The 109,687-nt window shown below is 37.3% G+C and overlaps 4 protein-coding genes and 1 long non-coding RNA gene across 5 annotated transcripts; 2 read left to right on the forward strand and 3 right to left on the reverse strand.

Annotated features, from left to right (window-relative positions):
• Positions 1 to 7,160: 7,160 nt before the first annotated feature.
• Positions 7,161 to 12,657, reverse strand: LOC139114415 (sialate:O-sulfotransferase 2-like). The gene is made up of 4 exons (XM_070676137.1): positions 12,397 to 12,657; positions 10,871 to 11,035; positions 10,144 to 10,347; positions 7,161 to 9,477 (listed from the first exon to the last, which is right to left on the reverse strand). Exons 1-4 carry the CDS (start codon positions 12,590 to 12,592, stop codon positions 9,128 to 9,130), a joined length of 915 nt encoding a protein of 304 aa, XP_070532238.1. The 5' UTR covers positions 12,593 to 12,657; the 3' UTR covers positions 7,161 to 9,127.
• Positions 12,658 to 16,651: 3,994 nt separating this feature from the next.
• LOC139114414 (uncharacterized) lies at positions 16,652 to 26,502 on the forward strand. The gene is made up of 6 exons (XM_070676136.1): positions 16,652 to 16,929; positions 18,439 to 18,616; positions 23,603 to 24,252; positions 24,770 to 24,917; positions 25,698 to 25,833; positions 26,103 to 26,502. Exons 1-6 carry the CDS (start codon positions 16,826 to 16,828, stop codon positions 26,237 to 26,239), a joined length of 1,353 nt encoding a protein of 450 aa, XP_070532237.1. The 5' UTR covers positions 16,652 to 16,825; the 3' UTR covers positions 26,240 to 26,502.
• A 7,431-nt stretch (positions 26,503 to 33,933) lies between these two features.
• LOC139114416 (uncharacterized) lies at positions 33,934 to 45,716 on the reverse strand. The gene is made up of 12 exons (XM_070676138.1): positions 45,578 to 45,716; positions 45,308 to 45,369; positions 44,004 to 44,283; positions 42,508 to 42,572; positions 42,079 to 42,140; positions 41,297 to 41,387; positions 39,379 to 39,704; positions 38,991 to 39,099; positions 38,484 to 38,608; positions 36,220 to 36,448; positions 35,740 to 35,828; positions 33,934 to 35,332 (listed from the first exon to the last, which is right to left on the reverse strand). Coding segments are annotated over exons 1-12 (1,497 nt in total). The 5' UTR covers positions 45,580 to 45,716; the 3' UTR covers positions 33,934 to 35,275.
• Positions 45,717 to 58,436: 12,720 nt separating this feature from the next.
• LOC139114983 (uncharacterized) lies at positions 58,437 to 65,873 on the reverse strand. Its single transcript, XM_070676891.1, has 9 exons — positions 65,822 to 65,873; positions 65,159 to 65,220; positions 63,633 to 63,723; positions 62,338 to 62,663; positions 61,943 to 62,051; positions 61,455 to 61,579; positions 60,995 to 61,223; positions 60,538 to 60,626; positions 58,437 to 59,740 (listed from the first exon to the last, which is right to left on the reverse strand). The coding sequence occupies exons 2-9, from the start codon at positions 65,201 to 65,203 to the stop codon at positions 59,684 to 59,686; spliced, it is 1,071 nt and encodes a 356-aa protein (XP_070532992.1). The 5' UTR covers positions 65,204 to 65,220; positions 65,822 to 65,873; the 3' UTR covers positions 58,437 to 59,683.
• A 23,808-nt stretch (positions 65,874 to 89,681) lies between these two features.
• On the forward strand, positions 89,682 to 95,355 carry LOC139114417 (uncharacterized). Its single transcript, XR_011547865.1, has 2 exons — positions 89,682 to 90,009; positions 92,223 to 95,355. It is a non-coding gene; the product is annotated as an uncharacterized lncRNA (long non-coding RNA).
• Positions 95,356 to 109,687: the final 14,332 nt, after the last annotated feature.

The raw sequence follows: 109,687 nt of genomic DNA on the forward strand, positions 1-109,687 counted from the left end.
ACCTTTTTCAACCGTCATGAGATAACTGATAATAATCTAGCAGGGCACTGCAGGATTTGAAAGATCTTTACTATTGCTGCATTTTTATAAATTTACAAATAATTATATTGATCTTTAACTTTTCTAACTGGAGGGGGTCATTCAAAATTTCTGTGTTAGAGGGAGAAGTTACTCAAATTCATCGTAGTTGGCAGAGCGGGGTACTCGAAATTTCGGAGTTTCCGATGAAATTCCTCAGACCCTCAGGCCGTAAATAATGACTGCTCCCTAATCAAGGGTAACCTTGATGTGAGACTTTATTTCTTTCAACCTTCTTAAATACGATAATAAATTTTAAAAGGGTACAGATTCAAATCATTTTTGTTAAGGAAAATTCCTAGCCGTCTGGTGCACATGTTACCAAATCTCTTCAGTTCGCAGCAATTAAAAACCGACAAATTTCGCCACCATTTATCAGGAGAAAATTTCATCACAGATAGAACACAAACAGAAAATGAACAGAACCGTATGACAGAGTTCATTTCACCAGCTGAGTGAGTGGCATGGTAATTAAGACCGACGATGGATCCTATATTTTCAATCATACCCCTTAAATTTAGAGTCTCGGTTCGGAAATCTAACCACAAAATAAATATATTGCCTCTATTAGAACGCAATTGTGACACATTTTCGAAAGGTCTCTCTCTTAATCAGTTTGTTGCCGCACAACTTCTCGAATTTTCCAATTTTCCTGATCTGAAAAGTATAAATGATACAAACCTTGTGCACTTTCGATGGACTCTGCCTAGTCACTGTCGGGCCTGAAAAATGTTGGTTTTCCGTCTCACGGCCAAGGTTATCGGTTTTCATCCTGTTAATTTTAAAGCCTTTTCGTAGTTCCTGTCGGTCGCACGTCTTTGCGATGTTATAATCAGTTTCGTACTCGGTCCAACGCCCACAATTGTATACCTATAGAAGGGAGATTGTGTACACAGAAATTTCACTCAAAATGACACTTAACACTTGAAGAGGAAAACTCGATTTTCTTTTCCGTTTGTAACTATTGCATACTGTGCTTGTGGACAATTTTCTTCGTGCGTTGAATCTCACCTTCTCGAATGGTGTCTGTCAGTGATGCTTACAGCTGTAACAGCCTGACCCTTCTGACACATGTTTTTGCATTTTAACATGTAATTTCATTGGTCTGGCCCCATTTCTACCACTAGCTGTTCTGCTCACAGAATTAGGGTCCCTCTTTTCGTGAGCAGCGCAGCCAGCGGTTGAATTTGGGACCAAACTATGGTTTCTCGTCAGAATTCCCTAAGGTATCGTTTGAATGTCAACAGGTAAAGCAAGCGTGGGCCGGCCGATAAAATGAAGTATTCGCGCCAATTTTATCAGTGTGTGCATTGTCATGTTCCCGCCGTGACGTTTTATGCATTTCTAAAGTCACATTGACGTTACCAAAGTACTCCTAAATACAGATTTTCTGTGTAATTACTATACCTAGGAGTGTTCTGTGTCAAATGTGCGTGTACAAAACGGCAAATCCGGATGCAAAATAACTTGTCAGGTGTAATGGTCGCGCCTTACTCCTGGAATACTACAATATTTACAATAATCAGTCATTAACAAAACGACTATGTAAATGACTCAACATATCGTCCATACTCCATATAAATTGAGCAGTGAAAGGAAGGGGAGGTATATAGTGTGGTCCCATACCATATTACGTCGCTGGCGGCGCTGTGATCACGAATGGTCCGGTATGCACCGTGAAATCGCTGTTGTTGGTCAGGGATGCCACTGAGCTAACTCATTACAGTTCACGAAGTAGGTTCTCAAGCGATGAAAATCCCTTTGTAATAAATGTATCCTGTTTTTGTGTATCAACAAATGTAAGTTGTTGTTTCTATTTTTATCTACATGTCTTGTCTTCGACATCAAAGCATGGCTCTCAGATTGACTTCATTGGTGTTGATGGCAACAAATTTCACATGAGATAGATGGCTGTAATCAGAGTTTTTAGTAAGTATGTTTTGAGATGCCTATTCTTGGCGAAAAAGTTTTGAAAATTTTTAAATCCTAAAAAGCTGTACTATTGCCCAAAATCAAGAAAAATGACATTTTGAAAAACAAAATTGGTCACGTACAGTCAGTCAGTCAAATTACTCAAATATTAAATTTTCACTAACGAATTTCACATCGCATCGAATGTTTTTTTATTTTTTTATTTTTATTCATTAAGATTTATCCAACTAAATTAAAAAAAGGTCTACAAAGGATAGGGTGACAAAAACAGGTGCAAATCACCTATACAAAATCAATCCCCCATAACACACTACAAAACGTCGCAAAGGGAAAAGCTGACGTAAAATATACAAGAATTTTAAGTAAAAAAATAACAATGAAAAATATTTTTAAAAACCAACCAAAAGTTTGCATAGGTCTACATTTACTACAAAAGCAGTGGAATGTCCATTTGCAAGTGTTCTGATGATCAAATGGACTATGAAATTTGTTCCAATACCATTTTTATCCCGGTTATATGCAAACGTTGAAGTAATGATCCGCAATGCCCTGGGTAAATTATTCCATAAATTGGCTACGCGATTAAAAAGATGTGACGGTAAGGAAGAGTATTAAAACGATTTAATCGCAATGAAGTTGATTCAGCTCAGAGACATATTAAACAGTCACACAAACAGGGGCCATTTCCCTTGCACACTCCCTTAAACGGCGAGGAGATATGTTGTCATTTCCAATAGAAGATCTAAATTACTAATAAGACATCGTGAGTAGTGAAAGTAATATCCCTGAAATCAGTCCTTAGTCCAAAGTCCTTAATTCTGGACAAAATGTATAACATCACCATCGAATAGTGACAATGGAAATTGCTTGTTCATAGTAATTCACGTAAAAAAACCCAAAAAGGTTGCATAAGTGTTATATACAAAAGTTGGCTATAGGTTATTTTCATAGTGTATTTGATCTAGAATGATACCACTATATTTGAATATCTATCCTTTCAAGGGGAAGTTCACCAAGGATGATTTTTACATATGTGCTAGATTTGTGGTCACTTTCCCCGGAAAAGCTATTTTCGCCATTTATAACTTGCATGATTTTTTTACAAAAAACGATAGAAATAGTACAGGAAGTTGCCCATGTAATTTGAATCATGGGAAAAAGCGCCAAGCTTGGAGCTTGCATAATGTGATATGGAAGGGACCATTTTCCCAGGGGTATGGCATTGTCCACTCACCCATGCTTAAACCAGGCTTTGCGTATTTACATAATTTTTGTTTATAGTGTCTATCCTTGCATAAACAATGAATCACTTATAATATTAACTTTCCACTGTCAGATTTTGTGTTGCTGTTTACTACTATATTACTGTGAGTGGACAATGTGGGGGCCATACCCTTTCGAAGATGGTCCCTTCCATATCACATTATGCAAGCTCCAAGTTTGGATCTTTTTCCCATGATTCAAATTACATGTGTAACTTCCTGTACTATTTTATTGTTTTTTGTAAAAAATCCTGCGAGTTAATGGTGAAAATAGTTTTTCCTGGGTAAATGACCACAGAGCTACCACATATGTAAAAATCATCCTTGGTGAACTTCCCCTTTAAAGCTGATGCGGCCTTTACACGCTATGCATATGATACTCGGCGTTTTGGTTGGACAAATCAAAGGCATAATTTAATATTTGTCAGACGCAACTCTTTCAAAAGTGGACAGAGGCAATCTTTAATTAACATATTGTAGACACAAATCTCAATTTCTGATAGACTTCTCAAATTTTAAATGACAGTACTCACCTTCAGACAAAATTTTTAGCTTCGGAATATACAATTATTGTTGCGACAGTTGACCGTGAGTGAACGGGCACCCTCCTTCAGCCCATTAGACTCAACACTGGAAAGTATAAGCCTGAAAATGTCCGCAGTAACGTCATCAGTTCTGACACTTTTTAACAATTACATCCGATCTCGGCGATTAAGTGGCGTATCTAGGAAAAATAGAGGTAAATGGCTACACTCGGAAGTCAATTCTGACACTTGCAGGTCAAGAGACTGTGACATTGTACCCCTGAGTGGCTAAGCGACTGTCGACGGCTTGTCGGTCCCTGCAAGGAGTGGGGGGTTTCAATATGAGACTCGGAACTTTGTGATAGAGAAAAAAGAGGTCTGCAAACTAACACGCGAAGCATCAAAAGATGAATAATTTGCGACAGATTTTCATGCTTCATTAATCAAAAGATCCATCTAATGCTGTTTCAACAAAATACGTGACATATCGGTCGTAATATGTAGGCAAAGATGACCGAACTTTTCACCAAGGTAGATGGGTACATGGCGACCCACTGCCGGCCGTGAGATTAAAAATTATGGGTTTAAAAACTCAGCCCCTGCTAAACATATAAATATTGTATAGATAATCTATCCTAATTCTAAGTTTCGTCTGAAAAAGTACAATCAACATTGTTACAATGTGCAACTTTGATCCTGACACACCAAAATAATTTAAAGCCGCAATTTTCAATCCTTGGTTCTCCCATTGGTGGAGTTCTCCTCCCAGTCAAACACTTGGTCTTTATGATGTTTGATTTTCATAACATTTATTACAGAAACTGATCTCAACCTTTTGTCACATCACGATTAGAACTAACTTGGGATAATCGGATTTTCATATTTTTCAAATTTCTCAAAAGTGTTAGGTGCCGTACAGCTGAATGTTGCAATATTGCAAATTACTCATAAAAACAATTGTGTAATTTAAAAAGAAAAGCAGATCAGAATACATTTGTACATTAAATCGACATTAATTCACCATCCTATTATCCAAAATTAGTTCTAATCGTGTTTCACCCTTTTGCTAATCCTGCGAAGCGTTTGATTGACGGTCGGTTCAAATCGCCAACGGTCATTGATTCCCCACCCCAAACGTTCGAATTTCCTAAAAATTATCTCCCAGTCGCGTTAGAATTTCAATATAACCACATATTTCGATCGCCAGCAGCTTCGCGCTGACCGCTTGGCAATCTGTCTGCGTTATTGCGGCCGGGCAAAACTAAAAAATTGCATTTTCTGGAGCTTGTGCCCGCGTGTTGCCGAGGCCTGTTTGATGTCTACTTACACAATAAACGTCACCATAGCTTCGCATCCTTTTAAGGGAGGCTCCGCCTTTAAAGAGACCGGTCGAAAAATGAGTAATAATTGGATCACGTGCATGTTGCAAATAATCATGGAGCACGGTCACTTTGTTGAGTTGCATGGAGTAACCGAGAAAATATTGAAATGCAGAGCCCAGAGCCCAAAGCACAGGGTATGCACTGCCAGCATCCAAATATCAGAAAATAAAACAAAACAAAAAACAAAATCTTCCGGGGATGTTAGTTCATCACTATTTCGAGTTACTGATGCAACACTCGGAGAAGAGTTTTAGTACTCAAAGCAGAACAGAGTCGATCAACACTCTTTATTTAGCAGCAGTAAAAATTGCGAGCCTGAACATGTCACTGAGATAAAAACCTGGCTTTTATTTTACGAGTGCAGGAACAATGTAATTTGCAAAACGGCAGCTTAAAATGAGCCATGTAAATTTTCTCCTTCCGTACTATTCACATGCGAGCCATTGCTGGTGGTGTCAGTCAAAAATAGAGTCGCAGTCTTACATGTCGTACCACTGTATATGCCGTCGATGCTATGAACACGTCTGCATGTAGGTACACAAGTTGAATGCCGATGTAGTTTTGAATTGTAAGGCCAACCGGTATCGATCTCTTCACTGTTAAAGTCCAACTTCAAGTCGGTGAATAAACAAAATCAAATCATTTGTTTTAGTTTCCCTTGTATCTCTTGTATTTTATACCCAATTCATTCCACTTGCGCGTTTCATATGAAAACAGAATACAGATCATCGCGTTCACCCAACTCAAATATTCAGAATCACAGACTTGAACTGACAGTCCCTCGACCAAGCAAGAGGCGTATTACTATAATAATGCCCTGAAAATGTATCGTCAATAATCTCCTCATTACCTAATACTGTGAGCAAACGAACTTCATTACTACTTTGCCACGAAATACATATACCGGTGGCGCTTTTTGCAACTGATTAACAGGCGTTAATAGGTGTACAAATTAGCATCGGCGAAGTAAGGTCAAGCCAAGGCGGGAGGCAGAGCGCCCTCTACGTGCCGCCTATGTATCGTTGCGTTGTGAAAGCCTTCCGCAACTTAGACTGCCGTGGGTCTCTAACCGTTCAGTACTCAGGGTATCAGGAAAAAGTCGATTTCTGGATGAGAAGTTACATACCTTGCGATGACAACAGTTTTATCGATACCATGGCGAAAACATTTTCGATGACTTTCTCTAAATTGCCCAGTAAATCGATTTTAATAGGAGACGTTACCTCTACATTTTTTGGTTTTCCTTCTCATTTTATTTCAGACAGGATTCAACAGTATTTGCGAAATAAAAACATACACTGAACGATTGCCTGTTATTATGTTGCCTTTCTTATCAAACTCATCACTTGACATTGAGTCCGCCATATGGATGACAAACTCTACACGAAAGCAGATGTTAACCTTTGTCCGATAGCCAGAGTATGTAACTACAGGCCTTTTAAACCAGGTATCTTTCTATTCTCTGCTCGCACGAAATCAGCCATAGTGTTTTTGTGGGGCTTTGTTGACAGAGGGAGGGGGCTCCAGTTACATGTAGGCCATGTAACCGACACGCTGCAAAGGCGTGAAGCCTTGTTTTGAGGACTTCTGATGAAACAACTGTTGTTTATTTTTATTATTGCTGAAGTCACATTTAAAATTGTTAAATGTATAAGATATAACAAAAGACGGAAGAGTGATTGTTTATTGTCTCCATGAAAACAAAAACTACCATGTTGTTATTCATCGTTTACTTCCAATGACTTGTATGATTAATTTACAATATTTAGACCGTCACACACACACATATATATATATATATATATATATATATATATATATATATATATATATATATATGCGTGTGTGTGTGTGCGTGTGTTTGTGTGCTCTTACTTGCTTGAAATTTTCTACTTAAACTTAATAAGCTTCTTTTTAAAGAATCCAATTATCAGTGGCAAAGTGAGGCTTAGCAAATGAGATTATGAATGGTGAATTGTATAGGATATTGATTGAATAAATAATAATGCGTTTTAGATAATAATTTAGTAATAGACCAATGTAAAGTTAATAACACACTCTCAAATATCATGCAAATTTTTCAACACATATTATTGAAAGGAAATTATTTTTTGATAAACACTTTCAATTGCACATAATATTTATTGGTCCTGCCTCAAATTAAATGGAAGCTCAGGAATATTTTAGAAATGATTATCTTCGAAATCTATCTTTAGTGATGGAGCAATTATTATCATATCAGTTGGTATGAACCCCGTTTCTATTTTAATGTTTTCCCCGTCGAAAAAATGTGATATTTTCCATGTAAGTCCAAGTCTTTCCACACACAAAGTCGTTCCAAATATTGCTCTACTTATCAGAGAGTACAATCCCGAGATTAAAAAGGAATGCATTATTGTGAAGACGATGTTGGCGAATTTAACATGTTTTGACAATGCACTAAGCTCACTGTATTGAATTCGTCTTAATATTTCCCTATTTTACTGTACATCGGTTTTGCGCTAATTAAAAATATGCTCGACAATGCATAGATCTCAGTATTGTAAAACACTGAAATATCGATACTTTGGTGTTTCCCTTTAGTGTTAACAAAGACTCTCCTGCGGCCATTTCGAATTTCAAGTATCGTTAAATATACGGTTATTTATTTCTTTAGTATTAAACTTTGCACGATGATTCCCGAATCATTCCATCCCCTCGCCCACACAAATTCTTGAATGTGGGGGATACAGGTTGAATGTTTTCCAGGGGAGAGTTTGAGAGTTTAAAATCTTCCATTTTCGAGGCGCGTATACCGCCTTATTGTAAGATGATAAGAAATGCATACTCGGCGTAGTGGATGAGATCTACGCTACTTCTTTTGTTTCTTCTCTCGCCCCAAAAATACCACGCTAACCATTAAAAAACGCGTTACGTTTACATAAATTTTAAACACAAATTATGACGGCAGGTTTTTTTGTTTGTTTTGTTTTTGGGGGGGGTTGGAAAAAATTCAAAACATAAATTGCAGACTGAGTGTACAACAGAAACTGTCAATGTAACTATGCTCACTCTGACGCCTTTATAATTATTGTCACTTTATAAGAGTCTTAATACTCCTACACAGCTGACTTCTAATTATATCGGAAAAAAATCAAACGTCCTATTTTATTATCAAAAGAGGAACGTCCATAATATAAATGTTGACTATAAAAATGAATGAATTCAATACAGCTTAGATAAACAATGCCATACGCAGTCGCTTAGAGGAAATAGTTTGAGAATACAAACAACTTTGTTTTAACATTGTAGCCTTTCCCATAATGCATAATGCCCCTTTGTTGTTCATATTTTGGTATTGTTTCCTTAGTTTTACATAACTTATAGTAAACTGGGAAAAATCTGCACCGATGATGAATTCTCAAATACACGGTGGTTTACCAAATAATTGCCAATACTCTTCGACACTTTTATCGAAGGAACGTGTTAATTGGGTCTAGTGTGTTTGGCCAAAGGCAGTTGGTATATATTACCGACTGTATTGCCTGAAGTTCACCTGCCTGGTAAACATTTTCCCCTGATGTAACATCAACTGATTGCTTACATATTCCTTGTAACTTAGGCGCAGACAGACAGAGAAACAGAAAGACAGATAGTGGATATGCAGATAGACAGAGAAAGCAAGAGGAATGTGTAAAATGATGTCAGCTGTAGAATTTTACAACTCGTAGTGTCGTGTTAGGGAGTATCAGAAGTCTGCATTTTTGCATATTTTGAAAATAATAATGTCAACTCATTCCAAATGCCTGACGTCCAAGACGTTCTAAAATTGAACAAGCCAATGGCTATTTTACAACTTATAACAATAAACATAATAAACAATATATATCATTTTGAAAACAAGGGTTTTGACATTCGTAATCTCATCCATAAAGTCTCTAGAAAGTCCTTGTCATCGAGACAGGCTGTTTCAAATTGTCTGCTGCACAATATCTTCTCCTAGCTGCTTGAGTACACTGTTGACACCAGAAATGTGTTTGTTCATTGCTGCACGCGTGCTTTTAGAGTACACGTCCACACTTGCACTGCCAGAGTGATTTCGAAATCGATGGAAGAGTCCCTCATTGTGTGTCTCCAAGCAACGAAGTCTTGTTGACGTCAAGGTTTCATTCAGAAAAGTCATCATCCGCTGAGTCTCGAAGATAACGTCCTTCACGAGCTTTTCATAATGAACAACGCAAATTCTATTCTTACGGTTCAGCCAACTTCTATTGAAGCTTTCCCAGGAATTCCCTTTAGTGAGAGCAAATCTGTCCCAATCTATGAAAGGAAAGCACACGGAATCAAGGCACTGATTTTGATATAACTTTTAATGGCGTCTTTGAAAGGGAGTGAACGGAGCAGGTTTTTATTGAAGAAGTAATGTCAAATATTACACTTCATTTCACATTGCTCTCGAGATTCATTTTACGAATGGATCGAATACTCATAGCACTTTCTTTGTGCATTGGCATTAATTTACGTGAAGTTTCAGTTTTGTCAATCAAAGTTAAATTTTGTAAATGCCAGAATCATGTTCTTGTGTTTACTCTCTAAGACTGCTTAATATAAGTATGAAATATAAATGCTTTGTTGGTTTCTTTTTTTTTTAGATGATACGCACATATTTTTGAACTTTGCAATAGGTGTTATCATTTATTTTTTGATGTTGCGTATAAATAAAAGACTCTACTGACTATTAATACAATAAGAAGAGAATGCACCAACTTTTAATTTGACCGTGTTGGTATTCATGTTAATGGTAAGATACCTATAAATGAACCCTCATAGATGTCAGTTGTCGTCCTTTTCGTGATTGCAAAGAACTTGATCAAGTGCATTTACCGAGCATTGTACAATTGTTACAATAATAGAAAGAACCAAAGAGCAAACTTATATCAGAAAATAAGGGCTTTCAAGTCACTAATTTAAAAACCAACAAGTTACCTTCATCCTTAAAACTGTCTTTCTGAAGTACGCCTGTGTGATTTCTCCTTGTCTTGATTCTCGTAAACTCTGATATGACTGCATCATAGGGGTTCCGTATCAGCAGAATGGCCGGGCCGAATTCGGGAGACTCAGAACTGGTCGCATGCGTCTTGACAACAAGTAATCGGCCATCTTTGTAGTCTTCCATTTCTCCGACAAATCCTGGCCAAAGTGAATCGGATAGGGGCACTTATGAAAATTAATATCATATTTAACTACGATGAAAGTGCTCCTTGGTCCTCAGAAATAGGGTAAGTATAGAAGAAGAGAAAATTGTGGATAAATTTCCGAATGTGTATAATAAGTCGCTGTAATATTTAACATTAAAATTTCATGCAGGTACTATTTGTTTTTTGGGTTTTTTTATTTTGGCAAGGTAAATAACCTCTTTCTGACGACAAAGGCGGCTCAAGCAGTAAAATTGCATTGAAATGTGTGTTCTTAATTTAGCTTAGGACACTTTACCTTTGTTAATATTGGGAAATATTAAAATTAGCCGCATCTTAAATAAGCGAACTCTTTACTGTAGCTAAATTAGCTAAAAAGCATGCTAGCTAAAATTTATGTTTTACAGTATATAATATTTAATCTGACACTCTCGGTATTTCAAAATGCAAACACACATCGTACAACATGTTCTCACATATTTGTTTATGCACTTTCTATTTCCGAAAATAGCATTTACCTCCCTCATATAATTTTTTATCGTTGTAAACGGCTCCAGTGTAGAATCCGGAGGCAACCTCGAGGAGAAAGCGAGTCCATGTGTTTCCTGAACCGGGAAAACTGGCCAACGCTACGAGAGGGCGAGAACTGGACGTCCAATTTGGGAACGTGACCGGACAGTCTACTGTTAAAGGACCGACGAAAGAACCATATGATAAAATAGAATTCACAAGGATATGATCGAGAACAGCAAAATGGGGGGTACATACGGTCAAGAATTCCACAGAGGTCACTATATAAGTCAACGTTTTAGAAAGGTAACTGACAGGCATCCAATGAAGTTTCAAAGACAACCTTGATGCAGCAATCATTTTTTTTGACGAGTGGCTACTTGTAAATATTCTAATTTGGTGGCAGTCCATGCACAGAGGAACGCAATTTCTGAAAGAATACTGTGTTTTGAACGCATCTGATGATCGGTATTTTGATCATTGAAATGTATAAATGTTGCTTCGGAAGAGAATCGAGTTCAGACAAAGATAGGACATTAAGATGCGCAACTGAGATACACCCGTGCCACGTCACTTTAATATCGATTAAGCCTACTTGATGCAGTCAAGATCTGCTTGTATACAGACAAAACAGACCCTGCCATTCTTCCACACTCGCTTCACCGTCGATGCGAAATGTAATGTCACGCATATTTAGTCTTTGGGCTGGAGGGGCCCACCTTGCACCCCCCCCCCCAATAAACCTACTACACGGGTATTTTTTGTTCTTTAGGATCTGCTGAACTAGAAAAAAGATGTTAACATTGGATATTTTGGGATGCAGTACCTTTCTGGTCTGTTTTTGATTTGCATGTACCGCGAAAAATGGCGAAAAATGAGTAGGGGTAGTGGGTACTATATCCTCCCCTACATTAAGTAAACTAGCAAAAAATAACACAAACCTTACATTTTTGGAAAGCTCAGATACTGCTCTTTATGAGAAACACCAACTTTAGCAAAATAAATTTGTGTGCATCGAATAGGACGACTTTAAAATGACTTTTTTTGACAATTTTGAATTTTTTTTCGCTTCAGGTGACTCCAAGACATGTCTGATCTTACCACCAGCGGGGCACTTTACTTTGATGGTTCAAATTGCGACAGCGAAGCGAACAAAGTCTTGAAAGAGAGACTAGCCAGGGTTAACCATGAAAGCAAAGCGAAGGGATTAGTAAATGGACAAATCACAGTTATACTGGCAGGAATGCCAACATGTCTGCCTTTGCATACCCCGGGGATATTATCTGTTTCTAGTCACACTTGCGTACAAAAATAACTGTCTGTGTCTCTCTTCATGTTAAATTTAAAATCGTGTGATTGTACATCCGTTTGCGGTAGGGCGAACATTTCAGGAAAATCAGGTAAGAAGTCTATGCATCCTCAAACAATTGCTGATTATGAAAACGATTCCTCCACTGCATGCGTGATCCAATTCGAGGCGACTAAGTGTCCGCGCAATGAAAGATCCCAATATTGTCTGTGATGGTTTACTCACATCGCCCGGTGTGTTCATTGGCAGTACCATTCATTTTCTTTGTAAGTTTTGCGACTGGCGTGCTTGCAGCGGCTTCGAATCCTTCGAGCTCGGCATGTACACATTTCGCAATGGGCAGTTGACGAACAAACAGCAAACTTAGGCCAAAAGACAGTACACAAACAGTAAAGAAAAGGAATTTGAAGGAGTTTCCCATGTCTGTACTATCACGTATCACAATTATCACGGGCAAGTTTACGCATACTCATGACAAGTTATCTGTCTGTGGGCCGACCCAGCTTTTAGTGTCACTTTAATTTGGTGACGTGGGTTTTCTGCATTGTACTGATTACATAACAAAGCAGTTCCCGACGTTTTACTTGGCATACTTGCTGTATTATAGCTGAAAAAAAATCGGGTGAATTTCTTTGTGCTGTCAAAGTCGATCGCTCATATGTTAATTAGGTCTTGTAACATACATGACTATTGATTCTACGGCTTATTGCCCAATCCCCAAAGCGTGCTATGTAAGAAACAGTGTTGTTAACCTCGGCCATAACTGTTTCTTACAGCTGAGTCTGAAAGTGAAGATGAAATTAAGCAAAGTGTGCAGGAGTCAACGGCGAGCAGCAGCAGTGAAGTGCGTGATATTTTCCATGCTGCCATGCAGCTGCATGATGTCATTGAGAGAGCAGACTTTGTAAGCAAGTGGCCCCCACAAGCATGAAATCATGTCACTTTGAAATTATTTAAGGGGGCGCTTCACCAAACACAGCGTATTTTGCTCAAAAAACACTTATTTGCAAATATTCATTCAATTTTAATTAAATTGTTAATCAAAGATTAAAATATTGGTTGGGATCATCTTTTATCTTGTCAAGCAGTTGTAAGTTGCGTGATCAAGAAGTGTTAATATATGCAAATGTATGCAAATCACCCAATTTCCTGGCTTCTTTTTTCTTCCAATTTCAAGATTTCCAAAGCATTTAACTCCATTTTGGCTGGTGCAAATTTTCAGAATGTTTCACATAATGTTCTTTACATGCTATATAACAAAACGACTATTTTGTTTGGCAAAATAATTCTTATATTTTGAATAAAAGGCATTTTAGTTTTGCTAATCATGATTTTAATCACTTTTTTGAGTTTCAGTCTGAAAACCCATGCCATTTTAGAATGAGGATAGATAATGCAAAATAAATAGTCGGTTTTTCTACATCTACTCTTTCAAGTGAAAAATTACTACATTTTAGAAGATAGTGTCAAGATTTTGACTTAAACTAATTTTTATCATTAATAACAAAATTGATTTTTGACCCCAAATGTACACCCACTTCATCCTTTGAGTAAGCTATTGCTACCGTACTAAATTTAAGAGTCTCTGCTTTTTGAAAATATATAGTATGAGGGGCTTTCCTTGTCATCCTAGATGAGAAATATTACTTTGAATAAAACTGTGTTGGCAACATGCAGCATCACCTTACTTTCCTCCCCTGGTGTACAGGAGCGTCTGCAGACTTTTGTTCACAAAACTATGTCAAAGTCTCAGATGATGCACAGAATAAACTCTTGTCAATTCGTCAAGACCTTATTTATTTGTCTTCAAAACGAAATAAATCTACACCAGAACATGTTGCTCTTGTAATGGCAGTCCGTCATAGGGCTGTTATATGTTTTGGGTCATTGTACATTACCACAGAGTAACATAGACAGAGTAGCAACACTTGCATGCCTTTTTTTCCATGGTCGTCTCGGTAGACTATTGGCTTTTCATATTAAAATGAGCTCCAAAGGTGTTAAACTTTTTGGAGGCTTTGTTTGTGGTTGATGATTACACGAGATTATGCGAAAAATACGACGAGATGGCATCGTACTGCGAGTCGCGTAGCAACCATAGTTACTTTGTGAGCTCTCAGGCCAGAAACACTGCTTCACGCCAATCAAAACATAACACGGCAGCAGTTTCATAAACATGTCCTTCCTTGACGCACGTGTAAAAGAGGGTACGACTGACCGTAAACCATTGAGTAAAACCAGACAGTATCGATGAAAGACTTTCAAATTTGGTTCAAACACACTCATTATATATTCATAAAAATATGAGAGGAATTTTTAAAACGGTTAAACTCGTTTTCCTGAAGCTCAAAACACTCCCGTTTTCGCCAGCACGTCAATTCCGCTCAGCACCACACGACAACAACAACACAAACTTTGCCGAACTTACTTTCCCTTAACAATTGGCGAAAATCCGAAAACTACCGAAGGATTCATGGTCGGCACTCTTCGGAAAAGAAAGGCGAGAGCAACCTGAGGCGAGGCGAACATGGATGGGTTACGTAACCGCTTCACGCCTTAAACAATACCCGTTGCCACTCTATCTATCTTTCTCTATGACATCACATTCATAGGTTTTACAACATGACACCGCATTGGCTATTCAACAGCTGCAAGGAAATGAGATTCCACCAGGCTTTAAGGAAGGAGTGTTTACAACTCCTGTGTGGGTCAACAATGACTTTGGAGAAGAAACATTGACAGGTAGGTAAGGCTGAAATTATTTTGAAACAAATCTTACTTGGAGGAATCTGTATAACACTACTGCTAATCCATTGTACACTGTTGTTTTCCCAAATATAATTGTAGTATACAAATGATTTCAGCAGATAAACATGAATATATAAATTTCTGTTCAGTTCAGTAAACAAGGCAACATGGTCTTATGTGTCTCGATTTTATAATTTTTGTTTATTAAAAATTTAATTATCACCACTAGTCCTTTGATATAAGCTTATTTCAAATAATAATAATTTTTCAGGTAAACGAACAGCTCCTAACACCAACGGTATTTTCATCCAGAGAATGCAAAATGGAGTTTCCAGTGAAACTCAAGGCAGTTCTACCTCAAATAAAGTGGTTTATATTGCAAAGTCCAAGCAGAGGACTCACACTGCCACCAAGTGATATCATAGAATATCATGGTAAACCTCATCAAAGGCCAGCCCCACCAGATTATGATTGCTTCAGCTGTTGTTTATAAACTGCACCATGCATCCATGATAATTTGGTAATCTACCCATCATTGTAAGTAATATTTAATGCATGAATGTTCATCAGTGTATTTGTATGCTTGTCAAAGAAATGCATGCATATACTGGCGTGATATATTTCGATTCATATTATGCCAATAAAATCACAGGCATGTTTTTTATGAGTTCACATAATTTTTGTCAGATGTATTATAAAGTTACTAAACGGGCTTCAGTTTCCGTTTACATTTTTATATTTTGGGTGGAATTACCCAAAACGTGAAACTTTTTGATCAATTACCATGCCCAGGTTTTGGAAACCTAATATTGATCTTCTCAAATATGTCTAGACACCTCATAACGAATCATTTTAACTTGAAATCAGTTTCTGCAGATGATCCACAAAAACTTAAATCCATTTCTAAGCACCTTTACAAAGCCTGCCCCGAATCGTGACCAAGAGTTTCATCGAGTCTCATAGCCGCAAAGACGCACGGGATTGAACTGTTAGCGGCCATTTGTTGGCAATTTCTGAAATATGGCATGGAATGTTCATGAACTTTGCACAACAAACTAATCTCTCTGAAGTTAATTCAGTAATTCCATGGGAGTTCTAAATCTTCGTAACTGAGACACACGATTTCGTTGTATGCTTATTTTGCCAGGATTTCGCCAAGATAAATTTCGATGGTTGTACTTTCAAGCTAAATCCATGTATAAAGGTTCTCTGCCGTTGATTAGGGACGTTGTTTAGTTCAACGTTTGTCTCTAAAAGGCGCTTCGGAAATGAGATTCGTCATGTTTATATGACTCAGGCTGAATCTGAAACATATTTTCACTCAACCTTCGGCTTGTCTCCGATGGCAAAATGTCAGCTCAATACTGACACCATCTTGACACATCAAAAGATATTTCTATACTTTGTCACGATAAGTCAACTTGTACCACAGCGTATCGCAAGCAATATTCGTCTAGAAGTTATGAATATGCTCAATAAATGTCATATATTACACTTGTTTGCATTATACAAGTCTTGCCTGTGTCGAGTGTGTGCCTATTACTTTACCCTCGCTATCTCTGTATAGTATTTCAAAGAAAACAGTTCATTTCTTTTAATTACCCTCACTAATCCCCTTCTTTAATTTATTCTGCCGATCACCAAAGTGGGGGCTTATTGCCCTGACCAAATAACTCGTTAGCAGCTCATAAGATAGTAGACAGGTCCTTACAGCAACAGCGCCTGGGGTCGTGGCAGCCTTTGGGAGCAGCTTTATTTTAATTTTCCGCTTTTGCTCGAGACTTAAAGATTCATTCGACCATTACGTAACAAATCAGAAAAGCATCACGCTTATATACTTTGTTCACACGAAAGGCATGGCAATTAGAGTATTTTTGCCAGACGAGTGACGGCTCCAGTATCCCGGATGTACCACACCCTCTCGTTCGCACGCTTCGGTGGTGACGAGCTCGACCAGAAAGCCTATGTTGCCTCTTTCTGTCCAGTATTCGCGATATTGTACTGTTACCGGTAAGATGTTTATTATCAATTCTCCATTAGTAATTGAGCTTTTGTTTTGTCTGGTTAGGTAGCTGTCCTATACTGCAATCACTGTTCGTTAAATAGCATCACCAGAGTAAAACAGGAAATGAACACTATAGGTTTTCACAAAAGCCTTAGAGGCAACAACCATTTTTTATGTTCACTTTCAAAAGTTGATAAAACTTTTCCGATGTTATTCTATGAAGTTTGAATGCTCAGATCCAAATAATGAGCGTTTGTTTTAAACAGACTGTGTTCACTAATAAAACAAAAGTTTGCGACAGAAGCTAGGTGTCCTTGTAAGCTCTCATAAAAGTGGCAATGCAAATATGTATTTATTGCTGATTTTCAGGCACTTTTGAATACAAATTTAGAATTAGCGATTTGACTTATGACATCGGTAACGTACAATTTAGTGTGAATTCGTATAACAATTCAAATGATTCTATCTGGAAGAACCAACACTCAAAATGCAGTCTGAGAGGCAGCGCGCGGGGGACGTTTATACTGAACAGTGTGTGCTAGTGTTTATGTCACGGGGATGATTAATTTACACTTGTGTTCAGTTTCCCAACTTAAAAAAAAAATGAGAATCGCAGTGTAGGAACTTTGATTGCTAAGTACTGTGAAGGAAGTGACCATTTCGAACGAAGTAAGGATGAAATCAAATTTCGATATAGGTAAAGAATTCCTGTTTGCTGAAACACGCTTTGTCTCTCTGTCTGTCTGTTCCTCTCTCACTCCCTTTGTACATGTATGTATGTATGTATGTATGTATGTATGTATGTATGTATGTATGTATGTATGTATGTATGTATGTATGTATGTATGTATGTATGTATGTATGTATGTATGTATGTATGTATGTACGTACGTATGTATCTATGTATCTATGTATCTATCAATCTATCTATCTATCTGTCTGTCTATCTGTCTATCTATCTATCTATCTATCTATCTATCTATCTATCTATCTATCTATCTGTCTATCTATCTATCTATCTATCTATCTATCCATCTATCTATGATTTACGGATGAATGAATCTATGTATCTATCATATATATATCTTTCGATACTATATGATCTGTCTATGTATCTATGGATGTGCGCTATATTCAGTAATGTCTTAAACAAACGTAGGAGAAACTAAACATACCTTTATCATGACAGATTTATGAGAAATTTAATCAAACAACTTTGCTCACCTTGCTCCGTTTATTTTAATTTGCTATGTTTACTTCGAAACAATATTTTCGTGCACCGTTCTTCTTCTAGGAAGAATTTTCGATATAAATAATGCCATGGAAAGAGACTTGCGTCTGAGGGAGTTTTTGTTTCGGCATCCCATAGGACAGTTGAAATATCCATGAGGGCTATGGCCATATCATCTGCAGCAGCCACGCTTTACATTTTAGGTTCGCCTGTTACCAGTCTTTTGGATGACATGTCGGCTAAATCAGTAGTCTTCTTATCTATGCTCTCTCTCATACCTTAGACAGTCGTGTTGTGAAGACGGGAGACCAGTTACCCGTAGAATGGACGCACGTAGATGCATCTTCAGCAGGAAAATCCTTTGTAAGGCATTCCTCTTGCTAAGTTCAGCCTCGTTCGTCGCTGCGGTCGTCCTGTCTCTCTCCCTGGCCGAGTTTTACGTGCATTTGAGACAGCCACCGGTGAGTAGGCGGTTTCTTTACTTGATTGAACATTCAGTGCCATTACGTTTGCATCGGTCAAATGTAAAATACAACTGCTTTTTGTAAGGGAGAGATTGAGAATGGGCCCATTGAAATACAAAACATAAACACTGACTTCATTCTGTAACTGTGACATCAGTACTAGTTTTATTACTGGAGTTACATGATCGTACAAAATACGAAGAGAGGAATACTTTTTTATAATTGTTATCATTCAGAGTGAGAACATTTTAGCGTTGAACACCATGTCATAAGCAGACTTGAATCACATAACTTTGAGAAGTAATAAACTAACGAATAATACAAATCTCGCGAACATTTCCTTTTACTCAGTATTAAATACGGTCAATGGGCGATTGAGTGTCAGAGGTGAAGATTTAATTTGTTGAGAAGTTTAGCATCGTACTAGTTATGCTTTTTGTCAGTACGGCCGACAAACATGTACGACTCGATTCAAAAGGCTAATATCAGTTTTTCCTAGCTGTGTGTACCCACATAGCTGCACAGTTCCTGCATTGTTTCGTGTGAATTTGATCAGTCTCATTTAAAAATAATGGCATGATTTGTGCACTAGCTTATCGAAATCGACTCGTTGCGTTTTGAGTTAGTACCTAATATTCTTAGTTACCGTTCCTAAGAGGGACTTTTAATCGTACGATATCGTTTTAAAGAAATGTTATACACTATTTTTGTACTTTTTGCAGTAATAAAAGACATCCATTACCTTCAGATAAACAATATAGCAAAAAAAAAAAACGAATATGTGTCACTCATACTTGCGAGGCGAATTAATTAATGTTAGGCCAGCATGTCTCCACTGCGACCGACAGAAAATGTTTCACTTAGGTAAAATACCAACTTTCAACGTTCATACTCGGGCCTTATAGAGAAAGTCGTTCATTGAAGTCGGTTTGACCGAAGACAAGTTTTCAATGATCAATGATACATGCAAGAAAAAACAGATCACAATTTCTCCACTACTCTTGTTCCGTGGACGCAATCACTGAATCATAGCGGAAATGGGACTGATGTAATAAAGATATTCGCAAATAAAACTTTCAGCACTGCACTTTGAGTGAAAAAGCCTATATTACATCTGTATCTCATCTGAATTAGATTTGCTCAGCCGTCGAGGCCTGCTCTATGTCAAAATCAGGAGTCAACAATAGTAGATCAGAAACGTACAATAGAGTGAGTAAGAATGCAAAACTTGTCTTATTGTTCCATTTCTAAACATCTGAAAAGTTTGACAACTCTATTTACTTAGGTCATTTGCAAAGTTCTTTGACATCTAAAGAGAAGCATTGAAATCGGTGTGGTACTTAAGAGACCCTATTGAAAGACCAGTTACTAAAAACAAAGGCAGGTAAAAAAGCAAAATCCAAGTCAGATGCCATTCCTGGTACTCACACAATGGAAAGCTTTCAAGTCTTGCAACTTTCATCAAGGACTTTTAATGGTGGATTGGCTCTTGCAAGGAAACAAAACTCTCTTTGGTGATCTTCGCGCAAACAATTGCCAAAAGGAAATGTGCTTCAATTTCCTTCAAATGTTTGGTAAACTGTTCAATGGGACGATGCATACGGTACCAGGTCAATTCATATGCCATTTCTATAAGTGCAGTTTAGGCGCAGGCATGTTGTGGCTTTCCGAGGCCAAGCCTTTCGTCTATCAGAGCTGGCCTCCTTGTTTTGAGAACTGTGCCAACGTTAACGCTGTTTACCGTTTATGGTCTTTTCAACGTTACAAGGGCAAGGCAAATGTCCAATGATGTGTTTAATTTTGTCATCCATACGATTTAAGATTAAGGATAAAAGTGTCAGTGTCAATCTTAAGGCGTGTTAGTAATCGTCCTTTTGTCCGGTTATGCAATAGTTGTTTACGTTTAGTTGAATAGTCAGCTATATCTTTAAATCTGTTAAGCTATATTTATCGTCTATAAAAAAAGTATCATCACCATTGTCGTTACTTGCTGACTGATATTATTGTCTGCTCGATTCAAGTGACAACTTGGCAATTTGGTCAGTAAAATAAATTAGCATTGCATGCTTGAGCATCGGATCGTTTACTTAAATCGGTGGATTAGTTGATGAAGTCATTCATTAACGTTGACTTTTAACGTCTCAATGGTATGTATTTAAGAGGGTAAATGAGCTGAGACGATTCTAACAGATTACACCGTTGAGGCTCTTTTGAACCGCGTACCCCATTGCTGTGATACTACCCATATGTTGAAAGTCCCCAAGTGCTGAGACAGAAAGAAAATGTAAAGCCTCCCATGAACAATAATACATGCAAGTTGACTTTGCAGTTCACTCGTCGAACAACTTAGTTTAAAGCTCGGCTCTCCTACTCTGCCCATTGGAAATTATTTTTTGTAGAAAAGCCGTAAGTGTGTCTTGATTATAGTGTCTGATTGATTTAATGCCGAGTCGCAATGTGGAGGCCTCACTTGTGTTTGTTGGGTGTTCTAGTAGGTAATCAAACATGTACTGGAATACCATCATGAGCCATGAACTTAATAATTATTGGCTGAATTAGAATACTTGTTTTCCCGGAAACTAGAAAGAAGATACGACCACGGCATACCAGACCGACAACTTTTCATAGAAAAAGGCCAGACTTTTGGAAAACTGTAGATCGTACCGTTTGGACTAAGATGAAGTAGACAGTCCAAGCAATTCTATCTGTAAAGGACTACATGTATTTTTTCTATGTCTTAAAAAAGCCAGCTCGTAAAAAGAATGATCGGAACTTTTTAAATACAACGACTGTTGCCACAGTACCTATTTATATTGCAGTGTGATGTGATGTCAGTAGCTTATTTCAGTTCGATTTACAACATCGAATAAAACACAGACATCCAAAATCTACGTCAAAACTGAAAGGCTTAAAATTTTTACCCCAACGGGGAAATGTTAAACTTTTCACTTTGAAATCAAGAATAGAAATCCACGGCCACCGTGTAAACATCGTCACCCAACATTCACTGGTACTTGAAATTCCAAATCTCCGCCATTCTTGTGTTAATTTTTGATTTTCAAAAACAAAGAGCCGATGAAAAATTACTCTATCAGCTTCAAAATTGGAACCTCACAAGTGGTAGACTAAAAGTGTTTTGTAAAAGTTTGTGAGCCCGAATATCTGTCCTCGGGCTCATTCTACATATCGTACAACACAACATTTTGGTCTCTGTTTGTCGATTTGCACGTGTAGGACATTGTTATTATCACTGATTTTGTGATGATACATTTTTATGGCGCTGTTCATTCATTTTCATGTGCCGTATCTCTTCAACAGAAGATGCATTATATTATTCGATTCCATAATGTCTACAAAAGTACCATGCCTGACTAAGCGGGTGCATCATAAGCCACTGGCACCACTTCGAGTCATGAATCCATTGCTGCAGTCTTATTTCCGTAGTACGTAGTTTCAGTTTAGGGTGATATGCGCCTCGGTTACAAATATTCGGACTCTGAAACTTTTCCACTTCTTTTTTGATCTACCACATGTGGGGGTTCATTTTAAAGCTCTTGGTGTAAGAAAACTTTCCACCGGCTTAGTTTTTCAAAAACTGAAAATTTTATTTTTCCCCATAGCGTTAGCACAAGGATTGCGGCCATTTTTAATTTTAAATATCGGGAAATCTTAGGTAATTTGGTACCAAATTTCGCATGGTAACCCCTGATTTTTATTGTTGATTTGGTAAGAGAATGGTCGAAAGCTTCATTGAGGAAAGTTTGAGCAAAAGTTCAAGACTTTCACCTTTGGGGTGCCTAATACGATAAATTAATCGCGGACTGTTGGCATACTCTCTCGGTCAGAAACAAAGAAGGCTTACGAAGTTCAGTACCAGAGTCAGCAAAACAGTGTTTCACGACGCATGCTAATGCATTTGTCATCGTATTTAGAGTACCGGGTCACTGAAGAGATATTCATCAATATAACAAAAGCGATACAAACTATTCGTATTCATGTGTTTATCCTCCCCGGTGTTAGTGGAAGTACTTAGTTAAAAATGAAAGCAGTAAAAGCAGACTGCGATGCCAATTAAATGTTAGCCCCACTTCAAAATTTCCACTTATGCAAATCCTTTTAATTCCTGACCTCAAAAATACATCTCATGTACGGGGATTTGTAAGTTTGAGCAAAAGTTTAAGTCTTTCAACTTTCGAGGCTCATACTGCCTCACTACAAGTTGTTTTAACGTAGAAGGAAGTTGCATTGTAAACCACACTGAATTGATAAACATGCATCTGGGGAATTTACTCCAATGACATCATTACCAGTCGTCAAATACACTAAGAATCATCCTTCTCTTCCTTTCTGAGTATCCTTCGAGTATACTTAGGATATTCAATTCTGAATTATTAAGCTTCGTTTGTCAATGAATCTGTACCTGCAATGATGTGATACTTCTTAACTTATATTACTGCTTCAAAGTCACTCCGTTTGTTCATGGTGCCTTGTGCATTTACATGTAGGAGAAAGTCTCTGCATTGACTTGTATTTGTCGATGCACTTCCTCACCTCGTGACAATAGCTGACGTCATATGGGATTTAATCGTCATTAGCAGCTTTCAGGACAGCACAAATCTGCAAGCTTGTTGCCATGTCAACCTGAGAAACCCAAACTCTTCAGATGAACATCAAGTCGCCATTCCAAATTGCGCAAGTCAAATCACTAACAACTCAAAAGTTCAACTTTGAAAATTACGATTTTTGGCCCATAACAGGAGCGTCGGAAACACGTCCGTGCCAAGGAAGTGCCCTCACCAGAACCCATCCAGTAACATTTAACCCACTTACATCGTAATAAGAGGGGACTATATAACTGACAATGACTTGCTGTCATTATATATTTTAAGATGCATAAACGCACAAACACTGTACAGCTGTGATACTCACGCAAATTTGCGCTGTGTTCCGTTAATGTTAATGAACGGTATCTAATTCTTTCAGATCGCTTTCAACCGGTACGTCAGATCAACTTCCCGACCAACTGTCACGACTCCCGCGGGTCGTTATATCATGCCGTCGTTTTCATTCCGCTTTTCGGGTCCACAGAACAATTACAAGAGATTGAAGAGCCTCCTGCCGCTGGTGTTTTTACAAAACCGCAGCCTCGTCCTTTACCCGATACGAAATCACAAAACACAGAATAACGCCAGCGAAGCCAGAAATCTCAGTGAAACATTTGATATTGAACTTCTCAAACAGTTCGTGCCGGTTGTAACACCGCATAAATTTTTCAGACAGTGCGGCGGGAAAGCGGTCGTGCTGGACTTTGACAAAGGAAGTGATATATTGGAGGAAATCCATCGCGACACTGGATTACACTTTCAAAGTATTGAACTTGATGAAGGAAATTCGACCAAAAATTTAACATTATCGCAAGGACTATCATCTGTGTCGGAATACCCTTGTGTCATATATCGATCTCTAGCTATCTTGCATTACGATAACGACGAATGGAAACAGACTGCTAAAGAAGCCAGCCGTTATCTCAAGAAGGCGCCGTACGTGCGTTCGATGGGAGAGGAAGGCCTGCGACACATTTGTAAAGGGGAACAATTTCTCGCCTTCCACTGGAGAAATAGAACCGGGGAAAAGTAAGTCAATGGCGATAGAAGGATAGTTATTTATGTAGCAAAGGCAAGGTTAACCCACTCAATGTCACGTTGATGATGTAGATGACTTTTCATATGTTACATCTTAAAGTCCATATTGTAATTTTGTTAGTCATTCACCGCACGAGCAAAACGTCTTCATTTCTATATGTAATTTTGTAAGGTCGGAGAGACGCGTTTATGTGCTTACTCGTTTAAAGACTAGTGGTGGGAAGCATGCCCAATTTGAAAATCTTGTCATCGACAGTAATCTATATTGCAAAACTATTCAGGAAAATACTATGTAGTTTATAGGGAGATAGAAATAAAAGACTCCAAATATATTTACCACTCTATGAAATAACAAGAAGACCTCACTAATACGCTAAGGATAATCACGGGCGTATCCCCTGGTTTAGCTATATTTTTTTAGACAAGGCAGAAAAATTTAATGTTGACAAACTTTTATATTTTAGGGGGTTTTGTCACATAGTCTACTAATAATGTCTTCATTATACAGGTGTATGGCATGGGGTCAAACAGATGGATGTACATTCAATAGGTTAAATCTCGTTTTGGAGAGTCCACAGCTTGTCAAAGTCCTCGACAATTATCTGAAGCTTACAAGGATACCCTGTGTCTATCTTGCATTTCCTCCGCACGCCAAGGTGATGGTCAAACTTCCCAGTATTTCTCTTCATTTATATCGTTAAGAAACTTCTTCACACCGTTTCAATGCATGGACTATCATTTCTCTCGTAAAGTAGTCACGTCTAAATGTGCTTCCATCGAAATACCATTTTAGAAACGAGATTGAGTTTCAGCGACTGTCTCATTCTGAAAGTCCGTGACAATAGTCTAATATTTTCTCCTTACAGAACAGATAGTTGTTGAGAGTTGTATGATATTAATATTCACAGTTAACATATTGATAATGTTTGGTCAATTTACTTCGAACGTCACCACAACAGGATAGCATAGATTGTATAGCCATGTGAATACTTTTCACATCGTGCGTTTGAAAGATACTGATGACTTAAGACATAGTTCAAGTCGGTGAATGAAAAATACGTCTCAATCTCTAGAAATAGCTTGTCATGTGTACACATCTTTGTATTTCAAGCTGAATATTACTTCTGATCAGTTCCTGGTGAATCAATCAGAATGGAGTCTGCGCAATCAGTCTGTGCGCGGCCTGACAAGTTTGTCTCCGATTCACGTCGTATCGCGTTCAGCCCACTCAAACACTTTCACGTAAATGATCACGAATTTCCAAAAAATTGTCCAAATCACAGATTTGACCAAAATCTAGCGCTAGCTTCGAAATGTTAGCACAGCTCTATCTTTATTCTACGTTAAGGAGTATTGAATGTGTTGTGCGTATTAAATGTATGGTATGTTATTTCCTAAGACTAGAAAATTACGTCCATTTCTTCCATTCTTTTCAGAAAATGTATGACATATTACGGCCACACATTTCACATCTATACACGAAGGACGACCTCATCAAGACGACGCCTAGCATTGCTGCTTATAAGGATGATAATTATGTGATATCGTTGGTCGAGCAAGAAATCGTTAAAAGTTAGTAGCGCTCTCTCTTCAGTAGGACACCTCTTTAGGTGACATCGTTACAATAATTTAAGAACGAGAATGATATTATTAAAATTCTTCCTACGTGAATTTTGTAATTAATTTTGCACTTTCACGATCTAATGAGCCTGTAGGCGGCGTTACAAGCATTTTTGTTTATCCCTACAGCGACGAGAGAACGATCTCATGGGAATACCGTCGGATTTAACCGATCTCCCACTCGTGCAAGTAACTTTCCATTACTTTTTTTTTCTTTTCAGGAGCACTTGTATTCATCGGTTGTCAGAATTCAGCATGGACGCAGTTTGTGAAGTCCGAAAGAACTGACCTGAATCGAACCACTATGTATCTGCGAGTCTTCAACGACATACCAAGGGAAGTGATAGCCATAAATTGAATCAAGACTGATCGTATTAATTTTTAAATCAAAGCTGCTGCAGGGGTATTCTCATTAATCAAGGTTGTGCTACATGTCAAGGCGCTTGTGAATGAATCTTTTCCTTTCACTTAATTTTCTAATCTTGCTTCCACAAAACTGTTATGGGACAAGCGATAAATCAGGACCCTCAGCAACGAAAATTATTGACGCTCTTTGAAAGAAATCAATGTTTTATGCTAGCCTCATATTACTAATAAAAAGGGATAAAGAAGTGTTATGGATATTTTTGTAGTGATTGAAATCGACAGCGAGCTAAAGAGTCGTAACTTGTAAACAAGGAAGGAAAAAAGTTGTTTGTGCGATTCGTGATATGGCTAAAAAAGAGGGAACCCTAATTTCAAATCTCCGTAGCGGCTTCTGTTTACATTACTGGAATGAGTTTATTGTCAACCAGAGCCAAATCATTATTATTTACGCTCACTATTATGTGTTTGGCTATATTTTATAATTCCATGCATGACAATGCGAACGCTTTAGTATGTGTTAGTAGATAGCTATTAAAATGTTGACCACCAGAAGAACTTGGGCGTTAAGATAATTTTCATACTGTGATAAGAACATATAGGCTTTGCCAAGGACAAAAGCTTCTGTATTCACCATCAAATTCTACTAAGTTGTAAAAAATCTATTGAGGACCCGATTTGGCAAGTTTATGACAGTTGTGATGGTGTTGGTGGTTTTGATATGGCGGTAGCACATGCGCAAAGCAACGTCAGCACTACCGCGCTTCATATCGCTGAAGTGGTTCACTTTTAACCGAAGTGAAATTTATACTATCGATTGACGATCATACGTAGTAATTGTCAAAGATGCGTTTTTGTTAGAATCTAGAAGCCAGTGTAAGGATAAAATAACTCTGAACGTCAAATAAATAATTCGATTGAAGGCGAATGTTGGGATTTCATATTACTTACACAAGTTATGTGCTGAAAGGAGTGACCGTCAACGCGAACAAATATGTAGTGTTATACGTAAAAGAAGCTTTGAAAGGGCCTAAGAAAGGGCCATTATCTTGTTGACAAATCCGTAATGTAAGACCACATTGCTGTACGATAAGCAATTTAAGAAGTTATCCTTCAAAATATCCTCGCTGTGTAATGGAAAAGTTGGAATGCGACACGGTTACTACACGGAGCCTTCCGTTACTTTGAGATGATGGACCAATTTTTGTAATGCTCACCTTTTCAAAAATGCCCCTATGATAGTCACATTTTGCAAACTCAGCCTGGGCGAGGGCCATATTTTACATCTGCCAAACTTTCGATAAATGTAGTATCTCGATATTTTATTTACAGTATTAACAACAATTATAAAAGAATCTGTAAGGAATTGCAATACCTGGCCCTGCAATAAAGAAATTACATTCATCGATTTAATACATAAAGGTGTTCATGGTATTAGCTGTGGTCAAATAAAGTTTAAAACGAGTTTTTTCCAAAGTTTTTCACATGAAAATTACTATCAAATAAACAAGGATCTGTCTTGAAATCAGTCTAATTATCTGTACATATTTATAGCAAAGCCAACAATAACAACCCTCAATGTTGTACGGAGCGAGGCTGTGAGTAATGCTTTTCAAATGGGAAAAGGGGAAGGTCACACTTTATAAAGGGACGAGAGGTTACATTTTTTATTATGGACTTCCCCAAAGTAAGTCTGGCCCACCCCTTATAATAAATGAAACTGCCCTTACGACTGACAGGAGGTTGACGTTTCTGGTGGAAATTAAAACGCGGCTTCATTGGTGATACAGGGTGTGTTCAAGTGAAAGCGGTGTCTTACAAGCTTTGTATTGACCTTGAAGTGTAGGCGCGGCAAGTGTCAAAATGATGTGGCTGCAATATGTCAAGCAAGACCTTCACCGAGGACCTCGAAACATTATGGACGAAAAACGTTTAGCGATGGTATATCAGTGAAGGGAAACGAACCCATGAAGAATAGATAGTGCAGTGAACCTAATAATTCGATCACACAGAGAATGGGATACGAATTTTAAATTCAGATTCCAGGCGCCAAACTATGGCGCCTGCTCCCCAGTGAAAGTAGTCAGCGATTAAGACTGCCCGGTAGTGATTGAAAAAGTTGAAAAAAGGTGGTTCAATGACCGAGTGAAACAGTTGTAATTGTGGTCTCGACCCTTCTGCACACCTCTAGTTCCGTGAAGCACACTTATAACTGCTAGCACACATGTACACTGACGTCTTGTGTTTGCTGTGACTATGAATAAATGAGTGAATAAATGAATGAATGAATGAATGAATGAATGAATGAATGAATGAATGAATGAATGAATGAATGAATGAATGGATGGATGGATGAATGGCAATATAAATGAATGGATGAATGAATGAATGAATGAATGAATGATGAATGTATGAATAACTGAATGAGTGAATGAAAGAATTGATGAATGAATGGATGAATGAATGAATTACAAACCTTGATAGAAAGGGCTTAGATATGTGTATAAACGAAGTAACAAAAGGTACATTAAGTGGTACGACCAGATAAAAAGTCTGCAAGGGCTGGGCAGACTCTGTGTCTCGCTATCAATTTTTTTCTACCGTTTTACAACAGAAAGTCCTACTGTAACTCATTCATTTTCGGGGCGAACATGTTTTCAATTCAATTTCAGGGAAGCGTAAACCTGAATATATAAATGTGTTCACGGCATCAGCTGTGGTCAAATAAAGTTTGAAATGTGTTCGTTCGAAAGTGTCTCACGTAAAAATTACAATAATTACCAAACACACGGTTACCGTCCCCTTTGCAAGTTGTATATTATTGTGTGTATGTGTTGCCGAGATACCGAAACCGTGACAGATTTAAACTGAACAAAAGGTGCGTAAAGCTTAAACAGTGAAAATTCAAAAAATGTCTGAGACATCAAACACGGGTCGATGCTTTTACAAAGCGCGTACGGTGAGTTGACTGATGATCGACTGTACGCAGAATCGGTGACGGATGATAGTAGTCAACAGAAGACTGGGAACCGAGTTGTGGCTGAAGATCAGTCGCTCTGTTGATAGCGCACTAAGCACTGGCTGACAAGCACGGCTACACAAACGAGGTTCATTATGATCAGCTCTGACCACACAAGCTTTGACATGGTGGTAGCAATTAGGTAGCAATAAGGGAGTTTCCATTTCTTATACGGGGAAGGACAGCATTTCAAACTACTGACATGTTCCGATTTCTTCCGGCCCACCCCCTCATAATAAAGGAAATGTCCCTTAGCCCTGGGAGCAGGCAAAAGTAACGCCTAAAGACATCAACAGAACGCAACGAGAGCGATGAAGAGAGAAGACGGAAACAGAGTTGCCACAAGATCCCATAAACCTTATTGTCTTGTTGTGAACATGTTCATATATGTGCTTATTCGTCTAGAATAAGAAGCCTTCATCTGACGGGACGCTTCTCAACATTAATTTTGTCATTTTTATAGTAACTTTATGTATTTTAATTTGAAATCATAAATTAACTTGGAAAATCATTTTCATACGCGTACGAGAAGAAACGAGAAAGAGATCTGTCTCCATGATTATAATAGGGCGAGTAAAAGGGCAATTTTAAAGAAAGAATCTTTCTTCCTAGCTTCTTTGGATATCAAGTATTAAATCTACTATTTAAAAGCTCTATACTCGATGTCTGAGCATAAAATAAGGAAACTTAGTTCATAGCGCAGTGACGTTATTGGCTGTTGCGCGGTGTTGGCGTCTATCTTATTGTGAAGAATTGTCAAACGTAGCATTCGAAGAAACCCTCGTACTCTGTGTGCAGAACAAATGGTTCAAACAGGGAAACGAAAGGAGTTACAAAGTTCGCCGCATGGTGCTGCACTGACTGCGTAAGATTCACTCTGAAATTGATGACGTTGCACCTGTTGGCAGCCAAGAACACGACTTGCGGAGCGAAGAGGAAGATGATAGAGTCTCTCATTCGAATTCATTTACAACTCAACAAACCTCTTTGACCTCTAGCTTTCGCCTTTTATTCCCCCTTACTGTGAAGAAGAAGGTTGTGAATATTTAGTCTGTGAACATTCACGTCTGATCTGCTATAGTCGTCGATATCTTGACGTTCAGAAATGATCTTTTCTCCAGGATTTATCACACTCATAATGAATACGATAACTGCTTTGTCTCTTTCTGCGCTGCTAAGCATACAGCACACCTGGAAAACTGAAAGAGAACATGTATTTTCCTTCCCCTTCTAAGGTAAACAAACAAGAAAAGAATGGTACAATAAAGGGGAGACACGAATCCGCATGATTGATGTCACTGAAAACGAAAATGACAGGCCACCATTGAATTATGGTTATTGCTATGCTCGTTGTATTGACATTTATAAGAAATGTCTTACACGAGTGCTTCAGTTAGTAAAATTAACTGACATTTAATATTTTGCGGCTGATGAGCTTTCTTATTCTTTCACAGCAATTTCTTTGTTGCGTGACTAGAACTGCTATCGAATTAGTTAAAAATAAACACTAAAAAGGCAAATGTTTGAGTACATAGGTCAATGAGCTACATGTATGTTTAAGGTACTGCGCAGCTCGAAACTGAAAGACCTACACTTTTCGTCAAACCTCAACCTTCAAAAATCAATCAACCATTCTTTTTTTTCAGAATCAACAATACAAATTTGCGGGGAGGGGGGTGTCACTGTGTTAATTCTGGTACCGAATAACCAGATAATTACTGACATTTGAAATTTAAAATGGCCACCATCCCTGTGTTAACTATATTGGGGAAAAAATTAAATTTTAGAGTTTAACAAAAAATAAAACGATGAAAACGTTGCACTCCATAAGAGGTTTAACAAAATTGATTGTAAAAATGTGAGAGTCCTATTTTCTGTCCCCGAGGCGCTTTCTGCCTTTAACAATTTCAATAAAGTTAGAACAGAGTACTTGCACAGCGACGGAGTGTCTTTTTGATATGATTTCAATCTAATTCAAATGGAAACAAAACGTTTTTATTTCAACATCTGCACAAAGATGTTTTGTTACACCTGACTCTCATCAGGTGTGGAACGAAAATGCGTCAAAACGTCAGCCCTACAGATGGTGATATTTCTAATGGACATTTTCTTGCTCCTTCAACGACCTTACTGTCTGATTTCCTTTTGTCACTACGACGTCAGCCGAGCAAATTTGATTGTGATGTCTTTGCTATGTGATTAGTGCCATGCGTTGTGAGTTCGAATGCGATCAAGAATTTACTAAAATCTATAAATTTTGTGATGGAGTTCTGTGCTTGATTGAAATTATAAAGAATTTCCATCTTGGCGATGATGTCAACGACGTGTAAGTGCGACAGTTCAACACCTCTCACGCTGTTGGTACCTGCAACCTCTATCTGTTATTATACTTTATAATTTCTAGTGAACGTCTCTTGAAGTAAACTGTCGTAGAGAGAGACAATCGTCTGACAACAAAAACACGTTGACGCCAAAGTTAATCCCAGAGGAATTGAGACATATTAATATGCGACATCTGACACTAAGTAATAATGATAGTGGGACAAAAATAGTCAATCCTTCCTTAAATAAATGGGTCTTTGATTTACAATGTGTCAATAAAACCCGCTTCTAATTTTAACTCGTTACCATACATGATCATTTCATGGAAAGGTTTAGGTTACGCACTGCTCTTTCCAGTGAGAGTTGATGTCAATACGTCTTCTGTTCCGTCAGCTTTACGCTCGAACCAGTCTGTATCATTAGGTGAGAGCTTTACACTGAGGGAATTTGGAAATTTCTTCAAGTGCTGTGAAAGATATCAGATGATTAAACAGGCATGACGCGGAATTATTGACGGATCATTTTTGAAGATTACAGCACCTTATTGAAAGCTACAGTGGCCCTTAATTATTCTTTGCCAATTTTATTATTGAGGGCTGACAGTTTTGTTCGAACCATCATTTACTTGCCAACTTGCATTATATAATTGCAAACAAGCTTTAAATAAATGTGGAGGATTATGGGAATGTATAGAATTCTAGTAAGAAAAACTGCAAGCACAAAAGAAACATCCGAATTACTTGGTCACAGAAAGACAAGGATTCCGAGGTAAACATGTCAAAACTGAGCCTTATCGGCAAATAGTTGAAAGTAACAAGTAGCGTCTGCTTTCAAGAGAGTTTCTCTACGTTTGCATGACTAAGGTTGAGATACAATTGACCTTCGAAGATAACGTTTTTCACTGGATTATTTTCTGATGTTAAGGGGAATTGGTTCATAACTTACTTCCTGATGATTTTTTACTTCACATGCCTCCTAATCTCTAATTTCGTTTCAATGTTGGCTCTTGGATTTCTGCAATTTTGCCTTCAGTGAAGACAAAACCGAATATATTACGTTTTTCCAACACCTCGCTTGTATGATGACGAAATTTTGCATTTCTTTATTACCTTTTCATTATCAGACTAAGATGTGTTGAGTTATCCTTGACTGGTATGTCTTCTTTAAATTTCACGTTGTGAAAGTCTACCCTGCTGCTATGATATATTGTTGTCGTTTAGCGCAAGCTGATAAGTATTTGTCAAGATCTATGACTGAAGACTCGGTTCCTGCGTCCATATATTTACATCTTTGGTAGATTCATGTGACTCTTTAACACGGGCTTGCTAATTGCTCGATGAATCTTATCCAACATTCTATTTTGAGGCGCTGCGATAGTTCATTGCAGAGAGTTGTTCTGTTGCTAAGTAGTATTGCATTTTAGCAAATTGCTGTTTTATTCCCATTTTAATACCCGCCAAAATCCTGGTAATGTAACCGCTCAACATGCTGAATACAGTTTTAAACTTTGTGGATTTTTACCGGTTTTCTAACTTTGAAGTTTTACTCATGCACCACTTGGTTTCAGTTTCTAATAAGATGGCGCCAAAGAGATATAACAAGAGAGGAGAATGATGAAGAAAATTCATGTAGAAAACATAAACGCGTGAATTAATAGTGTGAACAATAATATTATTTAATACATGTAATTTTAATGTCTTGACAAAAACAAGGATCTGTTTCAACGACCTACATGAAACGTTGGTGGCATCATATGTGCCAAGCGTATTTAAATAGCATGCTTAACACTACGTTTAGCGAATATTTATTAAAAGTGGTCTTACATTATCGCCGATACATTTACATTTTGCTGTTGAACATATCACTCATCAAAATTACATTTATTTAACATAAAGGCAAATGGTAGAAAAATGTGTTCAATACAAACACATAAAAAGACAAAGCTCACCTTGTTTCATAAATTTAAAGAAAATAAAGCTGCAACACATTACTAGATTCAGAGCATTGATATAACGAGGGATACAAATCTGACGGTCGTGTCTGCATAAATATTATTTGGTATTTGAAGGGTGCATCAGAAAAAACTTCAGACTGTTTTAATGACAGTCATTATCTTAAACTTGTAGGTAAAATATTAACAGCTTTACGTAATGTGTTTTACTTTTACGTAATGAATGTTACTTGAATTTTACAATGTGTAACAAGTGATTCTTGGTCATTTTTAGGGAAAGAGTGATTTCAGCTACGACAAACTTTCACTGGTGAGGTAACACGTTACTTTTGGATATCGATATCATAATTGTAATATCTTTATAATACTCGATTTCCAGCCCATAAAACAAGACTTCCAAAAACAATACTTGATTCAAGCTTTATTAGATTTAAATTATATTACAAACAAAGGGAAAAATAGGACTTCAAGTTTCAATTGCACCAAGTCTGAACATTTGGTATCAATGTAAAAATGTAACGACAACCATATTATGCTTATAACAATAAAAAATATCGCAACCTTGTGTTAATCTAATCGGAAGGTATAAGAAGAAGAAATATGTAATCAACGAAAATCAGAAACGTCACTCATCAAAGTTTTGACGGGTGTAACGTAACACATGAATCCAGTACCTAAAATTCAGCTATATTGCCAAATATGTATTACTTGACGGTATTAAACGTGCTAAACTTGATGATTTCAGTGCGTGATTTAATTCATGTTTTATTTATCAAACTACAAGTATAGATCTATTGTAGAACAATTAAAATTGCTATATTTTCATAAAACGTTAAAATTCAAAAACAATATACACTAAGTTACCAAATATACATTATTTAAATTTAAAATAATTTGCTACATACGAGGGTTTTCATACTTTACTTCGTCAATATATTTTAAGGTTAAAAAATTCATCAAGATACTTCAAATTAGCTATAGCTAAATAACAATGTAAACACAAAGAAAGGCTAGCGATTTTTATCCTGTCTCTTAGACTGAACACATCTAGTTTTCGATACTATTAGTCAAGTTAGTTAACTTAGAGATTGTAAATAAGAGGCTGATTTTTAACAACTAACGAATAAGAACAAAAATTTCACTTCCACTAGATATCATGCGAAGGACATCTTAGAGTAACTAAAGGTCTACATATGTTTGATTGACGCTTTCGAATTCGAGTTGTCGCAAACGTCCAAACACGGGCTAAATAGCATTTCCGAAAATACAAATTACAATGATGGTTTCTTACATTTGAAGTCGCATTTATCTTTTCTTAGAGATCACTGTATATATTGACACTCCGTTTGCATTACAAATAATAGTAGGATATGTATAGGAAAAGACTGATAAATATATGGTAAGTGAAACGTTGACGATACGATTGAAAAAAACCTTGACAACCAGAAAATTTCATATTCTATTAAAATAATGGTCACTTTATGGCGAATATTTTGTAATTTAGGCCACACACAATTTATTAGTTTCATTCGCTACTATTATCGATTTCATGACAGGGGCTGACATTGCAGTAAAACTCTGAACTATTCTTGACTTATCAGTTACTTAGTCATTTGTGACGAAAATTTGTCTTGTGGTCGTCAGCATTAGTCTCTAAGCAACGTTGATAAGTGCAAAACTTGTCACGGCTTCCCCCGGTGATTGTACGAATTTTCCGCCATTACTTCACTTGCTTAAGATTACGTCAGCTGATTACACAGGCACAAGGTAGCATTGACGGTGGATTTCGGTGACACCTGTAACAATGTCGTACTGAATATCAGTCATTTTCAATTTGCAAATGAAAGAATCGTGAATGTGCATCACATTAAGGTGGCGTTAAACTTAACCAACACACTATTTTCAATGCAACATTTCTCATCATAGATAACATGAAAACTCATACTATTTTCAAAGAGCAGAAAATCTAGAGTTTAGTATCGCAACACCAGTTTACTCAAAGTATGAAGATACATATTCGGGGTAGAAAACCTAAGTTTTGGTATTATTGATGAAAATTAAGTCAAAAACTTAATGAGTCTACTATTTTATGTAATTGATTATCTCATTCTAGAGTATATGTAGGAAGAAGGACAAATTTATTTTGCATTATCTTTTACCATTCTTAAAAAGAGGAATTAAAATCATGACTCTGTCTTTTTACCTTGCATCCACTTTCCCAAGTCCTTGTACTGTCGACAGAATATCCACATCTGTGTTGTGTTGTTGTCAATTTGAAACTGATTTCACGGCCTGAGGGTGATGATGAATAAGCACTTCAATGAATATTTTGAGCAATGAACCCATGTTCAATTTTTGGAGCGTGTTGTGTGTCATAATGTATTCGTGTCAGCACTTAGCACAAAAACAATTTCTCAATGCTTTTGAAGTCGGCTGTTTCACAGTCTTATCTGATTTACATTGGATATTTATTTCCTCTACAATCGAAGTATATGGATCGAGAAACACTAAGTCAACGCTTTCCTTACGGATCAGGAAACACGAAATCGATGACTTCTTTAATGATTAATGGACGGCATAACATTTGTCCATTTGATACTACACCATACGTTCATACACTTCAGTAACTTTCATTTGACAATTAACCTCCACGGCATATCAAAAGAAATAGATTTTGACTCACCGTGCAACAGATCAAAGTCCACATAATAGCTTCCTGTATGTGTGACATTGTCTTCTGGTACAAATATGTTTGCCATATTCCCTTTGAAAGCCACGTCGACTGAAAACTTTGAATCGTTATGGGCACTAGAGTTGTTAGGCAGTTTGAAAGAAACATAGGCTGTGGTGTTCTCATTGACTGGTGCTGATCCTTCCAATAATATCTGAATGGCGTGATAAGTTCTTGAAATCTGGAAGGCAAACAAAACATATAATTATCTATGATCTATCCATCTATCTATCAATATATATATATATATATATATATATATATATATATATATATATATATATATATATAAATCGACTGTGTTCAATAGGTGTAGTCTGCAAATAATATCTGTTACTGCCGATGGCCTTTGTTTTGCTTGAGGCTTATATATACGTACTTTCGAAGTTGTGATTGAAATTAACTAAAACATTGCACTCGGTTGTAGTCCGACTAAGCTCTCATCGGAGTCAGATACGGTATACAGTTACAATTGCCTGAAAGTAAAGCATTGTGACGCGGTCCCGGTAGCTTGGATTTTGTATTGTTAAACTAATTAACTATATATAGTGTTCCAGCCAGGAATTGTTAATAAGTGGACACTGTGTCCCACTGCCGGTTATGTTAGGGACCGTTTCAGATTGTCGCAGAAGTTCAAAAAGCGAAATTCATTCGTTTAGATGGGGGGAAGGGGTTTGACCTCCATTCAATTAGTGAACTTCACTTTCGCACTTTTATTTTGTGATCACAAGTTTTCGTGTGTTTATTTTAAATGAAAGAAAAACTGCACACTCGTGCCAACAAATTTGTAACTGTTTCCATCTCGTTTGTGCCCAAAACACAATTTACCGATAGTAACATTGTATCCTAAACCTTTCATTCATCAAATTATACAAAGACAAAAAGTATCAATTTTTAAAATGTGCTATTTATAAGCGTCTCTTCTAACCACTAGATGTCTTTATTCTCACTTGTTATGCATCTGGTTATAGTCGTTTTAATATGATTGAGCATGCCTGGGCCCCCTTGTCGAAGTTTATCGTCGGAGTGACTCTACCTATTATGTCTACCTGAAGAAAAAACAACGTGTAAACAGGCTGATTTAAACGAAGCTCAAAGTCACTGTAAGGAAGCAAGTGTCTTCGACAACGCGATCAAAACAGTCAATGCATGCTTGAACGGCAAAAACTGGACAGGGTTTCCTGTAATAAGTGAGGGATATGCGTGTATCGGTAAATCGCCTGAACCATATGACGATTACTCGGATGTTACTGCATTTGCAAGTGGGCATTGCAGATCAAGCCTCGGTTTGTTGATTTGAATAACGAGTATTTGTTTCTAATGAAACACGCAGTGCGGGGGGCCCATCAGGTTCAGTTGTACTCACTGCAGAGCTAAACCGGTACAAGCCCTGGAAACTGAAGTTTCTACGCCATTATGTTAGCAAAGTTAGCAAAGTTAGCAAAGTTCACACCGGCCCTTACATGACTTTTATTGAGAGAACCTGCCAATGGGATTTGAGTAAAGGAGCGGCCTGTTAACTTGACTAGACGTGTCCTTCTATCATCGAACGCGACTTGCCAGTGAAGCGATGTCAACGTGGTTGTAAATATGTGTTCTACTCGCGCGCAGACCAGGAACGACACGAAATTCTCGTCCACTTTTGAGAACGACAGCTGGACCAACAGCATGAGAGAAGAAGGAAACGAAAGGCAGTTGAAATGAGCGGAAATGACAACGGCGACTCGCAAACTACAACCCACATGTGTAACTATACAATTTTGAAATTGCAAGCGATGAAACCTGCTTTTTTACCGCCCCTACCAATTACAAATTGCGTGTTCACAAAGACAAAAAAGAGCACACGAGATGATAAAAAGGGGAAGTAAAATAAAATGAAACTTTTATGCGGTAGTACTCAAATCTGATCGATTACTTTAATTGTAATGTGGCAAGGGGAATACGTCTTTAGTAGCTATAGCAAAATGCAACGTTGTACTCTCAGGCAGACATTAACATTTCGCACTTTTGAAGTTTCGTTTAGAGGGAGGGGGTTACGATCTAAACGAAGGAATTTCGTTTCTTGAAATTCTGCGACAATCTGAGACGGTCCCTTATTTAACAGATAATGTTACTTTGTACTTGAAGTAATCTGTGCTATTATATGCACATATATTACATATATATTTTTCTGTCTGTCTGTTCGGAAAAGAAACAAAAATTATTAATTATTTTACCTGCACCTCGCATAGATAGTGCGTCATGGAATCGGATTCGATGTACTGTCCCACGATGACGGTTTCGTTTAATGGCGGTTGATAATTACCAAGCCATACGCCAATATCCTCCGGTGTATTTTGTACTGAGATAAAAAGAACGTACACAGAATATTAAATGTGGTTGCTCTAGTTTACTCTAGATGACGATTGACACGAAATGGAAACAGGACAAACCTTTACCAAACGATGTTAAAATCGATCTTTCATCACGCAAAATATAAGAAAGTATGTCGTTACTGACACTTTTTGCGAGAACAAAACCTCTTCATCACTGTGAATGAGAAAATCAACGTTACTAGTGAGAAGACTTAATAATAGCCAGATAACAAAAGTACAGCCATCTTTTTTCCATGGTAAGTTTCAACTACCTAAAGTCAAGTGCATTCGCCAGTCAATTTCCTGCTGATTTTCAATTATAAAACCAAAACTAATGTTTCATCATATAATCTTAGATATCAATCTTACCTTTGAAATCTCTACCACTGTCATCCTTTAACCATAACGTCAAAATGTCAGTGGTAAATCGATGTGTCATGTTTTTAAGCTGATGGTGGTGACCACTTAACTGAAGTATCTGGAATGACAGTAATACCGGGTAGATAATAGCATAACCAGATAATTGTGGACAGTTGGTTGTAGACTAAAGTTTTGCACATTTTGGAGATGTACGAGATGCAGCGAATAACTGTAGAAAATATGACTGTCTTACTCTGAATGTTCGGAAAGTGAAGAGACATAAACAGTAATGAATGGTGATGTGCTTTATTGAATCACATGGCATCGAGTTCTAAGCAGGCTATTGGACATACTTGAAGGAAATTTGACTGACACAAAAACTACTATCTGTTTTTACTATTCTGGATCCAATTGAGTCTGCCGGCAACCCGGGTAGAACACTTTCAGCAGGTGGTAGCAGGACACTGGAGGCATCACTTATCATTGTAGTACTGTCGCATATATTTTCAATGGAGTCCTTTTCAAGATGTAACACAAGTGAAGAAGCGTTGACAACAATACTACCACTTCCCACGGGGGTCCTATCGAGGACAAACATCGCTACCTGTTCTGTTACTGCCACAACGGTCTCCGTGAAGGCCTGTGTCTTCTCATAAATAAAAGACATCTCATCTTGGCCATCGGCAAATGACTCGGTAGCGGACTGAATAATGTCAATCAGGGCTGGTTTATTTCAGGATGGAAAAAGAAATTAAACAAAATTGCTGCCAAAGCCGCAATTTAAACAGTTTTAACTATTCAATTGTTCTCTTTCCACATCAACGCCTTAGACTATGTATAACAACATTTGGAAACTTTCCCGCAATCAATTCCAATAATGTCTTGAGATGCATATTGCTGGTTTGTTGTGCAAACGACTCGACTTAAATCGATATTACTTTTGTGGTAGTCTCATTTATTAAAATTAAATTAGATTGTTGATGATCGGAAAATGCAAATGAATTAATTGGGCAATTTGTGTAATTGAGAAAGTGGGTAGCTATGCATGCCGACATGCTTGTTAATTGCGCCACGAACAATTTAAATAATTACTTCTTGAAAAGAATTGTGTTCCATTCTGTACAATATTATCAGCGCTATAACAAAACAAGCCATGAATCAATTTCTATATTGGAATGAAAGTTTAATATGGTCTCGGTTCAGGGCAGGGCATTGTAAATTTGCTAGGCGTTGCCTAGCAACTCGTCCAAAACACTACGCTTACGTAATCAACGTGACAGAGCAGATTATTTTCTCGAGTGTTTGTCATTTCGATATCTTTCACTCATTTCACGATTAACTGAGAATGACAAGCGGTGTCATAAGACTTCATAAGACTTCATTAGACTTCATCATTCCCCGACTACACGAACCAGCATGCTGCGACGTAATCGACATCAATTAGGCTAAAATGTTCGAACCATTTTACGTCACACAATGCAGTGAATTTTGAACCTTCGCTTTCTCAGACTGATGATTGAGAGGAATGTTTATTCTTTCAACCAGACTCATTAAACGTCGACAGAGATTACATTGTTTAGTCTGTTGCATTTATTGCTTATACCGATTGCATTTGTTCGTAGGTTCACCCTGTAGCCCTCTCAGCGGTTCCACGATATGTTTCACGCAAAGGTCAGTAATTTAAAATTATGGCATTTGTGTCTGATGCTTTTCTAGATGAAACTTTCGTCGCGGACAAGACACCACACTTTTTTAGCGTTATAAATTATATTGCCTCACAACATGATATAGTATGTTTCAAGTGCGTATAAAGACTCTGAACATGAGCAGCAATTAATTGTTAGATATAGATATAGTAGAGGTTTTATTGTCAAAATTAGTAAGGCGCCAGAAACATATAAATGTGCTTTCGTGTTCAGAAATTAGTTGCAATTACGTAGATACATCATTTTTGAGACAGTAATGTTGGCATTTGGAAAAACATAGACTGGAACATAGAGGTTCGGGTATGGATGGATAGGTGGGTGGATGAATGGCCGTATGGAAGATATATGTGATTTGGTGGTTTGTATGTCGAGTAGATGAAGAGAAGAGTGAATACAGGGTGAGTCTATGGAGAAACGAATGATCAAATGAATGGATGAACTGATGAACAAGTCTATATGACATGAAAGATTGTTTCTGTGCATAATAGTTACTGATTAATCAATGAGTTGTTGGCTTGATGTGTGAGAAAAGTGTGACTAACCATAAATATGATCTGTACATTTAATCAATGTCTTATCCGCTACAATAAGTAAACACTAGATACAAACCTTGTGCTAGAACCACGCTGTCTCTTAGGTTAACCTCTACTCCCGACAACTTGCTCGTAAAGTTGAGTAAACCATTGATGATATCGATGTTCTAATTATAGGAAACAAAAAGAAGATTTTTTTTTAATTGACACAAAGCGCACGCAAATGACTTTGTTTTGTAATTATACGATCGTACGAATGTTTCAAGCCTTAAGCCATAATACGCCTTATTTGATCATATTCAAACTTCAGTCGCGATGGTTACATTGAATATGATAAGTATCGAAACCAAATTGTCGTGGATAGACTCGAGATTTGTTTATTACATGAGCTTTACACGTACGAATGAGTACTTAAAGGGACAAAGTCGCTCTATTTTGACCTTTTGTGACTTCAAGACAACACGAAATATTTGCATGAAGTCACTCAATGAACTAACGGTACGACGGTACATTACTGCAGCAGTGTAAAAAGATACCCCTCGAGTGAATGCAAACGGAAGATTTCATTTATACTTCAGATATGGATTGTTCGTCTTCCGACTTGCTAGCTTATGACAAAGTTAGAGATCCATATCTAAGCTAATTCTTAACTGATGAATAAAGTCGACTGGTCAAAATCTAGTGGTTTACCGTTGCTTGGTGTGCTTTATTGCTTAAATAATAACCGGCAAATTTCTGTAATATGTATAGTGCAGTTGAAACCAGTTGCCTTGGTAAATAATCTATCTGGGACTAACATAGGAAATCCCCATAGACTTATTTAATGGATGTACACTGTATCTAAAAGGTGAACTTTACCGATGACGAGGATCCATTTATACTTTCAAGGACTTCATGAAGCATAGCCGCATCGTCCTTTCCTAATCGTTAAAGCGATGAAGAAATAAAACAGTACTTAAGGCAAAAATATATGTTGACCCTGCCATACTTTGAAACGTTTGTGGAAATGATGGTTTATACTTAGACTTGTTTGTCGTCTATCTTTGTTCTGCTGTTTGTGTTTGTCATATCGAGCTTGTCACTATTAAATTTATGACTATGTTGTAGATTATGGCTTGGTATCATTGTTCTGATTAAATACGAAGATGCGATATCAGCGTTTCCTTCTTGAAAAAGGTATCATACGTAAAGGTTTATTTGGAAGAAAATAAATGGCTACTCTTTGAAGAATGTTATCGTTACAAAGGTGTTTTCACCTCGCAGAAGATAGTTTTTGCACAGTGTTACCTTCACATAAGTAATATCTTATGCTGTCACAATGTTCGACGACCCAGTCACAATTTACTTCAGTTCTGTAGAAATTACAAGACAATGTGGTTAATTCAATTTTATCTCACCAGAGGAGACCCATTCGACGCACCCTAAACATCTGAACATTTGTTGATAACGATGCATGTATGGGTAAGCTTATCTTTTGCTCATATCACCAATCTTACTATGTCTATTACGTAAAGAAGTACATAATGATAATGTTTCCAGCCTTTACAGCAATGTACGCCAATATGTCAAAAAATTGACGCATTATCATTTTGACTACGGACTCTCACATATGATTGTGTAACATGGTCGGTAGTCGGAGCCTGTACTAAATTGATTAGCATTTGGCGAGCATAATGCAGTGTGATAAATAATATCAATATCAAAACCCCGGCTCGAAAAAGCTAGGGTTCGGAATTATCTAAGGTGTGGTCTAAGATCATGAGGTGTTTCTGTCCTTTGTTCTCCTTTGACAATGCAATCGTTATATGTTGTTCGATTTTTGGATTATGTGACGGGGGCTAAAATCAGGTTTCGACGTCGACACTCGGACATCTGACTGACATGGCTTGCAAAATGGATAAAGTATTCTTTTTATCATGGAAAAAGTAATGAAAAGATCGTTACAAAAAGTTAGGCGATCGAGACGAAGACTTAATGACATATAAGAGAAACTGTCATAGTGGACTACTGGCCAAATATTGTGGCAAAGTTGTCTTTTTAGGAGTGATGCATGTATCCTATCAGTTGCAATCTGAGAGCTCCAATTTTTTTGTGAGATCAATTATGAAAGAAATTACTCAAGGAACGAAAGTGTTTAAATTGGCAAATACTGTGTATGGTTCATGTCTCGGCACGAACTATTACTAAGCAGAAAATTGAAGGAATAAAATTAACATGTATAACAGAAATTGGAAAATGGATGAAAAAATCGGGTAAATTATTTTTACCATTACTTGTACACTTTATCGATAAACTTCGTTCATTTTTAATAATGTGACAGACATATTCTGGGAAAGAAAAGACGAATATCTCAACAAACTTTTTAAGTTTAATGTTGAATATTGTAATGGTGTAAATGCAAGAAATGTAAATGTTTGAAAATTTATCCTAAAATAATCTGTATTAGGAATGATGTACGCATTGTTCAACTTGATAAAAAACATCATTATGTCTTTTGCATTGATCGAATTTAGCGAACATATGTCAAAGTCAAAGAAAAGATTTGACTTTTTAAAATATTAACTTGAAGAGCATCAAACAAAGTGCAATATTTTTGTCAAAATTACAATACTTTCCAATAAACCTAACAAGAATTAAGGATATTGTTCTATGAACTGTTCTCAATTCTGCAATCGGCATGACTTTAAGCGGTCCACAAAACATCGATCAGATTTGACCATTTATAATAAAAGTCAAACACGGACAAGGAAAAGTTTTAAAATAAACTCGGGTTTTGTACTTACGATAGGTATATGCATAGACCACTTTCAAGTGTCTGGTTAGGGGCAAAGGTTGTATGTGTCAAAGCCAGGCCATCGCTGTTCACCACTTCTTTCTTATCAGATATACTCGCATCAAGCCACGACACCGTAGTACGACCGTCTTGTCTGCTAGCAACAAACTGTATTACCATCTGATGCTTTGCTTCAGATTCATCAGTCAGTAAAGTTAAACCAAAATTTTGGCAGATTTCGAAAGCCCCCGACTTAGTTTTCGGACCCAGCGTAATAATGTTAGAAGAGTCTGAAAGGACAATGACAATTATTTTCAAATGGCGTTTTTGTTTTAAGTTTGATAACATCCTTTAAATAATAAAGTAAAGCGCTAGCATCAGGCAACCACCCCATTAAAACAAAAACCCGAGTTTCAAGTTGCTATTGAAAACTCGAGCTTGCAGGAGTTTAAATCTCTGTTTGTATAATGTGTTTTTTTTAAATATTGTAAACATTGGCCAGTACATGGTGTTGAGTTTAGCCTCAAGGTAAGATAAAATGTCGTAATCATACTGAGCACCCCTTAACCGCCACTATTTTTGATATAAATCATGTAAAAGATTATATTCTGTGCTCAAAGATTCGTTTTTCAAAGCTTTTTGTAAGGTGTTTTAGTTACCACTGAGGCACAAATTCGAATCAGATTTGACCATGCGTTACTGACATGGGAGATTAATTACTCTAGTCTATCAGGAAGTCATTACAGAAAGCTGACACCAGTAAAACTCAGACTACATCAAAAGGCCTAATCTTGAGATAAGAAATAGGGGTTTGCTGTATCATTTTACGCACTGGTTGCTTCATGGTAAGGTATAAATACATAAGTGCCAAAATCTGTAGTTCAATCTGTATGTCGAGGTGTTGTTCGATTGAGCACAGAATACTGTATTTGAACTCAACATTTTCGCATCAATTGTAAGCGCTGAGACATGGCTAGGTCAGATAGATCTCCTTTGCAATAATGAGGTGCAGCAACATTCGTTCATTACCTATGAATTGATGTTGGATATTAAAGGAATTTCCAAAGAAAATGAAGACATTGCTCGATTGTATTTGTAATGGACAAATGTACTATTTGCAATGAGCAATCTAGTGCAGTATGCAACATTCGTTGAAAAGAAGTCTCCATATCGGGTGTATGCTGTTGTTCGGTATCCGTTTAATATGTTGATCTAACTGTTGCATCACTAGACAGTGAACTTAACAAAACCCTAGCGATACATTCAGAGGTAAGAGGTGCAATTACAGACATGATAGGTAATTCTTGGGCGTACCTGCGGTTTCGCACATGAGGTTCCTCGTTTTACTGCATGAAATGTCTTTCCATTCACCTTTCCTGTAATTTATTGAGCAAAAGGTGGCATTAGAAGGCATTCCCTACCAGCATTTCATGTATATTTGTAATTTGAAGTATGCTCTAACACAGAACTAAATCTGTTGTATATATGACATACCGATTTGATATTATCTTAAACCTTCTCAGGAGTCATGAAAAGCGATTTCAACAACAACGCAAAGTTCAAAAGGGCAGTGTTGGACCTTACATGAGATAGAGACAGTCGCCATTGTCTTTCGGAAAGTTTCTTTGAAGGGTTTAAACGTCAGCACTTCCCCATCGCTTGTCATCACAACACTTTTGTTCGTCGTTAAGCTAGCATCTATCCAGAAATTATAATCGGCTGCATGTTGTTCTTCCAAGGCATCAAGGATACGTTGGTGTTTTTCCGCACTATCATCTTTTACCAATCGTAATTGGAACCGCTTGCACAATTCCAGTGCTACTGATTGGTTTGACCCGGAAAACTTAACGATATTCACTGAGTCTGTAAAAAGATTACAAAAATCCCAAACAAATAAATAAATTATCGCTGCAGCAGTGCTAGCGTAATCGAAGTCTAAGCTTCTCTAATGATCGCTTGAGTCATATATTCAAAGTTTGGTAGTGGCTCTAACATGTACATTCTGTGCATTCGATAATTTTTGAACATTCACCGCAATGCATTCGCTTGTTGTTATTGACTTGGCTCTAGGGAATATGCGGTACATCTCCATTGTTTGAATACCTCAACCATCTTATTACTTTGGCAGCAAAACATCACTTTGGACTGTTGCGTAGACCATGGTTGCGGTAGTTTCAGCCAGTTTGTTAAAGTTTGTTGGTGTCGTTCACTCCGGCACACTGCACTGTTTCGCTACAATTAAAATGATAGTATTTGATTGTTGGTAGTTGTCATTGGCTAGGGGGATGTTTCAATTATTTTGTATAAGTAAAAAATCTTTGACAAACTTCACTTTGACAATAACGCATTCTTTCATTCTTTTTCTTACTATGAGCGTGGTCATGATTTGCTCGAGAAGATATGGTGATATTTAAGCGGCACAGCTTTAATCATATTTACTTTTGTGAAAACCAGTCTGAGAATTTGTTTCTTTATTGCTAGATGCGTTGTAGAGGATTAATTTGTTCAGGAAGTCAGTCAATATTTGACTGAATCGATGACATGAGAACACTGCATAATTGAAACTTTTGCTTGAAATACTAATTGCCTGTTGCTGTTGGCGTGGTTACTGCTGCTAGGGATGATTGGCAGATATGTAAGCTGTTTATTCTATGTGGAGCATTTTTAATTTCGCCCCGAAACACACAGTTTTGCTGCTGCGTATTGGAGAAGTTATCGTTGCAATGAATTCTTCAATTCCGGTAGTTTCGACAAGTGTACACTGTACAGAGAATAATTTGCAAATTTCACATCTATTTGCACGTTGCTGTGGTCGTGGTTGTTGTTGCTAAATTAAGAACGATACAGCTGATTTTTAAGCTGTTTTGTAAGTGGAGAAGTCTTTATCAAGTTCAATTTGGCTAGAAAGACATGATAGTCTTGCCGTAGCTAAGGCTTGGCCATGGTTGTCAGGAAGAAACTATTTTTGTTTGCTACCTGGAGCAACCATATTCATATTCACTTTGGCTAAGGAGGGGAGTGAGCAAAAGCTTGAAAATATTGTGCTTTTCTGGAACTTGAACAAGGCTGGACACTGTAGGAATAGAATAGAAATGACTGAAAAAGTTCAAAATTACTATGACACTAAAGCCATGAAGAGACAGGGGAGATGACTGATGAAATAAGCAAAAAGGTAGCCATTCCACAACGACATGATGATAAAAAGCCAGCGCTATCCGAAATAAAGCACAATTTTCGTCTGTATGAGAAGGCAAGATGCGAGTTGTATAGAAATTTTCCAATGAATGGGAGAAAGCAAAACAAAATGCGAAGTAAGTAAAACGAGAAGTAAGCCAAAGTTATTTGAAAAAAAATTAAAAACTAAAAACACTTGATATCTTACAGATATTGCCGCCTAACTGCCTATGAGAAGGGACATGCCGGCAAAGTGTCTTCTCAAGTACTGGCTATTCCCATGACGAATTAAGCGTCGACAAAAAGAAAGTGTAATCACAACAAATTTGAATCGACAGTAATTGTTCCGCTACTTCCTACAGAAGCAATGATGTCATTAACACACCAAATGTTTTTGAAAACACTAATGTTTGAATTGTGCGTGACGGAATTGTATACATCTAAAATCCGAGAACGAAGTCGCCTGTTAAATATAAAAACAACCATATTACTGGTTCTGGGTCATGATCAATTAGCACGTTTCTTCTTCTTTTCACGTGGGGTAAAGTGCAAAAGTGTTATTGTCCATGTACGATTTATCGAAGGGTTGGCTTAAAACAAACCACCAATGTAAAATATTACAATCGTCACCAAGAAAACTGTGGCAGAGAGACGAGGACATTCTTAAAATGTGTAAAAGGTCATCTCTGGAACTGCAGAAAATACAAGAGGATGAACTATACCAAGAATTGAACATAAAAGTCACCGTGGAGTAAACGCCATTGGAGATCACCCTCTTGTTCGGAACTGGACTGAGATAGCACGAAGTACACATAGGCATAACATTTTCCAGAAGAGAAAGAAGAGTTCTCCAAACTATATCTTGATTTTTAATATTCCCGAGAAAATTATACATAATCAAGAGGACAATTCAAAATAATATCGTCATCACTACTCTTACAGATAAGTTCGAATGAATGCGAAATACGACGGCGAGAATGAATGAAATCAACTCTACTTCCTATTTTCCTATTTGATAAAATTATATCCAAAAGAAACCAAGTTTTTAAAGTGGCTTGGGGAGTGGCGGTGTTTATGCACAAGGTCAACAAGATCACCTATTTCGGTAATGTCAGCACCGACAAACTGATTAACAAGAGAGATATCAACAGAATTTGAAAAACTAACACAGTCACTGTGAAAAAAGGTTCATTGAAAATGTATTTTATTGAAATAGGTCCAGCTTTTCTCAAGGAGGAGAAGAAGAAGAAGAACAATAAAAAGAAAGCAAGAATTGAAATCAGAGAACAAGGTCAGATCTGATGATCACTAATTAAAGATTAAGGAGTAAAAATGGAAACTGTAGAAAATGAACAACAATGACTGAAAAAGAAGAAGAAGAAGAGATCAAGCAATAATAACAGGACCCCAAAGCCCAGTAGGTGTGGACAACTTAGAAATTGATGGATAAATGATAAATACGTCGTGTTCTTTTATGTAAACATTTTGTTAAATAGAGAAGTTAACAACAGACTGGTCTGTTGATCTTTTGCTCTAAATCTGCTCTATTGTTTAGCATGCTTTGTTCATTCAATGGATAATATCTGATTTTTTTGCAGGTGAGCGAGCCTGTGGTAACTGGATACATTCAATTATATAATATTTTGTCAAATACAAAAGACACATCTCTGCTCCGCGAAAGTTTACAAGATTGTGTGCGCATGTTGTGTTTGCAAGTATCACCGGTGTAATATCTACAGTCCTCAGTCATGTTCGAATCAGTAATATTTCTGAGGACTTCCAAAATTTCGAGTTCGAATCTAAGGTAGACCACACTGAGCAAGATTGTCCCATCAAAGGTGAAACCGCCGCAAAAGTGCAGAAAAAGACCATTTTGCAAGACTTTTTAACGACAGAAAAGATAGTCTTATGTATGCAACAAACGTTCTTGATTAAACAAAACGAACACCCGATGAATCCAAAGGAAATGCTTAACGCTCAGCCTGGCATTAATAGGGACCAGTTTACTAAAGTATACAATCAGCCACAGACTTACAGACTGGACTACACATAACGTACTGGTGATTACAAAGATGATCTAACATAACGGCATCAGATAAACTCCGTCGGATTACCGGTGGAAAACGTCTTCATTAGGCTATCATAAAATGTAAATTCGCTTGTATTTTGCACTGCTTGGTTGCAAAACCGTGGTACAAAATGGCTGCATGGATCACTTTATGGGACAAACGTCATATATTTCTAATACATACTTTATTCATATTGATACAAAGAGTCTTTCAAACCCCTTGGTCATGCTGATTTGATGGGGAAAGGCACGAAAACGTGAGTCACTATCCTCATTCAAAGGTATGTTGCTGTATTAACGAACCAACCCTATTCTCTTGAAAGACTTGTAAATTAAGCTTTTACACGTGACGGTAAATGATAAAGAATACCGAAAACTTATTTAAATCTGACAATAGTTTTAAGACGATTGTTTCATGAAATAGTCACGCGATTTGATACAAAGTTAGCGTGTGTTATGAGCCATGTGCAAGTAGGTGCGTAATAAGTGTAAATCTGCAATTGTGCACGACTGAAATGTGACATGAATTTGGAGCTCAGGGTAATCGCGACGAAAGCCCGAGTGAAATTTTAAGATGAATACATTACACTAGGGTGAAAATAATAGTGGATTGTCGATGTTTTCGTGAAACAAAAGGCCATCGCTACACAGTTAATATATTATGTGTTTGAATGGTTAATACAAAAGGGGATTGCACCTGCTCGAAAACTAAATAGATTGTTATTGTGCATTACCGATCAAACAGTACAACGTAAGTGAGACAGCCCTGAGATGTTTCAAGTTGCTGTGGCTGTCTGTTCATCGTTTTTTTCTTTATTTGTTATCTTTTCAACGAATGAGTAATTAAATCTTCGGTTTCATAAGCACAAGGCGCGAACGTTTAAATGTATTTGATATCTTCTGTATAATTACGAATGAAATCTTTGGGTGACAATGCGTTTTAAATGCACAGAAATCGTATTGATGCCGTAGATTGACCTGTACTATTGTGAATATTCATATTCTCTGTTTTGATGAATGTTGAACTGAAACAATCACAAACATATGTTGTGTGATCAATGTAGAAAGGTACGTAAGGGTATTCGAAATATCTTACCTGATTCTTCGACATATATGACCACAAGAAAAAGGCCGAACAGGACACTTAATTTGGCGAAACATGAATGTATCGCAATATGATTATCCTCCGCCATCTCTTCTATTCGTGCAGAATGCGATCAACAGTTATATCGAACACTTCATTAAGTGCTCGTTTCAATTGTTCGTCATAAAATTAATTAAACCTCAACGGAAATTACAGAGAGGGGCCATTGTTCAAATATTTATTGTAAAACTGTTTACACCAGCTCATAAATTGTGAGGTTTTTTGCTCATTTAGCATTTAGTCAGTCATAAAAGTCATGTCTATATAAAAATAAAACAAATTCTGGCTGCGTATGAATCAGAAGCTGACTAAAGTAAACGTTACATTATCAGTATTTTATCAAAATTTAACATAAATCAACATGGCGAAAACAATTTAATGTGTGGCGCTTAAAACATGTGAGTTTTGTTTTAATGAACAGTTTTACTGTCCTTTCATAATTCGAATAGGAATTCTTGGTAATACGTTTCCTTGCAATCGCTTTGTCACACTAAAATATAGGTTGGTTGGACGTCCTGAAACTCTTACACTAAAAGGAAAAATAGTGGAATGTGGAAACTGTGCCACAAGCAGACAAAAATGTGGAAATAAGAGTGATATACTTTGTTAGAGTTATCAGTAACTGATGAACCTCTCTGAAGAACGGGGTATGGTACTCAAAAATTTATTGCCGTCATTATCAAGAATGAATATGTTTCGCTTGATAAATTTAATCAGCAAAAGTGATACAGTGTCGTTCGATCATTTAATATTTATAAAAATTAAACAGGTATGCAAAATAATTAGATCGATTGGTAAACAAGCATGTTTGCCCATAAAGTATAGTCATATTGCATGATTCAACAATTGAAAGTAAGATAGTGAAATACCGGAGCCCAAATATTTCAACCGGTCCCTCAAATTGCTTGAGATTACAGCTTCATCGTGCATCATTTCAAGTTTGTTTATTGATTCACAAACGTATAGGAGAACAACCTACGCCTGCATCTTGACGGACAAAAATATTATCAACGAGAAAAAACAACAAACAAACACATGAGTCTAGTTAACAGCGCAAATCATCCACAGGGGTTAAAGTTAAACCCCGTTCAGTTCTTTCAGCCATTTACAAGATTACTAAGTACTTGAAGTGGTATCGTAGATTTTTTAAAATTTAATTTATTGAATTTATTGTCCAGTTTAACCTCATGCAGAACGACTTTCTAGATAATAACACATAGCGTCTTTGTATTTTCCGCACATGCGCGTTGCTATTCACAAAAGTGTCTCTTGCAAAAAACGCGGCCTCCATTTGCTGTATAAAGAACTGCATACTTCAATCACCCTACTTGAAGAGAGTGGATGAAACTGGTTAATATCTCTGGTTGCATAGTACTCGATCAATGGCCTCGCTGGTTCAGACACTTATGACAACGCCTTTCTGTACGTTGTTCCATCAGCTAATTTCTGAGAAAGTCACCTTCTATTATAATTGGATGCACTTATGTCCTCTTCAGGATTGACCCTTTCTGTAAGGATTAAAACAAATGTGCGTGCTTAGGAGAGGAGGGTCTTTCTATAAACTCGTTGTTTCACCTACATATTTCATTACTTTTTCCTGGTTGGCGATGTCACCCTCGATGAGGAAGTCAGAGAAGTAAACATTCTGTATACTTACCACTTGTTGTGCTGGTTGTTTTGACTTCTGCGGAAAATTCGGCTCCATGATCAAATTAGATTTAAGTGACGGTCTGCGTTATATTTTATTATATAATGTGCATTCTTCGATAGACACTCGCCCGATGTTCATTTTAAAGTAGCCTCTTGGTATATACGTTATCAACAAAAGCAAAGATCATAACTTAATATCATACAGGGCTTATCCCTTGGTGTCGCGCCAGAGGTTAAGATAAGAAATTTTATTCCGTCTGAGGATGTACAGTCGACGCTTATACGGTCAGTATTATTATTGATTCATAGTTAACTTATTTGTCAGCATTACAAATGTTTCTAATGGTTTTTAGTCCCGTTTTGGGAGCTCCTCTACATTTTTAGGGAATATTTCACCGGGCTGCTACAACAATGCAAGGCAGGATGCAATAAACAGTCCCCTCCTATATATCAATTGCAGCAGGCGGCGACACTATGTGATCTACATTCACACAATGGGGCTGAGACATTGACAAATACAAATACTGTTTGTCATCCTACTCAACTTTTATGGGCAGTAGTACATCAATAAATACACAACGTGCAAAAAATAGAGGGACTTTGCTATACGTGAATTGCAATATGCAGCCACAGTTCACAGAGGGACTGTGATGCAGCGATGCATGGTGATATACATACACACAAAGTGGCCGAGACACTTAAAAACACAAACAATGCGTGCAATCCTATTCAACTTTATAGGCAGCTACATCAGTAATTACGCAAACGAAAAAACTAAAAAAAAACAAGTAAAACATATTTTCGTGTCTTGAACAAATATTTGGTAGGATTACGGCCGTTGAAATTCACTTTTAAGAATGGTCAAGCCCACAAAAATAACTAGCCCTACAAACGTATGGGTGGAGGGCAAAATTTTTGAGGGTAATGCTTACTGGTTAAAGTTTAACTAAAGTTACATATAAATTTGACCATTGTTGGTAACCTTTCAGATAGAGATTCAAACAAGATCTTTTAATAGTATTAATTGTATTCATTACAAAAAAAACATCTTAAATGTTTTCGTTCTTCCACTCCACTGTCTGTGGTCACAAGATGCATTAAATCGTCATTCGCAGTGATACCTTTCAAGGCCCCACCTTTCCGCGATACGATGAAGGTATGAACAAATTTGTATCTGAACGGTGACACTAAAGTGAGTCACGGATACACATGTATATACTGAGCTGTTGAATACCAGGGAACCGCGTTGTTACTGCCTCGATGCCCATATTTTATATAAACAGTTAAACATGTTATATTCAAGACAACGGTAGTGACTGCATCAGTCAGTGGTAACTCATGCAATGGTCCATACGCCACTTCAACATGTGTTGAGACAAGTTCATAAAACCATAGATGTGGCAGCGACTACTGTTTTACACCATGATTAAGATGTCTGAGCACGATTTAGCTGCAGTGCTGTACCTTGACATTTTGCCTGGGTATTTTTGTAGGACGGCAACATGCGCAAAAACAAAACCAAGGAAAAACCAGGCAAAACCTTGAGCGACAGCACTGCAGCTGAGCGCGACTAACCTTTCTAAGATCATGCTAAGATGTTAAGGACTGCCTGTGCAAAATGCTTTGCCCGCAGATGTGCATGGAGTTACATTGTATGTGCTGTCCTTTCTATCCACAGAACTGAATTGTGGTTCGATGCACAGCGCGCGCCTCTGTACCAAGCATTAGAACTTCGTACTGCTCACTGGGGACCTTTGCCATGTATCGAACCGCAATGTATTGACTGTGATTCAAGCGACAGGCTTGCCAAAAGTCAGCCAAAGTGTTCGCCATTTACTGGATTTCAAGTACGGAAAGAAGGAACTATACGGTTGCCATCAATATTTCGATACATTAGGCATCGGCCCCGGTCCACCCCCTCATAATAAATGAAATCTAATTAGCACTAAAAGTAGGCAACGGTCGTGGGAGTAATGACATCGACAAAATGCAAGTAGAGCAATGAAGAGAGACCGTCACGACAGAAACAGAGCCAGCAAACAATCGCATTAACCTTACTCTATTGTTTTGAACAGGTTGATATATGTTCATTTGTGTACAATAAGAATCCTTCAGAGCTCTGACGGGCACTTCTCAATATAATTTTATCGTTTTCATAGTAATCTTATGTATTTTAATGTAAATTGAGAAAATAACTTGGAAAATCATTATCATAAGAAGAAAACGAGTGAGAGATCTGTCAGGTGATTACAATAGGGATAATAAATCGGCAAGTTTGAAAACAACATTACCCGCAATGAAATTTTTCTTTCACGCCACTTCTGATGTCGATTATTAAAACCACTCTGAAGTGATCTATCGTCGATGTCTGACCATAATATAAGGAAACGTAGTTCACATCGTAGGGACGTTATTGGCTGTTGCGCAATCATGATGTTGGCGTGTCTCTGATTGTGAAGAACTGTCAAACGTAGCATTTGAAGAAACCCTTGTGGATGTGTCTAGAAAAATTGTTAATACAGCGAAAGGAGAGGTGTCACAAAGTTCACCACATTACACTGCACTAACTCCGTCAACCCACTCTAAAAATTAATGAGGTTGCACCAGTGGGTCTGCCAAGAACACGACTTGCGGAGCGAAGAGAAAGATTAGAGAGTCTCTCATTCGAATTCATTTACAACTAAACAAACCACTTTAACCTCTAGCTTTCAGCTTTTATTTTCCCCAACTTTAAAGAAAAAGCCCGCAAATATTTAGTCGGTGAACAGTCATGTTTATTTGTTGTAGTCGTCGATATCTTGACGTTCAAAAATGATCTTTTCTCCGGGATTTATCATACTCACATGACTACGATAACGTAAGCGACATCTTAGGGGGTTTAAACATCTCGTGTATCTTTACAAAATTACTGTTTTGTCTCTGTCTGCGTTGCTAAGCATACAGCACACCTGGAAAACTGAAAGAGAGCATGTACTTCCCTTCCCCTTCTAAGGTAAACAGATAAAAAAAGAATGATACAATATAGAGGAGACACGATTTCGAATGATTGATGGCACTGAAAACAAAAATGACAGGCCACCATGGAATTATGGTTATTGCTATGCGCGTACTTTGTTGTCATTTAAAAGGAAATGACTTACACGAGTGCCTCAATTAGTGAAATTTACTGACATTTAATATCTTTCGGAGGATAAGCTCTCTTTCTCTTTCACATCAATTCCTACATCGCGTGACTAGAACTTCTGTTTAATCAGTTAAAAATAAACACAAAAGGCTATTTCGACTGGTTCAACAAGGTAATTAAGATATGTCTAAGATACTACGCACCTCGAGATTGAAAGATCCACACTTTTGGTTAAATTTACCTCGAATATCTTGCAACCATTCTTTTTCCGAAATCGACAATAAAAATTTGGTAGGGGTTGTAACTGTAAAAATATTGGTACCTGAGACACAAATAACCCATTGATTACTGAAATTTAAATTTTGAAATGGCCGCCATCCTTGTGTGAACTCTGTTGGGAAACATAAATTTTCGAGATTTCAAAAATAAAACGATAAAAACATTTCACTCCATCAGTTTGAAAATGAACACCCAAGCCTGTTTAACAAAAAGTATGGTAAAAATGTGCGAGTCCTATGTTCTGTTCCTGGGGGCGCATTCTGCCTGAGAGTTTAACATTTTTAATTAGGTGAGAAAAGAGTGATTGTACAACGACGGGATGTCTTTTTTATCAATCTAATTGACATGAAAAGGAAACGTTTTCAATTCAACGTCTGCACAGAGATGATTTGTAACCTGCCTCTCAGACTAAAACATCAAGCGTAGAGCTAAAATGCGTCACACGTCAGCTTTAAACATGCTAATATTTCTGATAGACATTTTCTTGTTCCTTCGACGACTTTAATGTCTTTTTACTTTCGTAAGTACGACGTCAACCGAGCAAATTTGACTATGATGTCTTTGCTAGGTGACTGGGTGCCATACGTTGTGAGTTCGAATGCGATCAAAAATTAACTAAATTCCATAAATTTTGTGATGGAGTTCTGTACTTGATTGAAATTATAAAGAAGTTCCATGTAGAGATGATGTCAACGACATCTAAGTGCGAGAGTTACATACCTCTAACGCTGTTGGTACCTGCAACCTCTATCTGTTATGATACTTTACAATTTCAAATGAACGTCTTTTGAAGTAAACTGTCAAAATGAGAGACAATCGTCTGATAACAAAATATGAAATCCAAGTTCACCCATAGGACTTCAGTCATGTTAATATGCCATGACACTATTGAATGGTGATAGTGAGACAAAAATGTTCGAACCCTCTTTGAATTAATGTGTTTTCGATTTATTATGAATCAAGGAAAACCTGTGAATAATTTTAACTCGTTGCCATATATGTCGTTTTGCGGTAAGGTCTGTCATTGCATTATATAATTGTACACATGCTTTTATGGCGAGGATTAAGGAAACTAATCGCAATCATACCAATCCATAATCCAATGACAGTAGGTCGGAATTCGGAAGACAATAGTTGTAAACATAGACACAAAACAGCACAGAACAGACAGTAAATAGACGGTAAGGAAATGTGTTTGTAGAGCTCTAGTAAGAAAAACTGCAAGCCAAAATAAGCACCCGACTTGCGTGTTCACAGAAAGACACAGATTTCGAAGTAAACATGTCAAACCCAAGCATTGTCGGCAAATAATTGAAATTGACAGGTAGCGTCCTATTTCAAGATAGTTTCTCAACCTTTGCGTGACAAAGTTGAGATACAATTGACTTTCAAAGATAACGCTTTGTATTGGATTATTTTCTGATATTAGGGGAATTTGTTCCCAGTCATGGCATTTTGATAGCGTATATTCTGATGATTGTTTACTTCACATGCCTTCTACCTGGATAAGAGGTCGCTGGAAGCGTTCGTGATCAGGAATTTCGTATTGTAATATTAGGTCTTAAATTTCTGCAAGTTTGAGTTCAATGAAGGCAAAGCCGAATACATTACATTTTTTCAACACCTCGCTCGTATGATGACGGAATAGTGATTTTGCAAGTCTCTGTTATCTTTTCATTATCAGACTAAGAGGTGTTGAGTTATCCTTGACTCGTCTGTCTTCATAAAGTCATGTGGGAAAATCTAACGCTGCCGTGCGTATTGTTGTCGTTTAGCGCATGCTCGAAAATATTTGTCAAGATCTATGACTGAAGACTCGGTTCCTGCGTCCATGTGGATCCATGTAACTCTTTAATATAGCTAGCTAAATTCTTTGATCAATCGTATCCAACATTCTATTTGGGGTGCCGCGATTACTCCCAGCAGAGAGTTGTTCTGCTCCCAATTTGTATTGCAATTTCGATAACTGTTGTTTTATTCTTATTTCAATGCCCGCCAATATCCTGGTAATGCAACCGCTTAAAATTCTGAATACAGTTTTAAACTTTGCTTTATGGACTTTTAACGAATGTCTAACTTTGAAATTTATTCATGAACCGGTTGGTTTCAATTTACAATGAGATAGCGTCAAAGAGACAGTACAAGAGAGCTGAAATTGCAGAAGCTAATTTATGCAGATCACATGAACACATGAATTAATAGTGTGCAGAATAATATTATTTAGGCCTAATACATGTAATTTTATTGACTTAAGAAAAACATGGGTCTGCTTCAACGACCCAAATGAAACGTTGGTGGCATCATATGTGCTAAGCATGTTTAAATAGTAAGCTTAACACAACTTTGAATATTTTTTAAACAGTGGTCTTACATCGCATCGCCGATACATTTAACATTTGCTGTGGAAAACATCACTAATCAAAATTACATTGATCAAAATGTAAAGGCAAATGGTAGAAATATGCGTGTAATACAAACACATAAAAGACAAAGTTCACCTCATTTCGTATAAATCTAAAGAAAAATTCAGCTGCAATATTACTATATTCACAGTAACGGAATAACAAGAAAGAATATCATCTTCACGTCAGCATTTTTCGGTCGTCTCTGCATATTTTGGTATGTGAAATGTGTATCAAAAGTATAATATTAATGGCAGTCATAACAAATATCTAAAACATGTAGAGAAAGTTATTCAACAAAAACTGTACGTAAAGAATTTGACTTCGATTGAATTTTACTTAGTGTAACAAGTCAATGTAGATCATTTTCAGGAAAAGAGTGATTTCAGCAAAACTTGCTCTTACGACCTACTACGACTATGTTAGTTTCGGATATCAATTTCATCGTAAGACTTTTATAACACTCAATACATTTTAAGTACATAAAAATGATAAGCAAGTACAATACTTGATATTTTGAATGTAAATGATTTAAGACCATCCAAAGCAGAAGAATTGCACATGTAATCAATAAAAATCGAAAAGTCATTCTTTGTGGCGGTGACATAACAAATAAATTCAGTACGCAATATTTAGGTAAGTTGCCAAATGTATACTATTCTTAATTGAATGTAATAAAAGTGTTAAGTCGTGGATTTCAATACGTGATTTAATTCACGGTTTAACTATATATCTAACTGGAAGGACAGATTTGTTGTAGAATCTGACACCTTCATTTTGATAATAGGTTAGAAATTGAATGTCACGATACACTTATACTAAGTCGCCAAATATACATTATGTATTAGATAATTTGCAAAATCAAAGAGTTTTCGTACTTAACTTCATCATTATTTTTTAAACTTTTTTAATAATTCTACTATTTCCTGCTCGGTACGAATAATTAGAGTTATTGTTAAAACAGTTAAACGGTTACGTTTTTGTCCCTAGAATTATACTTAACGGTACACTTATTTTCTCACAAAGTAGACCGAAAGTCCATGCTTGTAAAATTTCACAAATTACTAATACTGCAAAGTCTCTATCGTTAAATGACAAAGCCAAAGAAAGGACAAGCTTTTTATTGTTAATCTGTTTGTAAACCTGACAAGATCTATTTTTCTATGATTAGGTTTGTAAACTTAAACCTTATATTAGGTGGATGACTTTTACAACAAGGAGAAATATTGAAAGCATCATCACAATTCCACACAATGACATTCAACTGACATTTTAGAGTAACTAAACGTCCGTACATGTTTGATAGGCACTTTCGGATTCGAGATGTTGCAAACGTCGAAATGTGGGCGAAATATCATCCCTAAAAATGCATATAATGATAACTTCCGTCAAGTTACACCTTTTTGAAATTGAAAATGACTTTCTTACAGTTGACCTCGCATACGTCTATTATCAGAGATGACTGAATATATCAACGCTGAAACATAACAACAACAACAGAATGGTACATGATCAACAGACTGATAAATATATGGTAAATATAAACGCTGACATTACTATTAACAAACCTTTCAAAAACAGAAAATCTCATATTCTATTTGATTGATCGTGACTGTATGCCGAATATTTAAATTTGTAATTAGGGCCACACACAGTTTTTCAGCTTCATACTCACATTGCAGTAAAACTCCGAATTATTCTTGACCTGTCGGTTAGTTTTTCAATTGTAGCGAAAATTCGTCTTGCGGTCGTCCGCATTGGTCTCTGACCATTGTTAGAAGTGCAAAACTTGCCATGGCTTCCTACGGTGATTGTACGGAGTATCCGCCATTTCTTCCCGCGCTCAAGATTACGTCAGCTGATTACACAGACACAACGTAGAATTGCTGGTGGACTTTGGTGACACCTGTAACAATGTCGTCCTCAATATCAAGCCTTTTCATTTTGCAGATGAAAATATTAATTTCTATTTCTCACATAGCGAACACACTATTTTTTTTTCAAGAAACATTCCTTATCATCGATGATACCAACCCGCTCATACTTTTGTCTATTATTTTAACAAAATTAATGCTCACAAAGGCTCACATTGCAGTAAAATTAGCAGTAGAATTATCATTTGTTTTTTATTTATGGCGAAAATTGAGACGCTTTTAACAAGCAGAAAAGGTTAACATATAGTTTAGTATCGCAGCACCAGTTTACTCAAAGTGTGAAGGGTTACATAAGTTTTGGTATTATCGATTAAAATCAAAAGGACATAGTCGGCCATTTTTTTATGAATTTTGTTTGATAAGAGATACTGCATATGTTGTTTGACATGTTGAAATATAATGAATGGTGACCATGCATATATTCGACACCGGTTTTGGACAAATTAAATGAAACCACCACGAGAATGAATTAATGGTCATGACCATTAATTCATTCTCGCGATGGTTTCATAGTGTCTAAAACAAGGGTCAAATATATGAATGGTTACCAAATCATTCAGTATCTTTCAACATGTCAAACAACTTAAACAGTATCTTGTATCAAATAGAATTCATGTAACATGGCCGACTCTGTCCCTTTAAGTGAAAAACTTCATACTATTTTATTCAATTGAATATCTGATTCTAAAGTATGTGAAGAAAGAAGGAAAATTTTGTTTTGCATTGTCTTCTTCAAAAGGAGAATTAAAATCATGACGCTTTCTTTTACCTTGCATTCAGTTTTCCAAGTTTTCGTACTGTCGACAGAATATCCACATCTGTGTTGTGTTGTTGTCACTTTGAAACTGATTTCATGGCCTGAGGATGATGATACATGAACACTTCATTCAAAATGTTTAGCAATGAACCAGTATTCGACATTTGGTGCGTGTAGTGTATCACAATGTAGTCGTGTAAGCACTTTGAATAAAAAACATTTCTTAATGTTTAAAAGTCGGCTACTTTTCATAGTTCCGTTTGATTTACATTTGAGATTTATTTATCTCCTTCACAATCGAAGTATACGGATTGGGAAGCACGAAATTGACGATTTCTTTGATGAATTTATTGGATGGCGTAACATTTGATCATTGGATATTACATCACATTCACGTTCATTTCAGTAACTTTAACGTTCAGAGGCTCATTAGTATTACAGATATCATAAGAAATAGATTTTGACTCACCGTGGAACAGATCAAAGTCTACGTAGTAGCTTCCTGTATGTGTAACATTTTCTTCTGGTACAAATATGTTTGCCATATTCCCTTCGAAAGCCACGTCGACTGGAAACTTTGAACCGGTATGGACACCTGAGTTGTTAGGTAATTTGAAAGAAACATAGGCTGTGGTGTTCTCATTGACTGGTGCTGATCCTTCCAATAATATCTGAATGGCGTGGAAAGTTCTTAAAACCTGGAGGGCAAACAAAAGCATATAAATAAAATATGTAAGCATATATATGAAGGACAAAGAAAACATACATATCATACGATATAAACATCCATAAGATAGAAGTATATGAAGTATATATTGGTATATATACATATATCTTTATATGAATATGCGCTTTCCTGTATGTCTATCTGTCTGTCTGTCAATAATGTCTGTGTGTTCGGGAAAGAAAAAAATTATGAATAATATTACCTGAACCTCGCATAGATAATGCGTAGTCGAATCGGATTCAATGTACTGTCCCATGATGACGGTTTCGTTTAATGGCGGGTGATGATTACCAAGCCATATGCCAATATCATCCGTTGCATTTTGTACTAAATTTAAAGAATATACACAGAATATTAGTCGGTCTGCTTTACTTTAATTAACAGTTAACACAGACGATGTTAAAAGCGTTCTTACATCACGGTAAGATATAAGAAACCATGCCCGTTACTTAAACATTTTTGCAATAACAAAGAAACATCATTTTTACTGAGAAAATTAACCTTGCTGTAGAGGAATCGATTTAACAACAACCATATAACCCAATTGCAGAGTCATCCCTTTTCCATGGTAAAGTTCAACTACCGAATATCAAGTTCATTAGCCAGTCCGTGTCCTGATGGTTTTCAATCATAAAGCCTATGAAAATAATGTTTCATCAAATAATCTGAGAAATCATCCTAGTACCTCACCTTTGAAATTCCCACCACTGTCATCCTTTAACCATAACGTCAAAATGTCAGTTGTAAATTGATGCATCGTGTTTTTGAGCTGATGGAGGTGACCACTTAACTGAAGTATCTGGAAAGGGAGTTACGCCGGGTAGACATTAGCATAATCAGATAAATATCCAACAATTCGTTGTAGACCAAAATATTTGCATATTTTGTAGATATGTAGATGTACCTCTGCAGTAAGTATTGTAGACAGTGTGTCTTATCACCCAGGATGTTCGGGAAGTGAAGAGACATAAGGAGTGATGAATAATTATGTGCTTTACTGAATCCCATGGATCGAGCTCTTAAGCAGGCAATCGGACATACTTGAGGGAAATGTATTTGATACAAAAAATACTATCTGCTCTTACTATTCTGGATCCAACTGTGTTTGCTGGCAACCCGGGTAGAATGCTTTTAACAGATGGTAGCAGGACACCAGTTACATCACTTATCATTGTAGTACTGTTGCATATACTTCCAATGGAATCCTTTTCAAGATGTAACACAAGTGAAGAAGCGTTGACTATAATACTGCCACTTCCCACGGGGGTCCTATTGAGGACAAACATCGCTACCTGTTCTGTTACTGCCACAACGGTCTCTGTGAAGGCCTGCATCTCCTCATAAATTAAAGACTTCTCCTCTTGGCCGTCGGCAAGTGAGTCAATAGCAGACTGAATTATGTCAAACACGGCTGGATTATTTAGGGTTAGAAAAACAAATTAAACAACATCACTGACAAACCCACAGTATTACGTGATCCTTTCTAATCATCTTTAACTGTTCATTTTTTCTTTTTCCGCATCAGCGTCTTAGTCTATCTATGACAACATTTGGAGATACATTCTGCTAGAAACGTCGACAGATATTGCAATAGCTTATTGTACTTATTGCATTTGTCCGTAGGTACATCATACAGTCCTGTTACCGGTTCCATAATACGTTCGACGCCAAGGTGAGTAACTTATGACATTTGTGTCAAATGCTTCACTAGATGGTACATTCGTCGCGGATAAGGCACAATACTGAGTGTTTGCATTATAATTATGATGCCTGACAATGTTATACAGTAATTGAAGTGCGTATAAAGAGTTGTAAAACACGCAAGGAATTCACTGTTAGATTACCAGAAAAAGATCTGTTGGCAAAATTACTAAGACACCAGAAAAATATGTGCAATGTTTTCCAAGTTGTTAAATGTATTAGATATAAGTCATGAATTTAGTTGCATTTATGTAGTAAATCATTTTTGAAGTACGGGAGACCGAGAGCGAATACACACATCGCAAAAATGAATAGAAACAGAAAAAATGCAGATATATAAGCCTATAGACAGTTATTAAAGTATTGGCATTGGAAACGCAGAGACAGGGGCAAGATAATTAGGGATTTGTGGTTGGATGGCAGTATCGAAGTTAGAATTGAAAGATATAAGTGAGTTGATTGGCAGTATGTTAATTGGATGAAGAGGAAAGTGATGGAGAAAAAAAGGGTCAAGTGAACGGGTAAACTGATGAACTAATGAGAAATTACATTTGGTTGATGTTTTTGGACGAATGAATGAGTTAGTGGCTTAATGTGTAAAGAAAATGTGACAAACCATGAATATGATGGGTACACTAATTAATGTGTTATCCGTAACTGAGTAAACACTAATACAAACCTTTTGCGAGAAGCACGCTGTCTTTAAGATTAACCTCTACTTCTGACAATTTGCTTATAAAGTTAAGTAAACCATTGATAATATCGATGTGCTATATATTAAAAACAAAAAGACGATTTATTAATACTTGACACAGGGCATGTGCATACGACTCTGGGTCAAATGACGTAAGTCCTCCTAATAGATATGCATGATATGAAAATCAAATATAACAGTACTTTTGAAATCCGATACACAAATAAAGTCATCGTCATGGATATGAGCAACAGTAAATCGTCAGACTCGACGCGAAGTTTTCTCGAGGATTATTGTGTTGCGGGCAACTATATTATACAATACGCGTTGAAGATTAGCTGTAGTTAAGCGTTCAGAAAAAAGACACACCATTAAAATGAAAAAAAATAATCAATTTAGAATTTATTCATTTTCATCAACAAAAAACAACGTTCGTCATAGTACCTGTTCTGAAATTTTCCGCACTGACGACGTGACAGGGGTTGTTGTGCTGAGCTACTCTAATGTTCTGACCATACCAGACCCTCGAGGTCTCTGCCATACGTATTAAAACCTCAATTTGAGCATTTAATTTTGATGATGATTTCCTGTTTGTGCGAGAAAGTTGCCTATCTTACCGTTTACAACTGACAAAATCTCACATCAAAGAGACTGTTCCACTCTGATTTAACAAATGCGTCTTGCTTGTACGTACGTCCAAATTTAATGAGTAGCCATACCAATCAATGTTACTGATGGTGATCAGCTAAATTTAAGCCTGCCGTATCGAACAGGGTTGTCAGTACCACGGTCCCTCTAAAACATGGACCGCGCTTTGCCTCACGTCTATTTAGCTTCAGCCGATCGCATTTGCACCTCTATATACCCTGGCAATAGTATTGCCGTCGTTTCAATAGCTCAAGCAGGGCAAGCTTTGAAAGTGCGAACATCGACTGTAGCCTGTGCTCAATGCAATGTTACATTATTTGTACAAACATGGCTTATTTTACGAATAAAGAAACAATGGCCGCCATAAAAACTCAAGTTGAAGGGAGGTACAGTTTCAAAAGATGTCGGATAGGGCATCGGGCTTGTCGATAAGATATCGGCAAAGATTAATGAATATTGGTCCCGGTACTCTAAAAGCCTCTGGGGAGACAGCACACTTACTCGCAATTCGTCCCATGAACGAAATAAAGTTGCTGCTTGACTAAATGGATGTCGATGTTAGTTTCAGTAAATTACACAAATTAGTCAACATCGTGAAAGCTAAGCTGGTCACGAACATCGCTAATGTATAATCGCCCTACGTCTTCTCACATTTCCCGCATCTATTTGACCAAATTGTACATTTACAGATTCGTCAGGAGTTGATCCTTCTATCCGACCGAAAACTAAACAGGAGGGACTGATTTAACATTTATGAGATGACAATGTGTATTACTCCAACTGGACAAAAGACTTGTATTCATAATCGAACGGTTTATTTAACAGATGTACGCTATCATTGTATTTAATATGGTGCACTTTACCTGTGATGAGGATCCATTTATGGCTTTAAGGATTTCGTGTAGCATGGCCACGTCGTCCTTTTCTAATCATCCCAGAAATGATAAAATGAAAAGGTACTTAAAGCCCCAGTGCTGCTAACTTTTGGTGGTCTTTTCATTATTTTTATTTTATAAATCAATTGCAACTTCTTATTCTACTCCCCAAAGAATGTTGAAACACCAACTATTTAGCTTGTCAACGTAGCGTCTATATGTGTAAAATGTATGGTTATTGTTTACATTTGAATTCTAGTTCGGGCCAGAAGTCAGTTTTCAACAATAACAATGCACTTTACACATAGGGGCTGAGTTGACAAGCTGGATACTGTGTAAATTAACATTCTTTGGGGAGAAGAACAAGGAATTATGGTTCACATTAAAAAAGAAAATGGTGAAATTATCATCAAAAGTTAGCATCACTGAGGCTTTAAAGCAAAGATATATGACGACCCTGCATACTTTGAAACGATGATGAAAAGGCTAGCTTTTAAATCCGCAGATCAAAGTAAACAGTTTTCTTATAAAGTTTAAAGTTATCGAAACAAAAGGTGTAATAAACTAATTTTCGAAGAATGTGGTCGTTTAAACATGTTTTCACTAATTATGCAGAGGAGATTTTAATAAAACAATTTTGCACACCGTTACCTTCGCATAAGTAGTGTCTAGTGCTGTTACAATAATCAACAACCCATTCAAAGTTTACAATGGACCTGCAGAAATAACAAAATAACGTAGTTAATTCACTTTTATCTTACTAGAGTAGACCCATTTGACGCACAATACAATGACTAGGCATTGGTAACGATGTATGCACATATATCTTTTGCTAATATTACCAAAAATGACTAAAACGTAAAGTAATACACTATCTACAAAAGTTCGGCGAGAATGTGACCTGCCTGTTCATACAAAGTGAGATCGACAAATAACAGAATTAACATTATTAATTTTGTCTGCACACTCTCGCGTATAATTGTGAAAGATATTGGTTGCGATTCCTCAACTAACATGAATTGCACTTGTTAAGCATTGGTATAAAGCAATATTTAATCATGTGCTATGATAGGAACTTGTTTAACCTCGGCTCGAAAAGGTCATCGATCTAGGTTAGCTAGGATGTTAATTTCGAGACGATTATGTAATGTTTCTGTTTTGTTCTACTTTGAAATTGCAACTGTTTTATAAATATATTGCTAGATTTTTGAATAATGCCTGAATTTTGTTTTAAACTGTTAAACATCTGACTGACAGCAAATGATTATATAGTTTAAGAACATTAAAGTGTTCCTCAGTTGACTGAAAGCAAGTAATTCGAAAAGTATCACAAAAAAGTCAGACGGTCAAGAGAAAGAATAAATAACATATCAATGAAGCTGTCATATTGGGCTACTAGCCACATCCTGTGGCAAAACTCATTTGGGAGAGATAGAGATCCGCAATCAGTGAAACCTCGAGGCGCAGTTATTTCGAGGGGGGGCTCATTATAAATGAAATAACTCAAGGAAAGAATTGAAAACCACCCTTTGTGATAACAACGTTTCCACATTAGAGTTACTAAAGAAGGAATTTGAAATAATAAAGTAAACATGAATAATAATAAATGAAAAAGTCGATAAATTGTTTAAAGATCGGGCTGATTACTTTCAGGCGAATTTATAAGCTTTATCAAATAACTTCATTCAACTTAATCATAGCGACAGACGTTAACGTTTTCTGGTAGTCTACGAATAAAGCAACAAAGTGTTTTAAAGTTGATGCTGAATATTTGAAAGTGCGAATGTCGGAAATGTTTAAAAATTCTACTTAATGTTATAGGAGATGATGTATTCATGGGTCACCGTGATAAGAACATCATTGCGTCTTTTGTATTCATAAACTGTACACATGTCACTGATAAAGAAAGAAAATTACAATGAAAAATATTAATCTGAAAGAGTCACAAAGAAAGTTGATGTTTATATCAAAATTACAGAACTCCCGTAAACCCGACAAGAAAACGTTCTTGCAATGCTGCAAAATGCTGGAGTCGGCATGACTTTTAGCAGTCCACCAACCGTCTGTCAGATTTGGGAGTAAATCACGGACAAAGACAAGTTTTAAACTTTAGATTTGACAACTTGGGGTTTAAACTCACGATACGTATATACATAAACCACTCTCAAGTGTCTGGTTAGGGGCAAAGGTTGCATATGTCAAAACCAAGCCATCGCTGGTCACAACTTCTTTCTTATCGGATATTCTTGCATCAATCCACGACACCGTAACGTAACGATCTTGTGCATGCAAATCCATAACCTTCTGACGTTTTGCGTCGGAATCGTCCTTCAGTAAAGTTAAACCAAATTTTTCGCAGGTTTTGAAAGCCTCCACCTGAGTTTTAGGACCAAGCGTTATAATGTCAGAGGAGTCTGTAAGGAAATGTACAAATTTCTTTCAAATGGCGTTTCGTTGGACGTTTAGCAATATAGCTGTAAAAGTCTCCTTTAAAATAAAGAGGCATGAAAGAACAAAATTCTTTCAATCTGTAGTTCTATCTGTCTGACAAGTTGTAGTTGCAATGAATTTCAATTACATGTCCATATTGACTTGGTCTGGTATATCGTCATTGCCAAGAAGAGGGTAATATTGGATAAAACAGTAACAGTGATATCTTGTGAATTTATGCCGGATATTAAAGTTATTTCTGAAGGAAAAACGCCATGGAGACATTGCTCGAATGGGTTTATAATTGGTTAATGTACTGTAGTATCGGAGTAGAGAAATCTAGTGCAGTATGCTACTTTTGTGGAAAAGAAAATGTCCAGACTTGGCATATCTCTACGCAGAGAAGTTAAAACACAGAATAGGCACATTCAGAGGAAGGAGGTTCAATTGCAGACAAACAGACAAACAAACAAACAAACAAACAAACAAACAAACAAACAAACAAACAAACAAACAAACAAACAAACAGTGTTTGGTGATCGTGTGCGTGTGTGTGTGAAGATACAACGTGCTCAAATTGTGATGCACAGGTGTATTTGCCAGATTTCACTAGTCAGTGCAACGGATCGGCGATGGTCTGACCAATTGGTAGGGTATAAAATCGATGTTTAACATTGTTCACGTATATTGTTGTTAAAACACAGCAGCAGCCACATTAGCTCCTACAAATATGGCTAACGATCTTTTTTAACAACGATCTTCCTACAATGCAAATATTCGAAATATTACAGACATAGTTATCACAGTAATTCATCAAAAAAAACTCATATTCATGATTGATCTGATCAGATATGATAATGCTTGGCGTACCTGCGGTTTCACACATGAAGCCCATACTTCCACTGCAAGAAGAGTCTCTCCATTCGCCTTTCCTGTAGTAGATTGAGCAAGAGGTTGGCATTAAAATGCATTCGGTACCAATATTGTATCATGTTCATTGATTATTTGTGATTTAAAGTATGGTTTTAATTGTCGATCAGAAAAAGAGGATCGATTGCTCATTTTTTGATTTGATTAATTATACATGGCATACTATCATGTAAACTAAAATGTTAAACCTACTTACATATATGAGTCATGACAAAGAATTTCAACAACAATGAAGAATAGAAAAGGGCAGTGTTGGACCTTACTTGAGATACAGACAGTCGCCTCTCTCTCTCGGGAATTTTGCTTTGAAGGGTTTAAACGACAGCACTTCCCCGTCGCTTGTCACCACAACACTTCTGTTGGTCGTTAAGCGAGCATCTATCCAGAAATTATAATCCGCCGCATGCTGCTCTTCCAAGGCATCAAGGATACGTTGGTGTTTTTCCACACTATAATCTTTTACCAATCGTAATTCGAACCGTTTGCACAATTCCAGTGCGACTGAGTGATTTGACCTAGAAACCATAACGAGATTCACTGAGCCAGTAAAGAGAGAGATAAAGACAAGTCAATAAATTATATTTGCAAACAGAATCATCTACTCAAAGTTTAGCAGTGTCATTAATATGGGTACCCTTTGCATTCGACATTGTTTCAAAATTCGCCACCATTCGCTTGTTGGTATTTGCTAGGCTGTAGGGAAGACAGGTACTTAGGTATTATTTAATTGTTTGGATAGCTCAACCATGTTTACTTTGTCCAGAAATGCCTCACTTTTCACTGCTGCTGACAACATGGTTACTGTGGTTTTGATTACTTTGTTAAAGTTTGCTGGTGTCATTGGCTCTTGAACACTGCACTGTTTATACCTTCGCTTAAAACACTACTATTTCCTTGTTGCTAGCGGCCATAGGCTAGGGCGATGTTTCAATTTTTCGTGAAGTGGAAACTCTTTGATTACAATAACTTCACTTTGACGATAAACACATAAGTTTTCCACTTGCTATAAGCAAGCTCATGATTTCTAGGAAAGATATGGTAATATTTAAACTGTTTATTTGCACATCTTTAATTATTTTTACTTTTGTCAAAACCACATTGTTTCTTGAGTGATAGGAGAATTGTAGTTAAAGTAAAACTGCTGAAGACTCAGAATTGATACAGATTATCAAGCAAATGGAAGGTGCAATGAAACTGAACAGTCTTCAAAAGAAAACGGATAAGCTGATAGAATAATATCAGGACTTATTTGACAACAATGGGAAACTGAAAGATTATCAAGTCAAACTGCACATCGACACAACTGTTCAACCGATTACACAGCCATATGGGTGCATCCCATTTCATATTCGCAAGAAAGTCGAAAAGAAACTTGCCGAAATGGAAGAAAACGATGCCATAGAAAGGGTCGAAGGTCCTACTCCTTGGGTATCACCGCTCGTAGCGGTACCAAAACCAAAAGATCCGAACGATATCCGAATATGCCTGGATATGAGACAATCCAAAAAAGCGGTAGTACGTACAGTACACATGTAACGTTGATGCAAACGACTCAACGTCGGAGTTACATCGACACCGGAGATCTTCCAAAGCACAATATGGGAGGCACTTAAAGGTTTACCTGTTTTCGACATCGGTGACGACATACCGGTATACGGCAACAGAGATACACATCTCGACAACCTACGCCGAGTTTTTCAGCGATTACATGAACACAACCTAACGCTGGACAAGAAGAAATGCTAAGGAATATCACCAGACACTGTGAAGGCAACTGACAACAAAGAAGCAGCACCACCAACAAACCCAAATAAGGTTAGAAGTTAACTTGCTGAGGTTAATTATTTCATCCGATTCATCCCCGGCTTAGAGACTATTACACAACCGCGAGCTAAGACAGCTAACCGTAAAAGACGAAGGGTGGGAACGGACGGAAAACATACAATGACGCACTGAATACTATCAAAGAAAAACTGGCAAGTGATACAATTATGGCATATTTCGATCCAAAGAAAGAGACCGTAATGGTGGTAGATGCAAGCCCAGTTGGTTTAGCAGCACACAAAAGAACAAAAGAGGTGACACTCCACGAGTACAACGCTATGCAAGTAGATCACATACGCAAGTCGAACAACGATACTCGCCGACAGAACGAGATGCACACGCAGTAGTATGGGCCTGCAAATGATTTCATTTATATGTGTAGGGCCAGAAATTCTACATTATTACAGATCACAAGCCGAAAGTCCACATTGTACTTAAATCTAAATTCGAAACCACCCGCTCGAATAGAACGATGGGCATTGAAGTTACATGACTCCGACTTCACTGTAACATACAAGCCAGGAAAAGACAACCCAGCTGATTACATATCAAGACTCCCTGACTACAACTCCAAGCCGAGCAGCAGACAAAAGAAAGTGGCTGAAGAATACATTAACTTTGTTTGTACACTCGCCACACCAAAAGATTAAATGCTGGCAGAAATCAAGGTCGAAACGATAACTGGCCCAACGCTACAGGCAGTGGCAACAGCAATTAAGATAGGACAATGGTACAATTCATCGACTAAAAGCGGTAAAGAAATGGTTGACTGGAAACAGATACAAACGTTCTACAAAGCTCGAGGCAAGCTGACTCTAACAACGACATGTGACTTGCTTCTGCGTGGAACACAAATCGTGATTCAAGCATCTCTACAAAATAGAGCAGCTATAGAATCAATAGGGTCTGCAAGATCGCCTATTTTTGGTAATGCCAGCACTGACAAACTGATTAACACGAGTTCTATCAATAGAATTTGAAGAAAGTAGCAGAGTCGTTGTAAAGACGGGCTTCATGTAGAATATCTTTGTTTGAAGTTGGTCCACATTTTCTTAGGAAAATATACGACTTCCAAACTCTTAAATGATAAAGATAACTTTAGGAATATTTTCTCGACTGAAAATACGGCTAGTTTTCAATCGGGTTCGAACCCACAACATACGGCATCAGTCGCCTAGCGGAGAGGCCACAGAGAGAACCGCTCGGCTAAATCTCCACTCCCAAAAAGAGTGGTTCAATAGCCGGGGAAGTTGACTGAGACCGCTCCACACGTTGTAGAGTTCGTGAAGCACTCACGCGCGCATGCTCACTATCACACATCGCACATACAAACTTTATCGAGGCGAAGAAACGAATTTCATTGCTTTAAATTGATTGCAAAAAGTTGGGAGGTGTAATTAAGATTATCAACACTAATCTTTAAAATTAAAATCAGCAAACAAATTTAACGATGGTCAAGAACTGAATGCAGAACTGAATATAGATATCTGTGGAGATAATTTAACCTGAAAGATTTCAAAGCACCAATCGACGAACTTTGAATCCTTTTGACATCTCCTGTACAATCACGAATGAAATATTCGCGTGACAGTTATATGCACCGAAATCATATTGACACGGTTATTTGACCTGCACTATTTTCAAAATTCACATCTTCGGCTTTAACGAATGTTAATCCAAAACGTAACAGTTACTTACTTAAACCTTTTGTTATTGATGTGGAGGGTAAGGAGGGTTATTTGAAATATCTCACCTGATTCCTCAGGATATATGGCCACCAGAAAAACTCCGAACAGTACACATAATTTTGCGAAATATAAATGTATCGCAATATGATTATGCTCCGTCATCTCTGCTATTCGTGCGGAATGTGACCAACTGGTAAATTGAACACTTAAACAACTGCTCGTTGTTTTGATGAATTACTACATCCCTGCTATTTGTGCTGAATACGAATTAAACGATTCAGCAACAGCACGTTGTCTTGATGAATTACTACTATGTTAATTAATGAAATAATTAAATATATTAAAGAGAGCTCCCCAAAAATTCCCAGTACATCAACAGCTCATAATTGTGAATTTTGCTCATTTAATATTTTCTCAGTCGTGACTGTCAAAATTTATTTATATACGATTACTTGCCTGCGTATGCATCAGCCGCTGACTAAGATAAACGTCAGTTTATCTGTATTTTTATCAAACGTTAAGATAAATCACTCTGTTAAAACGATATGTGAAACCAAAAACAGATTAACGTTCTTTTATGCGACCAATGTTAACTCTCCTTTCAGAATTCGTACCGAAATTCTAGGAAATACGTTTCCATGCGATGGCTTCATCACACAAAAATGTCGGTTGGCGTGACATCATGAAATTTCTACACTGAAAGACGAAAAGTAGAAGAAAAAATAGGACTGCAGACAATTATTACGAAAATAAGAGAGTTTGACTTTGTTAGGGTCATCGATAGGATATGAATCTCTCTGAATAAAGATCGGGAGTACATACACGAGATCTCGTACTCAAAAGTTCGTGACGTCTTTATTAAGAAGACAATATGTTTAGCATGATAAATATAACCAGTAAAAGCAATTATGTGTCTCGTTTGATCCTTTTATCATTTACTAAAATTAAACTACACACACAAAATAATTACATCAATTGCTAAATAAGCACTCATGCCCATCAGGTATAGTCATATTGAAATCAACAAAGTAAAATAGACCTTGAAAGACCGCAGTCCAAATCCAATTTCCAAAAGTCCATCAAAGTACTTGAGATTATGACTTCATCTTGCATGGACACGAAATTTCAAGTTGTTTTCAATTATGAATCACATACTTCAATATAAACAACCTAGGTGATAAGACAATGTACGAAGGAAAAATACTAGCAATATGTAAAAAAACATGAGTCCAGTTAGCTAGCTCTGTCATGCGAGCAGCAGGATGAAGTCAAATTTGTAAATGCATTTAGTCTTTCAAATTACCCGCTGGCAGCTAAGTTAAACCCTTTACTTCATGTAGTCATTTAAAATATTACTTTTTACTCGAAGTGGTCTGCAGATCATTAAAATTATAATTTATCTTTCATCATAACCATATGCAGTACGCCTTTCTAGCCGAAGGACACATGAAGTCTTTGTGTTTTCAGCATGGGCTCGTCATTAAACAATGACAGTCTCCCTCGCAAGTGAATAATTCCAAGGCTTTAACGCAGCTTGCATGTGCTGTGTACAGAACTGCAAATTTGGATCTGCCTACTCGAAGTGAGGGAATGAAACTACAATATTTGAGCTTAATCCGATAGCGATGCATATAGTATGTTAAGAACCTGGTTTGCACGTTGCTCGGTCAATGACCTCGCTTGTAGTGAAGGTTCAGACACTTGTAACGCCGCCTTATCTGTAAGTTGTTTCTTCATCTAAATTTTTGAACGTTACATTCTATTGTTTTACCCACATATTTCAGTAGTTTTTCCAGGTTGACGATGTCTTCCTCAGTTGATGAGGAAGACTTGGACAAACGTTAAGTTTCCTTATCACTGGTTTTTCTGACCAATTTGACTTTGGCGAAAACCCGGCTACAGGATAGATTTAAATTACGGCAAAATACTGCACAAACCTCAGACGTGCACTTTAGAGTATGCATTTTATATATATAATCTGCATTCTTCGAAAGGCACTTGCCCGATGTTCATTTTCAAGCAACCTCTAATTAAACACGTTATCAACAAAGGCCACGTTCTATTATAACTTAATATCATATTGGGCTCAACCCTTGGTGTTGCGCCAAAGGTTAAGGATAGAAATTTTATTCCGTCTGAAGATACACAGTCGACGCTTACCCCGTCAATAATAGTATTGATTTAAGATTAATGATAAGAAAGAATAAAATGGAATTCACTGTTACTTGCTAAATACATGAATAGAACTACTTCCCATTGCGTGGATGATGAATTCAATCATCTAGTTTACGTTCTGATGACAACACTTCCCACAAGCTACGTCAAACTCGGGCAGGTATAGATTTTTTGTTTAATCTGCCAAACAGTTGGACATACATTGAAATTTTAACCATGATAACAACCAAATGTTTTTACACTGCAAATTCTTCTAGCTTTCTGGCAAGCTGAATTCAAGCGAAATTCTCACCGGCGTATTTGTCGCTAAACCGATTGCTTCGTTTTCCCAAAATTGGCTTGCGTTTGGCATGTTTTCAGCTTGCCTACATGCCACTTTATTGAAGAAACTGGCAAGCCGACAGACCAAACTGAGTTTAGGACTTGGTTTACAGGCAATCCACCCTGTGTAAAGAGATTTGCCACTACTTTATCTAAAGAGCTTTAATGCAAACAGCATTCAAAAAAGGTTTAAAGGCAAGCTATTACTAAAATTTGGTTGCAATTATTCAACCTTTTCAATTTGTGTCAGTTTAAATTTCTAGAAAGCCACTATCTGGTTAGACTGGCATGAATGTGGTTGACTTGCAAGCCATCCATGAAAATATTGTTTCCTGTCATCAAGCCGGGACAGCTTGGGCGGGGCTAGGTGGAATGTGGTGTTGGATGGTTTTGTGTGGAGGAAATGGGACTGAGGACACCTTCACTGTCTGTCGTCCTTTTAAAGTCTATTCAAAATGATTCAATCTTCTTGCGTATACCTGGTACCCTTCATGCTGTTAAATTGCAAAGTCCTGTAACGAACAGTTGAATAGTATTCTATCCAGTGAATGGGAAAGGGATATGGCAGTAATCTGCCCAAGAGATCACACAGAGAAATGTGTTTGTGTTATTATGATAATTATTGACAAATGAAAATTCTTGACCAAGTTGTATAATTAAGGTAATCAAATACGACTTTGACAAACTATGCTGATAATAATAATCATTTAAGTACATAAACGTAGATAAGTAATGAGTATAACTTGATAATCAATAAAATACAGCAACACCTGTCTTATATAAACTATGCCTAGCATAGATTATTCTAAACATAAAAGTTTTTCGGTCAATTGCATATTGGTACAATGACAAATATTCCTCAATATACCAAGCACCCTTTCCATGAATATTTCCATTCCAATTGGAAGTAAACAGCAGTTTTTATCTTTATGTGGTAAATCTTAAAACGTCACAGGACTGTAAAGTGCGAAATTGCTGATGAAGAACGAAAAGAATACTAGACAACTGTTCAATGAATGGTGTAAAATAACATTCGATTCAAAAACATAGTGCATGACACTATTCAAATATAGTTAAAAAAATTACAAAATCCAAACTTGTATGTTGTGAGTTCGAACCCGATTGAACATCGTATTTACTGGCCATGAAAGTTTCTTACATATAATGTTGTATATAGATATTTCACAATATGCGCAAATGCAAACAAGGTCATTCCTAGTAACAGCAACACCCATTTTCAAAGCTGTCAAATGGATAGTTCTGAAGAATAAAACCTTTTACTTGACACTTAACAAAACTGCCAAAGAAAAACAAATAAGCAAATCTTGCAACAATCTTTAAACAAGCAACCTAACGGCCAATCGAGCACCACTGCATTATGAAGAGAATAACTATTTGTGACACATGTGTTGATGAAGGTTGAACTATGCTTCATGGCTTTCATTTAGGCAAGGGAAACCAGCTTGTGTTAGGCCCTTGTATTATCCCTGTTTTTTCCGTCATTTCGGAAGAAATTGTGTTGTATCTTTGTCTGGAAGCGTGCATTTTTTTCTTTTCAAAAATGGTTTGTGTAGTAAACATTATCGGCGGAAAGGAAAAAAAGTAATGGCCATTGTATAGAGCGGCGCGTGGTCGAATGGGGCCCCGATTCTTGTAATATTCATAACCATAGCCGAAATCTGAATTTTGCCCTTCACGGTATCAAAGTCGGATATCGTGGGTATATGCTACATTCACTACAGAGCGACGGCTTTGAAAGTTGCTTCATCGTCTAGGATTGCAACTTCAATTTCTTGAAGGATTCGAAGTACTGTAAAATATACATGAAAACAACAGAATCATCGCATTTGCGGGGAGGAATGACGAAATGCAAGTAGAGCGATAAAGAGAGACCGTCACGACAGCAAAAGAGTCTGCACACTGTCACAAATAGTTATTCTCTTCATAACGCAGTGGTGCTCGCGCATAAACCCTATTCTCTTGTTCTGACAGGTTGATATATGTTCACTTGTCTGTAGCATAATAATCCTTTAGAGTTCTGACGGGGCAATTCTCAACTTTTTACATTAATTTTGTCGTTTACATAGTAATTTTATGTATTTCAATACCAATTGAAAAAATAACTTGGATAATCATTATCCTAAGAAGAGGAGTAAGAGATCTGTCACATGATTATAATAGTGCTCAGTTTGAAAACAAACCGCATTGAAATATTTTTCAGGCCATTGCTGATGTCGATTTATATTGAAACAACTATGAATATATCTATCGTCGATGTCTGACCACTTTATAAGGAAACTTAGTTCACAGTGTACGGACTTTATTGGCTGTTGTGTACTCATGATGTTTGCGTCTATCTGATTGTGAGGAAATGTCAAACGTAGCATTCGAAGAAACCCTCTTACGCTGTGTCCAGAACAACTTGTTAATGCAGCGAAGCGAAATGTGTCACAAAGGTCGCCGCATGATGCTACACTGACTCCGTGAAGTCAGCCCCTCTCTGGGAATTAATGACGTTGCACAGGCCTGTTGGCTGCCGAGAACCACACTTGCGGAGCGAAGAGGAAGCTAAGAGAGTCTCTCATTCGAATATATTTACAACTGAACAAACCTCTTTGACCGCCAGTTTTCGGCTTTTATCCCCCCCCCCCTAACTGTGAAGAAGAAGGCTGTGATATTTAGTCTGCGAAAATTCACGTCTTATTCGTCGATATCCTGACATTCAAAAATGATCTTTTCTCCAGTATTTATCATACCCTTAATGATAACCCTTTACGATAACGTAAGTGGGATCTTAGTGGATTGAACATCTCCTGTATCTTCAACAAATTGTTTTGTCTCTTTCTTCGTTGCTAGGCATTCTGCACTTTCACCCTGAAAACTGAAAGAGAACGCGTATTTTCCTTCACCTCACAAGGTAAACAGATAAAAAAGAATGGTACAATATAATGGAGACACGATTCTGAATGATGGATGGCGCTGAAAACGAAATGATTGGCCACCATGCGATGGAATTATGGTTATTGATATCTGCGCGTTGTATTGACATTTAAAAGGAAATGTTTTACACGAGTGCTTCGATTAGTAAAATTAACTGACATTTAATATCTTGAGGCGGATGATCTCTTTTTCTTACAAAGCGATTCCTACGTTGCGTGACTAGAATTGCTGTTGAATTAGTTAAAAATAAACACAAGAAGGAGACTGTATATGTTTAAATAGATAGGTAAATGAGATATGTCTAAGGTACTACGCACTTCGAAATTGAAAGACCCATACTTTTGGTCAAATTTACCTCAATATAATAAAAATATTCACGGCGATGAAATAACAAGACAGGATATCATCGTCACGTCAGCATCTTACGATCGTCTCTTCATATTTTGGTATTTGACATGAGTATCAAACAAAATGTATTAATTGCAGTCATAATATATATCTTAAACATGTAGAGAAAATTATTCAACAACAGCTTTACATAAAGAGTTTTACTTCGATTGACTTTTATCTTGTGTAACAAGTCAATGTAGGTTATTTTCAAGGAGAGATTGATTTGAGCCAAAATGGCTCTTACGACCTACTAGGACTATGTTAGTTTCGGATATCAGTTACATTGTAAGATGTTTATAACACTCACTACATTTCAAGTAAGTAAAAAGATTAGCAAAGACAATACTTTATTCAAGCTTTATTCGCTTGAATTTTTCCGTTTAAATTATATTGCAAACAAGAAAAATGACTTCAAGATTCATTTGCACTATAAACTTCGAATATTTTTAGCTCACGTACTAAACACGTGGGCTAATGTTAGAGTGATGTCTTTCTGTCTGTCTGTCCGTGTTTGTGTGTGTATGTGTGTCTGTCTGTCTGTCTGTCTGTCTGTCTGTTTACATAATAACTCAAAAACGCCTCAACAGATTCAAGTCCGATTTGGTAGACAGGTACCACATGCTACTTGCAAAAACTAATTAGATTCTTGTTTATATGGCTTGCATATTAATTAAGTTATGCAATATCATTTTATCCGTACAATGGTTTCCATATGGAGACGGCAATGACAGTGTTGACATATATCAAGAAATATTGCACAAAATTTCATAAAACTTTTCACAGATGACAATCTCAGAACATCATGATGAAACTGTGAGTGTCATGTCAATTATCTGCTCATTTGCATATTTAATGAACTTCTGTTATTAGTGACATAACTCTGAAATTCCTGCACCAAACTTGATGATACGTGCCACAAATATTGATCTGACATATATCGAATTATACTTAGAAGCATTAGGCAGTGTCATATTGATAAATAGCTCATTTGCATATTTTATGAAGTTTTGTAATTAGTCATATAGCTCCGATATTACTGCACCAAATGTAATGAAATCTGGTGCAGATACTGTTCCAATTGATATCTAACTGTGGTGTAAAGGATTTAGTAGTGTTAAGTTGATTAACGGTTCATTTGCATATTTAATGAACTTTGTAATTAAGTATATGACTCTGAAATTACGGCACCAAATTCAGTGTAATCTGGAACAGATATTGATCTGATAAATATGTAATTGTACTGAGAAGCATTGAGCAATGTCAAGTTAACAAATAGCTCATTTGCATATTTCATGAAGTTTGGTAATTAGTCATATAACTCAAAAATAACTGCACCAAATGTGATGCAATCTGCTGCAGATACTGATGCGACAGCTATCTAATTGTTGTGTAAAGCATTTAGTTGTGTGGAGTTAATTAAGTGTTAATTTGCATATTTTAATGAACTTTGTACTTAAAGATATTACTCTAAAATTACAGCATTTAATTTGATGAAACTTGCTACAGATGTTGATCTGATAGATATCTTATTGTACTGATAACCATTGAGCAGTGTCAAGTTAATAAATAGCTCATTTGCATATTTTATGTAGTTTTATAATTAGTCATATAACTCTGAAATAACTACACCAAATGTGATGAAAACTGCTGCATATACTGATCCGACAGATTTTTGACTGTGTTGTACAGCATTTAGTAGTGTGAAGTTAAGGGTTCATTTGCATATTTAATAAACTTTTTAATTAGGTATATAACTCTGAAATTACAGTAACAAATTTGGTGAAATCTGCTATAGATATTGATCTGATAAATATGTAATTGTGCTATGAAAATTTGAACAGTGTCAAGTTAATAAAGGCCTCATTTGCATATTTAATGAACTTTGTAATTAGTGATATTACTCTAAAATTACAGCTTTAAATTTAATGAAACGTGCTACAAATGTTGATCTGATTGTCCCATGAAGCATTGAGCAGTGTTAAATTAATTGACAGCTCATTTGCATATTAAATAAAGTTTTGTAATTAGTGATAAAACTCTGAGAGTACACTTCGAAGTTGATAAAACCCTTTACATATAGTGATATAACAGATGTCTGATTGTTCTGTGAAGCATACTAATAATAGCGAACCTGTTTTAAAACACGTGAGCTTATTCAGTTCACATCTGGTACATTTTTGGATTTGGTATAAATGCGAAAATGTAACAACAACATCATCATGCTAACAACAATAAACCTATTGTAATTCAAATGACTTAGGACCTTCCAAAGCAGAAGAGAAATATTCAACATGTAATCAACGAAAATTGGAAAAATCATTCTTTATGGAGGCTACTTTACAAATAAATTCAGTTCACAATATTAATCTAATGTGCCAAATGTTTATTCTTTAAAGGTACTAAACGTGTTAAGTTTCAGTATTTCAATGCACGCATGAATTCACGTTTTAACTATCAAATTTCAAGAACAAATTTGTTGTAGAATCAAAACAGCTGTCACAAAACACTACTAAGTGGCCAAATATACATTATTTTATTAGATAATTTGCCACATCCTAGAGTTTTCGTACTTTATAATTATTTTTCAAAACTTTTTAAAATGATTTCACAATTCCCCGCTAGGTATGAATAATTAGAGTTATTGTGAAAACAGTTAAATGGCTACGTTGTTGTCACTAGAATTATACTTAACGGTACTCTTACTTTCTCAGAAAGTAGATCGAAAGACTAGGCCATTCTTGTAAAAGTTAAAAAATTACATCCAAATACTTCAAAGTATTCTATATTAAATGGCTACGTTGTTGTCACTAGAATTATACTTAACGGTACTCTTACTTTCTCAGAAAGTAGATCGAAAGACTAGGCCATTCTTGTAAACGTTAAAAAATTACATCCAAAGTATTCTATATCAAAGTATTCTATATTAAATGGCTACGTTGTTGTCACTAGAATTATACTTAACGGTACTCTTACTTTCTCAGAAAGTAGTTCAAAAGACTAGGCCATTCTTGTAAAAGTTAAAAAATTACATCCAAATACTTCAAAGTATTCTATATTAAATAACAAACACAACGAAAGGGCAAGCTATTTATTGTTAATCTGTTTGTTAGCCTGGCAATGTATATTTTTCTCTAATTAGGTTTGTAAAATTAAACCTTGTACATGAGATGCTTAATTTACAACAAAGTGTAATATTGAAAGCATCATCACAATAATACCACTTCAACATGATGTCATGCAACTGACATTTCAGAGTTTTACTAATATTAATGTCCTTGCATGTTTGATATACAATTTTGGATTCAATGTTTAAATGTGGGCGTAATATCATCCCCGAAAGTGCAAATAATTATAACTTCCTGTTTGAGATTGAAAATTACTTTCTTACAGTTGACGTTGCATATGTCTTTTATAAGAGATCACTCGATATATTCACACTGAAATCCGTTCATATTACAACAATAACAAAATAGATACATTTATACCACTCCAGGTCATGTGACCTATTGTTCTTGCCATCCATTTATCCCTGAAAACACGACTGACACCTATTGTTCCTATGCAAAATAAGTTATCAGTCATACTTTTATTCATATGTAAATAAGTAATCACCACACTTTAATGAAAGAAAATCATTATCATATCAATAAAAGTGTAGTGATTACTTATTTAAATATGAAAAAAGTATGATTGATTACTAATTAGCAAGAGAACAATAGGACAAGTCGAGATGTCTAAAGCATTCACACACATTCAATAACAAAATGAAGACAATTTCTTCAACTGATATGTTATAGCATCACATTTTATAATTCAATTTTAACTTTCTTTGGACCATGCTCAATGTAAGCAACATGATTTGTTAATGAAGACTGTCAATCTTTAGATTCGGCGTCTTCTTTGGTTGGACCAATCTTGTCTGTTTTGTTACATTGTTTTGTCGTAACTTGAGAAACTGGTTTAACTTACTGATTGCTCTGATTTAACACTAGAGGGAGGTGGTAGTAATATATTCGACACATGCTTTTGTTGTGCAGTAGACATACATTTGAAGCGCGTAAACCGTCATCTGATCTGTGACCTGTTTGTTCTTTGATAAGCTGCTCATCGAATCCCTGATGGTACAGAGATGTTGCCGCATTCACCTGAAATTATCAAGTTTACACAAGACATATGTGACAAATATCATGGAAATAAGTATAGCCTTTTTGTAACGTTTGTGGAATAGTCGAAAGAAATTCTGTGATACTGCCGCACACACAACAAATTGTTTTGGTCAATGAATTTAATTTTATAACTTTACAGAATTCGTTTTGTGTATAAATATTTTAGTAAAAGAATAAATTACCTTGCCAGAATATCCAGTGTGCTGGCAGTCTTGCCAAGCCATCTTGCACATTTGCTTTGTGTAAAGACGTATATTTTCTGGCAGGAGAACTTGATTATCCCTTGGCAAGGGTCATCGATAGTACAATCCCGTCCGGTGTTATCATCGCCAAGTACTTTTTTATAAGTTGAAGTACACATCGTGGATTTTATGCGCTCCGCAGTAGCGGCTGCTCTTATAGGGCAGTTTGCCCGTGTAAAATCCACTTTGGTTGTTTTTACATGGCCGTCCATGGAACTCTAGGAAGTCTCTTGGGTCATCAGATCAGACAATTTGACAAGGTCCATCTTGACCAGTCGAAAACGCGAAAATGGTATTGAAAGCCTGATGCATCCACGAGGCAATCACATGCATCTACAGATTGAATCCCTTCTTGCTAGCCAATAGCTAACAAGATAGAGTAAGGCAAGCCATTTTATTTAACCAATCAGACTCAAATAGTTTCCTTCTACAAAGGTGCATTATACCACTCTGTAGCCCTTATTCAAATGCAGATTTGCAGTTGACCAGAGCCCTTGTCCTACTTGTCTGGGATAGGTCATTCTCCGAAACTCGCATGCCAGGTGCATAATGACCTCTGTGAACCTTTCGACGTAAAATGGGTCACTCCATTCCATTGTGGGTATTCAAATCAAAAGTAGACGATTATTGACAGTCATTTTCAAATTTTAGAGAACATTGGCCTGTTAATTTTTCGTGGTATAAGTCGGTAATCGCACCTCGTAGGTGAGCTGTTACAGTTGTAATCACCACACTTATGGTCAGGAACTTGTAAACATCACTCGGCCTTCGGCCTCGTGATGTTTACAAGTTCCTGACCATAAATGTGGTGATTACAACTGTAACAGCACACCTACTCGTGCAATTAACTATACATATATCTTTTGCTAATATTGCCGATCTTACTATGACCAAAACCTAAAGAAAAACACAATCTACAAAGGTTTGGCAAGAATGTGACTTACTTCTTATTACAAAGTGAGTTCGATAAAATAAAAAAAATACGCATTATTAATTTTGACTGCATACTCCCAAGTATAATTCTGAAACATGGTTGTTATTACTGTAGTTAATCGCACGAGTAGGTGTGCTGTACAGTTGTAATCACCACACTTATGGTCAGGAACTTGTAAACATCACTCGGCCTTCGGCCTCGTGATGTTTACAAGTTCCTGACCATAAGTGTGGTGATTACAATTGTAACAGCACACCTACGAGGTGCGATTAACGACTTATACCACGAAAAACAGGCCAATCTTCTCTAAAATTTGAAAATTACTGCCAATAAATCGTTGACTTTTCATTTGAACACCCGCAATGGAATGTGGCGACTCATTGTACGTCGAAAGGTTCACAGATGTCATTATGCACCTGGCATGCGCGTTTGGGAAAATGACCTATCCCAGACAAGTAGGACAAGGGCTCCGGTCAACTGCAAAATAATCTGCATTTGAATAAGGGCTACAGAGTGGTATAATGCACCTGTGTAGAAGGAAACTGTTAGTCTGATTGGTTAAATAAAATGGCTTGCCTTACTCTGTCGTTTGGCTATTAGCTAGGGAAAAGTCATTCAATCTGAAGATGCACGTGATTGGTCGAAAGCGACAGTTTGCGCATTAGGATGTTCTTGCCTTGTTGAAGGCTTTCCGAGCCATTTTCGTGTTGTAGACTGGTCAAGATGGACCATGCAAACTTCTCTGATATTTCTGATACCGACTATGACAGTGATATTGAACGGTTTGTCTCGCAGTTCGACAATAGCAGTACATCACTCCCATTGCCAGACGAAGTCAAGGAAGAGAACGCGATAGAAGAAGACTTTAATCTCACCAAAACACAAGAACGTAAGCGGTTCGCCGACCCTGTCAGCGGAGAAGATGTTACCAAAGTGCAGCAGTCACGAGTTCCGAAAAATACGCGGAGAGCTACTAACTGGGGAATTAAGGTATGGGATAGTTGGGGTCGAATGAGAAATGATCGTATAAGAAATTCGGGATTAGGAAGCAGTGAAGTCTTCACATTTGTTCCTGGACTAACATCGGACATTCAAGCAGTAGAACTGAATTTCTGGCTGTGCCGTTTTGTACTTGAAGTTCGTCAGGTTGATGGGACTGAATATCCATCTCAAAGTCTGCGAGTGTTATGTAGTAATATACAACGCTATTTGCGTGATGAATGTCGTCGACCTGATCTAAACTTTATGAACTCACAAAACAATGCTTTCCAGGACTTCCATTATACAATCGATGGAACAAAAAAAAACTCTGATAGACGCGGTATTGGAGTAGACGTAAAGAAGGCACAGCCATTCACTCGTGATGAAGAGAGCAAGTTATGGGAGAAGGTGTTTTCTATAAGTTCTGCAAAGTGCTTGAGCTATGCTGTGTACTTTTACGTGTCCAAAATCTTTGCTCGAGAGCAACGGATGAACACTGTTCTTTACAAGCCGAGTGACTTCCTTGAGTTCCACGGACGACCTTGTAAAAATAACCAAGGTGGGTTTTACATGCGCAAACTGCCCTACAAGAATATTCGCCACTACGGAAACGCATCAAATCCACGATGTGTGGTTCAGCTGATAAAAAAGTACTTGGCGATGATACCACCACAAGGACCATTCTACCGACGACCCTTGCCAAATACAAAACAGGGGATTTTAAAGTTTTCCTCCCAGAAAGTAGGCGTGAATACACTTCGTATTTATACAAAGCAAATGTGCGAGATGGCTGGGATAGGAGGCTATCACACAGGACATTCTGGCAAGGTAATGTATTTTTTTTACTATAGTATAACAAATTCTGTAAAGAAAATCTTTATCAACATATGAAAGGCTATATTATTTCAAGCCGTTTGTGACTTATTTTTTGTTTGACAATGTCAGGTCACTGCGGCAACATCTCTTACCACCACCAAGGATTTGACGAGCAGCTGATAAAAGAACGAACAGGACACAGATCAGATGACGGTTTACGCTCTTACAAACGTACCTGTACCGCACTGCAAAAGCAGGTGTCGGATGCATTGCAACCACCCCTACCTAATGTTAAATCGGAGGAACCTGCTACCGAAAAACATGACAAAACGGAGAGAGATGGTCCCACCAAAGAAGACACCGACGCTAAAGCTGGACAGTCTACATCAACGAATCGTGTTTCTATTCATATTGAGCATGGTTCAAAAAAAGTTTCAATTGAATTATAAAATGCGATGTATTAACATGTCTATGACACAAATTGTGTTCATTGTGTTATTGAATGAGCGTGAGTGCTTTAGGCATCTCAACTGTCACTATTGTTCTTATCCAAATTAGTAATCGGTCATACTTTTTTTCATATGTAAATGAGTAATCACTACACTTTTATTGATATGATAATGATTTTCTTTCATTAAAGTGTGGTGATTACTTATTTACATATGAATAAAAGTATGACTGATTACTAATTTGCATAAGAACAATAGATGAAAGTCGTGTTTTCAGGGATAAATGGATGGCAAGAACAATAGGTCACATGACCTGGAGTGGTATTACTGTAGTTACGTGAATTGCACTTGGTAAGCATAGTTCAGTACAAAATATTTAATCATGCGCTATATGACGGAACTTATTAAACCTCGGATCGCAAAGGTCAGGGATCTAGCTTAACTAAGGTGTTAAAACGATTATGTGGTGTTTTTCTGTCCTTTGTTGTCCTTTGAAATGGCGATTGTCATACAAAGATGTTGCTAGATTTTTGAATAAAGCCTGAACTTGCCTTTAAAGTCACCTTCCAACATCTGACTAACAGTAAATGATTAAAGAGGGCTTGCAAGAAGGTGTTCTTCAATTAATTGAAAACAAGTAACTCAAAAATTATCAAAAAAAAAGTCAGACGATCAAGTCAAAGAATAAATAATATGTCAGTGAAGCTGTCATATTGGACTATTTACCACATCTTGTGGCAAAACGGTCCTTTGAGAGAGATTCGCAATGTTTGAATCTCGAGGCTCAGATTATTTCGAGGGGTTTCGTAATAAATGAAAAAGTTAACTGTAGAATGTATTTTGGTTGGCAACTACTGTATGTGATACCAACGTTTCGACACGAACGATTACTAAGCAAGGAATTTGAAGTAATAAAGTAAACATGAATACCATTAAATGAAAAAATCGATAACTTGTTTTAAGATCGGTTTGTTTCTTTTACCCGCAGTTGTGAACTTTATCGAATAAACGTCATTCATTTTACCGACGCGAAATACATTTCCGGGTAGGCTACGAATAGCGAAACAAACTGTATTGAAGTTAATGCTGAATATTTACAATAATCAATCTCGGAAATGTTTTAAAAATTCAAATTAAATGTTGTTATCGGAGATAATGTATTCAAGGGTCAACGTGATAAAAACATCATAACATCTTTTATAATCAAATGTACACATGATACAGATTGAGAAAGAAAATTACCTTCAAAAATATAATCTGAAAGTTGTAAAGAAAGTTGATATCTATATCAAAATTGTTAAACTTCTCCCGTAAACTCAACAAGAATTTTAAATTTCTTGCAATTTTTCTAAATGCTGCAAGCAGCATGGCTTTTAGCAGTCAACCAACCGTCTGTTAGATTTGACAGTAAATCATGGACAACGAGAAGTTTTAAACTTCAAATTTGACAACTTGGGTTTTAAACTTACGATAGGAATATAAATAAACCACTCTCAAGTGTCTGGTTAGTGGCAAAGGTTGTATATGTCAATGCCAAGCCATCGCTGGTCACAACTTCTTTCTTATCGGATATTCTTGCATCAAGCAACAACACCGTTTTGTAACCATCGCCATCTTGTCTCCTGGCATGTAAATCTATAACCTGCTGATGTTTTGCTTCAGAATCGTCGTTCAACAAAGTTAAACCAATTTTTTTGCAGGTTTCGAAAGCCTCCACCTGAGTTTTAGTACCAAGCGTAATAATGTCAGAGGAGTCTGTAAGGAAATGTACAAAATCTTTCAAATGGCGTTTCGTTTGGCGTTTAGCAATATCACTGTTCAAATATCTTTTAAAATAAAATAGGCGTGAAAGAAAATAATTGCTTCAATCTGTAGTTCTATCCGCCCGTAAAGGTGTAGTTCACAAGAATTTTAACTCCATGTTCATATTGACTTGGTCAGGCATATCGCCATTGTAATGTTTTGGTAATATTGGATAAAACAGCAACAGTCACATCTTATACATTATGTTGGATAGTAAAGTAATTATTTCTTAAGGAAAAACTACCACCGAGACATTCTTCGAATGGATTTGCAATTCGGGAATATACTGTTGTATGGGAGTATATAAATCTAGTGTAGTATGCAACATTCGTGGAAAAGAAATGTCCAAACACAGACAGACAAACAGACAAAGCTAAAAGAGTTTGCTGGCCGTGCTTGCGTGTGTGTGTGTGTGTGTGTGTGTGTGTGTGTGTGTGTGTGGTGAAGATGGAACGTGCCTCAACTTTGATGCACAGGTGTATTTGCCAGATTCAACTGGTCAGTGCACGATGTGACCGTACAACGTATTGGCGATGGTCTGACAAATTGGCAGGGTGTCAAATTCGATGTTTAATATGCTCCATGTGTATCGTGATTAAAACAGAGCGGCAGCCACGTTAGCTCCTACAAATATAACTTGTGATTTCTTTTAAACAACAATCTTTCGAAAGTGCAAACATTCGAAATATTACGAACATAGTAATTCATCATAACTACTCATATACGTGATTGAACTGATCAGATATGATAATTATTTGGCATACCTGCTGTTTCACACATGATGTTCCTCGTTTTACTACAAGAAATGTATTTCCATTCACCTTTCCTGTAGTTGATTGAGTAAAGGGTGGCATTAGAATGCATTCACTACCAATATATCATATTCATTGATATGTCAAAAAAAAGGATCAATCGGTTTTTCATTATTTATTTGAGTAATTATTCATGATATACTATCATGTAAACCAACCAAATGTTAAACCTACTTATGAAACATAACAAATAATGTCAACAACAATGAAATATTGAAAAGGTTAGTGTTTGACCTTACTTAAGATAGAGACAGCTGCCATTATCTTTCGGGAACTTTGCTTTGAAGGGCTTAAATGTCAGCACTTCCCCGTCGCTTGTCACCACAACACTTCTGTTGGTCGTTAAGCGAGCATCTATCCAGAAATTATAATCCGCCGCATGCTGTTCTTCCAAGGCATCAAGGATACGTTGGTGTTTTTCTGCACTGTCATCTTTTACCAATCGTAATTCGAGCCGTTTGCACGATTCCCGTGCGACTGATTGGTTTGACCAAGAAAACATAACGATATCCACTGAGCCTGAGAAGAGAGAAGTAAAAACAAATTAATAAATTATAGAAACAGACAGCACTGGTCTAGTGGGAGTCGAAACGTTCTTCGCGATTGTTGTGGCCATGTACACAAAGTTGGGCAGTGTCATGAACATGCAAAATTCGCCACCATTTGCTTGTTGTTATTTGCTTGGCTCTAAGGAATATACGGTATATTTGGATTTCTTTGGACAGCTCAACCATGTTTATTTTGGCCAGCAGAAATACATGCGTTTGACTGTTGTTGAAGGCATGGTTATGGTGGCTTTGGTCAGTTTGTTAAATTTTGCTGGTGTCATAGACTCCAGCACACTGCACTGTTTATACTCTTACCTAAAAATATTACTTTTTGCTTATTGCGAGTGGTCATTTGCTAGGGTAATGTTTCACTTTTTCGTTATAGTAAGTGAAAAATCTTTGACTAAGTCATCTTTGACCATGAACACATTCGTTTTCCACTTGCTATGAGCATGCTCATTGTTGCTAGTGGAGATCTGGTAATATTTAAACTGTTTGTTCATTTGCACAGCTTTAATTGTGTTTGCTTCTGTCAAAACCATATTTGTTTTTCGAGTGATAGAAGCATTGTAACGTTTTTTGTTAAAGAGGTCATTCAATATTTGTTGTTGTTATTGAGCTGTGAACTCTGCATTATTGATACTTTAGCTTGAAACAGTGGCATTTTCTTGTTTCTTTTGGCGTGGTTTCTGTTGCTAGGGATTAAATGGCCCAGTGGTTAGGGTAACGGACTCACTGTCAGAGGATGGTGAGTTCGAGACCCGGTTCAAGACCCGGTAGGTCCAGAGTAACAGACTCACTGTCGGAGGATGGTGAGTCCGAGACTCCAGCACGGTGTTGTGCCCTTGAGCAAGGCACTTCACTCCTCAGTGCTCCATTGGGGGTTAGTGGGTTATGCATACCTCATCCTCAGTGCTCCATTGGGGTTAGTGGGTTATGCATACCTCATCCTGTTATTCAAAGCCCAATCACATAGCGATATAATTACGCCAGGTGTTAAGTTCCATGAATATTCATCAAATGGAGAGAAGTATAAAAGAAAGAAGAAGTACCAAGACCTGTGTCATTCCTCGCACAGACCGGGCCCTGTGCAACGCAGTCTTGGCAGATTCACGATGGCTTCCACCTCTACACCCACTACCGCTACCATCTCCACTGAAACTTCTTCAGTGGCTCATCCCCACGCTGTTGCTCAGACGGTTTCTGCGACGAATGATGCTACAATGACTTCGAAATTTCGTGGAAGCTCATCGCCTAGGATGGCCAGCCCATCCCAGTCACTCGCCCAGTACTCGCCAGCGTTGCTCAACAACCGACTGAAGGAGTGGCGGGAACCAGCAGTGCCGCGACCAACGCCCAGTCTACACCAAAAACAATGGGGCACAATGAGGTATGTTGAGCAGATTCGTTTGTGCCATTCCCCTTGTGTACGTAACACATTTCCGTTTTCAATGGAAAAGTACGAATTCAAGCCCACTGCGTATGTAGCTCATCACTTTATTCTGAATGTATTTTTCACCTTTGCTGGCTAGTACTTTGGTAGTTTGATATTTTGTACTGTGTGTGCACGTTCAGTTTTGTGGAGGGCCGTGGTTCAGTCTACCAAATCGATAGTTTCACCGTTTCCATTTCTCGTGTTGATACCTTGCAAGTTACGTGTGATGCAGGGCGTTTGAATTCGTTGTAAGTGTGCAACACTGAAGCTTATTCTGGGGAAATATGAGATACACATGGTGTGCTGCTGTCGCTTGTATTATTTTTCGAGGCAAACGAATTTGTTTTTCATCACTTTGTTTCATGTTTCGCTTCCCTCCGTGCTTACTGTCCCGTATTTCATGTAGCCCTCCTAGGGGTTTTAGAGGAGTATTTAGCACACGTTAACAGTGACAAGAAGTTCTTAGATAGGGCCTCCTTGTATTCAGCACCAAGTATTTGTGTACAGATTCACGTATACGCGAGTCAAGGCATTACGTTGTTACCCACACGGGATACAGAGTATTATGTATACGAGAGTCAAGGCGTTACGTTTGTGTTACCCATACGGGGCTTATGAGAATTACGTAGGCCTATACGCGAATCAAGGCGTTACGTTGTTGCCCATGCTTGGCTTATGAGAATTACGTATACGCGAGTCAAGGCGTTACGTTGTGTTGCCCATGTGGGGCTTATGAGAGTTACGTATACGCGAGTCAAGGCGTTACGTTGTGTTGCCCATGTGGGGCTTATGAGAATTACGTATACGCGAGTCAAGGCGTTACGTTGTGTTGCCCATGCGGGGCTTATGAGAATTACGTATACGCGAGTCAAGGCGTTACGTTGTTGCCCATGCGGGGCTGATGAGAATTACGTATACGCGAGTCAAGGCGTTACGTTGTTGCCCATGCGGGGCTTATGAGAATTACGTATACGCGAGTCAAGGCGTTACGTTGTTGCCCATGCGGGCTTATGAGAATTACGTATACGCGAGTCAAGGCGTTACGTTGTTTGCCCATGCGGGGCTTATGAGAATTACGTATACGCGAGTCAAGGCGTTACGTTGTTGCCCATGCGGGGCTTATGAGAATTACGTATACGCGAGTCAAGGCGTTACGTTGTTGCCCATGCGGGGCTGATGAGAATTACGTATACGCGAGTCAAGGCGTTACGTTGTTGCCCATGCGGGGCTTATGAGAATTACGTATACGCGAGTCAAGGCGTTACGTTGTGTTGCCCATGTGTGGGGCTTATGAGAATTACGTATACGCGAGTCAAGGCGTTACGTTGTTGCCCATGCGGGGCTTATGAGAATTACGTATACGCGAGTCAAGGCGTTACGTTGTGTTGCCCATGTGGGGCTTATGAGAATTACGTATACGCGAGTCAAGGCGTTACGTTGTTGCCCATGCGGGGCTTATGAGAATTACGTATTCGCGAGTCAAGGCGTTACGTTGTTGCCCATGCGGGGCTTATGAGAATTACGTATACGCGAGTCAAGGCGTTAGGTTGTGTTGCCCATGTGGGGCTTATGAAAATTACGTATACGCGAGTCAAGGCGTTACGTTGTGTTGCCCATGTGGGGCTCATGAGAATTACGTATACGCGAGTCAAGGCGTTGTTGTGTTGCCCATGTGGGGCTTATGAGAACTACGTATACGCGAGTCAAGGCGTTATGTGGTGTTGCCCATGAGGGGGAATATTAGTAGTATGTATAAGGGCGTCGAGGCATTACATTATGTTGCCCATGTGGAGCGTACGAGTATCATATACACGCGATTTGAGTTGAGTTGCTACACAGTTGCCCATGCGGGGGCTTATGAGAATTATGCATATGCAATTTCAGTTGTTACCTGTGTTGTTCTGGTGGGAGTATGCAATATTTTGTATACACAATGAAATGTGTGACGATGTGATGTCTATTAGGGACACTGTCACTTGTTCGCTCGTTTTCTGCTCTTCACCTGCGCGGCCCGTGGTCATATGCGAGTACGGGTATCGTATATGAGTGCGGGTGCGTGGTGGATGAGGGGTCGTGGTGAGCAGGTGATTGTGTAAGTGACACTGTTAATTACAGAAAACGGATTGGCTACACTAGAGGTAGTAATACGGTGTTTCATTGCATTACAGATGCAAAAACAATTGGCAGAGTTACATAAGAAGTTTGACATGCTCGAGAAGTCGGCTGGCAATGCATCGATTAAAGAGGAGGCTCTGTAAAAAGTGATCGAAATGGCCAACAACGCATCGTGGAATTCCAGACCACAGCTACTCAATGCACTCAGAATATTGGTGGACAGAGTAACCAACATGGCGCACCCGAAGTTGTCCAGATGGCAATATAGTTGAAGCCTATGTATATACGAATATGATAAAATGAATTCAAGAGATATTATTTGCATACATATATGTAATGTGTTCCTGTTATGTTGCGACACTGTACTCCTAGACGGGGAGGGCGATCATCAAAGCCCTTTGCCGTTATGGCTGCCTGCCTTGCAGGTCCTGTCTGGGGGTGCCCTCTTCAGGAATGTACATTTCTCTTCAGCGTATTACCCATCATTGGGACTTTGAACACCAAGTCAATAAAGACATCAAGGCCTACAAACTTTATCTTGGATGTCCTTAGAGGGCACCCCCAGACATGGTCCTGCCCTTACTCGAGTGTATCCACGATGGCTCAAGGGACGATAATGGCCTCCCCTGCACATCCAGCTTTTATAAATCCTAAGACCTTTATAGTGGGGAAATTCACAACCATCTTGTTTTTTGGAAAATTGTCACAGACCCACTTGACAACAAAAATTAATCATGGAATGGATTACCATTGGTGTCAGTATTTCTCCGTATAGGCCTATAAGGCATTTCTAGGGAGAGTTTAAAGATTTTGTGTACGACTATAAGTCCCGCCAATACTATTACGGTCTTCAAAAATCACCCTCTTGTCAACAGTTTGGAGAGTTTTATATCCTCCACACCGGAAAGTAAATTAGAATCCGGGGCGATTTCTGTATGGGGAAAAGTGGGTATTGACCCCCCTCCAAAATCAGTGATGTCCATCACAATTGAACCAAAGAAGCCTAGATTGTGCATTATTGATATGCGTTATATGAATCTTTGGATTTGGAACGTAAATTTTAAGTTAGATCACTTTGTGGAAGTCTGTCGATATCTTGATCAGGGGGATTTACAAGTCAAGTGTGATGATAAAAGTGGTTACGACCACGTGAAAATGTCTAAACGCGACAGGGGCTTACGTGTGTAATACTTTGCCTTATAGTTGGAAACTTTCAGCATACGTGTATTACAAATTGGGTATTGTATCACCAGCTATGCTAGATCCCTTGGCGTCCCATGTATACAATATATCGATGACGGACATGGTGGCCAACTGCGACATTAAAAAACTAGCAAGCCCGCTGTTTTTTCGTCAAGAATTGGCAGAGTTTGCTGCTTTCATACTAGCCAAATTTGTATTGACGCTGGATATTTTATTGCTCTCGAGAAAAGTATTCTAATCCCCGTAACATCCATTGTGATGCTCTGTTTTACAGCAAATACGGTTACTAGGTCATTTCCAAAAACAAGATAAGAAACAATATGATTTAGCAGGCATGTTGTGTTGGCTTCTAGAGTATCATATCAGGTTACGTATCCATACGGACTCTAGCTCTTTCAGATGGGCGACCCTTAGCATAAGGTCGCGACGATGTTGAAGTGATAGGTGACATGTGAGAAAGTACATGGCAACAGGAGCATATCGTAGTCGAGGAACCCGAAGCACTATATTGGACCCTGCTCGCTTAAAAGAACATGACAAAGAACGCCAGAGTAGGTGCAATTTAAACCCAATGACACGCATACACAAACACAAGACAAACACATTTTCATAACAGACATGACCCAAAAAAATCCACCTCGCGGAGCGATTGCAGAAACTCCTGTCTTTGCCCCCAGGCACTCGCAGTTGGATCTGTGGTTGTTCCTATGACAGTGAATGCACCACTGTCGAATGTGTAACACAAAACTCGTGAAGCCGGATGAGAGACGGCAGAACCCACTCAGAGAAATTACCACCAAATATTTGAAGATATCCATCAACGTATGCATCAACTGTTGGGAGAGAAATCCGCATACGAGAGACAAAAAGATTGGCTTGTTCAGCAGCTCGAGAAATTTCTAGCTTCACTACCTGTCCCAATAGATTTAACAATGGCGAACTCAGAAGGCATTGTACGGTTTTTATTTAAAGATACGGACACAAAAACCCATGTTCACACTGATACGTGTCAGTATTTGGGGCATTCCGGTGTCTCCCTGCCAGTGTCCAAAACGTTTAAAAAGCTGCTACGCTAATAAATATGGTATCCAAATTAAAAACATTCTATCGCATTGTATACAAGGAATGCTCTATTTCAAGACAAAACCCAGTAGAAGCATACATTGTGGTCAGATACATGAAAAAAAAAATTGTCTGAGGGGCAGTAAAAGCACATGTAACCCAAACAAGCCCCTCTACTCTTTATACAAAATTAATGAAATTTTTATTTCATCATGCAGAAGATTGGTGTCGCAAAGTCCCCAACACATACATTCTGGCAAGGGATCCAGCATTTTTCAAGGTGATTTACTTCTCGGGTGATAGGGCTGGGGGTTTGGGAAATGTAGAAACACAAGAGGATAGTTTTCCAGCCAACTCCTGTTTTTTGTTTAATCACACTTTTGGGAAAAGACACTGAGGGGAGGCTCATCTAATTTGTTTGCGGTTAAAAGATGTGAAGATAAGTTTTTATGTCCGGTGAACACCGTAGAACAATATATTTGTTTAGCAAAGGATTTAGGTATGGATCTGAGGAGAGGGCATCTCTTCCGACCGACAACCTCAAGTGGAGACATTGAACAACGCCCTCTAGCGTCATAAGTTTCTTATCTGCGCCTAATACTACCTCAAAGAATTAGACATGGATACTCCTCACAGTTGTAGAAGCGCATGCGCTGTAATATTAGCCATGGCAGATACGGATATCAAAAGCCTGGTGCGTCACCTTGGTTGGCGGTCGGAAGAGATGGTCAATTATTATACACAATTGTCAAATATGTCAGTCAGGACCCAGCACACTAGTTTGTTGAAGCTGTGAATGAAAATCTAGACACCTTGCAAAGTTATGAACGAGTTTTACGATAGCCTTTGAGCCATAGTATGTGCATATGTGAAGTGTCGATTAATAACCGCTGTATAAATATTAAAGAAGATAAAACAATTTGGCATAGTTTATCTTGATGTCCTGTTTTGATAGGAAAACTGGTTTCATGAATAACTGATGGTTGTAGCACGCATGTATGAGTGGGGGTTTGGATGAGGAAGAGGAGAGTTATAGGCAAGGGTTTATAGGAATGGGGTTAAGTAGCGAGGGGGATATATAATTATATACATGGTTAATGTGTGAAATGGACGGCCGGAACAATACCCGCATCCCCCAATCCTTAACAATAGGCTATATTCATGAGCGGAGTGATTGGGCTTTAAATATTATATTATTCAAAGCCCAATCACATAGCGATATAATTACGCCAGGTGTTAAGTTCCATGAATATTCATCAAATGGAGAGAAGTATAAAAGAAAGAAGAAGTACCAAGACCTGTGTCATTCCTCGCACAGATAAGGGCCAGGCTGCTGCAGGAATGGTATAATAACGTATACGACGACAGAGCAGTAAAGGTACAAGCAAGAGATAAAGATGTGCTGCCCACCCACCCGCCCTTAAGATGGTTTAATCTTTCGCATGGATGTAGCCTCCACAATACCCGCATCCCCCAATCCTTAACAATAGGCTATATTCATGAGCGGAGTGATTGGGCTTTAAATATTATATAATTGGGCTTATGCCTGTTGGATGATGGACTGAATAAAAAAAAAAATTGTTAAAATTTAAGCTTTTTAGGTAGAGCAGCCGCTATCATATATATATATATATATATATATATATATATATATATATATATATATATATATATATATATATATGATGTTTAATTATTTTGCCATGCCATGAATTGCCATGATACAATAAATTCTTATATATATATATATATATATATATATATGATGTTTAATTATTTTGCCATGCCATGAATTGCCATGATACAATAAATTCTTCAATAATTTTACTTTCTGCTGTATATTCGACATATGTACACTGTACAGTGAATAATTTAAAATTTCACAATTATTTGCATGTTGCCGTGGTCTTAGTCGACTGTTAAGCTGTGTATTAATGCTTACAAATGTTGTTTTCTTTTAAGCCATGCCAATGGTTTGAAAGGTAAACTTCCCTGATAAGGCATAGGGTCTGCGTTGCCAATGTAAATACGCCATTCATCACATATACAGTCACAAAGGGTACGTCAAGGATCAAATAACTCAGCAAACAACAAACTAAAATAGACAGTGAAAGACCTCAGTCCAAATATTTCTAAAAGTCCATCAAATCACTTGAGATTATTTCTTCATCTTGTATATCCAACCAAAGACGCAATTTCAAGTTTGAATTATGGATCACAAACTTCATAGGAACGACCTGCGTGATAACATAATGTACGGACAAAAAATATCATTATGAAAAACAAACATGAGTCTTGAAGCCTGCTCTATCATCCGAGCAGCAGGAAGAAGTCAAACTGTTAACAGATTAAGTCTTTTAAATTTTCCACAGGCGGTGAAGTTAAAGCCACAATAGCTGCGAATTCCATGCATTATCTTCATGATTTTATTTTCAAAACAAAGTTGGTTTGTGTAAATGTGCTAACTAAATTATGTATAAGAAGAATCACTGCTCGCTGCTTTGGACCATGTGAAAAGTACAAAAAATGTAGTATTTCGTTCACTTACACATCGTGATCATCCAAGAAACAAGCATCAAGCCATAAGCCCCATACTTTTATCCGCAACACACGATATGGCTGCCATTTTGTTGTTGTAATCTTTATTTTCTTTGTCACTTGATTAGTTTTAGAAATGGCGGGAAATCTAAAAAGATGTTAAATATATTGAATTTTCATGCCACTTTCGACATTTCTGACAGTCTAATACAATTTTTGTCTGTCTTTAATTGGTCTTATTTAAAGAAAGCTCTGGAAAACTGAGGATGTTTTGAGATCGGTATATTACACATTCGCAGCTTTGTGGCTTTCAACCATTTAACTTCATGCACCCATTTAAAATATTACTTTGTACTCGAGATGGTCTGATGATTTTCAAATTTCAATTCATCATCCAGCAACTGCTCGATGATTCCATGAATTATAACAAGATTAATTAGCGAAATCATCAAATTAAATGAAAAGAGCTCGCCTGAAATTACCATTGAGAGGGTAAGGTTCAAATGTTTCTTGTACATCAACAGCTCATAAACTGTGAATTTTGCTCATTTATTATGTTCTCAGTCGTTGCTGTATAATATGTATTATATTATATCATGCTACCATGCGCCATTCTGATTGGACGAGAGCTCATTCCACTGATGCTAAAATACTGTTTTAGCAGTGCTAAAACGGGCCCCTAAACCACTATTTTCGAAAATTGCCCAGTCGGTGCATTTGAACGTACCTATCTAAACTTAAACAGTTTGCCTTCTGCATTTGGGGCTTAACGCGACAAAAATACCCAAGCAAGACAACAAAGACACACAAGTTGATATAATATAATAGCAATAACCCCCTTCGCAGTCGGTATACACTCGATTTTGGTACAATTCGCTCCATATAGCACTCGCCTATCGGCTCGTGCTATATGTCGCGCACTGTACCAAAATCTCGTGTATACCCTCCTGCGGCGGGGGTTATTGCTTAATTTATATACGAATATTTTCCTGCGTATACATCGGTTGCTAAGTTAAACGACAGTTTATCTGTATTTTATCTAACCTTTAGACAAATCACTCTGCAAAAACAATTTCATGTGTGAAGTCTAAAACAGATTAGCGTTTGTTTGTACGAACAGTGTTTGCTGTCCTTTCAGACTTTGGACCAAAATTCTGAGAAATACGTTTCCTTGCGATGGATTCATCACACAAAAATTGTCGCATGACAGCTATTCCCCCGCACAGATTTAGACGTGTTGGGTAAGGCCACAGTCCCTCTAGACTGTGCTATACTGTACAATATAAGCTCTTATTCAACGTTTAGTTCTAATATATGTGGCACAATTTCTGTGTCGTTTGCTGTCTTGTACCGTCTGATCTAAATCCACCCCTATGTTAGAACCTACTGAGAGTTAAGGAACTCTGCATGGCGTCTGAAACGAAACTTTGTAGTAGTGTAAGAGTTTTTTTATAGTTAAGAACTACTATAAGCAACAGGGTGTCTGACCAGTACACAGGCCTAGGGGTAATTATAAATGCTCAGAACAGCCATTTTATCCAATCACATACGCGCTTCGTAAACGCTGTGAAAACATTTGGCCGATCTAACATTTGTAGATAAACATCGAGAACAGTAGTATTAGTGCATGTGTTATCATCCCAAGCAGGTTAGTTTCTGTGTGAAGAAAGGTTGGAATGCGGTTGGCATGAAATCATGAAATTTCTACAATAAAAGGATAGGCTCGGACCCTTCCGCCGTACGACCTCGGACCGCAAAAGCCGTATCAGGGCCGTAAAGACTATTATCACTGCGTTTACAAAAACTTTCGAATGAATACGAAGGACGATGACGAAAATCATTTTTTTTTTCATCAAGAGAAATTGGATTTTGTTTTTTCAGTCTCAGGCGACGGAATCAATAAACATCTTGACTGTATTTGATAAAATTCTTTACGAATGAATAGAAACTATGTATTTTAAGTGGCTTGGTGCCGGCAATTCTTATGCAAAGAGTCAGCCAGATCGCCTATTGTAAGTAATGCCAGCGCTGACAAAATGATTAACAAGAATGCTCTCAATAGAATTTGAAAAAAACTAACATAGTCATGTTAAAAAATGGCTCTATGATCAGGTAGAATGTCTTTGATTGAAGTAGGTCCACGTTTTCGTAGGAAAATATAAGACTTCCAGGCTCTCAAAAGATCAAGATAACGTTAGGCAGAATTTCTCGACTGAAAATTGATTGCGAAAAGTTGGGAGGTGTACTTGAGAGTATTGACGCTTATCTTCTGAAATAAAAAATAGCGAACAAAGGCTTTCAAAGCACCAGTCGAAGAACTTCGAACCTTTATGATATCTCCTGTACACTTAAGAAAGAAATCTTTGGCTAAAAAGTGCATTTTGAATGCACCGAAATCGTATTGACGCCGTTCATTGACCTGCACTATTCTAAAAATCCATATTTTCGGTTTTCACGAATGTAAACCAGACAGATAGCACTTACTTACTTATACTTTTTACTGGCGTAGTAGGGTAAGAAAGGGCATTTGAATCTTACTGATTCCTCCGGGGTATATGACAACCAGAAAAACGCGGAACAGGACACCTAATTTTGCGAAACATAAAAGTATCGCAGCATGATTAAGCTCAGCCATCTCTGGTATTCGTGCAGAATACGAGCAACAGGTAAATTGAACACTTAAGCAACTGCGATGAATTACTACCAGGTTTATTGGCGAAATAATCAAATACATATTGAAAAGAGCTCATCTGAAATTACGAGCGAGAGGGTAACGTTCAAATATTTATTGTCCATCAACAATAAATTGTGAATTCTGCTCATTTAGTATTTAGTATGCCCAGCCGTCTTTGTAAAAATATATTAATACGAATACTTGCCTGCGTATATGAATCGGTCGCTGAATAAGCTAAACGTCAGGTTATCAGTATTTATCACTCTGCAAAAACGATTTCATGTGTAAACCTAAGATGAGCGTGTGTTTATACAAACAATGTTTACTGTCCTTTCAGATTTTGAACCGAAATTCTTGGAAATACGTTTCCTTGCGATGGATTCATCAAAAAAAAATATCCGTTAGCGTAACATCATTAAATTTCTACACTTAAAGGACAAAACTGGAAGGAAATTGGAATACATGTAGACAATTATTGTGGTGATAAGAGAGTTAGGGTCATCAATAAGTAATGATCTCTCCAATTAACGAGCGAGAGTACATATATGCGACATGTCGTACTCAAAAAGATCGTAACGTCAATATTAAGAAGAAAATTTGCTCGCATGATAAATGTAATCATCAAAAGCGATACTGTGTCGTTCGATCGTTTTATCATTTACTAAAAATAACCTACGCAAAATAATACGATGAATTGCTAAATAAGCACGCATGCTCATCAGTTATAGTCATTTTAAAATCAACAAACCCAAATAGACAGTGAAAGACCACAGTCCAAATATTTCAAAAAGTCCATCAAGTTACTTCAGATTATTACTTCATCTTGCAAGAGGAATCAAAAACACCATTATAAGTTTGAATTATGACGAACTTCGATAGGAATAATCTACGTGATAACATAATGTGCGGACCAAAATGTTATCAATATGAAAAAAACATGAGTCCAGTTAGCCTGCTCTGTCATTCGAGTAGCATGATGAAGTCAAAGTTGTAAATGCATTGTCTTTCAAATCCGCAGACGGTAAAGTCAAAAACTTTGACGTCATGGAGCCATTTAAATATTCCTTTGTACTCCAGGTAGTCTGCAGATCTTTAAAATTTTGATTAACCGTTCACTTTAACCGCATGCAGTATGACTTTCTCGCCGAAAAACACAGGAAATCTCTGTATTGTCAGCATATGCGCGTCTCTACACTTGGCAGTTTCCCTCGTAAGTGAATAATTCCAAGGCTTTGACGCAGCTTACATGTGCTGAATAAAGAAATGCATACGTACGCGGTCTGCCGAGTCGAAGTGAGTGAATGAACTGAACTTTAAGGTTTGAGCAAAATCTAATAGCGATGCACAGTGCTTGGTAAATGACCTCGCTTGTTGTGAAGGTTCAGACACTTGTAACACCGCCTCATCTGTAGGCTGTTCTATCAGATAAATTCCTTGAACGTTACCTTCTATCATACTGAATGTTCCTGTTTCCCGTTTGGATAGACCCAGTTATGTAAGAGGAAACTAGTTCTTAAGGAGAAGAAGTGCTCTACTAAAACTTGTTATTTCAGCGAAATATTTCAGTAGGTTTTATTCTTGGTTGACGATGCCATCCTCGATGAGAAAGTCAGAGACATGAACATTTTGTATAATTATCACTGGTTGTGCTGATCGTATTGACTTTTAATTCAGCGAAAACCCGGCTACAGGACAGATTTATATTAAGACAAATCAGACGTGCATTCGATAATACAAACCGCACTTCAAATAATCTTCATTTTTATCAATAATCTGCATTCTTCGATAGACACTAGTCAAATTTCCATTTTAAAACAATCTCTTAGTGTACACGTTATCAACAGAAGCCGAGTTCCATATCACCTCATATCATGTAAGGCTCAGCCCTTGGTGTCGCGCCAGAGGTTACTATTACAAATTATACTCCCTCTGACGATTCAAAGTCGACCCTTACACGGTCAATAGTAATAAGGAAACACAACATAGAATTAATTGTTACTTGCTATATACATTAGTAGGTCCACTTTGCAACGCGTGGACGATAAGTTCAAACACCCAGTTTACCCTCTCATGAAAACAGTTCACACACGCTATGCCACATAATCTGCCAAAGCGTCTGACATGGACCGCCAATTTTTACCAGGATAACAACCCGTTGTATTTAATAAAGGACGTACTGTGCCATCAATATCGTTGCTATAGCAGCTGTACTGCCAAACTCCCGATTGCAAGCTTAAAACCGGTGATCTGAAACTGGCAATATGTGCATTCAAAGAGGGCGCTCTTCTCAATGTGAACGCCGATCGTCTTCAAATTCAATCCCAGCATTCTTGGCATGTGTCCTCTTCATATGCATGACACTATTCTGTTTCTATTTTTAGGGGTGATGGTAACGATATCTTGTATCAATGACGAGGTGGAGAATAATACTAACCAGCTAATGATTTATTACTGGCTTGTTCTATAATGTTTCGAAAGTTCGTATTTGTTTCTTTACAAGCACTCAAAAAAACAGCGGCGTCCATGAATTTAGTCGACGGCATTTCCGATACTCGAATAGTATATAGTCTGGTTTCCTGACTTATTGCTACCGCTTGTTGCGCTGTTAACGAAAATAGAGTCAGGTATGGGCTAATGTTTCAGTCAGAATTCTGACTGCATATTAATGAGCAAAGTTGCCTGACAAAATCATGTGATTAGAATCCATAGACAATGGTGGCAGCTCCAAAGGCCCGCACACCAGTAAAGGTACGCATCGACACTCGTTTTTTTGTTGCAACATTCGAAAGCAAATGAAAAAAAAAATCATGAAGGCGCAGAGAAGAAACATAGCAGCCTATAAAAAAACTAATCCTCTTATATGATGAAGTGTAAGTCATTGAGGGATTGATATGCAGGAATTGCGAGCGACGGTTGATGACCATAGTTGCAAATTGAAATGCATTTCGAGAAAAATGCCAAGCTTCTTGTCAACGAAGTAATAATTTAAAAACGTGTGCGAAGTCACAACTGTGTGACAAAGAATCAAATTCAATGAAGACAGTCGGCATCACGCCTTATAGGACTTCGGCATCTTACAAGTCCAGTGAGCCTGAAAACTGTGATGTTCCAAGAATAAGGAAGATATGTTGTCCAACTTCATCGTTACAGTATGCATCAATTCAGCTATGTGAAATACAACCCCGGCCCATGAAAGTCGGATGCAGAATCTTCACACATTTCAATATCCAAAAGAGGATAGACTGAAAGTGATGATGAATAGGACATTTGTACACCCTGCGGTACTTTTTAGGATCATACTTATTGTAAGTCAAGCAGCAAGTCGGATATTGCTTCATCGGTATATGAATAAGCAGACATGACGCAGGTAAAACCAAAAACAAGTAATGGAGAATGTGATGATTTCAGAAGTGGGAGATTTGTGCTCAAGTCATAAACGGATTCAGTCTGTTCTGAAAAACCAGTGATGTTATTGCATTAAGTACTGCCATCAAGATGAAATCTGGAGAATCACTTGCTGTTATTGCAATGAATATTACCAATGTAGCAACCCATGTAGTCAATATATTATCCAAGAAGATAAATGATACTGCTGGAAATATGGGGTACCATAAACGTGGCTCTGTAAGTTATCTAATGAAGAGAGACTACAAAAGCCTCAAATCATTTTCTTGGTGTGAAGTACTTCGTGAAGCCATCACTAAATTTTCAGAACTTACACGGTTTCTGGTATCTTGTTCAGTGCCTCTTGGAAAACGATCTTTACTTGAAAAGTTTAAGGAATTTATGCCACGATTTAGAATGATATATACCATTCCTATGCAGAGTAGAATCCCTCAGCCTAGCAGAATCCAGGATGTTGTGTCCATGGTGTTGCAGGACTGTTTGACTGAACTACCGAAACAAATGTATCTCTAATTATACCACAGAATTGTTGTCATGTGACATATAGATAGATTTTTTATACAAGTGCGCCAGCTGTCAGATACAAGAGAATAACTTGCCAAGGATACACCAATTTGTGTATCTCCTAGATGTATCAAACAGTAATTTATTATTATAAGGGCCAGTAGTGCTAACTTTTGATGATTTTTTTAACTTCGTTTTTAATGTCAACAATAATTTCTCATTCTACTCCCCAAAGCAGTATTACACAGTATTCAGCGTTTCAACTCAGCCCTTACTTTAGTAATCTGCAGTATATTGTCGATAAGTGAATTTTGGTCTGGACTGGAATTCAAATATGAACAACAACAGTACATTTTTTGCTAGTGTAGAGGCTGTGTGGACAAGCTAAATACTATGTCTTTCAATATTCTTAAGATAGTAGAATAAGAACATGCAATAGACTTACAAAATAAAAATTCACTTTATTACCTTTTTGAAATCCTCCACTTACAAGTTCAGTTTTACAAAAATTAAAATAGGCACAAGACAAATGTTGAACCAGGAAAATAGCTACTCTATGCTAATCGAGTCTGGTCCCATCTCTTAAATGTTTACATTACATATTCCACTATGTAGCGCTCAGTATGAACTAGTATTGTGATGTACTCATTCTTACACTATTCGGTAAATTGTTCCACAACTTGGCACCAATATACGATTTTGCAAATTGATCCACAGAGGTATGCATTCTAGGTAAAAATAGATTCGCACGAAGTTTCAATCTAGTGTCATAACAATGATCTGCCATTTGATACTCTCTATTAACCCCATTGTTGATAAATTTCAATAGTATGACGTGGTTATCACTATAATTACTGCTTACGGCAATATTTCACTAAGGTATTTTTGAACAGTGGCGAATGTTCTGAGAAACAAAGTGAAATATATGCCCCCCCCCCTCCGCCACCATCACCCATATGACAACATTGATATGAAGAGAGAAACAAACTACCCTAGACAAAAACACTGTAAGTGTAAAGCTGCTATTTAAAACAGTGTCACAAATATTAAAAGTTCTTCATGAATTAAATTACGTCATTATTAAATTACATAGGCTATGTCAGGTCCATTGAATAAATATCTTATTTCAAACTTGTATACAGTTCCCTCTGTGTACCTTCCTATTCTTGGAAATACTGACTCATAACCATAAAGTAGGAATAAACATTACGTGTACATACTTTCCATTGTTTTTGGAACATCGATGTGAATGAATCTTCGCACTGCTACTGGATATGCACCCATTCCATAGGTTTCTGTTGCAAATAAAGCTTCAAGTCACTCTCACTGCTCATAAAATCAAAAACTTTTTAACCATTTATATAGAATCATAATAATGTGTTAAGAATCACGAAATAAAATAAGAACTCTTATAAAGTAAAGGATATAGAGTGTATTGAGAACGGCCAATGCAGAGCAACCAAAGTGCTGCTGGGCCTGATCTCAAAAAATATTCTTATGAAAAACCGCTCAACTTGCGTAAGTTGCCGTCGCTGTCATTTGAAGTCTTCTCGGGACCTTATCGAGACACTGAAAATCATGAAAGGTGTATACGATAACCGTGTCTCAGAAGGATTATTCAGTCTAAGTCAATATCAACACATAAAAGGTCATCCGTTTAAAGTTGACAAGGGACACTGCAAACTGAATATCGAAGTAAATTCTTTACAAATAGGATGACTGCAATTTCGAACAACCTACCTGAACCAGTAATCAGTGCTACATCTGCGAACTCATTCAAGAATCGTCCTGACAAATTCCGTTTTCTCTGAATTCCTTAACATGGATATTTATGCTGCTGTTATGTGAATCTTGAATTGTTTTGTAGCCTCCTGAGTTTGGAAGTCTCTTCCTGAGAGAAATCTCATATTCGGACGGTCAATACTGGCTGACACTATTGGGATTATTTAATGGAAGATGTGTTGTGATTTCATTTTCTGTACGCTTTATATAGCAGTAACTGTGAGAGCTAACACCTTCGCCTTGTCGAAAAGAGCACGTAAGTCATTCAATTTTTTAAATTCTGGACGAAAATTATTCCCCTAGGGCACAACTTAGTAGGCTTCGTCTAACACAATGTGTGACACCTTCACTTGGCAAATTTCCTTACGCATTTCAAGAACAATGTCCGGTTTAAGTATGTGTTCAGGGTGGGACAGCACATATGTATAGTGGCAAGCCTGGAAATTAGACGACGAAACATCGAACTTTAAAGTTATTCGCACTGCTTCACTTTTAAGTCTCTGGCTCTGCTCTTCTATGATTGCATTTAGTGATGAAATGACGATTATCGTTCTTGGTTCAGCAGATGTGACAGACGATCAAATGATGTACGGCAGTGACTCAAAAATGAGTGATTTTCCGCCACAAGTTGGCAGTAGATTGACCAATACAGTCCTCCTTGCAATGATGCTTTAAATCTGCGTGCTGACTTAATCCAAAAATCTCGCAACATATTTATATAGGCCTAATGATTATCAAAACCCAGCGTAAAACGGTGAATTTAGCAGGTAATTTATACATTGAAAACCATCAAATTGAGAATGTGTCATTGGCAACTTATCTGGGGGTTACACTTGATCAAAACATTAATTGGAAATTACATATCCAAAAAGTCGTTAAAGCTATTACCCCCAAAAAAGGAATCATTTCACATCTCTGACATTATGTGCCTAAATCTATTCTCTTACTGTTATACAACTCGCTTACTCTTCCACACATAACTTATTGTATCGAAATCTGGGGTAACACTTTCTCGACTTTCCTGGAGCCAATACTTTTGTTACAGAAGAAAATTACACGTCTCATCACTTTTTCCGATTTTAACGCTCATACTGGTCCTTTATTTAAGAAACTTGGTATTTTAGACGTCCACAAACTCTGTAAACTCCACACTTGTCTTTTTACCTTTGATTTACTAAATAACCGATTTGCTCAAGATAGAAGTCGTTATTTACAGACCATACCGCATGACTACCCAACCCGATTCGCTACTCAAGACAACTTTCCTTTACCCAAAGTCAACCTTTCACAAAGTAAACACGATGTAAAATATGCAGCCACCAGCCACTGGAATTCTCTACCTAACTACATAAAAAATACAACAAACAGATATACGTTCAAAACTATCTTAAAAACTCACCTTCTCACCAATTGAACAGTTTTTGCATGATTTTCTTGTATAATTATTACTTTTCAGTTATATTTAATGTAAATATCATTTTTCAATTATATGTACAGTTACCGATTAGTGCAAGTCTTGTACATTTATTTATATGTCTTTCGTAGTTACATACTTGTGTATATGTATACTAAGTTGTCTGGGTCACGGACTAGACTAGTTCTGATCGAACTATTTCCGTGACCTCACCAGATGTTTTATAAGTTTACTTACTTGACATGTATACATATATTTTCATCTGGTGAAATAAATTCAATTCAATTCAATTCAATTCAATGATTGCAATTTCAAAAGGAGACAAAAGACAGAAACGCCTCATAATCTTACTCTCGATACCGGGCCTTTTCGAGCCGTGGTTTAAGGCAATTCAGTTGCATTGGTTTATACAAGAATACAACACTGAGTATTTGTTATTCAATTTCGATAAAGCATACTTGGCTCGGCAAACAAAATTTAAGTTCAAGGTAGCGCCTTGTTGGAAATAACTTTAATCCAATCACTGCACTCGTTAGTATTGACCAATGACAGCAATGTATACATTAGCCCCTTCCTTGCCCTATTTTCGTTTGCAGCGCAGCCAGCGGTAGAAATATAATGGGTCAGGGGACCAGACTAGAATAGTATATTAAACCTGCACACGCGTAGTCAAGTAGCCGCTGGCGCGACTAATACATGAAATGAATACATCATGCTTACGTATTTTTACGTCAGCAGCGTTCATGTGTGATTTATGCAGATTGTTACTAAAGGGTTTTTATCATTCGATTCATTTCCATCCTGATCTTCAATACAAAAAAAACCAGCAGCTAGCAGTTTGGTATGGCTACTCTCATGAACGAGCGCGAACAAGTCTGGCTTTCGCTGCGTTACTATTGGCTACAAGTGGTGAACTTAGATTTGTGCTTTAGTTCACTAAAGGTCGGTTTTTTATTGATCAGTTTATGCTGTTTTCGCAAATATTGGATAGGGAGGGCTGAAGGAATTCAAGGATGATTTGTAAGTTCAAGGGATAGAAGGGGGCTTTGAGTAGACCTTGTAGCAGGAGACATAAGCTGCAACTGTTGATAATATTTTTTACATAATTCCATTCCATATAGCAGTTTCATGCTCTCTCCCTATCTGCAGCATGCGAAACACACACTATTCAACTTGTCAACAATGCATAAATATGTTTTAACATTGTTGATGCGTTAATTACAGTCAAGACTGAAATTCATTTGTCAATGACGTCGACTGCGGAAGTCCGAGAAAAAGGCATTGTCATTCGAGACTAACCGTATCGTCATTTGACTGTAACGTTCGCTTCTGTCAGTGAGAAGAGTAACCCTGATGCACCACTATAAGCTGAAAATCAGATGTTGAGATGGCATGAGCCTGGCATGGCATGAGGTGGAAACTCTGCCCCTATAACAACAGTTTTGGGGTTTAGACTAGATGTCAAGAGCTTTTTCAATGTCCATGCAGAGACACATATAGGCTACAACTTTATTTTTCTTATTCTATTTTAGTACACTCTCATTGGAGAAACATTCTAAAATTTTCATATACAATAGAGAATCTACATCGTTTTACAATACATAACCATATACTTCTATTAAACAACGTCAAAAGAATCCATAGCTCTCAAATCGCGATGTTTGGGAATCCCGAAATTTTACAAAACCGGAAATTACGAGATGGTATAAATATCACTACTCTATTAAGAGGTATAGGTCAACAACTGTCAGTAAACTGTTGTGATTTCAGTAATGAAATCTATAGAATATCGAATTGTGAATAACTAACCATGATTGTGTATTCACTGACCTTGGATCGATAAGCACTATTCAGACAATTTCTCTATGACAAAGAAAGTCTGACCTCCATATAAAAACAACAGAACAAAACAATAGTTTAAAATGAAAAGGGAAAAATGCAAGTTGTAACAAAAGGAAATTAACACGAGATCTATCAGAATCTACATTAACTGAAGCGGTCTAAAAATCAATTGAATGATACGTTTAGTCATCTTACCTCTGACCGTTCTCGTCAATGTAGTAGTATGCATATTACATGCATGTTGATCGTCGCTTAAAATTTACCCTTAGAGTATTAAAATACGAAAGACAACATGATCCATAATCTTTTAAAATCTCTACCGAAGATCATCGCACTTAAACTTCACTGATACAAAAACACAAGACAATTCTGGTAAATTCTGTCAGTTTGACAAAATCCTCATAAAACACGCTTCGAAGGCTGACACACTGACTTTACATATTTTTGACGTTGAACTAGAAATTGGAGGGTTAAGTAGAGATGTTTGTAACTGCGCTTCCACTAGCACATGCGGAAAATATGCCCTCCCACTGAATTACGATGCCTAAAGTAAATCTGTGGTCTGCCCGCTTCCCACTTCCTACAAGTTCAAGCTCTTCACTGCCAGTGAGAGATGTACATATTTCTACATGTAAATTTTATTTGTGCAACTATTTATCTATCACCAAGTGTTCTTTCATCCAGTGGTAAAGTGCCAAGTAGATTCGTGTTCAGTATAAAGTTACCAGATTGTGAGACTCTCCCGTGTCCCTTGGCTTTTCTCGGGCATACACGGCAGTTACTCGGTCAAAATTTTGTCGCATGGACCCCACAAGAAACCCAGATATTTTCACTCGTTGTGGGTAATATAACAGAGGTCGTGTTGACTTCTGTACGAGCGATCACCCTCCCGGGATCGCAGTTGACACTTTATCAACAATTCCTTGTGAGTTATGCATATCTCTGGTGGGATCGAGAGGTAACCCTACCCGATATGCAAAATACGATGAAGTCGTCTTACTATGAATAATATACAAGTAGATACAAACATCATTTCATAAATAATTTATAACAATTCAGATCGTTCAAGGAAATTAGGTCTGTGATTCCGAATG

This window comes from Ptychodera flava, chromosome 16 (assembly GCF_041260155.1).
Source record: "Ptychodera flava strain L36383 chromosome 16, AS_Pfla_20210202, whole genome shotgun sequence".
Taxonomy (NCBI): domain Eukaryota; kingdom Metazoa; phylum Hemichordata; class Enteropneusta; family Ptychoderidae; genus Ptychodera; species Ptychodera flava.

Coding starts and splice junctions, on each gene's coding strand:
- LOC139114415 (XM_070676137.1), bottom strand. CDS start 12,592: ATGGGAAACTCCTTCAAATTCCTTTTCTTTACTGTTTGTGTACTGTCT. Junction 10,348..10,870: donor TAAAAAATTATATGAGGGAG/GTAAATGCTATT, acceptor CACTTTGGCCAG/GATTTGTCGGAGAAATGGAA. Junction 9,478..10,143: donor AGACAGTTTTAAGGATGAAG/GTAACTTGTTGG, acceptor TTCCTTTCATAG/ATTGGGACAGATTTGCTCTC.
- LOC139114414 (XM_070676136.1), top strand. CDS start 16,826: ATGTACCACACCCTCTCGTTCGCACGCTTCGGTGGTGACGAGCTCGAC. Junction 24,918..25,697: donor CATTTCCTCCGCACGCCAAG/GTGATGGTCAAA, acceptor CATTCTTTTCAG/AAAATGTATGACATATTACG. Junction 25,834..26,102: donor CGAGCAAGAAATCGTTAAAA/GTTAGTAGCGCT, acceptor TTTTCTTTTCAG/GAGCACTTGTATTCATCGGT.
- LOC139114416 (XM_070676138.1), bottom strand. Junction 41,388..42,078: donor TAAATGGATCCTCGTCATCG/GTAAAGTTCACC, acceptor TCCTATAATTAG/AACATCGATATCATCAATGG. Junction 35,829..36,219: donor GGACTTTGATCTGTTGCACG/GTGAGTCAAAAT, acceptor CATCACCCTCAG/GCCGTGAAATCAGTTTCAAA.
- LOC139114983 (XM_070676891.1), bottom strand. CDS start 65,203: ATGCTACACGAAATCCTTAAAGCCATAAATGGATCCTCATCACAG. Junction 62,664..63,632: donor CAGCGTGCTTCTCGCAAAAG/GTTTGTATTAGT, acceptor TAAATAATCCAG/CCGTGTTTGACATAATTCAG. Junction 61,580..61,942: donor CAGTGGTGGGAATTTCAAAG/GTGAGGTACTAG, acceptor CTTTAAATTTAG/TACAAAATGCAACGGATGAT.